Raw genomic sequence first — 140,121 nt, forward strand, 5'->3', positions numbered from 1 at the left:
TGAACAAAAACAGGACACCCTGTGCAAGCAATCCGCGTATAAGCACTCACGGCCGCACGATGAATCATCACGTGGATCATAGTCGAGGCACGCGGCAGATTACAGCGAAATGGCAACGCTCGTTCGAGCGCTTAGTCAACGTTATACGTTGGCTGTGTCAAGTAGTGACAGGCCAACATTCGAAGAGTTTCAGGGTTAAAATTGCGATCGAATTTCACGGAGACAGCGGAACCAACGCGGCGGAAACCGCGCCTTGCCGTGGATCGCACGGCTTAGAATGGAACTTCCGGACAAAGCGATGAATTACGACGAAGGCCCGCCCTCCACGACGGGATTCTCTTTCAGGACCACGGTAACCGATCATTTTCTTTGGCTCAGACTCCATTTGTCGAGCCTGAAGACGTTTTCCCTACTTTCAAGAGAGGGTCGCGAACGATTCGATCTGAATGAAATCTTGCAAACTTGAAGAACAGCCAAAAATATTAGATACGTATCTTTCTCTAACTGAGGTAACTCAAGTTTAAAAGACGAGAACCACGAAGTTCGACTCTTTAAAAGATAACTCGAGCAGGTTAAAGTTAAGGTTAAGGTTAAGATTAAGGTTACAGGATAAAATTATTTGAAGTCGACATTAAGAGTAACGTTAATGGTGCGATTGCACAGTCGACTTGCAGAGAGAATTTCTTATGATAACTGACGAGGTAGTTATATGTATGTAGCAGTAGGTAAAAGAAATGTTAGATACAAGCGGTAAGGACAGTTCGCAGTCCTCCCTCGTTTCGTTAGTCGTCACTTACTCTGCAACGAAGTGCAAGATCGGAGGGAAAGCTTTCCTCCAGTTTCGGTGAATCGATCTTTTTCTTTCTTCGGGGTGTTTCACGTGCTATCTTCACGCACCAGGGTTCAAACTTTCATATCGGATAGTTAAAGGAGGAATTTGGAAGAATTTCGCGATCTCTGATCTGAATAGTAGGTTTAGTAATAGTAAATTAATGTAACTTCAGTTATTAACACTGTATATGAGAAGTGCAACGTTATACAGAGTATTTGCTACATATAATGTACATAGTTGATCAAGTTAAAGAACGATTCTACGCGTAAATATTAAATGTCCAATGCTTAATTGATGAATTGATTTGAAGAATTGATTTTGAACATTTATTCGATACGCGAACACCAAATTGTGCGGTAGCTTCGAGTATCTCGATATTCTGTATTTTCAAAATCTTAGATGCGAATGAATTCTTTCCTTTAGATACTCTTTATCGTTGTATCATCGGATAGAGTTTTCATTCTAATTGCTATAAATATTTCTGAATGCAAACATGGATGGAAACAAGATATACGTGAAATCAGTGTAAGGCTGGGCACGCAGGAATAAAGTTTCGAAATCGATTCTCTTGGAGATTAAGCTTCGATTAGAAAAATGTTTGTCTACATTTTCAATTTATTTTTGCACATAGAATCATCCCTTAGCTTCATATTATATCGTAGAGAATACTCTGTATATAGAGTAAAAGTGTGTTAATCTTGATTTAGTGTTTGAAAGTTCGAAACAAAGTTGCAACTAACTTGAAGGGATTCAGTGGAATTTAATGGCGTGTAATTCGAGTGCAAGTAATAGATTTTAGTAGTGGCGTAGAAGAAGCATGAAACCTATCGTAGAAATATGCAATTTCAATTTGGTGGAATCGTTGGCGAAGTTTCGAAACACGGTTACAACGTAGTGCTTCTGATTATTATCTGTGATTTGAGTGTTGCTAATGGATCAGTATGGGATTAGTTTAGTACTGGTATAGTACTAGTACGGCACACGAGGTGTACAGTGTCGTGACAAAAGTATGTAACCGTGATTAAGTGTTTGAAGTTTCGACGCAAGGTTGCGACTGAATTTGCGGATGAAGTTCGTGAAGTGTAACGATCTATGATTTGAATATCATGGTGGCGGATTATACAAAGTAATATTATTCAAAATGCAATGTTATACGATACCGTAGTGGAAGCATGTAATTTCTATTAGATGCTGAACGATATGAAATGAAATTATAATTAAACTTGAAAAATATTTTTAAAGAAATTCGATGACCTATGATTCGAGCAATATCGATATTCGTTGTTCGAATGCTTGAAATAAAATTGTAATTACATTCAAGAATAGCCTTAAAAGAATCTGTTAACTCGCGATTTAAACACTGATAGCGTAATATATGAAAAATATTTCTACCGCGATAGAAGTATGCGTTAAGTACGTAAATGAATTTTTAATAACTATTTAAAGTATAAATATTGTCCTGTTTTGTGGCAGTTTGAAAGGAGTATTACCACTTTTCGTGACTTAATTAACTAACGGAGACCTACATATTTTTATACAACGTGAACCACACATAAAATTCAAATCTTGTTTGAAGATGCATAAAATGAAATTACAAACCTATAATTTCCTATGTTTGATATTAAAATAATCCTAAACGCCATTCCATTTAAATATGTGATTATGCTTAATAGCATATGACGTACGGTTTGTACGTCAGTCGCGAATGATTTTTATTTATGACGTTGTCTATGGAGTTATTTATTTTACAAAAGAAAAAGAAAAATTATTAATCGTATTAGTGCCAGGCAAGATTTCTCGTGGAAAGGAACGCGCGTTAGAATTTTTCCGCCAAAAGCTTTCTAACTTTCGAAAACTCGTACGATTCGTCTGCATTTAGGGTGACTAGAGTATTTGTTGAACTGATTTACGACGTTTACGTATTCGAGTGAAGCATTATCGCTGGCTGACAAGTTCTCGAAGTTCGCTTACGTCTGTTTGGAAGACTCTAACGGGATTATTTTATCTGTTAGCGAAGTTGTTACAAAAAGACGGAAGTGTCACTGCCATTTCGCACGGTTCCACTAATTGTGAAAGTTTCTATACGGACGTCACGACGCAAAAAAGGCGACGGTGGGTCTCATTATTAAAATTAACAGTGAAATTAGTTGCTGTAATCGCTATAATTAATCAAAGCTGTAAAACTGATAATTTGCTACGAGGAGAGTGAATCCGTGTGAAACAGACTTTATAATTATTACGAACTGCATTCATTTGTAATTTTAAATATGGGAAAGTTCTTATGATTGCAGCGAAAAAGAAATGACATAGGAAAGTGACATTTACAAAACGTAGAAAACGTGAGAAATACGTGAAAAGTCCATTTTTGTTGATTCTTTATTCCGATGTCACTTGATGGCTAATATAACTGAATAGCGAAAGAGACAACTTTAAAGTCCTTCAAGTTCGCGACAGACTGATGAACTTATTATAATTTTAAAACTGCTGTTTCATACTTTTCCAAGAATCAGACTTCTCTTTTAAAACTTAATGAGAAGATCACAGAAAATCGAAATGACGTTAATAATAAAATGAGAAAAAAATTTCAGCCCTACAAAAAAAAAAATCACAACAGAACAAAGTTAGAAATTGAAAAATGATTTATTCTCGGGATAACCCAAATCCACCACGATCTTTCTTCAAACCACTTTCAACCCTTATCAAATATTCGATCATTCAATCTTTATAAATAACACCTTTCTCTGACCTATCTGTTATACAATATTTCCCCTCGCAAAAAGAATTCTCAATTTCCCCCGAAGCTTCGATATCTCTGTAGCAGTGCTTAATCACGAGACCTCTAATATTTTACTAAAACCTTGTGGATTAATTTCGTTCATAGCGAAACTCGATATGTATGTTCAATTTCATATTGCGGCGAAGAGGATTTACGTGTTCGTAAGCGTACGTTTCCCCCTTTATGCGGCACATTCTATCGGAATTTCATCTTTCCGGAGGTTGCATCGTTCTGGAGGATACATTCACAGAAATATCGCCGAGCTTCATAGGGCAACGGATAAATTACTCTTATCGGACATACGAGTTTTTCGCGGTCATCTAATCGACGCAAACGAAAGAAAAACTCGATTACCCGAGCTTAACTTCAGCCGCGAAACGTTGGACGAGCAAAAAAGTACCGACCCAGCCTTCTTCCCTCTCTGCATTCGTTCCCGCGAGTAAGATCGCAGATAGAAATTACATCCACGACTTTGATAACGAAATCACGCGATAATAGCGACGTTTCACCGATATGAGATTTCATCTTGCGGAGTGTGCTGCTTGAAACGTTGAAAAAGGTTCGTAAGACGAGCGGAGAATGTGAATTTTCGGCTTTCCAGATTTATTAAAATTCTACTCGGCGTTAAGAGAGTTAGAAACTGTTTGAAAAAATTCGACAGATATGAAATTGTACGATATATGTGTTGTACAAATATGTAAGAATATGTGATTTAATGTAAAATTGAAATTTGAAAGATCACGTAATGATAAATTGAGGATAATTAGCGGCCACGTTCCTTTGGATCAGGTTGTTTGATTTTATAGTATTTAATTTTAATTTGCTGTACTTTGTGTTTTACGAGACAAATGCTATTAATATTCTTCGTCATATAAAATACGAAATACAAATTAAAGGAAATATTCTAAAATTAAGTAGCTCATGTCAATTCAATTTTTTGTCCCTCTCGATAACGACTCAACGATATCAATTTAATTTGCCTTTTGCTGCTACTAAAACAGTTAACTAAACCAGATTCTAAACGTAATATCATAGAGAACTTCTGTGTTCTCCGCTGTTCCTATAGCTGTACCTACTCTAAAGATACGAGAAGACGACTTAAAAGAGAAACAAGAGAGGCAGAGAGATGAAAAGAAGCAGCTCCCTCTTCCAGGAAATATTTTTTGCACTTCATTTATGGTCAGCGATCCGACGTTAAATCAGTCGACCGATAGCAAAATGCACAGGCTAACGTGCAGAAACTTTCCTACCCGAAGTTCACAGGAAAAAGACGCGATAAAGCGTCGACCAACAACTGAACTATGATAATAATAGTAATAATGAAACGATTTAACCAAACGCCAAAGAATTGAAATAAAGGGAAAGCTTTACGAAAACCAATAAAACTACCCTGAAAAATGAAGGTAGAAAGAAATATTTTACAGATAAATAAAATTTCCTAGAAATTTAACACGACAACAAACTTAACATTGTTTAATTGGTCATAGTGAAAGTATCGGAGCTTAACCAAAAGCTAAGTAATTTAAATAACACACTATACAATGAGACAACTTTAACTTAGAAAATCATCTTCTAAACATTTAAATGCAATAATGGTAGTAATTTAATGTTTAAATGGAATTTTCAACAAATTAAAAACAACGATAAATTTAACGTTATTTAATTGGTTATAGAGGAAGTATGTAGTTGAAAACGAGCTTGAAAACGGTACAACCCCATAAATCTGGTCGATCGAACGAGCAGTAGTGGCATGCGTGCACTAGGGTGGCGCAGGTGCATGAATATGTCACGATTAATTCGCCACCGCGTACATAATTCGAAGACACACGGTACTACCGCTGTGACACCGATCGAAGATTGAGTTTCAAACGCGGGCCAGCGATACATGCACTATGTGCGTAAATTTTGCCCGATTGGTCGCAAAGCACAAAGCACCTTCCAACAGCTTTCATTGCGAACGATATCCGAAAGCCTCGCGTTCCCTTCCACGGTTATTAAATTCTTGCTCTGATGAAAATTAACGGAGACAGAATTAAACGTGCAGCTTCTACTCTGCGGTGAAATTCAGTTCTTCTTTTATATCGAAAATCGTTTCTTCTAACAATTTTCGACGATTAATTTTTGACGATTAATTTCTGACGATGGGGAACCTCATCACGGCCTTTGAATTTGATGGAATATTTTTCTAAAATAATTGGATTCTCGGTTTTCAATTTTATAACACTGATACATTTTAACATTCAACCAAAATTGGTAATGGCACCTTCAATGGTCGCTCCTGGTTTCAATAGAATGTTTTTGTTAAACAATTGGGCTTCACGATCTCGATCCTGTACCATTGTCTTTGATTGTTTTAGACAATTTATAAAGTAACTAATCGATGGCGAGTGTATTTTAATGATCGTAATGATGACGCGAAACGCGGCGATCGCCTGTGGATTTGATGGGACATTTTTATGAAATTCCAGATCAAATTGTCGATTTTGTGGGATTATTTTCAGATATTTTAGAATGTTGGAGAAATTACTGAATAGTAGTGAGTGTATATATTACAGTTTTTAATTTTGTAGTAGTATCGTTTCCATAATATTTAAAAAATTGAGAAAGTATACGGATGATGATGAATGTAGTTTAGCGATTAAGATGATTATGGGAAATATGGCGATTATTTGTGAATAGTTGGGTTTTCGATAGTGCAACATTGTTTTGGTATTCTTGTAGAAAATTGGCAAAATGGAAAATTTATAAAATGGCTTAAGAAGTAAAATAATTTTTCAATCATTAACATAACCGACAATCATTCATAATAATTGATGTGATTTCGTTTAGCTTCTTGAATTGAAACAGCTTGTTGAATGTGACTGAAAGGGTAATAAACGTTTCCATAATTAAATATCAGTAAACTATCTTACGCAGAGAATTTACATGGATACAAACTTGGTCTCTGTTTTATTTACGAAATGTGTGACAATTCATTATTAAAGTTTATATTATAAGAAACAATTGTGTGAGATCGCGGAAATGCTCGAACGTTTACAATGAAGGATTACGATGAACAAAGTGTGCATAATTGGTACATAATACATACTGAAGATTTCAAAACGCTTAGAATCAAACAATTTCCCTAAATTTTGATTAATTTGATTAGAATAAATTTTTTTTACATTGAATTATCTTCAGCATTATTTCTCCGAATTACTCATGTCACGATCGTATCATACAAATATGTACATTGTTTTAAATTAATATTCCATTTCTCCCTTATCTTTATTCAATTAATATTATATATTTAATACAATTTTTCCTCCCGTATTTTCATACTTCGTACTTTACTCTCTCTAAACAATTGAATGGCAGACAAGGACAAGAAATTATCACCGATCTTGAACACTTGTACGAGTTTTCGTACTATGGCTAGAAGATCGATCGATTCCATCCAAATTAATAGTTCAATTTCTTAGTATTTCATTAGCATCTTAATCCGTCTTTAGTTTGCACTTTCTAATCAACCGACGAGATGATGTTCTAAAATTACAAACATGATTGCCATTGTACATGTATCCTCCTTCACAAAATTAATTCTCGCCAATACTTTAAATCGATTTTCAAAATGATTACTTCAATTCACTCTTAACCAACAAAATGTCATCATAAAATTACTATACTACATTGATATTATAACGTATTATATACAAATTTATTACCCTCCTTCCTATAATTAATTAGCAAGAATATTTTAAGAACATTGATATAAATTACATCCCTGAATGATTGAACGACACAGAGATAATCAGAAATTAACATCAACATTCGACACAGCCTCTCGTAATCATAAAATGACCAGTACATCGGTCGACCATCCCAAAGTTAGTATTTCGATTTAGCAAGTAAACAGCATCCCAAAATTTACCAGACATTAATATCGCCATGCACACGATTATTACCATCATTTCGAAACAGACGATCAAACACCAATAAAGTCCAATTGAGCGATCAATTGACTCGATTGCGGCTATTTATGCATCTATGAGCGATTGCAAGGTGGAAAAATTTACAAACTACACATAATATATCCAGCTGTATAATACATACATATATATAAAATATGCAGAAAAATATGATAAATTGCTGGCTATAATGTTCGATAGGCGAAACGAGATTCTATTTAATATTCAAAGTATTTTCATTTTCCATCGTTGTATTCATAAAAGTATCGAATTGCATAAACGTTCGCAATTTAAACTGCGGGTTCTTATGCAATTACCGGAGACTTGAAGGTGAATAATTCACAAAATCCGCACAATATGCAAAAATATATAAAATATTCAAAGCACGACGCTCTTTATAATATTTCGTAAATAAGACAATTTTCCCCAGTTCCACTTTTCCAACCGTATCGATCAAAATATGAATGCATCGATATCCGCAGTCTGCTTATCACATTTCGATACAACTCGAGCATCTTGTTGTTCATTATAATCCGAGGAACGTTCGAGCACTCACGGGATCCAGTATACACCGAGACAGAATAGAAAAGGTTCGCCCCCTAATGCAGCTTTAAACGATCGTTTACTCTCGTGTGGGCCATTTCGTACAATTTGCGAGGAGGCTAGCAAAAATAAAGTTCGAAGGCCCGGACCCTGGTGCCCGTAAAGCCTCATATCGCGTGTTTTATCCGCCGCCATTAAGTTTGTCCAACGAAGTCGGTAAATTTTCACGGGCGGCGATTAAGACGAAGAAGTAAATCGTACTCGAACTATTCTGTTCTTCTGCTCTTCTCCTCCGTTAGTTCTGTCTCGATGGACCTAACCTGACGTCAATATCGAAACCCATTATCCAGGCTCCAAATGAAATTATTGACCCATTTTGGGAATTCAGCTAACTACGAGCCTCGAAGCGACCATTGCGCTGTCTACGAGCGCGCGTCCTGTCCACACGTCACTAGGTCTACGCGAATTAGCCCGCCAATTCGCGAGAATCTTCTTCGATTTCAAGATTTGCGTATGATTATGGTCGAAAACCGTTGCGTTTATGTAACAAGAAGGTGTATGTCGGTGATTAGTAAGCTGATTGATGGTGATGATCGAACGTTAATGACGTTATGGGTATGATAAGATTTAGGTTGATCGATTCTACATCGGCTGAAGCTGAGAAATGGAGAATCGATGAAGAGTTCATACGTGGAACATATGAAAATGGAAGGTTCTCTTGTTTTTTAATAATGATGTTAATCTAGCTTCTTGTCTTATAGTTTAACGCAATCGCTGCTAGTAACATACATACATTGATTTTGATATTTAAATAAATTTATCGACATAACTGTTACATTAACGTTTCCGTGTGTTCCAATAAAATAATTAATAGGGGTAAATGAGTCCGTGAACAATTAGAACGATCATTGTTATTAAAATAAATAAATTTGTAATGAAGGAAAGAATGCTTGTCTTAAGGATTAATTAATAACAGCGAATGTGTTAATCGTGGCTGTGTCGTTTCTTTTGAAGCTGGGTATCGAAGAATACCTAATTTGTATTTGGTAACTCTTATTCTTCTATTCTATCAATTACAATGAAAATTAGAATTAAGCTTAGCTTTTATCTTGAGTATTTGTACTATTCGAATGATTACCTCCTCTAACAATGTAAATGAGTATCCTAAAATAAGAATTCGAAAGAATTTCATATGGTTACAATATCTCGATTGTTATGTCACAATATCTCGATGTATATGTGTCATGTTTTTTGGAATAAAAAATTATATCGCTTCGAAATAATCGGTTTATGGACTTGCAATATGTCCAATAAGAAATATTTTCGGACCATCCTATTTAATACCCCATATTTCGACATACAATCGTCGTTGAAATTCCTCCTCCTTTGAAGAGAGAAAAAGGATCGATCAAAACTTCACCATCTTCCTTCAACTTTCCCAAAATTTACGTGATCACAACCACATCTTACCATACCCATAAAAAAGCACATTAAACCACCCACACAAAGAAAACCCCTTACTACACCTCAAACTGCATAATCAGCTGTTCTTTCAAAAACCCCTATTCTAAGTTTCTACCACCTATATGCCTCAACCAACTATTGAACGAGCCCGCGAATTAGCCCGCTAATTCACGAGAATCCTTCGAACCGGAAGCTCGAATTCACGATGGAACTACGCCCGAATATTGTCGCGTCCCTATGACGACGATTAAGTGTTGATCGAGTTAACGAGCGAATTATAGCTCACAGACGAACAATGTGTGCGTGATCTAATTCGAGCATAATTCCACATGGTGTACTCTCCAATTTCGCTCAATTACTGTTTCCTTCCGGTTTATCCTTCAGCTTATGAAAACTTCGATAATTATTCAGAACAGGATGCACTTGATCGATCTCGATCATCTTCAAATATACCGTCGGAATGAACATTTACAGTAACCGTTTCCTATGCACATAACTGCCGATCCAACCAATAAACCAACTTACGTTTAATATACTATGTTTAATAGTATGCACGCTTGTAATATGTAAATACAGTTTAGCTTTGTTAACGAGATTGATTACAATTTCGAGCAACTAAAAATAAGAGTAAACCGTTAGAACCGGAAACAATTCCTGCGTTGGAATTATTTCGGAATCTCTCTATTAATCCAGCCCAATCTATAACTCAATGACATATCACTTCTCTTACGAATATCAAAAAATGATTATCGTCAGCACGTTAAGTTTAGATCGAGCTATATAAAGGTGCCCATCTATGTCACAACGTGGCGTAATCCTAACTTGCAATCAACTGAAATCCATTGCGAACGTCTCAGAAACTAAATTCAAGGGACGTTACATACGCAGAAAAAGATTACTCACGATACGGACCTTGACGATTTTCAATGTTATATTCCGAATAATTATCAAAATTCTCTTGTACGAAACGTCGACGTCCTCTAGAGAGCAATGACAAAACGAAAGAGAAATAAAAAGAAGAGTCGAGAAAAAAGACGTCGACGCAATCGGTAATCCGTTTTAGGTTCATAGCACAGCCCTAGCTGCATCCCACGGAGACATGTCGATATTTCGATGAACGTTTGGATTTACGGTCGAGTACCTTTATCGGTGGCGAAACCACGACATTATACGATATTACAGAACGGGGCGATATTCGATCGGCCGCACGCTGCTCGTAATGGCGGCGAACCATGGTTTAATGGTAAAAGGTGTTTTCTTTTGTGCATAAGGTGACGTTGTTCATACGGGTGGAAGCATTGTGTGGTTGTCGTTGATGTCCAGCAACGGTCGTCGGTTCTGCTGGACCAAGTCCTGGAGAATCCTGTAGGAGGGCCCGCGTACTAGTTGTTATCGCCTGGATGAACGGAAGTCTGCACTAGGCTATGCCAGGGTCACCACCCCTTCCGGTTCCGGGGACCAACAGTTATCCGACAGCCAACAGCCCACCACCACCGTCACGAAACCGATCAGCAGCGCTAAGAAGATGTACACTTCCGCCTTGCCTAAGGAATCTGCACCAGGACATCCAGTTTTCACGTTTCGTTTCGACTAGATCGATTTTTTATGAGAACACACACACACACATGCAGCATGTAGAAAATAAACAGGAACGAAAAACGTGCACAGCGTGCCAGGCTCTCTTTGTGAGAAGGTGAACGATCGACGTGCAAAATGTGGTCACGTGAAAAATGCCAAGATATGACAGAGATGAATTACGGTCGAGGTTTTGAATGGTCACTCGAAGCTTCCGAATGATTTATCGACGATACACGTTGAAAGCGAATCTTACGTGGATCGAAGCGAGCTGGATGGGAGGTTTGACATTTTGGTCGAGTGGAAGCTGTTTCTTTCCGCGTGGCAATTTTTAATTGCATTTTGTGGTTCGTTGATTATTCGGTCAAAATATTACATCTTTTTTCGTATGATAGATTTCTGCAGGCTTTTCCTTCCTTTCGAATTACTGATCATTCCGAAAGTTATCGCAGTTCTGATATATCTGAGCTGAGTGCTGTATGTCACTCGAAAAATATATTGATGGATTGTGATCTATTGATTGAACTAAAACATTAAGGAATATATTGTAGATGTATTATTATTTCCATTTCGAGAGCAAACATAAAAATGGAAAGCTGCATCAGATACAGAATATGCTATACAGAAAGTGCATCAATTGAATATTGAAGTTCTATTTCATCCGTTATATTTTTCTGATTTATTTCCAACAGATCTTCACTGTGAAATCCTGAATATTTCTTTACTCGGAGATGATTTAGGAAGCAGAAGGACATCGAAAATATCTTTAAACAGTTTATTTTCCATGAAGGTATTTTAAAGGTTGTGATACATCAGCAAAAGTGTATTAAACATTCTAGAAATTATTTTAAATGAAAATATTCAATTTCAATGATGATTTATAATCTTATAAAAAATAAACAGTCTAAAACTAACATAAACATCTATCATAATTCATTTTTATCGATCGCTATAAAGGCGCAACATATAAGTAGGCAAATAAACCTTCGTTCATGAAAACGATGAAAAATTGAGAAACTGCTCCGAATATAAACTGACTATAATATCTACGATATAATATCCAGAAAAGTGAAAAGTGGTTTCCTATGTCACAAAGGACGCGAGTTCCGAAATTGTGGACAGTCAATAAAACAACTTTTCGACGCTCTTTTTCATTTGAGAAAGCCTGTAAAACAAATTGATATACAGCAGGGACAAAATGTTATTTACACAGTATCCTTTCTGAAATTAAACAACAGGCCATTTTTATTGCCTAGAAATATTTTAACAGAACCGCGAGAAATTGGCAAAATAAATCCATTGATAGAACAAAGTTAAAATGGAGACTAAACCATTAAACGTTTATTTCGAAAAATGAATATCTATAAATCTCCTTTCAATCTATCGAATGTAAAATATCAATTCGTTCTATAAGCGATTTGTAGATGTAAAAATATACCGAATATGGTTTTCGGCGTTCTAGTAAAGAAATTTTTATCAAAAAATGTTCACCGTGTTCTAAAAATCTATCTAAATCACAGAAGTTTTATATGGAGATGAAAAAATTGCAATACGGAGAAGAATTACAGAAAAATTATAGAGGAAGATAACAAACCGACGATTGACCATATAATATTTTTCTAGAATTTCATGTCCAACTTTTGATTAAAAAAACAACAAAGCTTAGGAATCGACTTAACGAAGAAACAAATCAAAGATAACAGAGAGCATACATAAGAAACAGTTTGGGAAGTGTACTTTCCACGAGTTTAAAACTAGAAACTAAATTCACTGTGTATACTCAGGTTCTCCACGCTCTAGTCGCGGTTGTTTCATGCCTATCGCGAAGAAAAGTAAAATTTTAACTTGTGATGAAATATTCGCCTATATAACTCAAGATACATCGATCTACGAGGAAATCTGGAAGTTAAATCAGAACCTAAGATTCGCGAACGAAAACACACGTACTGTTCATTCGTTTCATGAATTTTTCACGTTCCCTGCTGTACCATCTTCGACGCACAATAAAATTGACAGAGATTCGGAAAAAACGAATTTCACTTGTTGTAATCCTTTTAACTTTCGTTTTAATTTTTATCGAATTAAATATTTGATAAATAAATACAGTCAAATCTAGTTTATACGAACGAGTGAATGCTCAGTTTCAAATATACAAACTCATATAGCGGATTCTTATCTGTCTATAGTATTATGGACAGCTAATTCGAGCTTATCGGGTTATAAAGTCGAGAAGTTCTCGCAGTAATACGGTGAGAATTTGTTCGCGCTAATGAGCTACAAAGCTAACATGAACAGCGTGAAAGTTATACGCAGACATTCAGTAACGCGATCAGTACAAGTTTATGGACGACAATTACTGTTTGATGAACATTTATAGACCGTGTACCGTATGTTTTATAAATGCGGGAAGATGCGCAATAAAACATAAATATGTGAAATGAAATAGGAAATCATTTTCTCGTGGAAATGTGGAATTTTAAATGGCACATGCTTCGCAATTAATATATTCGACATAACAATATATACATCTGTAAATAGAGATCACTCTGGTGGAATAAAACGCAATATACGAAATGAAATTCATTGAATTACTAAGTTATTTTATATTTGGAATAAATAAATATTTGATATTTTATATTAATGCTACAAGTTGTTTCAATAATCTACACATATGCAGGATCACCAGTACGGGAAAAATCGTGTAGGATCTAAAGCAATAATAAAGTAATTGCTCAGGATTTAGTATAAGTTACTAAAAATGTTCTTGACTAATCACAATAAAGACATGCCATATTAGCAGCAAAAAAATGGTTCATATGCAAAATGCTGTTTCTTGCATTCTAACAAGTACACATTATTTAAAGAACATTTTACTATCAGATGTCCCTAATGTAGCTAGAACTTATGCATGCATAGTGAAACATTCCGGATTCCTGCAACGTTAAGACCACATTTCAACGACAATGCAAGGTGAGCTAATAAAAAGTGCTCCCAAATTTTCACATTTCTTGCTGAATACATCACATACGACAGACAAGAGAAAGAACAAGAATGGAAAAAAGGCAAAAGTCTGTACAGAATGACAAACTATTCCATGTGAATATCGTTAAAAACCTACAAAAACTACTTCAAAGAATTCATTGGCCAAACTATTCGGTAAATAAGGCAAACTAGCGCAAAGAAACAGTGCATAGAAAATGCTAATCCTACAAAAACACATCAACTTGATCTACCTAAAATTCCTCTACAAACTTTTCCAAATAAAACGTAAAAATAAAACATCAACTATATACAAACACCAACATTCGGCAATATATATTAATTGGAAAAGAAATATAAATGAGATGATATAAATGAGATAAATGTACAGAAGTCATGCAGAACGGAAGGTTTACCTAGAGGTCCCTTCGACTTCCAGAGTCCCTTTATCAGCGTGGGGTCGCCGCGGCGCCAGTCGCGCCACCCTCGGCCCCGACGAGTCGGGCCACCGGGCCAACTTTGACCACCATCGGACCAACTTTGACCACCACCGGCGGCATCACCACTGGCGGCACCACCACTGGCGGCACCACCACCGGCCCCACCGCCGGTAGTTCCTCCGGTCACACCGAAACCAACAGCGCCGCTGCCAGGGCCAGAGGCACTGCCGCCAGCGGCGCCAAAAGTGTTGCTCGCGCCACTGCCAGCTGTGCCACCGCCGGGGCCCGGGGTGCTCGGCGAACCAGCCTGCGGCTGTCCATGGCCCCCCGCCGCGCCGCCACCGCCCTGTGGCAACGGCAATCCCGCCGCTTTTTTTATCCAAAGCAGCGTGAAAAATCAACATACGCCGATCAAATTATTATTGTACACTTTTTGGGTTATTATCTTTGGGATCGCCTTCGTATCGAGGGAGCAAGTTAAAAAGAGAGCTGTTACGACGGTGTATACATCTGACGATTTTTACGATAGTTGGTGTTGGTTGATATTTGATTTAGTAATTGGTTATGAGATTTAATATGTAGTTTTATATGTAGGTAGTTTTGTATGATTAGGCGAAGACTTTTTTGTTTGTTGAAAGAAACTGACAAGATAATATGATTTTTTAATTCAGCCTGCTACTGTTACTTTGAACGATTGTTATGAGTTTAGCCATTAATTATCTTGGATTTAATAATTCAGTTACTAAGATACACTATTTTTATTATATATCAAGTTTATACAGTGACTACAAAAGGTATTTATACGCCATTGTGCTGAATATAATTGGATCCAAGTATATCAAAAATTGGTATCATTTAGTGGCACTTTCATGTGATTAATGGAATTTGATACTGTGAAGATGGAATGTAGAATCTGATAAAAGACACCTTCATTCATCTCCCACGTCCTTTTTTTCTTCTCACTCATCTTTATTTCTTGTCTACTCTTTCTTATCTACGATATTGAAATCTATCAGAGTGTCAGAAATGTATTAGAGATTAAGGCAGTGAACAGCTAACGTTCATTTAAGTAGCTTAAGGAATGATAAGACAAGTGATGAAGTTGAGAAGTTACTCTAGCTGTTACTAGTGCATCTATTAACAATAGTATTTATATGTGTGTGCTTGAACTATTGATAAAGTCGATAATAATCGTTCTGGAGGTGAGATTTGTGATAAGTTTCTGAAACAATATGACACTTTGGAACTGTAAGCAACGTAAAGTGCAACTAACTAGTTAGTAAGAACCTGCTGAACTTTGAGAAGATCATTACGAGTACTACAGAGTAATGAGTACTCAAAGAGTATTTTGGATGTGGAATATTCAGTATTTGTATATCTTTCTGATTCGAACGAAAAGAAAAATGGAATTGGTTAACAGTAATGCAACCTTCATGTATAGTTAAGTCGAAGAGATAAAAATGAACAGAAATGTATCACCATAGATGTTAATAAAAAATAATGTTATAAATAGAACAAATAACTCGTAGAAGTGATTTTTATGTATACGTGGGAAATTTCATAGCTTTGAGCTTTTGTAAAATATCCAAAACATACAAATTCGATTAAAAAATCGTAAAAAGATATGCGACATATTTTTCCACCAAGTTGAAGACGCTTTACAAAGTCGTTAGGTGTACACACCGTAATGAGGTAAGTCGGGGGAGGAAAGTTGTTGGTAGATAGGATCGTGCTCCTTTAATCACTGCGAGGGCAGTTGATTTCGCTCCCAAGTAAATTTATTCGATAAAGAAAAGTTTCTCGCGAGCGTAACTTGGATTTTCATACAAAGAGATCGTTATGCCTCGTTTGCCATGCCGATAAGTATAATCGCCGAATAAATTTACCGGGTCTCTAGAATCTCTCAGTGCCAGTTTATTTGCATGCAGAACCGCTAAGAAGATAAGAAAAAAATCTATTTTGCAGTGTTATAGAAATGAAATTCATTTCACCCGGAACGTTCGCACGTTTGTCACTGAAATTTTCACGGCACCGTTAATGCATACCTGTTGATGGTCACACAAAAACATTAATTTCATCATACCAAAATGTCGCAAAATATTGGAAGAAAAATAGATTTGCGTAATTTGGTATTCCTCTGTCAAAAATATACGCAATCGTATTGTATACCATTCCAAGTACGGTATCATATACTTTTTTTCGAGTGAAAAATAAAATAACTCAACTGAAGCTTCACTGGTAAAAAAATTACTGCTATACAGTTTGCTTATATATGAATCACATTAAATAAACAAAATCCATTACTTAAAAATTAAAATTTATCGTTCTACATTCTAGTACACGTTTTTCTAACTTTTATATATAATTGTAAAAAATTCATCAAAGGTAAAAATTCAGGCTAATTTAAAAGCAAATATATTGCTATACGGTTCAGTGAAACTTAAAATATGGAAAATTTAGATTGGTTTCAGTTTTCCGCTTTATCCGTGTTTATAACAAAATTTCTACGCTCGATGCACTCTGTAACAGTAATTCCTTTCCTGAACTTCCTTATCGCATAGACGCAGCGTACACGTAATTAATCCCAGAGGAACGAACTTCAACTGCTTTGAATCCGCCTTGACTGCATTAAATTTTTCAAAATAATAACTTTTCGTTTTAAGAAATTTTAACATGGACCTCACGTAATAACCAGTTGTTAAATGGTTATCAAATGTAGTCATTTGCAAGAATGCTTACCAATGCAAGAACAAACACCAATTATAACCTTTCCATTAACATCGAATTCAAATTTGGCACCAAAAACAATCGTTTGTTTCTTCCAAAAATAATATTTGCATCGAAAATTGTGATATTTTTCCATTACACGTTAATACATATATCGCACAATATTCATATATTGTGCTGCCAAGACTTACCGCATAAGCAAAAGAGTAAAGTACTGGCAAGGAAGATCCACCCCATAACGTCATCAACAAGTCGTTTCTGCGAAGCTCATGTTACGCTGAATATCGTCTTTTCTGTCTGTTGGTTAAGCTTGACGATGCTGGGTTAATCATTTGTACGACAATCTCTGTAAAAGAAAAGTATTCGGTTTTGATTAATCATCCTGGCCGGGTTAAACGAGTGTTTAAAACGAAGACTGCAGGAGAAAAACAGGATAAGTTATATTTTTCTTATCTTATACAATGACAGCAATGTTTTAAAATTCTTATCTTATCAAAATTGTTCTTTTATCTAATTTTGAAGTTAAACATATATTTCCCTACACTTTTTGTAATTTAAAAAATATAGCTTTGATAATATTAAAATATTGTTTGTTTTAACGATTATATCTTCGGCTAGAATTAGCAGATTCTTTTCCATTTTTAGCTATTTTATATTAAAATATTCCTTTTTAATCATAAACTGAGACTAAAATCAAAAACAAGAATCTATTTATCATGTTTACCCCTGTGGTTTTGTAACGATTATATTTGTTTGTAACGTAACAATGGCGTCATTGAAAAAGCGAAATGTTAAATTAAACAAAGGTTATACTATCAGTAAATTATAAAGAAATACCTTTGGCGATGTGATTTGCCGAAACTGTATTCTCGGCCAATTTCACAACACAGTTTTTGCAAAGATGTTTAATCAGCAGGAATCAATTTAAATGGAAATATTATTCGAAAGGATTCGATTACGTTCCCCAGCAAACCCGTTCAATTATGCAGCTTCTTACTATATGGTTTCCCGCCTTTATCGAGTATCGAAATTTGATACAACAACGCACTCTGTCGTTGAAAAGTATATACAGAGGATATATCGATAAATCGCATTCTGAATGAAAGAATAATACAAACTTTATTTTTTATAAACTGAATGCGACTGTATGTACTTCATGATTTGTATGATTACTCATTAATTACACGATATGATTAAATATTTTAGACTATGACTACAATGAAGTTTTAACGAACTTAATATCCAAAGTAACTATATATGTAGATAAATTTTGACAAACGTATGCAAATCTTTCATTTATCAGAACACGAATACGAATTCAGTAGATTAATCATAAAGTATTCATAGTCTGAAAAATACGAATTAAATACATTGAATATATTAATTATATAATAAAAAATTTTAATTCTATATATCGATTAATTGATCACAGCGCCATCACAAGCACGTGGTTAAAGTCAAAGTAAATCTTGAAGACCTGTTGACAATTTGATAACACAAGTAGTCTGTATTGTAACAATGGCAAGATCGAATGAAAAAGTTTTACGAGATCCCGCGCTTTTGATGTATTTAAACAAAATGAATTTAATCCAATTGTGATAGACATTCGCGATGTGACATTCGTAACAAAGGAAAAGATGATGAAAGAAGTGTTCGTTACTGCTGAAAAACTAGCAGAGGAAATTAGAAATATACAAAAATGTTTACAATGCACAATTTGGTAAGTTTTTAATTGTCATATCAAAATCTATGAAGTAACTTAAAAGCGAATAATTCATACATTTGAAACGCATAATGTGTAATACATGTTAGATCAATGTTCATGTTAAGATTCAATTCATTTTGAGAAGTTCTGTTATAGGTTATATACCTATAACTCAGTATTTTCAATGTTCTATGCTTTAAGTAACCTCAAATAAATAGAAGGAGATAAGTATATTTGTTTAGTTTCTTGACTTAACAAACCATTTCTTTTAATTCCATTTGTACCATAAGTATTGTTTTGTTAAAGACATATTGACTTTAATTTATTACGTGAAACTGTTCAACTCATCATTTAAATGGACTCTAATAAATTCACTGCCATTATTAATCTTTTATCATGCTTATTTATTATATTAATATAATAGTTTTCATTTTGTATCTATGGTGGAAGACTAGTTAGTAATTAGACTGAATGAAAGCGACTTAATATACATTTAATAAGATAGTTATATTTTATTTTTATATTCCTTTACGCTATGTATGTAATTTTAATATAGTTAGTTTGCTCACTTATGAAACCTTATCTATTACTGATTAAATTTTGTATTTTCTGATTCTAATATAATATTTGCATACTATATACAAAAAGATAAAAGAATGCGATATAATACATACAAGAAGATTAAGACTACAATTAAGGTTTCAACAAATGATATTTTATATAAAGTTAAGAACTGAAGTTCTTTAAATATTTGATCATACATTCTTCATATATCTTTATATACCTATAAAAGGTTACTTAAAAAAACTATTATTTAATTCTTTTATTTAAAAAGGCAATGTTCTTTGATTCCATGTATTTTATGACGTTAAATCATTCTCCATAAAGAAATTATTGTATTGAAATATTATTGAAAAATTATATTATATTGCAATTAATATTTTGTATACAGTAAGAACAAGAATTATTTGTTCTTATTTTCTAATGATGGATCTTTTTATTAAGTTTTAAATTTTATTTTCATAGTATCAAATTTTTGTGATCATATGAAAGTACTAGTAAATGATACAAAGTTTAATATACTTGGACCTGATTAATTACTATATAAATGCATACAATAGTGTGCAAATACATTTTGTGACCTTCGTATATCAAACATTATATATACTCAATTTATTAGAATCTGTTATCAAGTTTTATTGATCTTATAGCATTACATTTTTACTTCAGTGATTATTAGATATTTCATTTTGATTATGAATTGTTCAAAAATAAATAATTTTGTGAATTTAAAATATCCTAACATATACTGTTGTCTTTACTAAATTTATTTAATTATTTATTCTATTTGAAATACTCAAAGCTTGCTTATATAATGGATTATGTGCCTCTCTGTTCCAGCTTGAATACCATATCTGAGCCAGTGAAAACCCTTTGTGGGCATCGATTCTGTCGCCAGTGCATTCAAACGCTATTGCAAAGTAAAAATGCTCTCTGTCCACTCTGCAACCGTGCTATACAGCGTCGCAGCATTTCTAAGGACGAACACATGATATTATACATCGATGGACTGCAGAAACTAATCGAAGCGGTGCAATCGGATTCAGGCATCTGTAGTAAGTACTTTCGCCTTATTTAGGAGATAATAACAATATTTCGTAGATAATATCTGATGTTCGAAAACTACATTCTTTTATAAATAAGATTGTTATTACATATCGTCGTTGAAATAAAAAATGTACGATCAAAACACTCGACATAAAAATACTGATTGAGTAAAGAGAATGTTTTAATGTTAATTATTACAAGCGTATAATAGTATAACAATATTCAAAATTTGATGAAAAAGTATTTGAGCACATTTGTTGTAAATAATTTCTGATTGATGATATTGGAGAAAATATTTAGATGAAGACAAACTTATTTATAGTAGATGACTCATTTTGTTTGGCATTCAAGTATACTCGTTGGAAGAAGATGATAAAATGTTGAAGCAATAGAAGTGACACGTTCGTATATTTTTTGAAAGCGGAGAGAAATTTTATTTTTCACACCTTTCTGCAAAAAAACGAAAATCTATCTTTTATGAGGAATACCTTTGTAATAATTAGTTATATAAATAATCGTAAGTAAGATAATTCTACATGTAATTAATTATATAAATAATAGGCTTATATAATAATCACCTTAATACACTATAAACAGTCCTAATTGATCCAATAATAACGCTGCAATAATATATTGCTATATTTGAGCGATAAATTCGAGAATTTCGTACATTACAATATATCTTACATTGATTTTTATGGTGTAATTTATTTCTCAACCGTCCATGCAATACACAATATAACACACAAGATCAAATTTCTATTCATGAAAAAAATAAATATATTATCACGTACACAGTATTACACATAATATAATATGCAAAACAAATACCTTCTGTATGCAAAGTTCTATTATCATAAATGCAAATGAAATTTCTGTATAGTTGTTCTCATAACACAACTCTTTAGAAGTATTTCCTCTTTTTTTAAAGATCTTGTATAATAATAATGATTTAAAACGGAGCTTATCTATGACTGACTTATAATTTTTATGCTCAAAAAAGAAAAAAATTTCGGTTATGAAATTTCAAATATAATATTTACATCAATCGTCCTGTTAAATAGAAAACGGTAGGAAAAATTCGCGAGGAAGAAATATCGGGAAGACGATAAATTTCTCAACGCAGATCAATACGTTTAAATGGAACTAACGTTCCTCCGCGATAAACTTTTTTCCCTGCAGTCTTAAGTAAAACATGAAGTTTAAAGTACACGTGCTGGTACATGTGCCACAACATCATGTTCACTCGAGTTGCCTATCTGTTTCACCTGTAGTGTAGCCGAATGTTTTCAAAAATTTAGGTCCTAGTGTTCTTTGGTATAGCAACGCATCTCGATGGTATCCAAAACTTCAACGTTTTACGAGCACTCTGCGTTTACGTTCTGGTATACGATCGAACGTAGAGAATTTGCTGAGTTTTGTTGCTTTCAAATGTTATTCATAATGTTCATCTTTTGTTACTTTCCTCTAGATTCTCATAATGCTTTATTACTCGCATGATTTATGTAGAACATGGGAGATGATAGGAAAATGTTTTATTCAAGAATTGGCAATCGATTTGCATTCTTGTTTCGAACGTGGACTTAATTAAAAAATACTAGTTTTTTGAACAGGAATGTTTTTGAAAATAATAGTTTTCTATTTGTTTTCTTATTATCTTCTCATTTTATTACCCGTTTCTATTGAAATTATAAATAATAACCAATTTCTATTAATAATAATAAAAAACCAAATTTGCCACACCGATCAAATTCGATTCTGTAAAGCTGAAGAATGACTCTGAACACGTTTTTAAAATTTTATCTCTGTAACAAAAGTGTGCTTTTATCGGAACAATTAAAGCGCTTGATTAAATTCTTGATTAAATTCTTAATTTTATAAAGATATACGTACTTGCTGTTATTCGAGTAACTTTAATTTGAAAGTTACTCATATTTAATAATAAAAAAAGCAGCTCAGCATGCCCTGCTTCGCGAGACACAGGTCATAGGTCAATTTTCTAATATTCTTTGCTGTGACATGCTCTCAACTCTGACTTTTCTCAAATGCATTAACGTGCTTGCATTCTCTGCTACATGTACATACACGTACATGAGTTTCTGTAAAGCCAAACAAATCTCCTTGAATTTCACTATGAGTGGACTTTACAGGCTGGAAAGAGATTCCGAGGTACATATATTTCGAATGCATGACCTAGTAAGTTATTAATATTTCTAGAATATATTTTAATTTTGCAAATAAATTGCAAGATTGTTTAGTTCCCTAAAAAATTCAGAATTTTAATTTTCAGCCTTAATTTAATTAGGAAATTTACTTAAAATTGGTAAAATACAGAATAGCGTTAATATATTAGTCGCGATAATGAGGAAGAAGATAAATAAAGAATGTTTGCACTGCAAGATAAATTTATTATACGCAGTAATTAAATTATATGTGGACAACAATCAACGGAATATGTGAAGCTATCGAACGCCTCGACGCGTGACTTTCCGCACTTGATATTCGCTATCATAACAATTTCCTCTCTCTAAACAGGTTGTCATTTTTACAAGCGTTTCAAGGATTCGAGTGTTCAAAAGTACAAATTGATTTATTGCAAATATTAAAATTCCAATTTCCTCCTTTAAATCTTTTTTCTCGAGTAATTGATCCAAAATGATTATAATTTGATTTAGGAAATTAAGAATGGCAAAAAAATGTATTATCTCTCTTTTTTTTATTTTAATTATTTTGAATATCCCTCAGCATTGGAAAGTTAATTTCATAATAAAATTCTACGATCATTTTTTCATTGGATTTAAAACTTATTAATAATTTGAAATAATTTATCCCCCTACCTGAGACTTCGGCAAAAGGAAAATTTAAACTTCTGTCTTTACCTCCAGTCAAAATTAATGTTACATTCAATTCGTGATGAAGATGAGGGACATTTCTCTATAAATTCTAATAAAAATTTTAAAGCATTCTGCTTCATACTTTCATCAAGAGTTAATCGTTCTACCTAGAACCTCAATGAAAATTTGAAACGTTCTTTAGGTTTTAGTGCAAATTTAAAACGTGTTGTCCTGGTTAATTCCTCATTCTGGTTAAAGCTGGACAATACTTTGCTAGAGATTTTAATACAAATTTCGAACATTCTATATTAACAATATCTCGGAAAAGCTTTAAAATAGCGTACTTCACTACTTACTACAGCCTGTGAACCAAGACTCTCTTACCGATAAATATGAAGAAACTCTGTATCTCAAAATATTAACCACGAAAGCCAACATTTACGGTCCTAAATAGCCCAGGTGTTTCTCTAACATAAACTTTATCAAGGCCGTGATAAATCCAAAATACCTTTTTCAGTACTGTCTCATTTATCGAGACCACGCTGCACGCAACAAAGCGAATCGTCAAGTAATACCGAATTCAGTAGATGTGACAGAAAGGAGTTGATCAAACCGAGCTGTTCTTACGTGGACACCAGTCTACAAAAGGAAGCCATTCCCAAAAAAAAAAGAGGTCGACCTCGAAAAAACCTGACATCACAGAAAAACGAAACGGAATCTACGCAGAAGAAAGGCGGCGCTATCACAAAATACTTATCAAAATGTGGTTTGTCTGGCATAGGACAGTTAAATGAGTCGAATGATTCTCTAGACGAGAATCAGTTACAGAGCAAAGTAACAACCTGGCTGGAGAATCTGTCCAAGCAGGAAACGTTAGACAGTCCTTATAAAACTGAAATCGTACAGTCTCCAACATGTGATTTTAACGACACGTTAATTATGTCAGTTTCTCAAAACGATTCACAGATCAAGATCGACAATTTTGACAAAGACGTTGATACGAGGATGAAGGATGACGTTAGTCAACCTGTCAGACAGGTTCGAAGGACATCTTTGAGGAGCGAGAATAACGAAAGCGATTCGAACAATACGAGCGATCGCAGGACGTCTACGGAGACGAAGACTGCGATTGCTTCGTCAAAGCTGGACTTTGATACGATGAATTCGAAGCCGAGCACGTCGAGGATGACGAGATCGTTTGACGATAGTAAGGAAAAGAGCGAAGAGAAATTCATAGACGTTAACAGGACGTCACCCTGTGACATGTTGTCCAGCATGCAGAAGAATTGGTCCTCTGTAGAGAAGTTTGGCAAAGAGATGCGCACGAGGAAGAAGAGATTGAAATCCTTGAACGTGAGCATCGAGAACAAGGGAAAATCTCGGTCAGTGAATGAAGATACGGCGAACCTGAACAAAGAGGAAAATGCGAAGCCGAAAGTTATCGACGACATAGGTAATGGACGAACGAGGAAAAGAAAGGGGTCGGTGATGGCTGAAGACGTCGCGAATGTCGCCGTGGACGAAAGATTCGACGACGGGATGAAAAGTTCGGCAAAAAGTGATTTTGTTGACGCGAGAGATGCGTTGTCCCCGAGGGATAGAAAGGATAGATCGATGTCAGAGAAAGTTCAGTCGACCACTGAATCGTCCTTTATCACGCTAGAAGAGGGTAGGCAGGTACACATTCGATATTTGAACACCTGTCAGATGAACACGATTATCGGCGTAACATACGAGGATTCACGAGCTGGCATTGAAGCGGACCAAACGAATAATGGCGAGGAAACGATGCTCCCTACAAAGGGACACGTCGATCCATTCGATACGCCTTTCTACGATCGAGATAAGATATTTTCTCAAGCGTCGCTGGTTAAATCAAACAGTGATCAAGGTGGACCGAATCTGCTTGATGAATCGCGTAATGAGGAAAATTGTTCTCCGACACCAACGAAAAAGATTACGATGATCGATGAAGCTGATTCTACCTCAAACTTACAAACTTCAACGCCTCATCGCAGAAGATTGTCTCTGAAGAGAAAAAGTACAGAGTTTAAATTGAATAATTCTCCCAGTCCGATTGTTGATTCTCGTGTTGGTCTGCAGGCTGTTAGACGAGACTTGAGATTTGAGATTGAGCGTGAAAGTGATCAGGCTGATGGAAACGTTGGCGCAGATAAGAGAAGTCCGGAGGAAGCAATTGGAACACAGAAACGTAGAGCTTCTACAGATGATAAACTGGATGGTAAACGTGTCAGAGGCTTGACTGCCACTTCAACCGAGTTTGCAAACAGGAGGCTGGAGAACAGCGGGTGCAATGTGTCCCTGGTCACGTTCAGGAAACTAGGGAAAACTTTCAAGCGTAGCAGAAAACGAATTCCCTTCTTGTATCTGGGAACAACCAAACGGAAAGCGATGGTGGGCCATTATCCAGGGTTCCATTTACAAAGACCGTGTAATCCGATTGATATATTGGACACGCTGGATTATACAATTCAAGATGGCTTTGGTAACAACGCACTAATCGCGTTGAACGATACACAGATAATAGATGAGGACGAAGGCAAAGAAGCAGAACCTGTCGCGACAGTAAGTACTGTAACTGAAGCGATCGTCTTCAATAATCAGATAGATTATCGTGAAGAAAATCCGCCTCAAGAAATTCAGGAGAAAATTGTTTCAGTTGTTGAGATCCCTGACAGTGTTGAAAATAAATCTCCAGATATAGACGTACTCTTGGTATCTCTGAGTGCAAATAAAGAACCATATCTCTTACCATGTGACGAACAGTGTACTAAATCAAATAATACGTCGACCAAGAATACCGTAAAGATGATACCATCAGCAAATGACTCCCAGTTACAGTTCCTCTCTTTAAAATCCCCCCCGATCGACATTTCACAGACCCAGAAGCTGATCCACGAAACTGAACCTGACACAGAGACCAACAAAGTCTCTGTCTCTGGAGGTTTCTTACACATGTCAGATCAATCCGATTCTCCCCGTACGCCAGTGAGAAAAAGGAAGAGATTTGATAGTCAAGACAAGTTCTCTAATAGAATGAAAAGACAGTCTATAGTCAGCGACGAGGAGGACGTTTGCTCCAATCACAGTTTCTCGTCAGAGATCACGTGCATTAGGAACGACAACAAAGAAGTCCCATTCTTCCAGACCAATTTAGGCGAAAATTGTCAGTCCTCTGATCCTAGCAGCAAAGACACGGAAATCGTGCCGGTAAGCTCTAGCTCAAATATTGCAGCCAGCGAAGAAGGAAACAAGAAGAAGGTGTTTAAGAGAATTTTGCCAATCGCCAGTTCAAGCACTGATTCCCCGGACATTGTCTCTCAAGCCGTCTCTCCAACGACCAAGCGAAAACGAGACGTTTCTCCTGAAGTTAGCGACGGAGAGTGGAACGCGATCGTGCACAGCTGGGTCGACGAGAGGTGCAAAAAGAAAGGTAAGTTGGAGCAAACTCGTGATTCCTCTAATTTGATGAATGCGTCTCGCGCGGTTAAAGACAACGCTTCGTTGAAGTCTGGCTCGTCAGATCGTGACAAATCTACCAACAAACTGTCTACGCTGCAGTGTAGACAGCAGTTAGACTTCGCTGGTAGATACAGCGACGAAGGAACCAATTTCAGTGGATCCAAGTGGAGGAAGAGTTTGGAGCTTAAGAATTCGTCGATTGCTGTCGAGGACTCGCCTGATTTTGAATTGACGATAGATCGAATTAAAAATATACGAAACAAAACAACGGAACTCATACAGCCGGATACTTACGACGATATCATAGCAAATGCAGACTATGAAGAAGTCATTATAGAGGACGATAATGGAAAGAACAGAAAATCTAGAAGAGAATCGGTCGAGTGTTTGGAGATAGATAGTTACGAGAGAAAATCTAAATTAGCAAGATCGTGTGTTGAAAGTTCTTATTCGTCGAGTAAAGATGTTCTGTGCGTACATTCTAATGGATCTGATAAGGAGAATAATAACCAGCAAATATCTGGTGCATTGTGCGATAGTGACAATGAGAATGAAGAGATACTGCTTCCGGTATATGTAAATGTGGTTAATGAGAGTTCGAGGAAGAATAGATTACAAGAAAATTCATTCAAGTCATCCGGCAACGAATCGATATGTATTTCAAATAAATCATTGAGACAGGGATCAATGACTTCTTCTTCTCAAAAGCATCCAACGAATGCGAGTGTGAGCAATTCTACAATTAAGGATATGTCCGAACATGATTCTTTGATGGACATCACGCAACATGATCTGATGATTAAACAATTTGAGATGGATCTGTTTGAGAAAAATTATAAAAATTCTAACGTGCCTTTGGAAATGGAAAAGAAGATTCTACAGACGCCGAAGCGTAACAAGAAGTGCTCAAACGCAGATGGAAAGGTTGGTCTCTTCATCTTTTATGAAAGATTCATATACGTATGGATTTATATTGATTTGTACGTGAACGGGAAGTATATGAGTTTCGAAAATTGATGATTAACATAGAGTCATTAAAATTTTAGGTGAAAGTATAGAAAACGGTGATGTTAAAAGAGTTTCACATATTTTTCATAAAATTTGAGAAGTTCTAGTATCGGTAAATTATAATTTATAATTAATAAATAATAAATAATTTATAATTTTTCTGAAATTATAAGAAGTGTCAAATGATATATTTACTTGTAGGACAAATGAAAAATTTATAGTAATATTTAGTGCAATATTTCTAATTATTTGTAGTGCAATAATATTATTTTAGAATATGATACTTCAGGTCTTTTATTAATCTAAATTATTTATTTTTCTTTAATTATAAAGAGAAATTTAATAAAGGGAGTAGAAGAAGACCGTATATAGTCAGACGCTATAGTCATTCCGAATCTAATATTACTTTTAAAATTTGTGTGCATTTCAAAATAATTTTATTCAATTCGCAAATTATAATTATATACAAATTTAAAAAAAATGATTTAAGGAATATCTCAATAATCTACTGATCGTGAAGATATATAAATAAAAATGAATGACGATGATTCTCTATGGAAGATTCCTATAAAGAAACTGAAAAGACTGCTGTAAACTAATAAATTCTTCACAGAAAAATCTAAAAGTTGTCTAGAAGATTATGAAGCTTCTCTTTGCCAAATTCGAATAACTCTTTTAACCCCTCTTCAACCACCCGCCGCTTAATTATTCTAATTTAAAAAATGATTCGATATTTCCATTTGAGCGTCACTCGTTCGTAATTTTGAAATTTCACGTAATTCAAAACAATCATTTAGAAAGCTTCGTGCTTTAGTATTATTCACGGTGCTTAATTGATAACTTTTATCGTCCATCCGCTACTTAAAGATAAATAAGATCCTGCAGTCTGAAATACTCACTCTCTGCTTTGAAATATCCAGGACGTCGAACACTCGGGTGAAGAAGACGACATTGTCGAGAACACTCCTAACACAAAGACGAAAAAGTAAGTAACACGAGTCTCTCGTAACGTCCATTCTTCTTTCAGTTTTGAAAGGTACATTATGCATTTCAATAACAGCATTACACATTAACGTAATTTTTCTTACACCGTTCAAGTTTTTCTAATAAGTGTTATATTTATATAACAATTACTAGTTGGAATGAAGATGAAGAACTTTCCATTGAAGCAATTCAATTTTACCTGTTTGTTTACTGAGATTAAAATGTGCATAGAGTTTTACGTGTTTACTCTCTATCAATGCGTCATTCGTATTTTGCTATGATTCACAAAATAATTATTTTTTGGAACGAGGATCAAGAGACGCTCATCGAAGCTGCCTAATTTACCTTCTTGAAAACTATCTGTTGGTTAAAATTCAAACATGCAATAAAGTCTTCTATCTTTAATAACGTTTTACGACTGATAATATAAATATATATTTATGATAACAATAATTTGTAATAATATTACAAATATAATAAACAGAATAACTTCACGTGAAATTACTTTTGCAATTAGAAACACAGCTTCCTCAGTTCTATGTGATTTAACATCGCGTACAAAGGTCCATTAACTAGAAATTTCTGTTCAAAAGCGAAGAAAAGAAAAAAACGTATCGTCCATTTTATTTTATTTCCATTTTATTCGATTTTCACGAAGATCGCTTTTTATTTGGCATATTGCGCGCTATGAAAAGCCACACAGCACATCAATTCCTTAAACCCTTCTAAATCCTCCAATATCCGCTATCAAAAAATATTCTGCATATCAAATCGAGCAATTTTACGCAACCGGTATCACTTTCTTCAGTTTGGGAGCGATCAATTCGACGCAGAGAAGTGTGATATCGTCGTCCTCGGTTTCGAAGACCTTCGAAAAAACATTGCCTGCCAAAATTCTACAGTCGGCGACCGGAAGATGCCTCACCAATATCAGCACTCCAAATTCCACGATCAGCATTCCTCCTCTCTACCAGAGCACCCCGAAAATGCATCAGTCTACCTGCAATAACGCCACGAAGCTTGTTCCTCGCGCGAATGAACCCTCTAACAAGCAGACGAAGGATTCCATTCAGCGAAATATGAATCGAAGCGTTCAGGGAAACACTGTTCAACGTACAAATAACATTGAGGAAAGTGTTCAAATTATAAATAACAGTGAGGATAATATCGTTAAAATTACAAATAATGTTCGAGGCGTTGAGAAAAATATCGCTCAACGCGCACACTATACCAACAGACAGAAGTTCTGTTTTGTATGCAGCGGGCTGACAATTCATGAAATCGATCTAGTGAAGAAGTTAACGCAAATGCTGGACGGTAGATACCTGGCTCAGTTCGATAAGGATGTAACACACGTGATCGTGAAAGCTGACAAAAATAACGGAGCTAGCAACACGTTGAAATACCTGCAGGGTATAGTCCATAGGAAATGGATCGTGAGTTATCAGTGGGTAGTGGATTCGGTAAAGGAGCGAAGATTAGTGAACGAGGAACCGTACGAAGTGGTAGATTCGAAGACTCTCGAAGAAGGCCCTCGAAAATCGCGATGCAGAGAGAAGGGTTTATTCGAGGGATTCTGCTTTCTATGTATTGAACCGTACATCAACGTTTCTATAGAACAGTATCAGGTGAGCATGTTTTTCAGAATATTTCTTCCATTTCGTCCTTTTATAGCGCGAGAACGAATAAAGAATGTTACATTTGTATTTCTCTACAGAATCGTCTGTTGCGAACGAAACGTTTCAAGCGAAATTTAATCAGCGAAGATATCTTCAAAATTTCGACACGGTCTTTGTCTCTATTTAGTGGAATATTTTCATAAAGAATAAGCATTCTATTAAATAACAATTTTATCTTTGTTTTAAATTTCTCCAATGTAATCGTGATAGTCGTGTCTCGTTATCTCGGTGTTAGTGAAATTAAACGACGTTTCGTATAAAACGTGCAATATATTCACAAATGGTGAACGTTTGAATTCTTGCGTGAGCAACTGTGCCACGAAAGCTCACAAATTTTTCATATTCAACTTGCGGAAAAAATAGTAGAAAATAGAAAAGAAAGGTATAACGAGGAAAATAAAGAAACTAAGGTAAAACTATATCAAATTTGAAGCAGAGAGTATCGTTATGCGAGAATATTCCGCGTTTAAATCACGCTTATAAATTTTAAAGGTTTCGCGTATTATTATGGTTGAATAGTTCGCATCGAAACCCCAATTCAAGAAAGGCGTTTATTTATGTTCCTCCGACCATCCAATCTTGCTATGCCGTTTCAAGTTGAATATACGCCAAGTTTTACTGATATTGTCTCTTTTAGGACTTGCTACGGGCTACGGGTGCCATCGTGGTCGACTCGTTATGCGCTCTAGCCGCTGAGAAGAATTTGATGAAGATCATTTTGATTCAGGCCGACCTTCATGAATTCCAAATTATTGGTAAGATTATCACATTTATCAAAATTAAGAGTGAAATGCCGGGTAAACGTATTCTCAATGGAATTAAATACTGTTAATTAAAAAGGTAAGAATATGCAAAAAGAATGATTTCAATGAATCTTGAAATTATGTTGGAGACAACATTGAATTGATAATTGTTTTTATTAATCATTATTGTAGATGTATATGAATAGTTGTGTAAAAAAATAATCTCACGTCTTAAGATAATCTGATTATCTTATATATAAATCTTGGATATAATCTGATATACAAAGTTGAGAATTATATCTGATTGATTATATTTAATGTTTTTGTTTTTTTTTTTTTTGTGTGTGAAATTTGTCAAAAGAAGAAAGATGTCCTTCCTGTATGATTAATCTACTTGAAATATTTAAATGTCAGATCAGTTTGTAAGTTCTTGATTCGTCGTTATTTTGCACAACTCTTTCTCCATCTTGCACAACTTTTTCTTCATTTCGTTGATAGTTTTTTCAACTTCATCGTCATAAAGGGATTTCTGGAAATCATTTTTTAACAAGCGCAGGAAAATAATTAACTAACCAAAATGCTTTTCTAATTTTACAGTAACTTCAATGTTCCACGAAATATCTGTATTTCATTTTTATCTACTAAAACAAGTTCGGATTGAAATAACCGTTCGCAACAGCAAAGTATCAACAACACACTAATAACATGCAAATTTCAACTATCGTCTCCCACAACGTACAACTTCCTGGGAAATGTATCAACTGAACTAAACTACCCTTCGCCACAAAACTGTCCCGACGTATTAATTATTTCTTTTTCATTTCTTTTCCTTCTCGTAGAATGGTACAAACAGACTCGTGCCATAGCAATCGTCGACGAATGGATAGTCGAGTGTATCAGTCAGTACAAACTGATATCGTTCTATCCATATCTGCAGGAGTTGTCGCGACAGGACGTTCTCGCGCTTGGTTATCCGGAATATCTTGTCGAAGAAGAGACTGGCTGGGATTCTGATAGCACGTGCGATTTGTAGACATGACATTCAGCGGGGCTCCATTGCTTTTAGCATAATTTCATGTCGAGCATTACTCACTTCCGCTCATTTCCATGAATTTAAACCCCTTATCAGTGCCACATCGTTTGAATAATTTGCGCATATTATACCTATGATTTAGTTTAGAAAATTTGTATATTTTTTAGTTATTATATATATTTAGGGAAAATAGTCTATAACAAAGGGAATATTTGTTTTTGCAACAGATTTTGTTCTCGTAACATTGTTTAAGGGTGAATTAAGTTACCATATATGTGGATTTTTGATGGAAGTGATTACGTTTAATGAGGAATTTTTTGTATGTATCGCTGATAGTAATATTTATGGCAGGATATAAGACATTTTGTTATCATTTTTACCACTGTGATTACATATATGAATATTTGATCTCCTAACAAGATCAAAATATATCATGGTAACAGTAAGTTTAACAAAGATATTCTGTTCTCGTTAAATTAATTTAGATTTCCACAACAAAACTTTCATTTAACTTTTTCATCGCATCCATCAATGTTCCACACACTTCGCTAACGAAAACAATCATAATGTAATTACTAACAAAATTATTTTCTTATATTACCAGTTGAAAAAATTATCGATACTTATTAAAAATTTGTTCAATTAGTATGTTAACTTTTGTATTGCATTGATTTTGAACAATTTATTTTACCATCAACATACAAATCAATATTCCAAATTCTGTTTCATACTGCAATAAATACGAAGATCAATTAAAACTAAATAATCAGATCTAGAAATAATCAGTAGTAAGTTCAAGCTTTATCCACAGCAACACAAAAGCATTTCAAATCATATAAGTAACTATAGACATGTTCTTCTATTTTATTATTATTATATATATATATATGTGTGTATATATTATATATATTATTTTATTTTTATATGCACCAAAAAGATATCAGCAAAATAACACCAGCTAAGAATAAAATCTAAATTCATAAGAAAGATAATAAATTCGTGTCTTATCCGCAATACACAATAACAGAAGAGTGCCTCGTAGATCATAATATTTATATTAATATTAATCGTAAATATATTTTTCTACATACATATATCAAAACAATCACCCAAATATGATCAATTTAAAATAAAATCTACATTTGTACAAAAATAATAATTAGGAATACTAATCTCGCGCTTCATCCACGAAACGTAGCAATAGAAAAGAGCAATTCTCCGCGAGACATGTTCTTATTTGGATTGTTTTATATTACAACGCGAACTCGAACATTCGCACTCCTCAAAGATAGGGCAGCGGCTCTTTTCTTAAATATTTACAATATTCGCAAACAATACTTATTATCATTTTTCGTTTTACCAATCACCGAACGATCGATATAACTGATTTTTGAAAGCATCTTCAACGCGACGCACGACTTTATATAGTCTCAGCAATATATTTTCTTCTTTCTAAATATCAAGCGACACGCAAAAATATCCAAGTAGAATCAAAAGAAAGCGCACCTATAAGAAAATAATTATTAGGAATGATAAATTCACGCTTCATCTGCCAAACACAACGACACGAAAGAACTCCATAAATCAGTCCACATCCCCTCACAATGCTCATAGTCAGCAAGCCCGAATGCTGTGCGTTGAAATTTTGTAATTACATGAAACACATAAGATGTATCTAGTTGCGAATACACAGCCCTGTTTAGGGCGAGGCATGTGATAGTGCTTGGAACGTGCAATATCATGATCATGGGTGGATTTAGGTACTGCGTGTTGCGAAGAGCATTCAGGCCACTCACGTATTCACAGATACAGGCAAAGAATATTGATTTGCCCAGGACCACCTGTAGGCAACTCTCGTCTAACATTTCTCACGTATACACATACATAGACACGCGCGTACACCATGTCAGTGGTTATGAATCTAGTCCAATTGCCAGCAACCAAGGAGAAATAATCACTGTGTCCGTTATGCTCTCTATTTCGATGCACTCTAACTGCACAGAAAGATAATCATTGCGATCGATAGTCGTTTGTATTTTCTATTTCTTCTCCTTTCCTGGCTCTTTTCTCTGTTTATTCCTCATACTTTTTGTACTTCTTTTCGTCGTTAATTATTCATTGCGTTTCACGTTTATAGATAGAATCACCCTGAATTTTTCAATTCTTATGATGGTTCATAAATATTGGCACATTTACTGATTTTATACAAAACGTAATAATAGGTGTAAGCTATCAAAGGAACTGTTAATTGACGAAAATTATGTAGTACAAATGTCCAGGATAGCTGGCAAAATTTGTTAAAAATCTCGTGCGCGACTTGCAGAAAAATAACGAGATCGCGTACCATAAATATGAATTTAGTTCACAGCAATTCTTGGGACGCATAAATTAATTTAAGAAGATTTATAATGGAAGAAATTTTCTTTTTTTATTTTTTACTTTTTCCCTGAGGGTTCTATTCTCTACGGTTGCCAGTAGCGGTATAGCTAAACCACCGTGTTGAGTGTTATAACGCGATGCAGCAAGCACCAGACCATCGCTATTTTTCAGAAATAGAATTTTAGCCTTATCCATGTGCCAGAACTCAGGTGGTACGAGAGTAATTTTACGGGTTTGGAATACTCTGTACTTTTAACTTGCACGCGCCACTTCTTCGCTCAATAGCCGAGACACTGTTATAAATCTTGGAGTTTCCAGACGGCCATACGACGGCCAAGCTAACAGTTCCCGCGACAATAACTCGTACCCTCTGGAATATTCCGCAGGGATTGTACATTTCACCACCTCGACGCATACCTCCACACAGCTATACAGCTCTGAGATCTCCCTTCCAAAGGCACGAAGTGCAATGGAGCGAAGGGTACGAGACATAAGAAACACACTTGAAAAGGTCAAGTTATATCATCACGTCGCTATCTTTACACTCATACACACACATACGTACACCTATTTTGAGAGAAAATACGTTCAAAAATCAGAATGAATCGATCGTAATCAATCTGTCTCCTGCAGTTGTGCGTCGCGAGAGTGAACACGATTGGTTATACCTTTCGCTCGATTTTACAAATTGGATGAAACATACGAATAATATGCGTATTGGGTTAGGAAGTTCGTTCCGATTTACATTTCGATTTATAATTATCTCGATCTTTCACTCAACTTGAATATTTCATCCTTTCAAAACCTTTGAGGTTTTTCAGCGAAGAACTTTTCAATATGATCTTTTATGTTGATCAAATTCCTTAAAAATCTGAACGAACTTTTCGGTAAGCCAATATAACGAGAAAAGCTCGTGCAACATTCCACAATGACGTATGTAAGGTTAAATATGTGATAATCGATTTCTTGATAAGTTCATGATCATCATTGATCTGTAACCATGACGACCTAGATTAGTTCATGATATAGGTGCTTGTTCTAATTCTAACAATACGACGTTAACTAAGTTAATATGTTACCGAGGTGCTTTTTGTAAGTTTAGTCTTTAAGCTTCTGTTTTTATGGTAAGAAGAACCTACGTGTATAATTTTGTTTAAAACGTATCGGTACGGTATCGAACAAACTGAAATTATTAATTTTATCTGTTCAAACGTGTTCTGCGAACTTCTAAGAGTAATAAAGATTTATGTATTGTTTAGATTTTTCAGCGTTGTATACAACATTTTGTTTCACGTTTTTTGAAAACATTCCAAAAGTTTCCAGTTAACTGTTCAGTTAATGGTTGTTCAGAAACTTCGTGAAGAATGCTTGCAACGTTTCTTGTTACGTTTTTGATGTCAGAATAATAAGTAATACAGTATGAACATTTCTTATGCAAAGTATTTTTTTATCTTGGTGCCATTTACATAAACTCTTTAGTTTTAAGAGACTCCCATTAGTTTTGTATTACTTGCGCTATATTCTATACTGTACACGCTACGTCTTTGCTTAAAGGACACAAAACTTCTTTAAAGAAAATAGAAGAAATAAAAAGTATTTTGTATATACGTTTGTTCTTTTATATTCTATGAAATAAGAATAAACAATTTTTTTAAATAACATGTTTGTTCCTTTATACTGTATGAAATAGAAAATATCCCAATAATTAAATCAAAGTATTCCTTGCACATGTTTACTACCACATACTGTCTGCTCTTCGAGTATCTATGGTTCATAAAATTGATTTCCTCGCAAGAAAGGTTATAACGTAAATGATAGAAAAATGGATCGTCTCTTACCACGTGTTGCTTTCTTATGTTAAAAACGAGTCTAAAGAAGAGTATGTTACCATTAAAATATATGTTCTTCTCATGGCAATAATAACTGAAATGTACTTCTCTGCACGATATTCGATCATATCTTTTGTTTATCTCGTTTTCTAAGAATAAAAAATTCTCTCAGTAGTTTAGGAACGTCTATTCTAGAAATTCTAGAATTTCAAACGTATATAAAGCGAATTTAAAATGCGTATAAAGTGAATATTCTTCGGTATTAATAAAACTGCATTTTATTTAATCACATTTAATACAGAGGCTGTGTAATAGAAATTCTGTTATTACGATTCATTTTTATCGAGCAAGCTATTGAAAATGAATCGATGAAAGAGTTTACGTGCATCTGTATATTTTAGATTATTTCGAAATAATTTTATATGTTCGATTTTTCGAATGTTAATAGCATTCACTAACGCAGTAAAGATCGAATCTCATTTCGTACATGTAGTTGTACTTTCAGATTGCAAGCTTCTGTGAACTTCTTTCGATTACTCGAACGTTTAAAATTCTCAGTATCGTCCGTTATGTTATCCTACTGGAATATTAATGATCGTTTCGTACGAAGCCTGCTCAATATCGCCATAATGTTGCTCGAAATGGTTGTCGAATTATTCACCGAATGGAAGGCAGCTATTCTACCATCGTAGTACGGAATACGATGAATGTTTGCGAATCACTCGCGATTGTGCATAGTATTGGATGTCCCTATTGTACGACGTACCGTGTACACGAGTACAGCGTACACGAATCAAGTCTATTTATATTCTAAAGAGTACAATCTTGATACTGCACAAAGTGTCAACAGTTACGTCTTTTAAAATGCCAAGTTACGGAGTTGCGAAGGAAACTCTATTGACATCATCTTCGTCCCTCATTTCATAACTCGTGACTATGTAAGTTTAATACTAAATTAACTTTACGTAAATACGTTAGCAAAATCAGTGATATAATTAATATTTGTACGAGGAGTTTCTATAAGAATATGCAAATTTTATGTCGTATTTTATATCAGTGAATTCAAAGACAACAGTTAATTTTTAGTCATAACTTGACCTCTAATCATCAATAACTTGGAAACTATAAGCAGTCAAACATACAAATCTTCGTATATCTTATGAGAACGCCATTTTTATTCAAATGAAACATATAACGTCGTGTAACATTCATTTCTTAACTGTAATAGGTCATTGTTACTAATAACTGAAAGATATGCATTGTAATTCCATTTCCGAGTTTAATTTCCTTCTATTATTATCAAATTTCTAAGTAAAAAGAGATTTAATCACCGAGAAGTGTTCTAAAGTTGGGATATAGAAGTTTCTGATATTGTAGCTGACATATTGTAAATAGCTTAACGGTCCATATTCGAAAGAATGAATTGCTAGAATCCGAAAAAATTGTATTTTCAAGTCCAGTATATAGTTGAAAAATAGACTTGTAGAAAATTGAGAGGAGATTCGTATCATGGAAGAATCAAGTCACGTAGAAGGTATCCCAGAATGAGATCATACATACACCACAAACTTTATCTACGATAGAAGGCTATAAATATACGTACAAGTTGACCATACATACCAACATACTATCGTAATATTCTTGAAGACTATATCCAATCTTATAACTTTTGTTCGTCGTTTCTTTTCACGTAATTCGTCCATCTCCTCTATATTTCATAACCAAGTATTATTTGTATCAGTAATTATTAGCGTATTAATAATAGTAAGTATTAGTAATAATAGACAATAAGCATTAAATTTATAATTTTAAGTTTCACACTACAATCTTATTTTGTATTACGAATTATCTTCTATTTATTGTAATAAATAATAGATCACTCCTGGATAACTAACTTTTTCTCCTATGATTAAAATATAAAAACATCCAACATCCACACATCTAACTTCTTTTTACACCCTACAAAAATTACACGATAATAACTACAGTATTTTCTCCAATAACAAAGATTATATGATAAAAGCTATAGACTTCTCTTAAATGCCTTAATGATTCTTTAAATTACGATTAAGATACCGAAACGTCCAAATTCTACGCGTGTTTCTTACAATTCTCTCTTACATAAACCACAGCTTCTTATATGACACAACGATAGCTGCAATTTTCTCCGATAATAAATATTCTCCCCGAAACATCGTAATAAGCCTTTCAACGATTAAAACATCAATCGACGATCGGAACCTCACACTTATAATTTCCTTTTCTATGCTACAACCGCGCTTTCACCTGTGGCCAGGTTCCTTCGACGACAACAGTCGAGTGATATGCATCAACGAGTGGACGGATCGGTCTGACGCGCGACGTGCCAATTCTACTTGATCGACGCGTGTCACAATGCGGTCATTTGGGGATGGAAAATGGTCGCGCACTTAATTTGATCGCAATCAGCAGAATGAAACGATAATCAGGAATTAATGGCAGACGAAATACCGCACGACCAGGCCAGTTAAACCGCGTTAAAACATAGCAACGACCGGGCTATCGAAGCGGAGAAAATACGCTTGCGTATGCGAATGGGAAACGGGAGCAATTAACTGCCGAGTGCGAAATCGTGTAAGCGATTCTTGAATAAATAACCAGCTGAGGCTTCGAGGCCAGCAGATCCTAAGGGGGTGCGTTCGGGGAAAATAAGGGATTCGTTGTGAATAGCGAATTGAATGAAATGAATCTTTTAATCTGATGGCTGACTAGCGAGACTGTGTCTTTGGAATTAACACGTGTAGTGTCGCTTAATGACTTTGGCGATCGTGTCTGTCTTTGCACAGAACGTACGGGCAAACGTTGAAGATTGACGAATACGTTTACCTTAAAGCTACGGTATAGTGAGTAATAATAAAAAGTTAAAAAAAAATTGCTATTTGTGTATGTATGTGAAATACTAATATTAGTAACTTTTGTATTGCACATTTTTTATCAACTCGATAATAATCGTGTATTCTGAATATTACGTCTATTCGTCGCTTTATTGAACTTAATTATCAAGTAATTATAGTAAATGGTAAAACTGATTAAGAATTTAACTGCATCATGTCTTTTTCAGAAAACCATTAAATACTATGTTTCTATTATTAATAACCAATAAGAAAGAAACGTCCTTCTCGCAGACTAATAGGTGTTTTAATATATCCCTTATTTTAGTATATTTTTTATAACCTTATTTCCACTTTTTTAATAATGTTGCATCGCACAACGTTTCGTTACTTTACTGTTAATGGCGTTAAGAGCAAGAGACATGCTAGCGATAAGACTTTCGAGCAGAAATGTGAAATTGAAATTATGGTAGAAAAGAATGAAAGTGTGTAAGTGTCCTGTAAATATCCAAAGTCTCTACAGTCACCCAAAAATCCTCAGAAGGGAAGAAGAAACTGGTGGAAATAAAATAAGTGGCTTACTGAGATTGTTAAATCAATTTTGTGCTGATTTATATTATAGTTTTACAATCGTTCACTCTTCGACATAGTTATACTGTTCGTCACCTACCAACACGTTCGTCTGACTTACGGCTGTCGGTCCTTGTGTCCGAGAAATCGGTTGTAAATTACTATTGAACGAGATTACGGTTAACAGAGACCCATTCTGCTCATCATGGCGTCGAGTCTCCTCGTTTCGTGGAACAGGTCGTGTTTCCTTTCAACGGATTACAATTACGTGTGCTGAATCGGAAAGACTGAAGCTGGTCGTTCGTGCACTTTCTTTCTCGTTGTGCTAACGACTGTGTAATAGTTTCGAAATAGATGGCTGGAATTCGAGAAACGACTACGAACAAAGAATGTAGTTTTTGAGGGAGAAGTAGTTAGATAGTGCGATAACGAGGATAGAGAGATGATTTGTGACGCGAAGATCATTTCGGATGAATCATTGAGTGATCAATGACGTCGATATTTAATAGAGTTATATTGATGATGATATAGGATGAGTTATTGTACTGTAGGAATTTTGTTTATAACTATTTGAATCTGTTTGGAGCTCGGAAACAAACTTCCACTTTTGTCGGTTTTCTAATTTCGCTATATTATAATTATACACGTAATTGATCATTTCTCAAGAAACAAATGGCTTAAATTAAAAAAACAATGTTTCTAACTTTATTCTGTACTTTTCATTTTATTGTGTGTTTTCCAACATTTTCAAAACGTTGGTCGTCGTAATAATTCCATCGGTTTTCACATAACTTTCAACGACTTGAAATAAATTGTTCAATTTATCAGTTATATTTTTGAAAGACCTACGTCTCTGAAACGAACAGGTTGTTTCCGTTTTCGTTTATGTCATAATAAAATCCACTTTGTTTAATCACGAATTGACATTAAAATCAGAAAATCAACAACAATGTGCTTGTCGTGTTTCTCTCCTGTGATCTCCATTTGTCAACAATGGCACGATAACTGAAAATTCGTTATTCGCAAATTATACGATCGTTTGTACTGCGACCGAAAGTTGGAAACCAGTTTAGGAGTCTTCATAATTCAATCCAGAGCGTTAATTATAAGCTTACCAGCTGGCTATGAGCGCCGTGTTACGGTTAATCCCATTAACCTTGATTACCATAAACGTTATTTTCAGTACGATTTTCAAGGTATTAGATATCGTTGATAAACGCAAATGATCAATTTCGTTTGGTACTTCTCCGACGATAAACAAGCATTAGAGCAATTAGTATGTTCGCGTTAGCACGTTGAACACAATTTTATCTCGAAGAGCGTTATCAAAGCGACGAAAGATAATTATTGCGTGACATTATCGTACGTATATGATAAAATATCAGAATATAATATCTTCGTTTTGAAATAAAATTTACATCCAGTGATACGAGAAAGTATTCGAATACTTACAAAAATCTCTTGCGAATATATCGTAATGCGCGTTACACGAAATTTCAAATTTTAAAATTTCATTAGCGCTAAGAAAAATTCCATACATGTACGCAAAATGAAAATTATGTTCACTACGTGTCGTCAAAATACAGATAGTGATCTGATAAATATTTCATCCTAATATTCAGCGTATTTGTACTTTATCATTGTACTTTTCATGAACAAAGTACTTAAAAATTCGAAAACAGGATATGTGGAAGCGTACAAACACGAGGAATGGGAATAGCAGTGTTAACAATACTCGAGCATCGACCATATTATCTACCATACATATGGAACAATATTTCAGAACACAGAAAATTGATAAAAGAAAAATTCAATCCAGCGTCGCAAACGAGCTTTACTTTGCCAAAAAACACTTGTGAAAGCCTGAAAGAGACCAAAACATTCGAAAACATTTGTCCAGAAAGAAAAAATATCACTATTTTTTCACTATATTTTTTTCTCTTCTTCTATTTTCCATCCATCATTCTATGTGTTCGCCACTCGAACAGTTGTCCAACGAGTGATCTTTGACATAACGTCGCTGGCGCGTGTCACGTTTAACGGGATCGATTTTAAGCACCGTGAACCGTGCTTGCTCTGATGCTTGTTCTATTAGCGCGATTCAATTAATTTAGAGCAATGCACCGCAGCACACGCTTCGTGGAAAAATCGTGCGACGAAATTGGAAAGCAGAAATTGGAACGGAAGCCACGTACGCGCCGAGTCTAACGTTTATACGCCTCTTCGTTCTACATGCACATGCTCTCGCGATATAATCTTCGTGAAGCTAGAATCGCGACATATGTGAGAAGCGTTATTACACATTTTGAAAATAAGCAGATCTTGTCTGTTGAGTCAAGTTTCCTTTCCTCAAGCTGTGTCTTCCGCGTCTTACCATAAGTACGTTGTTTCGTTTTTAGGCTTTAATTGGCGAATTAAGACCTTGTTACATGCTGTTGAGTGTTAAACATTCTAACAGTGTCTCGTCTTAGTCAATCGAGAATCTTGAAACATTGGAAAATTGTTTTTCTTCCACGTAACTTATATAGTTCGTATTGTTTATTCGTTCGTTTCATAACATTCTTAACTTCTTTTAAATATTTCACTGTTTCAAGAAATATACAGGGACATGGGTTTTGCATGATTTTACATGTAAATAGACACCAATATTTCGGACAATTTTCTTGAAATTAAATATCACATATTTTACGCGAGTCAAGAAAGCATATTATTTCTATTTGTACATCGATTCAGGAAGTTCTTATCTTCATGAAAAATGTCCAATTTTAGGTCAAATTATACGTATGAATAGGGATTAGCTGGTAGAAATATTTATAATGCAATAACGTAATATATAAATTGTTTGGAGCCATTTTAGTTTGGCTATGAAAGAGGTCCCATATGGAGGACTAGACGAGAGCCACGTATAAACCCCTACAACCCTTTCGTTACAGTAGAAACAGTCGATATTACACCACCACTAAACAGCAAGCCATAAGTGTGCATTAACTATGTGGACGGTAAATACGTAATACAATAACAGTACGCTAGAAGTATACATTAACCACGTGGACAGTGTATAGCTACTCCATAAGCGTAAAATAATTACCATACTTTCATTTCATATATGATAATATTATTCGCATAATAATATCAGTATTAATATATAATTTAATAATATCATTTCTTTTTGTATTTTATTTATCGTGATCAAACTGAAGATGTTTATGCAAATTCGTATTTTTGTAGGTATAATTAAAAAGATGGAACTTTATATGTAGTAAATTAGTTCTATCTACTAAACATTATAAAGAATACCGTACCGTGGATATTTTATGTATTTTTTGCGTATTATGCACTGTGTAAGTTTTTGCTTTAAATTTCCTATAAACTTCGCAGCCTGGTTGATATATATCGTGAATGACTAAAAAATTTGTAAAATATTATTTTCTCTCCGCTATGAAGTTTGTAAATATAAATTATAGATATTGTTATAAATATCGATATACTTTCACGGTAAGACTTTTTCTTTAATTAAACGAAACATACAGCTTTCGAATACAACGACATTTCTCGGACAGTTTTAATGATCGAAGGATATTCTTTCTATTGTTTTTAATAAAATTACACGCTACCTGCCGATACTTAAACAGCTATTGCCATCGAATTTACCGTAATAATTTCATTTAATTGAAATATTATAGTTAACTCGCTGTGTCAAGAAACTGGGTTATCCAAAAATAATAAATAACATATTATTGTTTTTAATAAAATTACACGCTACCTGCCGATATTTAAACAGCTATTGCCATCGAATTTACCGTAATAATTTCATTTAATTGAAATATTATAGTTAACTCACTGTGTCAAGAAACTGGGTTATCCAAAAATAATAAATAACATATTCTTGATTAAAAGCGTTATCGAACATTCATATCACGTTTATACAATTTCTACGCATTACTTCCACTTCCTGATTCTTAATGATGGAATCAAAAATAACGCGAAATATACGGTTGAATAATAAATCGAGCACGTACGTTTCGTAGTAGGAGGAACGTTTCGCTCGAAAAGGAACTTAAAAAGATATCGAATGGCTTCGTAAACAGTTTGCTATCTGTTATCGGAAAGAAGATGAAACCTGCGAATCGCGAGTGGAAAATAAATTCCAAAGGAACGACCCATCCGCTGCGAAATTATAAAAATAACTGAAGACCTTTAAAAACGACAGGAAGCGAATTAGGGGGAATGAAAGGTTAATGTGACGGTTATTCATCGCGAGTAATCTCGTTAGAGGCATTACAAAGTGAACTTTGGATTTCATTTTCGCGAATATTATTTCTGTCCAGGAATCAACCCACATTCTCGTGACGAACAGCCTACGGTGTGCATCTGGTAAAAAAGAAAATTAGTCTTTTATGAGACTTATAATCTCATTTCGTTGCAAATAATCGCGTTTTATAGAGTTTCGCTACAGATATTCCTGATCATTGTCTGGGTAGAGATAAATTTCGAGAAGAGAAAGGTGCTTGTAGAATTTAGTTTGATAGATTCAGATTCATTCACACTTTTATTACTGTGGAGCTGACGAGAAAATGCTTTTATTACACGGGGTATATAGTTCGAACTGTAAGCATTTTTCTGGATAATAACAAACAAATATCGGTAGATTTAAAATCATTAACGAGATAATAAAAATATAGAGATATTATCATAAAATACAAGAATAGAATAAGGTCGAAGTAAATGAATAAATTAAACGACTGGAAATAAAGGATACTGTAATAAATAAATTGATACAAGTATTAAATAAATGGAAGACAGCAAAGTACGAAGAATAAGAAGAAAAGGGATGAAGAACTTTAATCTTTGTTCCACGTGAGACTATTATAAAATTCTCAGTCCAGAGAAAATCAAATTCTACGTTGTCTACTAATTCACATATGTCGCTCATCTCATTTAATTAAGAATAACTTCATTAGATATAGGTTAGGTTTGGCAAAGCCATCCTAAAATTAACAAACATTTGCGGGCTTCGTGCGAAAGCGTTTACCCAAGCTTAGATTAAACTCAAACCACTTTACCTTCATTTAATGAAGAAGCAAGACCTCCTTGAAAAGAACCAATTTTTTCCTTCAAAATAAACATCGAAGAGTTTTCATCAGAATAAAACAAAAAGAAAAAAAAATTGAAAAAGAACTATTAAACATCTGCAACCACTCGTCCAACTAACTCTAAAACCAAAGCCTGGCTTCATCACAGAATGAAGGAACTATATCCATTGGGACAAGTTTATTCGTGGTAACATGGCGTACGTCGCGTTGTTTCGCTTAATTGGCGGAAGGACCGGAAAGAAAATGAAAAAGCACGCAACGCGGTGAAAAAAGCTCGTCGAGATGAACAATACGTAATAAACAGTAAAACGAGAGTTTCGTTATTACAGACGTGCCCCTCGGCCTTCGACAGTTTTTCTACTTTGAATCGATTTGAATTGGAAGGTTTTTACCAGCTGCCTGTTTCACGTTCTCGCGGTTCCTCTCACCGAGTTCTGATTTTAAAGATTCACGCGCCACCAGATGGAAAATACAGGATTTTTGTCTGTGTCGAAGGTGTTTCTGTTGATCGACATCGTCAACTTTCTTCATTCATTCGATGTCTTGTTTAGGATTTCTTCGTGACGCTACATGAAATGGAGTTTTGTTTCACGAAATAGAATTTTTATTTGAACTTGATTTATGTGGAATTTTTGGGCGGATCGAGATGATTTCAGTAAAGTAATTTTATAAAGTAGCAGAATTTTTATCGACTGTTCTGTCCTGCCAGAAAATTAATTGGTTAAAAACCTAGCGATTTCTCAATTTCATTAACCACAAGTATTGTTGCTTAGAAGACGACGCAGAAAAACTCTATACATAAACATCATTCTTTAAAATTCATATTGGGATTTAGGATTATTTAGACAATCTTATTTCAGCAAATAAATTCATGGAAGTGAGTTATAGATTTGTCGAGAAATCGAACGCTGATTACATATTTATGAACGCCGACCATATTTCTAGACACTGAAATTGAAGGATCCACAAAGATGAAGTGAATCAGTTTGACTTCTGAGTGGCTTAAATGTACGCAACATTTCGGACAATTTTCTTCTACAACGATCCACCACTACACTTCATTCTCGTAATAGTTGTCTTCAAAATTTCAAGGTAACGATCCCGACACATCTATCCAAGCATTTTTGTTTCACAAAATCTCCTATCTTCGTCAACCATCGGCAAAACCATCGAATAAGGAACAAAGAAGGAAAGAATTACTAAAAAGCGATGGAAGCTTCTCCAGAGCTTTGTGTTTTTTCCATCGAACGCTTCAGACCCTTGCTCTGCTCGTAGCTCGCATCGCTCGAGAAACATTTACCCCGGGTCTGTTTGGACGGTCGACGAGACACGAGGTCTCAAGCCTTGAAGAAGAACGCTTGACACGAATACGGGAAATGAGATGGAAATATGATTTGTAGCTGTCGCCTTGCGGGGTTTATTAGAAGCGAACAGAGAGAAACGTTCGACCGACATCCTCTTCAATTACGTCGTTTCAACTCGGCAAAGAGAAATCACATTAATGTTCGGCAAACAACTGGTCCGCGGACGCGAGTCTTCCAGTCGAATAGTTTGCCAGCCTTTGATATGCTAATTTCCTCGAGATTCTTCTATCCTGGCTGAAGAGCCAATGTCTTTTTCCTTCGTTGCTGTGTTTTCTTTCTGGTGCTAAGTCTGTCCTTATTTAAATCTGATTATAGATGGACTTATACTACTTGGACGATGATTGAATCAGTTCGAGTATTTGGTTGATCGAAGAGATGATTTCCGAAGAGGTTTCTAAGGTCAAATTTTGCTTGTGTTGTCTGTTCGATTGTAACTTTAAGAGCGCGTTACGTAGAAATCATGGAAGTTTCTATAATACTCGACTTATACTACTTGAATGATGATTGAGTTACTCGTACTACTTGCATGTAATGTAAACTACTTGGAAAAAATTGTAAGCTACCGAAATAATGTCTCTGTGACTTGTTCAAAATCTAATTTATTTACGTTCTCCGTACAATCGTGATTGGAAGTGTGTACTAATTAAAAATTGTAGAAATTATCATAATGTTTGACTTGTATCACTTGAATGATAATCGACTACTTGGTTGAATGGAGTATTATTTCTGCGACTTCATTGAAATCAAATTTATCTGCATTCTTCGTACAATTACGGTTTCAAGTGTACTATATCGATATTACAGATCTGATCATAATGCTTGACTTATACTACTTGGATGATAATTGAGTTATTTGTATTATTTCATTCAATATAGAGTGACAGTTTCTGCGACACTTTAACGTAGATTTATTTTGTCTGTTTCATCGATCATAGTTTGAGATGTGTATTATTTAGAAATCGTGAAAATGCCCACAGTAATATGACAATTAAAAATGTGTAACATAATTTGTATTTTAGTCACGTGAAAGTTTTTTTTTGGAAGGGAAGATATCAATTGTTTTAACTAAAATGTAATTAGTCTGCGATATAATACTCTTTGTTACTCGTGTTTATTTCTCACCAATCTGACGATTCGTTCATTACATCGCTGTTGATTTCTTCATTTTTGTCATTAAAATATTTTTCCAGTGTCTCTAAAATCCGATTTAGAATAACGAACGTTTTTCCTATCATAAAGTTTCATAACGAGTTACCAGTCTATCCAAGAAAAATCATGAAAAGTATCTCGACACGAAATATACAAGTACGAATTTCATAATTTATATAAGTACAAGTTTTCATTGTACTTATATGTGTGTAATAAAACTTTCCGCTGGTGCGCCAGTACGACAAAGTTATAGTAAGGTTACGAGTTTGATAAATCTTCCATTTCGACTACTTGTACGCCGTACGAAGTCGTGGTTATGCTACTTGCGTTATTAAATTTTCACTTAGGCTTCTTACATGGACGAAGTCGTGGTTGTTTTACTTGCATCATTAAACCGTCTCCTGTACTATTTGTCTGACAAAAGTCATAGATGCGTCACTAAAAGAAAATCATTGTGTCTCTTTTATTAATAAAAATTCCTGCAGAGAAAGAGAGAAAGAGATAGAAAATACGTTCTACTACTTGTGATACAAAAATCGTGATTGTACTACATAGACTGTTAAACTTTCAGTTAGACTTTTTGCACCGCTAAAGTTGTGGTACTGTCAGCTGTACTTGTCTGACAAGTGTTACAAATATACCACTGCGAAAAAGTCATTACCACGTTTCTCTTATTAATTAGAACATTTTTCTAAAACATTTACAATAAGCATTTCATTCGTCATATTTTGTATTAGAAATTTTCAGTTTTATTATTTTTGCGACGATCGTGATTGTATTACTGTTTCGTACGGCTATACTACTGATTTGAGGAATATACGAATATATATATGCAATATAAATTCTAAAATTTTGTGTATGTAATACATCCACGAATCAACAGTTTTAAAGCGTTATCGAAAAGCTTAGAAATGAAAAAGATACTCGTTAACCATCTGCACCTGCTTAATTGATACCAACAAAAAGCATTAAGGTGGTTACAAAAAAGCAACGCCAATTTCACCGTTTGCAGAGAATCTTCTATTTTTACCATTTATACCTTCCACTACCCCTCCAATCTTTTTCCTCCTCCGAGCTTTTCCTATTTCTTTCTACACATTAATCATCCTACTTTTACTATAGAGTGTTCACCTGCTTGTCAAGATTAACACAATTACTTGTCTGTCTTTTGCTACCCCTTTTCTAAATTTCTAAACAAATAATTAAATTTCATAATTTGTCCAGACCATATGAACGTAATAAATATCGTTTTCGATTGGTATATTGAAATAACCGATTGTTCAATCAAAATATATATATTTAATATATATATTATAATAGCCAGTCATTCAGTTCCTACGAACCTAACCAAAACCTAACCAACCTACAATAAAGGCAACGAGTTAATCAGTAAAGACAACTTATCAATTCAAGCCAAAAACAAATAAAATAAGATATCAGAATAAAAGACTAGATAAAATAATAAAAAACATACAATAATTTAATAAAATAATATATATTAATGAAAAGAATAAAAAGCTAAATAAAGGCTAAGAGGGCTATTTAATAGCATTGAGTAGCCCTCCATTGAGCTCGCTAATGAAATTGGCTGCCTCTGAAATACCGAACAGCGAACGCTGCTCGCACCATCACCCTCCATATTCAATACACATACCCATATACTCGATCCCATGGAACACCGTGATACGCTTTCCAAGTAGAGGATAAACTGGCACTCAAAACTTTTTCCCTCGATCCAGAGGTAATCATTGCTCGTGTTTCTCGACGACTCGTCAGACGGACGCGATAACAGCAACGAAACGGCGAGATCAGAGCGTGAGCATCGACTCTAGGGGTAGGTAGGCCTGTCTTTAGAGCATCGAGGCAGCGTGTGCCACGGTTGCAGTGGCAAGAGACGTTAGAGGGAGATAAGAGAAGAAAGAGAGAATACAGAGAGGCCGAGAAAGAGGGAGAGACAATGGAATAGAAGGGAGAATGCCAGGGAGGCTTTTTCCGCGAGCTTCAAGTGGGCTGCAGTTAAAAATCCGCAGCAAATTAACAGGGCGAGGAGGGAAAGCTGGCTATTGTTAATTTTGCCAGAGGCTGTAGGAAGTCGGTAACCGGTCGGACGATAAAGGGACAAAGGGCGTGGAAGGCTGCGGGGGGATGCGTTTCGCGGTGAATGGAGGGTTGAACGAAAATCGACCGGCGGAAGGAACCGTGTAAACCGAGGAAAAATTAGGGAGCGTCGGATGGTGGGAAAGCGAAGAACAAATAGATGCTCGAGAGATCGCTACGGGGATGAATGAATGGATGGAAACGACAAACGGGGTGAGATGAATAGGGATAATAGCGAAAATGGCGAAGTCTTTCTCTATCGTTGATGTTTCCTTAGTATCTTTTTGGAAAACTTTGTCCTCGTTATCGCTTAAAGAAATGCGGCTACTCAATGGGTTTACTTCTTATATTTTCGAGGTGTTTCAGGGTTGTTGGAAAGGATTGAAAAAGGATTTACATCGAGTTTTGGAGTTTTTAGTGGTTTTAGAAGTTGTTGAGTGGTGTTTAGTTAGTTTTATTTTTGTCCAGTATAATAAGGGGAATAAGATAGTTTTAATGTTAGTTAGTTTTGTTTTATTTAATAGTTGTAAGATGTTCAGAGTAATAGAGGAAATGGGGTGATTTTAATGAAGGAATTACATTGATTTTTTATCTTTCTGTATACAAATTTCTGTATACAAATATTTGGAAATAATGTAACATGATACGTAACGTTATTTCTGTGACGTTTTTATAATTAGAAAATAATATATTTCGTTAAAAATCCTACGCGGATTCACATTCTACTCAAACGATGAAGTACTACGTATCTGTTCCAACATCCGTTTATTGCTAACGAATCTTGCACGGTTTTTATTATCGAGATTAAACAACACCACGCTACGAGCTTCGTGGTTCGTTTGCCGTACAACCGCAAACTGCCGGCGCAAACACATTGACCGCTATAGTGTTTATCCGTGTGCTCGGAGTTTAGTTAAGTCCAGCTGACTTAAATGTTCGACAAATACGAATGACAAACGTATTCACAGCGAATATTCGACGAAAAATTTGAAAGAACGATTCTTCGAAATTTTTAATCATTTTTATCTCCTATAGTAATTACTGTGAAAAATGCCTGTTGTTTTATTTATTTTACTTATATAACAAATTATTGTAAAAGGAGGATTATTAATTATTTAATAGAGAATATATATCTCTTCTATATCCTAAACAATTTTTTGATCTATAGAAATTTGTTAAAAAATCCGGGGGAAATTTTTTGAAATTCTACCAAAAAGAATTCTTCGTGATGTACAACAATAAAAATTCGTTTCTTCAAATACCAGAGGAAATTCCACGAGAGTGGAAATGATTATAAATTTAAGAGGAATGATTCTTTCTTTAACTACAGTGAAGTTTCTTAATTCCAGAGAAAACTCTCGAAAGCGTAACAACAAAGAATTCTTTCAAGCTGCAGCAAGGAACATCCCTCTTTTTTTCACAATCCTGCTTTCTAAGTTTATTAGAGAGCTTCTTTACTTTCTTAAATCCGCATAAAAATCCATCACAGAGTTCAGACAAAATCATGCAAATGTTAAGAAAAGGAGAATTCTTAAACATCCAGAGAAATCCAAAGATTCTTTTTGCAAAGTCTAACACGATTCTCTAAGCTCGGAGGAAAGTTCGTTAAAGAGAGGAGAAGAAATTCTCGAAAGTCGAGCACAGAAGAATTCTTAAAGATTCATTCTCTAAGCTGAAGAGAGTTCTTTTTCTTTCTTAAATGTCTCATCACTCAAGATACAGAATGATCCAAAACTGAGGTCATGTTTTTAAATGTGCTTCTAAAGCGAACGAACAGACACGAAGCAAAATTCTACATTTTATTACACGTTTACATTTCTCTAGGTTTTCATATACCAAATTCTACAAAAGTTAAAAAGATTGAAAATAAAAGTTAGAGAAGTTAGAGGTGACAGGAATTGAAGTAAAAATATCTTTTTAATTAATTGTTTCCAGAGTTAAAAGTTAGAAGTTATATTCAGACATAGGTATCTTACTATATTTTTACAATATTCTTGTTACATCACATCTTAATTAGCGCAATTAATACAAAATCGATTAATCGCAATTTTAACTCCTCTTTCGCGTCAAATTATTCGAATTCAGTTACAAAGAAGATTCCACTTCCTCTTATTTTCCGGAACGAAAAATCATACGAAGATCATCGTCCATATGTGTCATTAAAAATATCGAAAAAGCCGTGATTGGCTAACTAATAATTTCCTAAGATGAAATAAAGTAGAAAAATGAAAATAAAATGTTATTACCTTGGGAAACGACCACGTACGTAATTCGAAACAAATTTGAATTATAATTTAAAATTGACATAGTAAAATAATCGTTCTAATTTGGCGCTGAAAATGTTTCGTAGCCCCATCCTTTCACTTTTTCAAAGATAACAGAATACAAATTTTCATCTAACATTCAAGAATTTGTTCATCTATTCGTAATAGCGTCAAAGGAGGTCGATTTACACAACGATAATAATACAAATAATCATAAACTTCTTAGTACGTGAGTTTTGGAAGAACGTGCAATGTCAAAGGCTCGAACGAAATCTCTTTATATGCTTCACGGTGTCTAGAATCGATGATGAGACCGGATGGTATTATCGAAGTCTTCGCTGCAACGTGACTCGCTATTCTACCATGTGTGCCTCCAGATTTACGTGAGTCGAGTTTCGGATAGGTTCGGTATCATTTCGTCAATTTCCACTGAACAGACACGAAAACTTTATTCTTGTGTCTACACACAGTTACAAGATTGTTTGGGGTATTGTTAAATCAGTAAAATGTTTTCCTTCAAGTCAAATGTTGTTGCTGATAACTGAGTGAATCCAGCGAGGTTGTGATTCGACGTGTTCGTTTATTATGATTGGTATGAATTTGAAATATTATTTGATATATCGAGAGGTATAAGTTGTGACGAAAGATAGAAGAAAAATAAATGGGGAGAATTTGTAAGAGGAAAAGGAATTACAATAAATTGTGGTAAAGAGGAACGAAGAACTTGGACGAAAGAAATCGATACAGGAACTACGAAATTACATAAATTGCTATGAATCAGTAGGTACTATAGTTAAAATTTTTTGTTCTCGTGTATATACTTGTAGTAAACTATGCAAGCAATTGATGCGATTATAAATGAAAAAAGAACGAATTTGCGATAGAATAAATGGAGGTACAAAAGATATTGGACAATTTGAACGGAAGAACGAATAAAATTGCTGCAACTATAAATGATGGAAGACAAAAATGGAATTCTGATAAAAGAAATGGGAAGCATAGGAAATGTGGAGCGATTTCAATAAAAGAAGGAGAACTCGTGGTAGATCGTGACAAAATAAGAACAGAAGCAAGGAATTGGAAAACTTTGGATGTACGAAGAATTTAGATAAAGGGAAGAAGGGTTGTGATAAACCGAGGTAAAATAAAAAGCAATGTAGAAAATGTACAATAATTCTGATTAGATTTTGCCTTTAGCTTTTAAGAATACGAATATCTTGGGGAATATTTGAAATAATTTAAACCAAATGTTGTGCATTGTCCACTTTAAATTCTCTCAAAAGCTTCCCTTTCTCTTCCCTCATTTCGTATACTCAACTCTTAAATGCAGCAATAATTCTTCATTAACTATTCCACGCATACATACTTCGTAAGAGTTCATCTTTGCTCACTCTTATTCCCTCTTTCTCTATTCTTCTATCTTTCTTTTCCTTTCTTTTTTTTTAGTTTAAATATTTCTTTCACTTGACATAATAATATTTACAAAAGATTCGAGGTAAACTCAGACGAAATTTTGTGTTCACATGATCTCTCTCAATTACACCAAACACTCTTCTTTCAGAGGTATAACTTCATAGACCACGAGCTCATCATTCCCATATCAATCATTCTGAGCCAAACATTTTTCACTCGCTCTACGGGATCCTACCGCTGCACAATCGTGATCGGAATTCGGGTTTGCGTGTTTGCAGAAATAAGCGATTAACATCGACTGTGAAGGATTTGAAATAATTGGAAAAAATAGCGATCAGCTATTCAACATTAATTATAGTAATTCTTCGCGATGGATTTCAGAAAATTTAAAATAATTCTGACTGCAATTTTTATCGTATTTGTGCTTTTAGAAGCGAGTATTAAAATTCTTTGTGAAAAGTTTAAGATGATCTGGTAGAATTGCGAATAGAATGAATGTAAAGGTTCTTTGTTAGTAGGGAAATTTGACAACATTTTTATTCCAATTTTTCATTTCTTCTTTCGCAATTTTAATATTTCTTTTTCCATTTTACACAATACAATAATCGAAGAACATCTTTTGATAGTTTAATTGCCTTTTTCTGTTACCCCTATCCAAAAGTAATTGCGTTCGTTTCATATTACTTTCGGATATATTTTATAATATTCCATTGGCATAGCGAATGTTAAGAAGCGTTCCTACAGATTAGATTTGAAAAGAGCGGTGCAGAAGTGAAGGAAATTATACTGAGAAACGGTTGCTCGTTTCGCATTCATACGTATTTTAAAATTCATGCATACCAAGCTAGGCGAAAAAAGAGAGCTTAATATTGATATAAATCCAAACGCAGTAACGAATATCAAATAGCTGTTACACCGTGTAAAATATAAATACCAACTACTGGTTATATTTAAGTGAAAGATGCTATACGATAATCACGTTCACTTAAAAAATGAAATTATTCATATAGTCTGATAAACCAATAATATTTTATATATATATACAGGGTGGTTGGTAACTGGTGGTACAAGCAGAAAAGGGGTGATTCTACGCGAAAAAAGAAGTCGAAAATATAGAACAAAAAATTTTTTTTTTAGTTCTTTTGTTTAAAATTTTTTTTAAATCTACAGTGAGATCCGTTATAACGAGACGTGATAAAGCGCACGCGTACCGAGCGAAAATTCAAAGTCGATTTTCTCGAAAACAAAGCCTCAAACGAACAATTTTTATTCTATATTTTCGACTTCTTTTTTCGCGTAGAATCACCCCCTTTCCGCTTGTACCACCAGTTACCAACCACCCTGTATATATAATTTTAATAATAATCATAATAATGTTATATATATAATTTTTCGTGCGACTAGTAACTAATAACACGACTGAAACCCGAAGAATCAGAAACATGTCATCCAACTGCTATGAAAGTTTAAAGTCTAGAATGCTATAACAATAACGTAGAAAGTAGAAGAATAGTATTATCCTGGTAAATGTAACGTAGAGGATAATAACCATAAAGAATATGTCAGAATTGTGTCAGAATTGATCCAGTCTTTGTCGTTGCAGAGATTATTATTTCCTTGAAAATCTATCTTTTCGACAAAAATTCAACCTTCTCCTCTCTTTCGTTTGTCTCGAATTTTGCGATATAATTTCAACTTCAAAACTCGAGCGAAAACATTCCACTGCTTTGATCGTAACGCCACGACTTGAAACACGAAAATAGTACCGTATTTTAATTAATTGAATTTAACATCAAGCTCGTTCAAAGTTAACGGTCTGCCTTCCAATTCTACATTCTTTTCACCGTTACACAACCGTACGAAGAAATCGAAGAAGTGTAACAAACTTTGAGTTGCGAGCCAACGAATGGCCAGAGGCCAGTGGTTTATGCACTTTGCCTTGCAACTGTCTAACTTATTCGTGGCTTGCGACCGCTCGTTTTCCACGTTAAACTTTATTATTTATTTTCCCTACGATCTTTTCAAACAGCTGGCGCCATTGTCGCTGCCAATATGTCGTTATTTTCTCAGCGCAATATCTTCGCAGTGATAAAGAATTAACTTTTTGAAAGTGTCGTTGTTACATTGAAAGTTCTTGTACCGGTTCTTCCTTTTGTTAAATGCGTCAAAACCTTCCTTTTGTCAAAAATGATTTTCATTTTATAAAACTTATGCTGTTGTTGATCACATTTCTGATAAGATGAAATCGTGTTCTAGCAATATGTTCGAATAGTTTCAATCATTCGAGTAAAGCAACAAAGATCAATTCAAAATCGATGAAAATAAAGTAACTTTTCTAAACGTCCTGTAAATTTACAATCGATTAATGTTCATTTAATATGTTTAACGTAATAATGAACTTTATGAAAATAAATCGTGATTTTATTATCTGTATGATTTACTTGACTTTTACTTGTACTACTGGCATGATAGAAATCACGATTGTACTAGGTAAACTTTTAATCGTACTACTTGTACGAGGATATTCAGTGTTGATGCACTTGCATGATCGAGCTTTGGCCGTGCACCTGTCTGATAAAGCGCGGGCTGTACCACTTGACAAGTTTTAACAGTGTTACTTCTCTGACGTATATTGCCGGATCATATTATCTACATGTACCACTTGCTGCTATCTATCTTCAACATACTAAGACCTAGATTATCCAAATTAATCATCAGACACGCTATTCGAATAACTTTATATTTCATATAAGAGAAAATCATTTATTTTAAATTTGTACAATGTTAACATAAAATAGGAACAAAAATTTGTTACTACAAATATAATAATTTACTTCGATGATCTTTTCTCGTTCACCAATTTTTTCTTATAGACGATCATCTCGAAATTTTTCATTAATCGTAGTTTCATTATATTTATTTGATCGTTTTTGCAATTGTACAAAGTTAGAAAATCAAAGTGACGTCACATTCAAAATTATCGGAACACGAATTTCCCTGCACTAGAAGAATATTTGAACGCGTGACTAAAAATTAGAAAAAAGGAACATTCAATTTACCGATTATTATTAAAACTTAAAAAATCATCCATACAACTTCCATCGTCAAATATTTATCATATCATCTACGAAAATACTTTCCAATTTCTAGCATACTATTTCTAACCTTCTACCCTGACAACTGAAATTTCAAATTCGAAAATTACAAATCGAACCAAGGCAATAAAACTTAGCCAACCAAAGAACAGTTCGAATTTCCTGGTCGATGGCTCTGTCACGCTCAGCTAAACGAGCATACGCACGCGTGACTTTATAAATCGCTGCAAAGCAGAAGGCTTTGAAAGAATGAAGAGAGACCGCGAGAGAAAGAGTTGGGGTCACATACGACCCTTCCATTGGGAATCGCGTGATCCCTTTGAGCGACGCTCGTGTAATTTCTGTTCCAGGGAAAAAGATTCGTCGAAACGAGTATTCGACAACTAGATTTTCGATCTGCTTGCGATGTTAATGAAGGCACCAGCCGCTTGGCGAGAGCTTCGAATAAGGAGGTTGAAGATAAAAGCTGTGGAGCGATGGAAGGGGAAAGAAAGCAGCTTTCGTTGCTTTCTAATGGATCTTTCGTCTTCTGACAGATTGTTTCTGCGATCGGAGATGTGGATGGAGGGTGTTTTGTCGAGGTTAAGATAATCACGCGAATGGTGGCGGTGCTTTGCATGGAAATATAAATGATGTTCATGATGTCGTTGATGTAATGATGGAGACAATGGCGAGGACATTCTTTGCCCATTGTTTATGTACATGTACACGTAGATTTTTTACGTATTTTTGGATCTACATGTTGATCTATTTTAAACAATTTTAACGCTCGATTTTATGCGATCTTAATGATCAATTTTAAATAAGTTTAATCTTGAGTTCTTCTTCATACACGTACATGATATAATTCATTTTGCAAGAGAAATGAGACATTAAAAATCAAGCAGCTTATAAGCAAAGAAATGATCGCGTCGAAGAGATTTTTAATTCGAATGTCTGCTAACATGTGTTGCCTGGTGAATAGTTTAACAATTCTATTTTTTCATTCCTAATTCTTATGCTGTAATATTTCCATTTTATTTCTGAAAGACAGACTACAAAATATTTTAGTGCGTGACAACATCATAGAATATTTTCGTGAATTACCTGCACAGGGAATAAAAATAAATTGGATGAGAATTAATTAAACAGATAAATCTAGAAGGGCGTAGGAGGGTACACGTCGTGCAATAGAGTTTGTATCTAACGAAGATCCTGACGAACGTCCAGTGAAATTCGACGAGTCGTATTCACTAAGTGTGTGGATTAGTGAAATCCCGGGTGATCGCTGGAAAAATCCAGCGCAACTGGCAGCAAAGTGCTTGGTTACGTTCGACAGATGGTGAATTTCCTTTGACCAAGTAATTCGTACAAGAAAATCCGTGGAATTTTATTGGAAAAGTTAAGACAAGGGTTAATAGGTTCTCTTGATTCATTATTTCTTATCTTCCTTTTATTAGGCTATTAGCTTTACTCAATTTTCAATTAAATCAAGTGTAAGATAATATCGAAAAAGATTAAAATCTCCAATTCAGTAACATTTTTCCCTTTCTTTTTCCACGTTAAAATAAAATCCTCGATCGTTTTGTGACGGAATGTAGAGGCGGAAGAAATTTTATCCTTTATATAAATTCTGTAAAAATCTACAATCCATAAATTTTATGTACTTTCTATCTACGAGTGACTTCATATTGTGGATACAAATTATACGCGTAAAAACAGGCATATTATATTCTATCAAAGAAAATTAAATTGATATTTCTTTAACAATTTAATTTAGCGAATAAAATATCTCTCTCTGTTTTAAACGTCTCTCATAATTAATCATTCTTCGTATTTTCAATAATCTACTACATGTTCCTAATTTTCTAGGGTTTTAAATTTCCAACTTACGCAATTTGCGACCGTGTCCAAAAATCGAGTTCCAAACATTTTGGTAAAGTTTAATTAAAACCTGTCAGTCAACCTGGTAATCCTTGTCCGATCACGCCAAACCTTTTAGACAACAGCATTTAATATCGATCGTCGGAAATGTTACCAAGTTTCCAAACAATTCTTTACGTTATACCGTACACCTTAATATTCATAATCGGGTAATTTTATTTAATTATTCATGATCGGCTTTTCTGTACTTGATACAAAACCAAGATGACGAATATTTTATGCATTAACAATTCAGCGCATTATTATAACATAGATTAAGAATTGTTATTCGAGAATTTTTATTTGATTATTCAGCAATTCTTTTCTATCCTCTGCAAAAGATCTAAATTGCTAATATTTTATGCTTCTATGCTTTCAGTAACACAATACGTCTGATTGCAAAATGAATTCCATCAATTTTCTTTCATTTTAGTATCAGAATCTACTCGTGTAATTCAACCGAATATCATTAGCGAAATTTTACGAAATACAAGTCAAACGACAGAAACACATCGCAATTTCAATAAATCCTTTTATCTAACAGCAACGATTCTTCAAACTGACAGAGAAGTCTTTATATCTGTTTCTATATATCTAGAAGTCTATTAATCCTATTTATCAATCTATCTGTAACCGATCTATTAATATCGAGATTAACGTGAAAGTCTGCGACTTACAATTTAGAACTTATCAGTTCATTAACGTTATCGTCAATAAATTATTACGCAAAAAGATTCAGATAACCTTGCGTATAATCCATGTAGAGATAAAACAATATAAATAGATAGGTGGCAACAAAATAAATAGAAACAATAGGCGAAGCAGCATATGAAATTGGATTACACTCGGATATTGGCGAGCTCGTCGAACAGTTGTTAGGTGGAAATGGCGAATGCTAAATCGCGACAAGAATAGCGGCAGGTATTAAGGTCGTCGTTCTTAGGAAAGCGTGTTTCACTTTTTGAGACGTCGTCCGTGAAAATGAGATTGCATTTCCGCGCAGTAAACGGCAATTGCCCACCAATGTTTCCACTTCTTTCCCTGTGAAGAAAGAGCCTACATAGAGAGAAAATTGTCCGGCTTTATGGTGACGTCGCGAGTCTTCTTCCCTCCTCCTACGTTCCTCTTACGCTTTCGTTTTTCACTTTTGTTTCCCGTCGTTTTGCCCTCCCTATGTTCTATGCTTCCTTGTTTCACAAATTGTTTTCAAGCATAGCACACTGAAAAACGTCACTGGAAGTATCGTTGAACGTGCTCGTTGATTTCTAATAAAATATTACACTCGTTAAATGCTGGTCGGAAAGTTCGTTCCGATTTTGAACTTCTTGGCCGACGTAAAAACTCATATTGAAAAGTTGCTCACCGGAAAAACCTGCGAGAGAGAGAGAGAGAGAAGTTTTGCAAGGATGGAATATTCAAGTTGTATGCAAAATGGAAAATGGTTGTGGAACAAAATAGCGCCTATATAATTCAATAAATGTATATCGAAACGAATTTTCCGAGCGACCATTTGAACCTTTTCAATCGCTTCAAAAATACGTGCGAATTCAGGCTACTGAGCACACGGTCTTCAAAGTATTAAAGAGTCGCCTAAAAAACGCGAAATTTAATTACAGACATTTTACTTGTAGCGGCACATGAGTCAACGAAAGATTTGAATCGCGAGAGACTCATATTATTGTAGTATCGTGGACGAAAGGCCTAAGAGATATCGGGTGAACCATAAACAATGTCTGTTTGATTTCCCTGGTCGTTAACAATGAGATGTATGTGAACGTAAAATTGACTGGATTACGCTTTATATTATGTCAGTGAATTATGTTTATTTTCTTTTCTTTTTTATATCAAGTATTATGTATTATTAGGTCGTCCGAAAAGTTTCTTTCATTTCAGAAGGAAATAATGGATGCACATTTTCCGTTTTATATTATTTTATCGAATTACGTACGATCCATTTTGTTCTATCGAAATAAGGATCACAACGTTTGATAGATTAGGTTCCATGTTTGTATAAAGATACATCGTTGTAAAAGACGTATCTGTAAAAGAAAGACACTTTCCGGACGACCTAATATAAAAAGAAATATTTCCAAGCATAGGAAGAATCATTTCTTAACTCTCCATCTACAGGATCGTTTTCAACCAGCACCTTTAGATAATTTTTCACGTTTGCCATATTTTTCGTTCAGATTTAACTTCGCTTAAAGAGGCTAAGGTAACAGGCTAAATAAAAATTGTTGGGTGATATTGAAAGATATTTTAAAACAGAAAATACTAAAAGAATCTGCGTGCACTTAAAAGACCCAGTATGCAAATGACGTCAGTAAAAATAAGGTTGCGGGTGAAAGGTTAAAAATTAAAAAAATTGCTGATATTTTGTCCCTTGATTTGCAACTTGGTACAAAACATAAATTAAAAGTAATAGTCTGTAGTAACACCTAATTACAGAATTTCTAGTAATACTCAGGAATTAGTAATATGAGGAGTAAATAGATAAATAAAAAGTAAATTTTCTGCTGTTTACTCGAAATATAAAGAAATCCTGAAACGTTGGAAAATGTTTCACGATAGATAAATAAAACATGCTGGAAGTCTGGACTGTCCACTCGACCGTAAATCTAATCTACCTCCACACCAACGCCAGCTGGAAGAATATCAAGATTACAAACATTTACGCTGTTAACCCAGCTTTAACAACTTTAATAACTTGCCGACAGAACGTTTTACATTAGACATGTTAATCCGCGGGGAAAATAAATCGGAAAATTTGGCGAATCGTACAAAGGCAACGTCGTTGGATGTTTTTATTTTTTCTAATTTAATATCTCTCGTAATAAATCGTTGACCCAACGTTCGAAGCAACGTGGACGGAAATGCACCGCGAATGACGAATTAAATGCCTGGCCCGCTATTTTGGCAGGGCATTAAATCAGCTTTAGGGCGAAAAACAAATCGAACGTGGATGCGGTTGAACTTTATCGTCGCTGTCCACGACAGGAATTTTCGATAAAAATCTCTAGCTGTCCGCCGTGAATCTCATTTTTCTCTCGCTTCACCAAAAAACTGGTTCCTTATTCGATTTCTTTATTAAGAGGAAATATATATATGGTTGTGTAAGAAAGAGATCTTGGACGTGATTTTCAATTGATGTTAAAAGCAATTCTCTGCCGGATATTATGCGGCGAGATCGTGATTTGTAACAAACGTTGGAAATAAACGAAAGCGTAATAAATTATATAGCTATTAATTTATTACAATTATTAAGAATGGAAGATAATGTTATGACTATTGATTTATCATTGTTGTTATTATTATTATTAACGACGAAGAGAATGTATACGTATAATATTACGAATATTAATCTATTATCAATTGTTGTTAAGGACAAGCATTAAATTAATGCGATATTTACAATTATTATTTGCAATGCGATTATTTACAATTTTTTTAGTTAATTAAATGGTTGGGGTTAGGCTCCCACCTCATCCTCTTTTTTTTTTTTAACATTGTATACGCTTAATATTTGTCCATCAGCACTCACCTTTCACAATTTTTTGAAGTTTGAAGAAATTGTAGGATTTAGAGCAATATATTAAGCTATCCTTTTTAAATCATAAAAATCCTGTTTGTCGGATGCTTTAAAGTGTCTGTTATTCTAATTGTTCTTTCTCATTTCTTTTTTGTATTTTAATAAGCGAAAAAGTTACACTTTGAAATTTTGTGAATTTGAAAACGGCTGCTCTGCTCTTAAAATTAATATCTATAATAAACGTGTTGACTCCCGGTGCCTTATATTTTAATAAAAGTTACTATTAGTATGCACTGAGATATATACGAGAGTATGGGTACTCAAGCGATTTGCTTATAACTTGTAAGCTCAGTGCATTTACTCTGTAACCAGCAACTACGAGGTAACAAGTTGGATCAAATATACCGTCGACTTCTAACCGGCTCATTCGGCTAAAGTACGCAACATAGTCTTAACGCGTTTCGCTACGATAAGCTTCATTCTTGTACTTTTTCTTGCCAACCTGGGTTAATGCCATCCGTTCAAAGGAATGATGTTGCAGTAACAGCATTGTATTGCTGACAACGCTACGGTTAACAGTTTTCTTAAATATACAGCGACGACATACTTTTCGAAGCCGATATACACGATTAGTCATTGGCATTTTATCCTATAGATTTGTCGTTAATCTGTGTGTAGTCTATTCAGTTTCTAAATATCTTCAATTAAAATAAGTTAATTAATCGATGCTCTGTTTCAAATATTCTACGTCTAAATAATTTAACTGATTAAACTTTGCTAAATAACGACAAAACACAAAGCATTCTTTTATCTCGGAAACTATTGGAAAATTCAATTAACACAACTTACATTTATTTGCGTAATTGCCAACAAAATGCAAACCAACATGGAATCGACAAAAATACACGATCCTAAGGATAGAGAAGAATTATCGAACTAACAACTCACGAGAGAACTAAATCCGATTGACGCATCAATCATCGATATTAAGTAAATCTCTCAAATTCACCGATCAACTGTACTGTAATAAAATCTATTGATAATACTAGTACTATGCTTCAAATACATTAGCAATATCGATATCAATGTTTACATATTACTAACACTGAATAATTCTGTTTAAATGGTACCTGATACTAAATGGTTCCATTAATCTCCATTCAATCACCAGCTATTTCGTCACAGCAACTAACGGAAAATCCAACTAAAACGAAATAATTTCAGTTTAGTAATTGGTGAAAAAAAAAACGAAAAAAATTCAAAGCGACTGAAAATGGAGGAAAAACACGCGTTTCAAAATTACAGACCAGAGTGCTATCGATCTATTTCACTAGAAAGGTAAATCTGGTTGGTATATCAATCACAAATCACCGGTTGAAGAATTCCGGGCGCATTTCGAGAATCGATCGAATCGTTCACACGAAGAACGTGGGAACGGTTCGATTAATCGTTTGCGAGTTTTCAACAGAATCGACCAGCAAATGTAAACTCGTTACACGGAATTCTACTTGCGCATCGCAATATTACCTAACATGGGAACTTCATTTCGTTCACGATTTTAATTATAATCTCTATTGCCGCGTGATTCGCGCGAATTAAAACTAATGTCGTTCAGCTGCAGCAAATTAAATTCATTTCTGTAGACGCTTTGTATTTTAATGAACTTGCCGAGTCTTCATAGAGAACGTACGTTGTTTGGCAAAATGATTGTTCCACCACTCGTTTCCACGAATCTGAATATTCCGATGTACTTTTCCCTCGCACGTTCCCTGTAGTATCTTGTTCTCTGAAGGATCGTTCCCGGTGGATGGAAATTTCTTCTTCGTGCCGTTCTTTTAATTTTCTTTAATGTCAAAAGCTATATGTATTCGTGCAGCTGTATCCCTTTAAATATCGTCTTTTATGTTTGTTACTGTATTTTCTTATGCCTCTTTTTCTTCTTGTAAATTTACATAGAATGAAAGCTTTCATAAGAATCGTCGGTTCTTTGTCTCTTGTTCCCGATTCAAATTTAGTTTGTATAAACATTTCACTTCCATCGGCAAATTATATTTCATAAATCACACGGAAGCAGAATAAAAATATATAACGCTAACAAATACGTCATTTCACAAGTTTCATCGACTTGATTTATTGGTCCAAAGAATTGGTCTTTCAGTTACTGTAAAACAATTTTCTATCGAGGTTCTGCTTTTCTCGTTATATTCTTTAAACTATGGGTTTGTATAAAAATTCACAGTTTATTCGTAACGAAACAGAAGATGGCGGAAAAATAGGACTTTTTAAAGAAAATCATTATGATATTTCATACGTCGAGAAGCTAATAATAAAAGCTTCAGAGAATTCATTTGCGAAATCTGTTTTCAATGCAATATTTTAGACATCGTAAAGTCAATTTATCACGGCAAATAGATCGTTGTTCCTCGGATGAGACTGAGCGAAATTTTCAAACGAAATGAAGACTAACGCAAACAACTTAAGAAACTTCGTGGCAAAAATCTCGTTCTTACTTACATCGTACAATATTCAGGAAACATCGGGAATTCAATTCGTTAGAACGGAGAAATTCGAAATTTTCCGCAAGAGAAATCATGAAATCTCTCGCAATTTACCCAAACATTTTTTCACCCTTTTCGTACACACTATAACAGACGTTCCGCGACCACACAGCAATTTCGACTTAGTCGTTTGAACAGCGGACGTTTATTAAAAATTTTACGTGGAACATTTTTGATTTCGTACCACCGTTCCCACGTCTCTTCCACGTGAATAGCCCTTTGTGCTCAGATTTATGGTTTATTAAACGATTCGTCGGTCGACAAACGAACAATCTGAGCACAATGGCTCGAGAAAGTAGTCGAACACTCGTAACAACATTTTCTGAATGGAAGCATTATGCGTGTTATAGGAAACTTTTTAACATTTCATTAACACCGTAACGAGACACCACTATCATAATTGTATTTTTCAAATTTTATTTTTCAAAATTTATTCGAAGGTGATTATCTTCTGCAATCTTCTTGTCAGTCTACGAAAAGAAATGTTAGGGTAACATTGTCGAAAATTGATTAACTCGAAAGAGATTTTATTTTGAATTTCCTACAATATCTTACGTAAGATGAAGAAAATATAAATACAAGAGTAGTGTTTTACGTCTTTCCTTGCTCTTCCTACGTCATATTCTACGATATGAAATTAAAGTTAAAATATCTTTTAAACTAATCGGTTTTCGACCACGTTACCTTAATGCATTGTTTTCGTAGAATGGCGAGTAGATTGTGGACGATTTATACGAAAATAAGGAAGGTTTTAAAAAATAGCGCAATTGCAGTATGCATTTTTACACTTACGAAATATGGAAAGTTGTAGTTCATTTAGAACATTCATTTTTTCCTCATACTTAACGAGAAAGACACTGGCAACTAACAAAACGCCCTGTATAGAAGCTACGAAACATTCAGAGCAAGTTATACAGGGTGGTTGGTAACTGGTGGTACAAACGGAAAGGGGGTGGTTCTACGCGAAAAAAGAAGTCGAAAATATAGAATAAAAATTTTTCGTTTGAGGCTTTGTTTAAAATCGACTTTGAATTTTCGCTCAGTACGCGTGCACTTTATCGCGTCTCGTTATAACGGATCTCACTGTAGATTTTTAAAAAAATTTTAAAAAAAATTTTTATTCTATATTTTCGACTTCTTTTTTCACGTAGAATCACCCCCTTTCCGCTTGTACCATCAGTTACCAACCACCCTGTATATTTCACAGAGATGAAAATGTATTTAAGCAGTGGATTAACCACTATGCTAATAAGCCTCGATATTCGGTGAAACCACCTTTAACGCGTATTATATGCTTAAGGTAATTATTTACGCTGTATACTAATTTTCAATGAAATATATGTTCGCGGCTAATATCTCGCAACTTGTATACGCATTCGCAAATCGATGTGAAATTTGGCCAGCAAAGATGACATTCGCGTCTAGTTAGAGTATCAATGAAATTTCCAAATATTTTCTACAACGCACACGATATTCACGTAGAAGTTTTCTATGCTAACTGTTCCGATACTTCACCGAGCTACTGCGTATATTTAATCGAGTTACGACACGAGAACGAATGCCAGACATAGTCGTTGTCGAGTGTTTCGTTGTGTAATTTCTAAATGGAAATATTAAATGGATCGCGTCGGTCGAGCGAATGGCGAATCGAGTGGCAACGTTCACGTCTCGTCGTCACGAAGGAACATCCATCGCGCCATTCTGGATTTCGCTGTTATTGTTCCCTCGATACATTTAATGAAACGCCAGCTACAATTCTGTTTGCGCACGTGTGTTTGTTCCTTCGGGTGAGTTGTGAAGATCAATTTAAGGAAACACGAGCCTGGGGATTTCCTTTGAAATTTTTGGTATTATTTGTACGGAGTTAGGTGATTTGTAGAGGTCGATTTAAAGAAACACGATCCTGGGAATTCTCTTTCAAATTCTCGGTATCATTTGTACAAAGTTAGATGATTTGTAGAGATCGATTTAAACAGACACGAGTCTAGGGATTTTGTCTGATATTTTTCGATATCAATTGTGCGAAGTTACATATTACATGCTCGAAATAATATTTGCGATATTCTATCTTTTGATTATAATTTTCCCTTTGTTTCGTTTCACAGAGAATAAAAAGCAATGGAATTCAATACGCGATAGAAATTTATTCGAAAATATTTATCGACCAGTAGAAGTAATTTGTATAATACGTATGCAATGTATGCTTTAAATGGAACTTGGATCGTTTAGGATAAATTAAAAAAAGGGGCGAGTTCAGTGAAAAATAATCTTACCAATTCTATTCGAAACTTTTAGCGTTACTGAGGAGAATGTTAAATGGATCGTAAGTATTTTCATTTCCTTTATGTAAATGTCCCTTTGTTTTCGTTGGGCACGGTGAAATGGGATGAGTGTAAAGGAAAATGATCGTGATTCTTCTTTGTAATTTTCCGGTACTATCCGCGTAAAATGAGATGGAATTGGTTAGAAGATTAATTTACTCTACTTAATGGAACGTGAGAATTTTTACTTCACTGTGCGTGTTAAGTGTATCTGTGTGAAGCTTGTCTCCTTCAAATAAGGTTAAAGGAAGATTATGCTGCGAATATTTCTTGAAATATTTTAGCGCAATTTGGACAAATTATAAAAACATTTAGTTTAATGAATATTTTCAGTAACAATTTCCCGACCACGTTAATTATCGAATTCTCAAAATATCCAAAAACCAAAAAGAAATTCTTTCTATATTCTATATTTCGTCTGCCTATCTTTTTTTTTTATTATTATTTAATTTGTACTTTACATTTAATTTATCCAGCTGGACATTTGATACATTTTTCCAACTTAATTGCTAAATAACATGTAGATGGCTACCCCCAGCGGAATATCATCTTCGAGTTTGACTATTTTATTTCTTTAGTGAGGTCAGTGGGGTGTTTTCTTTTTGGTCTTCTTTCTACGAGAAGTTTCGTTCGATTGAAGTTATTTTCGCGAAAGATTACACACCGAAGGCAACAACTTTTCAATTTTTCGTTTTATGATTTTTATATAGCTGGAAGGATTGAAGCGGCAAATGAAATTTTTATAAGCTTTAAATTGGACATTAACGACGCGTTTACCGATAACTCGAGCAAATCAAGTTACTCGACCGCATTTCCGATTTGAGTTTAATGGCCCTACAAATCTGACGATGTATTATCCATCTGCATGAAACGATCTCCATTCGAGACCAGAGACAATAGATCGTTGAAAATTCATAATACCGAAACGATAATGGCGATTTTTTTCCTTTTTAATATGCACTTCTACCATTTTATTCTGCAACGAAATTATGATATTGTGTTATATATCAGGTAATCTGCTACACGTTGCAGATTTTCATACAGATTCACGTTGAACTATTTGTACGAATTTTGATATATTTAAATACATTATAAATTGCGGATGTTTGTGTATTTAATGTGCGAATTAAGCTTTCGAAAATATGTAGCAAAACATTCAAAAATATATAAAATATTTAGAATGAAGCGATGTGTATAATACCGAGGTCTTTATTTCAAATTCTTTCTTTAAAATGAAAATATGAATTTGCATAAAACCCTACGGCTTTCGTATTTATGAATATTTCCATCGATATGTAACATTATTTTATTTTACCTTTTCATTAGAATCAGCCAGGAAAAAGGTGAAAATTCCTCGTTCTACCAGGAGGAATCTTGGAAAACGACAAAACGAAGTTCAATGGATCATTCGACGCAATGTTAACGTGACGTTGTTAACATAAACGAGATACAGTAACTCGCGGAAATGTCGAACAACATTCACAGAAAGATTTTATATACTGGTTAGTTAGTATCTATGTTAAAGCAGACATTTTCAGATTTCATTGGCACCATAATCATCACGGTATGATCGTGATAGTCGTATCTCGTTATGGTGTCAATGAAATTTCAAAATGTTTCATACGACGCACATGACGTATTCGGAAAAATATGCTACAAAGGTGCTTGAATAATTTCGCGAGCGGCTGTATCACGCACTGACAGAAAAGAACGCGGGGAAAATCGCTCGCCGAGCAGTTTTCAATGCGTTGAAAAATAATCGAGACGCTGAAGTAGGGTGGAGAAGTTGTACGCGATGCTTAAAAGGCGTCAATTAACGCCCAGTAAAATGGAACTCGCTCCCTGTCGCTTCTTTTCCTTTTTTTTCTTTCTCTCTCTCTCTCTCTCTCTCTCTCTCTGTCTCTCTTTTTCTCTTTTTTCTTTTTAGGTGAATGAAAGAACGCGGTGTGTTGAATTCGAAAATATTACGTCCATAAAACTCGAAACACACCGTTTGGTGTACTAAATCGTTGGTAATTTCCCGTTTTAATGGGACCATGAAAATCTCGTGCATCTCCCGGAAATATCGACATATTCGTGAATCAATTAAAAACGATTTGGTAGAAACATGAATTGTTAATTGATAGAGTGGACTTTTTTCTTAGAAAAAAAGAATAAAAAACATATAATGTTTGGTCGTTTAATTTATACGCCAAAATCTCGAAATAAAGCAACAGTGAAAGCAATTAATTCTCCGAAATGTAAATTGCTGTGATCCAAACCTAAACTAAATGTGAGATTTTAAAGTACATCTGAACAAGTATTCTAAAATTCTATAAAAAATACTCGCCCCTGCCCAAAATCAAGAAAAGCTTATTTCAGCTAACCCAAAGAACGTTAAACAATAATTTCAATAGCCATACAAAATTTGAAATACTAAATCCAATAAACGTTAAGCGTCCCGAATATACCAAAAGCTGATAATCGATTTCGATTGAATCAAAACTATCCTAAACTTTTATGCTAAATTTCCACGCCAAGCAATATGTCCCTAAAAATCACGAAAAAAGCTTCGCTCGCTCAAAGAATATCAAAGAGCGATAGCAGTAGCCATAGAAAACTAGAAACAAATTTTTCACTCGATCCTTTCTGTTCCATTAATTACAGACTTTAATCAAATTGAAAAGCAGCGGATAGGAGCAACGTGTATCCAGCGTGGATTTCGTTCGAATAATTTTTCAATAGCGAGCACGGAGTTTGTTCAAACGGACCATAGGGCGGAGAGGAGGATGGGGGCGGAGAGCTCCAGAAGAGAATGCAAATGACACTGACGTACGCGATATTGTGCAAATCGCAGAGAAGACGGAATCGCCGACAACGTGGAACGTATATCCTCGTTGTTGTTTGAGCGACGAGCGTGAAATTTCGCTTTTGAATGTATGTTGTTATAGAACTTGACGGCTGTGTATCCGTTCCACTCCTCCTCGACCGTTTAGAACATAAATATCGCTTCCGGGCAACGATATTTTGTGATTTATAAGAATCCTGTCGAACGCAGTAAAAGAAAGGAACAGAGGAAGAAAATTATTTTCCTTCAGATTTCTTCTCTCGCGGTTCCTTTTTCTGCCAATCGAAGATTGGATTCTAAGTTGAAATTTGACAATTGAGAAAATAGCAGTTTCTGAAGTCCAAATTCTGTGTGAAAGCTGGGTTGGTGTAAAATAATTTTTTTTTTTTTTTTTTTTTTTTGGACGAGTCGGAGATTAAATTTTGGGCTGAATTTTAAAACTATGATTAACTGATTTAAAAAACTAGCGATTTACGAAATTTAAATTGCGCGAGGAAGCTGAGTTGATAGGAATTGTCTGTTTCTGTGAGAACGAGGGATTGGATTTCAGGTTGGGTTTTTACGATTTGAAAAATATCGGATTAAAGTTTAAATCGTGTAAGGAAACCGAGTTCGATGAAAAATTATTATTTCGGAAGATTGAAGATTGAATTTCAGGTTGGATTTTTACGATTTAAAAAATATCGCTGTGAAGTTTAAATCGTGTAAGGAAGCTGAGTTGGTGGAAAATTATTTTTCTGCGAGATGGAAGATTATATTTCAGGTTGAATTTTTACGATCTAAAAAATTCGACAAATTTTAGGAATTGGAATCTAGAGTAATATGACGAAATATTATTTAAGCTAAATTATACATATTTCGCAATACCTTCCCTTTTTATATTCTTCTTAGTCTCCATTTTTCATAGAATAAAATCAATCAATACACTTCTTGTTTCTATCTTTCTTTTTTACATTTCTGATGTAACAATATAAATGCATAAATATTCACATAAATCAGAATGCATCAGAAATAAATGCATATAACTTAAAAAGTTAAATCCAAGTATAATTCTCGTTCGCAAGTATAAGTTGCGAATATCGAACGATAAGAAGACGAAGAAGTAGAAGCAGAAATGAAAAGTGGCTACTCTATTGCAACAGTATTTGTGATGATAGAAGTTGAACGGTCGAAGGTAAATGAAACTTCAAAAAATCACTTCACCTAGAGATTGGGAATAGAATATCGTTCATAGAATGTTATGGCTGATTGCTATAAATGGTTCACGAAACAAAAAAGTATTTAGGACGTCTTTAAACCTTTCCACGCGATCTCATCTTGTTAAATTCGATTCATTGCGTTTCCCATTCTATTTTTTCGATTCTGTTCCATTCTATTTATCTTTCTTTTGAGATAAACCAACGAGGGTAAAAGTTTGCCAATATCAAAGCTCTTCATAAAGCACTTCTACATTGAAATTACTTTCCGCAATGAAAACAGCGATGACAAGAAACTTTTTTATCTTATTAAAAAGTCAGAGGAATATTTCAATTTCTTGAAGAGTAACGTGCTTGATAATGGAATACTCTTCGTTATTTTGATCAAATCTAGTCGAAAACGAAATTCTTTTCTATATATATCCGTTTGAGTCCCAGAGGTCTTTGAAAAAACAGGGTCAAAAAATCCCAAACAGTCTTAATCGATTGCGAAGAGAAACAAGCGGTGCAATGGCGCTCGTTATATTTGTTATTTTTATAAAATACATCTATATTATTATATTTTTTTGTATTAGTCCATACCTTTCGGCTTTGGACGACTTTCGGTTTACTATACTACTACGGTTTACTTTACTATTACTATAATTCCATTACATCACTTATGTATTTCTTACACTAGCTTTTCTATAACTATATACAACTGCTTATACTTAACTATTGCACCTTACTTGATCTATCTCTATGTACTAACTTATAACTAACACTTATAACTAAGTGCTCTTTCCGTCTTTGGCTTTTATTTCCTTGCTGTGCTCCCTTCCTGTCGTTCCTCCCCTTCCTCTGCTACTCTTCTCTTCTCTATTATCGCTTTCAATTCTGCCAGTCCTTCTCCAGTCTCATTTAGTGTTTCTACCATGTTCCTTGCTCCTCCTGTTATCTCACATTCCTCTAACATGTGTTTCAAGTCCTCCTCTCCTTTTTTGCATAATCTGCATCCTCTTTCTCCCTCCTCTTTCCAGTGTTCCCTTGCTCTGGTTTCGTTACCACATCTAAATCTTGCTAACATACTTCTGTCCTTCCATTTCATATTTCCTTCTAGATACTTTGGTAGCTCTTCTTTTGCTATGTTTCTGTAATATCTATTGTACTTAGATTCCCTTATCCTTTTCTCCCTCCCCTCTGTTTCTCTCTTCCCTCTTTCTTCTATGATTTGGTTTGCTGTCATCCTTTCTTGTCCATCTCCTGTCTCCACTTGTGTCCTTCCCTCTCTCGCCTCCTCTAACCTCTTCTTTCTTTTTCTTGCTCTTCTATATTATTATATATGCGTACTATTAGTTTATAAATATTTCAAGTTTTGTTCAATAAAAAATATTGAGAAGATAACAATGAAATACAAAATACCGTCGGTCGTCCGTAACGTTCAAATGTACCGGGACTTTTCGACACAAAATCTAAACAGCGCGATCGCGTTGCTTGCGACTCGGTTTGGCAACTAAGTGATTGCGGATTTTGACATTAGGTGATATTGACATATCCGCAATCACTTAGTTGCCAACCCGATACATTTATGAAATAGTTGACCGAATATCCTGATGCCTCGTAACGTCAAATAATGAAGCTCGAACAACGGAGCGATTAATTATTACGAAAGACCCTTAATCCACTCTCCAATTATAATTACATACACACAATAATAATCATTATAGTAACTTGCCTCACACATTCTCTATACTTTTACATTTTACGCGTATTCTCATAATCATATATTCCTATGACAAATGGACTCGTAGTTTACTAATCCTAACAATAATACATATAGAATAACTACAATCCATATTCACTGGCAAAAGAAAGGATATTTTTCAATTTTCCACGCGAACAATTTCCATCTCGTGACTCAGAAATCCGTTAACATGAATGTTCCTTCTATCTAGCTTATCAAATCGATCTCAATGATCCGATCAAATCGTCCTCTTACCCTCGACGCATGCCACACAGTTCAACGAAAAAATGTCTCCATTGATCTTCCATCCACAACGTTTCAAGAATCCATCGTTTCTTCGACGAAGAAGCTGGAATCTATATATCGCGGAGGATTAGTCGTCGCGAAGTTTCGTAATCCTCCAAGTTTTAGTTCACAGGATTTCTTCGATTCAACGAATCTTTGCAAAATCCTGATCGCTTCCAAACTCGTAACGCAACTTTCGTTCGTTAACTTTTGATGAATCGATCACTTGTTATTTTCTTATTCGTTTCTTATTTAAGCTGGCTCGAAGAGTATTTCTTATGCTCATTAGCAACGGCAATTAACGGGATCGTTAGCCATCGCGATTAACAAAAGAATTAATTATTGTTTTTATCGAGGTAGAGAGAAAAGTTTGGCAGATATTCCAAGTACGTTAGATACAAAACAATGGCAAGCTTTGCGTGCACTCGACTGTTGCTATAAACTTTGTTCTCTCCACAAGGTAACGAGTACTCTAAACGCGCACGGACGTACATAGTGTACGGTGCTTGCGGGTGTTACACGATTTTCATCCTAAGTGCATACATTTGTTGACACGTTACGTTTCTGACACGTACTTATGAATACAGGAGCGTTTAGGAGACATAATTTCGATTCTTGGAAAATGTTTTATCCTCTTTCGCAATTATCTCGTGTGAAATTTTCGTTAAAAAATTATTATTTTGTATTTTTTTTCCTTTTTTTTTTTTGATAGAACGGCGTGCAAAAGTTTCCAACCAGATCGATTTTTCGCTTTATATTTTTTAAGGAATTTTAAGTAATACGTTACTGTACAACAGTGCTCGTGTATTATTCTCGTACTATTTTCTTTCGTCCATCGTACTGTTATGCTCGATGTTATTTAAAATTCTTGTAGATATTTCTGTTCAAGTGTACAGTTAAAAATTCATTCTGTCCGGAAACTTTCTCACGCCACTGTATGTTTTTCTTCTTCTTTTTTTTTTTTTTTTTTTTTTTTGAGGAAACTGCTTATGAAATCTTTATCTGGTTTTATAAAACTTCTGTGTCAATATTAATTATGACGTAGAATGTAAAATTTGAATGTTGATCCTCGAGACATTCTCAGGTTCGAAACTGAATAAAATATACGAAACCATTTGTAGGAAATTGGTTTGTTAAAATACTATTTATCGCAGAAGTAAGAAATCTGTCGTTTGATTTACAACAGCGTATAGGTATATACAGTTTCTTGATGGGCTAAAAGAGAAATTTTATTTCTTCGCACGAGCAACTGCTATCTAACTTGTATTTGAATTATTAGCTACGTCGAGGAAAGTTTGCGCATGTTCTCCGGTTGTTCTGTGTGATAAACGTAACGTGGAACAAGATCTATTCAAAGGATGTTCGACGATTGTTACTTAGGAAACAGCGATGTTGGCTGATAAAAATGTTCAATGATATATACACGAAGAGCAGGCAAATTATTTTAAAGATACGAAATGGAACATTTTAATTAAAATCCAACTGTACTCTAATTAAAATTTAATTAATGTTTACTCTTGGAAAACAATATAAATAAAAAGCAGAAGATAAGCACTTTAATAATAACACGAACAAAGTAGGGTCAATATATATCCCACGCAGGAAACTAGAACGACTTCTAAAAAACGTATTTTCTGTACATATGAAATCAAAATGTTTTAATTAAAATTTAATTAGATTTTAATCTCAATTTAATTGATATTTATCGTTTAAAAAACAACGGCAATACAGAAAGGAGAGTGAGATTTTATTAAATAAAAATAACATGGATAAAACTTATCCAGTCGCAAGGCACAGTCGGAGGAGAGGCGGATAAATAAAACAAAAGCCTGGGTCTTCTTCATTTCGTCTCTTTCGCTGGTAATCACGAAATGGCGTTTTTGCCAGAAGACGCACAAATGACGCTGGTTTTGATACGACCCACAAGAAGAACAAATCTACACGCGACACCTGAATCCTTGTGCACAGCTGTTCGAATAACAACCATAATTCCAATCTTTCTATCACGTCGAATTGTGGAAATTTTTCCAGAGATTTTTGTGTCACTCTCCTTTGTCTTCCCGAGAATAATACCATTCGAAATTACAATTCGTGTAACACAAAATATTCCTGACTTCCCCTTTCTCATCATTCTTTTCTTAATTTATATGATTTATTTCATAACGCGATTTATTAAAAATATATATTCGATTAATTAGTTTGTTATACGCGAATAGAAATCGTGTGGTTGTTTGAAACATTCGATAAATGGCACATTACTAAAAACATAGACACGTTATCGATATCATTTATTTAATTCACGACAACCAGGCGAATCATTCCAATTGAGTGTCATTGAGAATGTCTGGAGGCTAGTCAAATCACTTGTGTACTCATTATAGTCAACTATACACGCATGTATGGCTTACTCTGATTGATATTTACACCTAACAAGGTCGGGCGAAAATGTGGATCTAAAAGCCACGAGCATGTAATATTTGTTGACTTAATCGATTTAACTTCGAACGAGATGATCATTCTTCAAAAATTGAATATTTCCCTAATGATCATCCAAAATTACCCAACTTTGTGCAAGTGCCCTAACACATATGGACGTGATGTATATCAAACGAAACTTTGTCTCAATCATAATACTCCATTAACGTAATTAATAAACTTTGCTTTTGAATCCTCCTTCGACTTTACTAAATTAAAAATATTGAAACTGTTCGGTGATTCCGACTGAACGATCAACGGCACTTATTCCCGAAAACAAAATCTTTTAGAAGTGTCCCACTAAAGAATCTCACAACGATGAAACACACTCGAATACACGAAGGCACAGCAGTTGCATATTCAACGAAAATGGATGAATTTCTTTTCAAGCTGGCTATATAAATACAACGTTCTAGCTGTAACGAGTTTCATCGTAACGATGAAAAGAAAGTCAACAATATCCATAAAAGCTTCTAATTGGAATCTTTTCGTAATTGGTGTGCAAACGTCTCTCGAGAGACGCGCTTGATCCGTCACCGGAAGCTGAGGAACAACCGGTGACAATCTATTCTTGTTGCTCGTTTCCGGCCAGACATTTGTCAGAGAAGTTTCTGAAACGCCTGAGAGCGTCGGAATTCGCAGCGTAAATATAGTTTCGGAGAGTGGCAGGACGCGAACGAGACAGAAATTCGATTTTGCCCGCGGAATGTGCGGTCTGCGGGGTGTTCCGCCGGAATGTAGCGACAGAACCCGGAAACCGCGCGCAACTACCCAGCAATCTGGCGCTCTAACTAAGAGATCGATGTTAAGGGATCAGGAGGTGCTTACAGCTTGCAAACGATAATTTGACACGTACGTATGTGTGTGACGTAGATGTTTGACAAGAAAAATACGATTTCGGCTAATTTATTCGCCGGATGTGTTAAAGAACCGACGCGGGCAAATTGCATGAACGTTGCAAACGTTGCTGAAGTATAACGAATGAAACTTGCATTTTCAGTAATTTTGGGAGTCTGAAAGTTTGGCAGATTTAAAGAGTTGGAAACTTGAAATTTTGTAATTTGAGGAATTTGAAAATTCGAAGTGTTAAAAACTTGGGATTCCGTAGTTTGGAAGATTCGAGAGTTTCAAGATTTGGAAGTTTGCAGACTCGGAAGTTTGAGGGTTCGAGAGTTTTAAAATTCGATGATACGAAGATTCGAGAACTTGGAATTTGGAACCTTGAAAGTTCGAGAATTTGGAAATTTAAAATTAATACGAATGAATTATTGGCAAGTGTATATAAGATAATTTATTATGTCGTTTTAACAAGTTACAAAGAATATAATAAAGTAATGGATACTTTACAGGAATCTGTTACACAAATCGGAATTTTGGAAGTACTTTCACAATTTAAACAGAGATGGTTCGTTTTATAATAGTGCGTGCCATAAATGCTTCAAGTCCTTTAAACCTCACAGAATGCTCAAAATCTAAATGAAGGAAGAAATACTATAATTAAATTATTCAATTCTCCACTTTATGTTACGTTGATTGTCTTGCAGTGAAGTATGGACTCAATATATAAACTCTTGTATTAACTCCATAATTCCCAAGAAAATTCATGAAACCACAGCAGTCACGTGGATCGAGAACGACCCAAGCAGTTAAATCCGCTAAGTCCCCTTCAGTCAACTAAATTACTTTATACAGCTAGTGTTAACTAGCTTCAAAGCTAATCCATTGACGTAGAAACACTTTCACAGATACATATTGATCCTCCAGGAAGTTTTCTGTATTCAAATTACACACATGAAATACAGAGAGAACGTGTAAACGTATTAAAAAAGTAGAACAACTAAACGTGTCTTTATAGTTTCAAGAAGAAAGTCCAGAGGTTAAAATTCTCGAAACGGTAAAAAATTCAACATGTCCTCGTAGCTTGGAAAAAACAGAAACAAGATGACACGTACACGTAATATGAGATACGGCGAACTGAACAAACCCGAACGACAAAAATTCACGAAACAATAAAAGAAGCGATACGTATTCTTGTATCTGCTAGAAGAAAAAATAGAAATGAAAATGAGCGACTAAAAAAGATCCCTAAAACGAATTGTCATTTTTCCAGCGAAACGTAATGTACCGAAGGCAACCGAGTTTCCCGCATTAACAGCGCGTTCCAATTCCAACTGAAGATACATTCATCCTGATATCTCGATCGTCGCGTTATCGCATAACCCGTTTAAAAACTCTTTGCCCTCACCTCGAGATATCCGTTTATTTGCCTTTTCATTCATCGTTGGCGTATTGTTCCACCGTCATCGACAGATACCCGGTCGCGTAATCAACGCGTCGAAGCTGGTACAACGAGACAATGGCCGCCCGCATCCGCGATTCCTCTGTTCTTCTACTTTCGCTCCTCTCGCTCTTTCTCTCTTTTTATCTTTATTTTTATCACGACAAAAAGGAGCGACGTCCCAGGAGGATCGCGATCCCTGTTCGCACGCCATATTTCCATTTAATCATCGAAATTGAAGTTTCCTTCACAAGGAGCTTGTGTTCGAAATTTTTTCCCCGCCACGATCGAACACACGTGGAAACATCTCCACGTTTGACAATTTTTACTTCTGGCCCCGGAGCAGTCCGGATTTTTCCGGCTTCGGAGATTTCTTCTTCAGGACAGGATTGCCGCGTCGAGGAAACGGAGGACTTTTATCGAGTTTCAAGGGCCGCCGTTCGAACGAACGAGCCACGATGTCCTATTTTTATTTCCGCAATTTCGTCGACATCGTTGCTGGGAACGCGCTGTTCCAGTAAAGCCTGTCATGTTGGTCAAGTGTGACTTGCTTCTTCTTTTGCTTTCGAATTATTTTTTTTTCTTTTCTTTTACTTTTGTGTATGTGTATGTGTGTGTGTGGCTGTCGAGGGAAATGGAGCAAATACTCGTGTTTGAGATTTATCGGATTTTGAAGAAAATTGCTGCTGAAATAGAGAAAAATAGTAGATTGTTTAAATGCATAGAGTTACAAAAGCGTTTAGCTGAAACGCGATACGTCTGACTGAGATACACAGATCACTCACTGTAGATCGTTGTCTCGATGGAAAAATTAAAAAAAAAATTTTTTTTAAAATTTTTTATTCTATATTTTCGACTTCTTTTTTCGCGTAGAATCACCCCCTTTCCGCTTGTACCACCAGTTACCAACCACCCTGTATAACTTGCATTAAATGCCTTGTAATCTCTATATGCACATTCTATATATATTTTTAATTTCGTTCCAAATTTTACCAATGTCACCGTCATAATCGAGTCTCATTATAAAACTAATGAAATTTCATAATGTTTCGTATAATACACGTAATATAATTCTAAACATTTGCGCCAACTGTTCAAATACTGAGTTACTATACATGGTATACGTATATGTATATATTTAAAATTTAATACAGCAGTAAATTCAGTTGAAGCCACGTATGTGTGCCATAATCACATCTTCGGCTAATTCACCGAACCTAACCTGGCTTGTCACCGTCATTACCATCCTGCTTCTCCTTCCACTAAAAACCCCAATCACTTCCACCGACGAATCCCATCAAACGTGCCTTCCAACCCTAAATGGCCATTAACATATTTAACGTAATCAACACATTGACTTCGGCAAACGTTAATTAGCGTTTTACAAACTTCATGTGGTATTCTATAAAAAGTGTTAACTATTGTTAATGAAAACATTAAGAGAAGCAATGGATATTATGAACAAAATGCTACGAATGTGTTGTCACGTTACATGCTTCACTAATAAGAAACAGTTATTAATATTTAAAAAATTTTATAATTATTTAATAAAAACCTCTTATTTAGCAATGACGAGGCAGTCAAATGTACGAAGTGATTCTGAAAGTGAAAATAATATTAGAGGCAGTGACAGTGAAGTTGATTCTTCTATTATAGAGATAGAAGTAGCTGCGCTTTGAAAAAAGATTATGGAGACCTTTCTGTATCTTATTATTTATAATATATATAGATATAATATATAATGTAGATTTATATTATTATTATTATTATTATTAAATATTATATTAATATTATCATTTATTAAATAATTAGAAAAATACATAGGAATTCAAGCTATATGCTTATCAAAGCACACGGTCCTTAATGCGTTAAAATTAGCCGCGATAATTACTCCATGTACGAAAATATTCAATTCAAAATTCTCGATTTCAATAGCTTCCTTTTAGAGGTACGCAAACTCGTGCAATATTCGAATGGAAAGCTGATATTTAATCGAGCAACGTCGAGTCATTCAAACATGGAAATGCTTTTCTCAGATACATAGCAGAGAAACGAGATTATAAATCGTTCTGTTGGCGACGTATATTCATGGAAACTCGATGTCATTCGAACAGTCCTGGACATTTCCATTTCTCTAAGCATAAAATGGTACACCAGCTTCCCTCTACTTCTGGCCTTTTTACACGGTAATTTATCAATTATTAATATCGGTGAATCGATGGATCCTAAATGCTAGACTGTACACTCAATTCTTACGATTTAATATACCGCACTGGAACATAGTATTAGGTTGTCCGAGAAGTGTCTTTCTTTCGCAAACGTGTTTTTTACAACAGTGCACCTTCATACGAACGTGAAACCCAATCTGTGAAATGTGCCGGTGTTTACCTCAACAGAATCAAATTGAACGTATGTAATTCGACAAAATAATACACAACAAAAAACATTGTGCGTTTATTATTTCCTCATAAAACGAAAGAAACTTTTCGGACAACCTAATATCTTTTCTCAAAACGTGACGAGTCTTCAGACGATCGATATTAGCGTCAATATTTCTGATTCTCAACATCATCGTGCGTAAGAGACTCTTTAGATTTTAGACGATCGACGCATGTACATTGTCGATAATTCAGCAAAAAGAAGGGCCATAATCGAATAGAACAAAATACGAGATACAATTGATTTTCACCCACTATACGTAACCTTTTTCCTACGATACGAACAACGAAGTTACGAGAATTAAAAATCTCTTTTAACAATTCCTGAAAACGACGAAATATTATCAGGAATCAAGAATATTGCAAAGGCAATTACCTTGGCGGTATTTTACTTCCGTACGATTTATGGCTAAGGTTCTAGTACAAGTATGGTCGAAGAGAGTACTTGTAACTTTGTGAGAACGAGCAATCCAGACGTTCAAGGATGGCTAGTGATTCTCGCAGAGAACTTTTGGAAGATGCGTGAAAGACTTGGAAGGCGGTAAGCAACCTGATGTTATGTTCTTTGAAAGAGTAGGGCCATTATTCCTGAAAAATCTGGCTATAGAATAGAAATGACGAGAGTGCCCTTTGGTAAAAAGTTTCTGAAACACAGCCTGCCACTTTTGCCACTTACCCTTCGAATATATGCATGAGTGATTCGATCATAAAAGAATTTGTTTATAAAATATTTTTTTGCAGTTTTTAATATGCAAATTCTTCGTAGTGAACAAGCTATTATAATTATGATAAATGAAACATTTATTAAAAAGAAGATTAAGTAACAAAAATAAATTGAGAAAAGGGGATCTTTATTTCTCTGTAATATAATATCCTAATTCAGCTGTCTAACTTGCAATTAATTCCAGAGTTGTACCAATATTGTTAAGAACGAGAAATTTTCAGAAATACAAAAATGTTAAAAAAATAATATTAACCTTCCAAATAGTGGAAAGAAAACAATGGAATTTCTACTTTTTACAAAGTATCAGAGACAGAGACTCGAAACATTCAAGGCAAAATGAAGAAACGTTAAGTAAAATAATTGGATAATTGGATTGTCATTTACCTTTCACGTAACATAATTATACCATTGCAATAATTTTTCTCGCTCGATAAATACCCGCCAAGAGATACGATAGATGATGTTTCCTCGAGTCATCGTAAGGCGGTATCGCATTTCACTTTAAAATAGTCATTAGACTCGAGTCAAGTTAAATACACCAAACTAATAATTTACACGTCTAAATTTCTAGAACTTCGCTCGCCGCGAACGGTCTAATTCCGAAATTCCATGGGAATCTTCTTCCGCGCTCCATCCCGCTCTTCGCAGCCACATCTCTGAAACGAACACGTTCCGCCTCTTAACTAAACCGGAGAAGGCAAAAGAACAATCAACTGGAGCAAAATCAAGGAACGTCGCTCAACTACATAATGCAAATCAGCCACGTTTAAACGGGTCTCGCGAGCCTAATTAACGCAAGCTGTCATTGTGAAAGCGACTCGAGAGCTCGACGATATCCTTCCGCGTGCGAATGCACGTTTACAATTGCTCATGACGCTAAATCCCCACTGCCTTTGCTAGACACGGTTGTAATTAAGGCCTAGCGGCCGTTCAACGGGATTAAATCGCCGAAAAGTAGTTGATCGCGGCTGCCAGCGGTTTCAGACTGGCGTCTTTAGAAATCCCCTCTCGCGGAACCATCCCTCGTCTCCTCGACGACGTTCTCGCTCGTTACGGGCCGCTATTAACCGTTCTGGCTACGCCTTTCAAAAGAAATCCCCTGCTTCACCTCCACGACTCTCCCTCTCTCTCTCTCTCTCTTTCTCTCTGGATAATCCTTTCACGAGGATTGCCGAAAACTTGACACGCTAAAGCCTCTAACTCATTAGGTCTCAGCGCGCGCGTTGCAACCCCTGCAACACACGCTTCGTGGTCTCTCCTCTCCTACTCTTCTCCTTTCGTTTCTGATTTTCGCTTTAAAGATGGTCGTGAATGAATGCAACCGCTGCAATAGAGGAACGTTGAATAATTCTATGGAGGATTGTACAGGGGAGCAAGTGGGGACTGGTAAGAAAATATGACGGAGATTTTGGTCTAGACGTTTGTCAAGCGTGTTTTCTGTGGCAGGTTTAATGGCTAACAGTTGCGTTTAACTGGAGGCTTTCTTCAGGCTTGTGTGTGCTTACTGGATGCTTGCGGGGATAGGAATTTCATCGGGAGACAAAGGAATCTTCTTTATAAGCTTGTACGTTTCGTTCTCGTCGAATTTCTGTAGTCGTACCAGGAGTCTACTACTGACAATGAGCTGGCAAGAAATGTAATATACTTGTTTAATAAACTTATGAATGCTGTAAATCCAAATTGTATAATATTCGTATAAATTCCTGTATCCATCTCGTAGTAGAAAAACAACACTTACACCGTTGTTCCTCGGCAACCCTTAAATAACACCTTTACCAAACTCCCTCGTAATTTATTCTCTTACATCTGCCAACATCGTCAAAAAATAAGGACCTTCAGATTGTCTCGAACGTCACCAACGAAAAAGATCTCGACGACGTAGCATTCCTCGTCAGCGCCCTGCCTAATGGCCGGTGCGGCATCCGGAAACGCGAAGAGACGAGAAAGAAGGGGAGGGAAGAGACGAGGAACGTTCATCGGCACCCTTTTCCGTCGTTTTTTGTTTCGCAGCTCCTCGAGGTGGGAAGAAAAAAGCGCGCAAAGTATTCTCCGCTTAACGCAGAGCCAACTGTGCGTCGTCGCGCGGCTTCCTAACGAGAAAACGCCCGAAGAGAAAGAGAAAGAGAGGCAAAACGAGACAGTCGGCCTATTCATCGAGCGGCTGCACCTTAGGCGACTGCATTTAGCGATATTAAAGGGCGTCGTTGACTTCGAGGGTCAAGCATTTATTGGCAGCCGTCGCGTCGCGTCGCGACGTCGACGCTGGCGACGAGCGGCGTCTACGCCGCGCGGATACACGCCTCGTAAAGCCGATATTCAGACTTAGAGAAACAGCGAGCCTCGCTCTCAACAATTAATAAACATTTTTATTCGTAGGTTTCCTTCCTGACTCTCATAGGTTCCATATGGTAGCTGTTATTGAATAAAAACAGGGAATTTCTAAGGGAGCGTTCACACGATCAATATCGTGGTGATTATTTCAGTCCTCAACATTAATATATTGATCGTCTAGAGGGTCTCTTACGTACGATAATGTTGAAAACCTGAAGTACCGACTGCAATATTGGCGATAATATCGATCTGGTCGGTCTGGCCTGAACGCTCCCCAAGGAACGTGAAATGATGTAATAAAAAATGAAAAGCGCGATTGCGAGACAGCGTTCAGAGAGATGTTGCTGTATCGCGGTGAGAAAAACAAATGTGCAAAGTTTTCTGGTTAAGAATTTTAGATAAAGAAAACTTAAGAATTTTGCGATTTTACAAGATTTGCATGCCAGGAAGTAGCCTTTGTATAGATGTAAAATTGCAAGTTTCGTGTGGACAGGGAAAAAGAGATGCAAAATGTCCAACGTTCGTTTCCCAGGCTTACGTAGCGCATCCGCACGCTTCGCCCACGGCAGCTAATAAAAATTTTTATTCGTCGACTTTCTTATTTCTTCGTGGCTATCGTAGATTCGTATATATCATAGGTAGCTGTTATTGGATGGAAAGAGAACATTTCTTAGGAACATAGAGCGTAATAAGAAACGAAAGATACGATCGTATGAAGTGTGCAAAGACATGTCGAAGGATTGCGGGTTAGGAAAGGTAATGTAAACCGTATTATTGGAAATTTCTGTTGAGAATTTTAGGTAAATCAAGGTAAAGAAGATTTGGGAATTTTGCGATCGTGTGATCTTGGTGTGTTAGAAAGTAGCCACTGAATGGATTTAAATTTATTGGAAATGTGAATAGGGGAAAGGAAGAAGTGGCTGCGAAAGAAGATGTAAAAGATTTGGAGATTTCTTTTCTTATCTAGCGGGACTACGAGCCTCGACTCGGAGGCTAATAAAATTTTTATTCGCTTTTCTTCTTTCTTCGTGGCTGTCATGAGTTTGTATGACAGCCATTAGGGCGTGGAAATAACGAATTTTCAGGAAACGTGAAATACATTCGTAAATAGATGTGATTGGGAGAAAATGTTCGAGGTATTGAAGTTTAGAGAATGGAAATGGAAATGGTTAGCGAAGAAGATATTCTAAAATAAGATTATTGTAAATTAAGGAACTTAGAGAAACTCGCGATCCTAACGTATTGCAAGGTTTTGAACTCGTTTAAACTTATTTGTAGTTTTACGTGAATAGAGAAAAGGGATAATTTGTTAGGGTTGTTCTCCAACGACAGCATTTGAAGGTTTCATGGTTTTTGATAATTAAAAATTTGGTATGTTAGAAGGTGATCATCGTTCGATCGTTGCAAAGTTAATATCGTTTTAGCTTGACTTGGGTTTCTAGCTCGACGAAGATCTCGAACAATGGAGTTTCTAAGTGTTTTGTAATTTTGATCATCGAAAGTTTAATGTCTTGAGAGGTTGTTGATAGCGATAGCTTTTGTAAATTAGTTGAAATTTATTGAGCGTTTCGAGCAGATTGTCGAAGTATCGTTTACATCGTGTGAACCAGATAACATTCACGTTGTTTCAGAATTGCAGAGTTACGAAATGTTGTTCGAAATTAAATAGTTTCGAAATTTATCTGGAAACCATCATGGCTTTGGAGACACAGAACAGATATAATTATTTTGATGATTGAAACATGATCGATGGTGATCTATTTTTCGAATTATCGGCTCAGACCTATTGAAGATTGAAGAATGAATCGCGGTATGCTAACAATATGCAGATAATATAAAAGCAATATTGAAAGGCCTTTCTCGATGTGATATCGTCTGAGCGTTGTAAAGCGGCACAATTACGTTGGATTGGCATAAAAAGCGAGTAGTTATCGTTAAATGCATACATAAAAACAGCATTAAGGTCAATCCCCGGTTCATCTTTCATGACGTTGTTAATATAATAATAAAAAAAAATACAATGCAACTTGACGCTTATATGCATATAATCGCTCTCACAATATTTATGGAAAATTGTTAATTTTGTTTTAATTCTCTATTTAATTTCATAATGTAGTCTTTAACCTACCTTTCGAGAAAATAGTTATTATCATTTAATAACTTATTTTCTATAATATATTCATAAAAGCTATCAACAAATTTTCGAATATTTTCATGAGACCGTGTATGTAACTTGCAATTCACATGACATTATGCAGGATTGAAGACACTCTATATATTGTAATTATTATAAATAATCGGGGCTTTCATAAAATTCGTGTATTATAAAATCGAACGAATTTCTATTTAAAATCGTGCCAATACGTATTACGCGAGAATATAATTTCGTTGGTAGCAGTCTGGCGTCGCGTCTGACTACAAACGGTTCATTTCCCTTTACGCGGTAACAATCTTGCCCTTCCATTCGTTATCCTGTCTTTCATCGAGCGTGTACACGTTATTTGGTGTAGCGTATTGAATCAGAATTTTACAGAAACATTGCTCTGGAATTCCATTTAGAGTTTCCAACGTTTTATGAACGTTTACTGTCATAAAAGCAGTTTACGATTTTCTTTTTATGCGCCGTACAACTCCCTACGAGAAAATTTCAAGACCGGAAGAACAATCGATCCACGACCACGAACAGAGAACGAAATATTGTTCATAGAATCGCGGAATTATACGAAAATATATCTCTAAAATAATCGAAGATATTGAATTGTTCGAAGACTTCCAACGAAATTCGGAAGAAATTTGGCGATGCCGTATTTTTATAGAATCGGTGTTTCGTTAAACTTGCAGAAAGATTTATTATTAGACGATCGGGGAAAATATTTTCCAAATAGAAGAGTAAAACGAATTGCTAATATTCTAACTTGGTTAACATTTCGATCGACGTTTTTTTTTCATCGAGAGATAAATGAAGAAGTAATAACTTGCTTCTGTAAACTTTCCGAAAAGCTTATGACTCTCAGCAAAATACTCTTTCAAATAGTTGTGCCGCGCTATTTAGCTTCTTCTCGTCACGAAAGAAATACTTCCTAACGATCAAAGAACGATTAATTCTCGATAAATATTTTCATCGTAATAGTAGATGTTCTTGCTTCGTTAAAAACCAGATCCTTTTCATTGGCCGGTATTAAACTTTTCTCTTTCATTGGTACATTTCTCGATATAGAATCACGTTTCGAACAAGTCGAAATAAAGCAAACCGAAGACCAACAGTGGAAGCTCGCGAGTATCGTGGAAAATGGAATGAAAAATTTCACTCAATATTTGTTCGACGCGAACCGAGTCAATGGAACGAATAATAGCAAGGAAAAAAAGGTATAATTGATTGGCACCAGGTGGAAGATGAAGATCCTTGTGACTATAGAGACTAAGCTAATTAGATGGGCGAGCGAGAGTTAATCCTTAAGTGGGCAAAAAATCTGCCCGGATACGCGGCGAAGGCCTGATTTGAATTTGAATCCTTTAACGCGTCCTCTGATCTTCAATATCCTCTTTGAATACCTTTGAAGTCCTTAAATTAAAACCCGCGCGAGCGAAACTTGCCAAACCTAGGTATTAAATAAGACCGAAGGAAATCTACTGAAAATCTATCGTCAGCTAAAAGTTAGTTGAACTGGTTTTCGGTAAAATCTACTTCGATATTCGAGCTCTACCTATATCCAAAACAATGAGCGTACAAATAGGTACAAATATTTTCGACAATCCAACTGAAATTATTTGTTCTTTGTATGTCTCAAATATATTCTTCGAATTTACTATGATAAATAAACGTTATAATGAAACATTGCAAATTTTAAACATTAATGTGAAGCTTCGGAGTGTACATTTCATTATAATTGTAATATTATCCTGTAAGAGAAATGGTATCTCTTCTCATCCTGATATATACCGGGTGTACGAAAAGGTCGGGGCGAAACTTATACTACGTGTTAGTGAGGTCAAGTAGGTAAAAGGAATTTGAAAATAGTTTATCGAAGGATTAGAAACTATCACGGATTTCCGGGAAAGTCGTTCTTGGTTTATAAAAGCGTAATAGAAAGAGAAGACCAGCTTCGAGAATGCAGAATGCATTTACTGCTATTTTTACGACAGTAGAAATATTCCAAGGAGTTCGATAATCGTTTCTTCGACAAATGGAGCGCTGCATTCGTACAGAAGGAAGAAATTTCCAACTATTTATATTTTTATTACAACTACCAATGCAATTAAGAGGATATGCAACCCTGGAAGCCTAAAAAAAAATAGAGTAAATATAACGTATCCTTTCGCCTATAACTATTTGGTAAAAGTTCAATATTTTTACTTTAAGCAACATTATCCTTATCCCTGCGTTGGTATATTTTTTATTACGTAAAATTACAAAATGGCGATGTGGCACAACATTATCTGACTTCGTATTCAGCAGAACCTTGTTTGCTTGCACCCAGCGGCAAATGCGACCGGGGCTGTAAGGAGCAAAAAAATGTTCTACGAACTTATAGGAAAATAAATAATCTCCGACGTAGCGTACGACTTTTTCATAACTTTACCTTGTTGAGGACAAGATTTTATTTTTGAAGCTGAAGAAGATCAACTTTTAATATTTATCAAAATTACGATATCAAGAAAATGGTAACATTGTAGATAATGTTACGCGGAACAACCTATAAAAATTTCAACTTAATCGGATGAAGAATTTCGGAGATCAACTGGACGCAAGATAGCAAAACATAGTTTCGAGAGAAAAATACGTTTAAAGTTTTAAGTTAATCTTTCTCTAAAATGAAAGAGTGCACTCGTATTCGTGTTACGATTTCGCCAATTTTTTAACATTGTAAAATACCGTTTTGCTATACTATTCTATATATATCCAGCCTTGAAAAAAAGCAAAGAAAAAGTTTTCTGAAGTCGACATGTTTGCACACGCCCTTAGTAAAACTTTTTAAACGTTTAATTCAATAAAGAATTTTCGGACATAGATTTATATGAACCTTTTTTATCTACTTGACCTCATTAGTGCGTAGTATACGTTTTGTCCGGAATGTTTCGGACACCCTGTATCTGCACGAAACATATTTTCTCTGTAGATACTAGGGAAGTAGAATTTCAAAGCATTTTATACGGAAAACTCGATTTTCCTCTAGAGTCAAGTTTTTTTTTCATTTAAATTACAGGCAGACTTACCAAACAATTCAGAGCACAATTTTTCACGCTTGCCGCTAAATACAACTAATAACTATGGAGAAATGAACGAACTAAATAATTGGAAATAATCCTCAGAAATAAATGCTTCAACCACACCAGAAGTATATCTTCATCTGCCCTCGTTTAGGGTAGATTTCACTTAAATTACATATGGCTAAAATCACAAGCTACGCTAATAAACAAACGACATTAACCTACATAACAGAAAATAGTAGAATACATTACACTGTCAACGTTAACTACCAAATATAACTTCAAGTAAACCTGAGAATTAAACAACCCAACCACCCGAGAAGTACATTCTCGTTTTTCCTCTGTTTGAGGCTTCACATAAGTTAGATTCAGCGAACATTACATGTTGCATTATCAAAGAAAACCACATCAAACTCAACGATTTCTATCAAACACGCGTAATTTCGAACAAACGTCAGAATTTACGTGTTCTGTGTTAAAAGAATTCTGGATGAGATAGTAAATTTCTGATAAACGGATTTAATATCCTATATCACTGAAACTAAGTTAAAATTGTCTTAAATAAGTAATTATTACGTGCAAATTACTTTAAACAGATAGTTTCTTCGAGCTTTTTTTTAAAACTTAAAATTACAGTTTTTCTTAAAATATATATAGAAGAAGCTCGTGGATATTCGTAGTGTTAGAAATATGGATATTTATTAATTTTACAATTTTCACATATATAATTATAGAATATTAATGGGATAATTGCAGGGGAATATTTCGAATTGTATAACTTTAATATTTAGAAGAGGATATGAAAATAATTATTAGCGAGAGAAGCATAAACCCTAAATATGATGTAAAGCAAAAATTGTAGATGTTTAAACTTTAATACGAAATTTTACCAAGTTTTTTACACGAAATATAGTAGGGGAAATATCCGGTCTAAACGGAAAGTTTCGCGTGATAAGTATGCAGCCTACGTCGCAAACTACAGTTAAAACGTTTGAAACACCCCTGGAAGCATAGTCGTTAGTGAAGAAATAGTGAAGTCATAAATTATCGTATCATACGCCTCAACGACGTCGATTGATGTCATTCTTTAATCATTCTGAACATCTCTTAAATTGTGGTTACCATCAACATTCGAGACATTCGTAGTTTTCTCCTCCACTGATTTTAAGACCCTGCGGTAATACACCCTCGTTTATTTCTCGTTTAAAGTAAATTTCATTTAAAATTCGCTTAGATAGCGATTCAAAGTGACACGCAGTCTTATCAAGCAATTTACACCGCAGTCTTTACAATTTCTATCAAACATAATCTCGACTAAACTTCAAAATTAAACGTTTCGACTACTATCACGAATAAATGTTCGTTTGTCCATCATTGTGGGTAGATATCGTCTAAATTAAATTGATTCAAATAATTGTAACGTCATAATTGTAACATCTAACAAACACACCTTCGATAGATTTCATGTATCTCTCATCCTTCAAATAAGAAGACTCTTATTTCACTGTCTTCTTACTCACTGTCCCTCGTTTAGAGCGTAGTAGAATTTTATTTAACTGTATTCGTGGAAAAAACGAACAATTAATATGACTGGAACGCAGATAGTGGTACACTGATTGTCGTCGTTTCCTGTGACCTTTTCTATTCAGATAAATAAAGTTCCGGTAATAAAATTTCACTCGAGTAAATGCAGTTTAAATAAATGGAATTCCAGCGTACATCTTAGTTAAATTAAATTCACTGAAAGTCGTACGTCGACACGCCAATCGATCCACGCGAAATAATCGCAAGATCAAGCAAACACACCGTCAAAGTTAAATATTCCGAACGAACAGTTAATACAACTGCAATTCAGGCAATACTAATTCATTCGTTCTCTTCGCTTTAATCTTCTTTTTGTTCCGATAAATAAAGACCAGATAATAAAATTGCATTTCAATAAACACACTAGATTTCGTTCAAATTACATTCGCTCACAGCCCTACGTCAACTTGTCAAACAATTCACATGAAATAATCTCAACGCTGTCAATCGTATACACCGTCAAAATTAAATATTCCAGGCCTCTTTATTCACCAGCGTATGTCCTCGCTCTTTCCCTCATGTTCAAAATGTTTCGTCCACTCGGCATGATATTCACACACACACACATGCGCAATATTCAGGCGAGAAGAGACGATACGTACGGTTCATTGCACACGTACGCATGCTTATAATACAAATAACTTGGTGTCGAGGCTACGCGATATTACACAGCCTACATATGCATGATATCCCGCCTCGAACCAGCGACACCATTGTTTCGGCCAGATAATACGGCCATTGAACGTGTACACAGGATAAAGAAATAAATCCTTAGCGAACGCATATTTCGTGCTGACTCGTTGAATTCATTAAGTCGCCGCTATCGTCCCTGACTGTGAAAATAGAGCGTGAAAAGGCATGCAACCACGATAAGTCGCGTGTACTCGACGTTTACGATCGCGAACAATGCTTCTTCCCGTGTTCATTGGCGAATTCGCTTCTCTTCGATAAATAGTAGTAGAAATTACGAATATTGGAGATATTTTCCTAACTATTGCATATACGTAATAATGTTAACCCCTTAACCTACAACTACGGGCATAACCCGTAGTACGATGATCTTTTTTTTAAGATTTAAGATTTTTAAAAAAATTAAAAAAAAAATTTTTATCAGTAAAATCACCCCCTTTCCGCTTGTACCATCAATTACCAACCACCCTGTATCATATGTAATATAATATATAATAACTTGTTTACGTTTTCGGCCCAAAATTCTCGAACGTAAATCGTAGCTTAAGGAGTTAAATTTGTATGTGAAACACGCATTTCTGTTTGACTTCCCTGGTCTTTAACAATGAGACGTATGTGAACGTAAAATTGACTGGATTACGCTTTATATTATGTCAGTGAATTATGTTTATTTTCTTTTCTTTTTTATATCAAGTATTATGTATTATTAGGTCGTCCGAAAAGTTTCTTTCGTTTTATAAGGAAATAATGAACGCAAAACATTTTCCGTTTTATATTATTTTATCGAATTACGTACGATCTATTTTGTTCTATCAAAATAAAGATAACAACGTTCGACAGATTAGGTTTCATGTTTGTATAAAGATGCATCGTTGTAAAAGACGTGTCTGTAAAAAAAAGGACACTTTTCGGACAATCTAATATTATATATTGTTACTATATTTTTGTTATTATATCAGTACAGTATAAATTAAAAAGTCTGACTCTAGCGTAGTGTCCGGACTACAAAATATTCGGCTAGAATAACATTTTTCGGGGATTTTTTGAGATCGCTGGAACCAAAAATGAAGGTTGTTTTTCACGGAAACGAAGGATGTAAAATTTCCGACAACCTGCTGACGTTTGTAGTACTCGTGAATTTTGACGATACTTTTTTAAAAATTTCATATTCGTTGTCTACTCTGCGACTTATTCTGTATATTTTTGAAACGTGAACATTGTGTTAGTTTTCGGATGTGTTTTCTAACTGTGATCATACAGAAAACGATAAACGACAAAATTGACAACATTGGTTGTACCATTGCTTATCTTGCCGCTTATCATTTACCACTCTCGTATGATCATGGGTTTCTACAGTTTTTACGCGGGTTTCTACTTTATGGTTAAGGCTCTCGTCGGCCAAATGTTCACGAGGCCGAATTTTCAACACTTTTGAGAAGCATCATTCTCATTTTTGACTGTGGCAACTCAAAAAAATATATATATGTTTACTTTATTCAAAACTTTATTCAATCTTGGTATTCTCTGTACCACCTTTCTTTACGCTTGTTGATTGTATTGAACCAAAGTGTCGGACGGAAGGAAATTTAAAAAATATCATTTTCTATAACTTCATTATAGTTTTAAAAACCGGAATTCTATTTCACAGCAGCAACCAATAGACGCAACTACATATCCTAAAATAAAAGATTATTACCAACATGGTGAAAGGTATCTAATATAAAGTTACTTGAAACTTTCTTTCGACTTCTCTTACCTATAACACAATATAATAATTCGTTTTTAATTAGTGTATTTTTAATCGATAAATTAGCTAGATTTGATAAGGAAATCATTACGAATATCTCGTGCAACTTTTTACCTTCTCCTCTATACCAAATTCGAATATTCATCGAATTTTAATGACCTATTCTTTCAGTCGTGTTGAAGAAAATATGAACTTGCATATAGATACGCGATTTAGCTATAAACTTGTCAGATTAAATGACGAACAACATCCCAATATCCTATAGTGTATAGTAAATTCTACACATGTTACTTTATGCTCGTTATGAAGGCACTTGTTAGTAAGTAAAATTTCCATTGCACAATTTCCTCCATAAATTACAAAACTACAGACATAGAGCCTGAAATACTCGGCTGTGCGCCGGTTTTACAACAGTTTTTTTATAGTCTTTGGAATGCGAGGACATTAACGATATGAGAAAACCATGAGACGATATTTGTTTGATAAAAGTTTCTTTCTGAGTGCATAATTCCCATTTGGATAGGTAATGGCGGTATTATTGCTGGTGATCCTTCTATTCCTAGGCGAAGAGATAGCGGCTACTTGCTCCCTCGGCGAAGTTCGAGGGAATATTGCCGAGATGAAGCACGTTTAAGAAGATAATACGTTCATAGACTGGATTCTTTTCTTCCTCGTGGAGATGTACGGGATGACTCCCAAAAGGAGGTCGATATGATTCTTTATTACGTAATAATAGTTCTGCAGAGAATGCTTAGTTTGAGAAATATACTTTATAGTTCTATTCCTTTTCCCGCCTGTCTCCTTCCACTTGTGTGTAATCGCCTTTCAATAAAGATATTTGTCATTCGTCAGAGAAGATATTTTTGATCGTGTAAATCGGAATTTGTAATTCGTGTCAGAGTAACACTGAGCATAGCGATGTTTAAATCTTTTATATTCAAACAGGTGAGAAGATCAAAAATAAAGAAGCACCCGATTATGTGTATGAAGCTTTTATAAATTACTTGTGTAAAGTAATTCAGAATCGAAGATTTATATTGGAATAATATTAAACAATGTCTATGTTCGTTATATTTATGAGAAAAGAAAATGAAGAGTAGTATAATTATATTTCGAACGTTTACACAATTTATATATTACGAGAACTTTACTACGTTTGAAGGTAAATTAGTTTCGATGATACAAAATCGAAGATTCATATTGAAATCTCGTTAAACGTAAAAATGATTGAATTTTTGTCTGTAAAAACGAAGAGAGCAATTTATCTACATTTATATCTATTTTATTCATCGAAGAATTATCCTCGAAGAAAGTCCTCGATAATAGGAAACATAAAATGGAAATGAAAGGAACTGTAAGATTATAATTTTCTTAACAATTTTCAACATAAATCTTATCTATTGAAACTATAATCGATGATGAGTAGTTTTATTGACAATGCAGAATCCAAGGGATATCTATTTCGAGGAATAATGATAATGAGGCGTCTATTCAATCTGACCCTATTATCTACTCGTATCGTTGAACAGTTTTGCTCCATAGGTAGCTTTCAAGCGAGTATTCCTATTATCTCCTGCAGCGAAGCCTTTGAAAATTAACAGCTTAAAAAAGAGACATAGAAGAGACAAAGAAGCGAAGTTAATTTCAGCATCGAAGTACTCAGAAACGATTAATTTTTACCGATATTTCCTATGGAATTGATAAATTGATTAATAATCGAAATATGTAAATTTATACATTACAGTAAAAAGTTTATTCGAAGCAGCTGAAGCTTAAATTAAGTATACTTTTTAAGTAAATTTTTTAAGCTGTGAAGATAATTAATAGACAACAAAGAGCTTCTCCCTAATTGATGGAGAATTGCTATCAATCTTCATTTTGAACAATGCAAATTCTTTTATGTTCAAAGTTTCGTAAAGCCAGTCTCATAAATCACTTTTTCAAGATATCATTGCGTGATATATTAATTATCACGGCCTGAAGAAGGATGTCCACGTCAATAAACTTCAATAAAATGATCATCGAACCAATTGTCCCAATTTCCCCGTCGTTCAAAAGTTTTCATAATGAAAAATGATCCCTCGTACAAATTTTCACAGACTGAAAAATTACGCCCGATAAAAATATTAACACGGCGAAATATCATCTCGTTTCGTATAATTTTATTTACACGTGTCTCATATTTAATCGTGTCTTCTTTGTTTCAAATTTTATGGGATAGGAATTATCCTTTGAAAATTCCTCTCCAAAATTTTACATAATGAAAATCACCTCGTAGAACTTAACGCAGCAAGAAACGACTCTACTTTTAACATTTCTTCAGTGAATATGACTTCTCTTGGAAAATGTACACAGTACAGAATATTCTACAAGATGTGAAACTACATCCGAATTACCACATAATGAAAATTATGCTTCCTTTAAAATTCGATGTAGTACGAAGTCAATTTACATCGAACGTTTCGTTTAATAAAAAATCTCCCCTCTCCCAAAATTCATAAGGCCACTCTACTTCTAAAATTCATTGTATTAAAAATCACAGTTTCTTTTAACATTACACGTTTATTAGCAACGTATTTATGTTTATATACTAAATTTATTTCTAAAAACTACCAACATTTCACGTATTACAAACTTACATTCGAATTCAGAACACCACTCTGCTTCTAAAATTCATTATATGAAAAATCACGGTTTCTTTTAACATTACACGTTAATTGGCAACGTATTTATAGTTATACACTAAATTTATTTCTAAAAATTACCGATATTTTTATTACAAATTTACCCTCCCTTCGTAATTTAATCTAATAAAATTCACCTTTCATTCATCAATAAATCCAATGGACCAACAAATCGCTCTTCGTTCTCAATTTTTCGTAGTACTATACATACTGAAGATTTATATTCCTTTGCATTTTAAATGCAAGTTTCAAAGCACAAAAGCGCCAAATTTAAAGAACTTGCGTTGAAACTTTACGGATTGTAAATTTACCCTTCGTGTTAATAAGGTTGATCGTCCGAAGGTTTTAATCACGAGGCATGCAAACGTGCACGTATCTACCTGTTCATCGGTGGTGCTCTTCAAACGTAGTCTCGTTGCGTGAACACGTGCACCGATCAGGATTGCTCTGACGTTATACGACGTATCAGCACACGTACCAGCTGCGCCAACTCCCTGTTTCTGGGTCGAAGATCCCGATTTACCGAGGTTCGTGCGTCGTTTCTTCTGCAAGCGTGCAAATCGTCGCGATTAGAGGTGTTCTTCTTTAAGCATAACGCACGATCTTCTTCCGTACGTGTCTTTCTCCTTCAATAAAATATTCCAAGCTAGGATCGCGAATTCAAAATGAACGAAATGGGAACGACACTAGCGCGAAAATAAGAAAAACCGACTTCCTTAAGAAACGAATGAAGAGTCGAATGTAAATTAGAAGAACACGATATGGAACAGGATGATTCAGGTTTCACTATTGATCATGTTTCAATGTGATTTTACCATAGTCTGAATTGTCCTGAAATTTTAATTATTTCGCGTGTAAATTACTTGAAGTGAAATTATTGTTTGAGCAATTAGACGGGTTATTCTTCTCCACGTTCTACTAATGACTTCCTTTCTATTCTACTTTATTGTTCTGTGAATAATTTCGAACGTGGATATTGGAATTTCTCCCAATTATCATTAATTTGCGTGTTAATTATTAAACCGAAAGTTACATTTTCATTCGCTAGGTTTACCATTATTCTCCCGATTTCTTCAACGATCTTTTTTTAATTCTAGCGTATACACTCGCAACTGATTCTAATTGAAAATTATAATTCCATATAATTCTACTCTGTTCTTCTCTCCTCTACAATATGGTATTCTTTTATTCATGAGGACAAAGCTGGCTGTTAATACAGCTTTTCAGGATGATATGAGGAGGAATAATGGTAACTGCGACAAATGGTCTGTTTGGTGACAATGTAATAACGCGATAATGGAATACAGTAACAGAGTAATAAACAAAGGATGATAAACGCAAGAAAAAAGAATACATCACAATGCAGCTTCCAAATGACACAAATTATCGTAATTGACACTCAATTTAAGTTGTAATTTCGATAATTGAAGTTTTCTATTGTAACAGTTTTTTCGTAACCGCATTTTCGTGTATTCATATGTAATTCATATGGAAATCATATAAACTGACATTTTTATTTGATTAACTAAATTTCATCCCTTTAGATTTCTATAATTTTCGAACGTTATCTTTTCACGGTGTCTTTTAACTATCACACGAATGATTGAAATTATCTTTGTTATTATATTTATTCGAGTAATTATTTAAATAATCACTACAATTCACATTTTTACTTCGCCAAGCATTATTCAACCTCAAGAATTCACTTAAACAGTGAAAAAGTAAAAATTGCTCCGGGCGTTCTTATAAATTACCCTCTACATGCAAATTAAATAAATCGCTCGAATTAAAACCATTGTTTCTTCAAACAGTTCAAAAGAATTATCTTCTGGACCGCTAACCACCTTATTGGTGTTCAACTTAACCATACATCCCACGGTGAAATTAATTAAAACTATCATCTTTAAGTACATTCGTTTAAGATACCGACGAATCTGACGCACGATCCTCCACAAGCTCAGCCCGATCCACACTCGAGTTTTAATCGACCTGCTACAATATTAACCCTACCGATTCCTTCTTCATCCAAACTCTATCAATCAGCCTTTGACACGAAGCGGAACAAATAAAAAGCACACAACCCGCCATTTACCAAAAAACTTCACTCGGTTGTTCTTCCACTCCTCTCATCCGGAAGTAAACCCTGCGTTACGCTTCCACAGTTACGATATCCAACTTCCTGTAGCTTTCCACCGAACGAAGAAAGAAAAGAAGAAAGAAGGAGAAGCATGCAATAAACACTTCTTCGATTCTTACCCCCAAAGAATGTTCCCTGCCAGTTGCAACGCTTTCAACCTCCGCCTGCAGAACAATGGACACGCTGCAAGTGACTTGGCCCGCAAACCTTCTGATCCACCTTAACGAACCAGCTCATCCACCTTCTAAAACCTGCGCGATGCACCGCGAATCCTCTCTCTAAACTCAAACTTCACCCATCAAACGTCACTCGCCGATGCATCCTGACGAACGTCCACGAACCACATCGCGAAAGGACAAATCCCCGATAGTCTTGAGCCTGTCGTCGAGACTGTTTCGCTGTTTCGTGACCAGGTTAGACACACGTTTCCAGGAGGAGCAACGAAGATGATGGAACCGGCCGGCCGGTGTTCCTCGTGGATTCTAACTTGTGGCTCCGCGGGCGAGACAGGGAGAGCGCGAGAGAGAGAGCGCGAGAGAGAGAGCGCGAGAGAGGGAGCGCGACAGAGGGTGGACTCTCGCCGGGTGGCAGTCAGGTCAGCGACCGTGATCCTCCTCCGAATGCTTTCTATCGGCGGCGCGCTCGCGACTGGGATCCAGGATTTTGGATGAGAGCCGAGCTCTCAAGAATCAACACGCAGGCGCCAGGTTCTCCATCCTCTTCTGCGAGCTACCCTTTCCTCTCACGCTGAGTTTCCCTCTCTCTGACGCACCAACGCCGGTCGAGTTCGGTGTCTTTGGTTCGGTGTCTCTGTTAGACACGTTGTGGGTGCACGGTAGGGTGGTAGCTACCTGCCACCTTCCTCTTTCTCTCTCTCTCTCTCTCTTTCTCTCTCGCTCTCTCTCTCTCGCTCTGCTCGGCTTCTCAGCGACTGTTCAGCTCGCGCCTGCCCTGCCCTGTTCCTCCTACTGACGCCAGCCTATTTTACCCCTGTGCGTTCGCCCCTGCATGTGTAAGCAGCTGTTTTCCCGTGCTTTATCTACGCTGCTGCTCGTGTCGGATGTTTTCTTTTTTTTTTTTTTATATAATTCTCCCTTTGTCTTGTTAGTGTTGTTGTTGTTGCGGTTTTTTCAGTTTCGAATAGGTGAGAGAAGTTTCGGGTTGTTCAAGTCGGATCGAGCACGTTCAGAGGATTCAGGGTGAGAAAGGTTCTTCGTGTGGGAAAGGGAAAGTTGTGCGTGTCGGGAGGATAGGTGGTTAGACAGGTGTTTGGAGCAGGATGATAATTAATGAGGGAGAGGTTGGAAGAACGCTGGTTTAGCGGGTTGCTGTGGTTGGAATTGATTTTACGGCGCTTTGTAAATGTTTGTGTTTCTTGGTTTTCTGAGTTTAGTTTCCTTGGGTTAGTTTTAGCTCTTCCTAGTAGACTTTTTTTTTTAATATTCCCCTATTTTTTGTGTTTTTTATGTCGTGATATTGTTTCGTTATATTTTAGATTACATATTATACGTAAGTTATATCTGTTGTGGATATTGTAACACGAATGTTTTTGGTTTAAATATTTAAATTGAAATATTAAATTGAGTTCGCGGTTTGGACATTCGGTTTCTTTGATAAATTTTTTATTGTATGTTCCTGTAATTTTGTTACGAGTTACATAAATGTGAAAAAATCTGGAATTGCGATCTGGATGAATTTTCCAAATAAAAACATGAATTTCCAAGTTTCTCATTTTATCGGTTCCGTAAAATGAATTTTTTCAAATTTTCCATTCACCAATTTCACTTTGGATTATTGAAAAAAAGAAAATATATGATAATACAACTAAAATTAGCATCGTTGCTCGTATATGATTATTTTCTCCAGAGCATGAGCGTTTGTTTCGATGTTTATCTTTTGAAGTTCAATACGTTCAATAATAGATCGTGAAAATATGGAAACCCAGTGGGAATTCTTTTGCAGAGAAATTTCAGAGCCGCATTTGATGGAAATCGCGCCTCTATTCGGTGCTGGTCTTCCTCTTTTCGTGTTTTGTCTCCTGTCTATTGCACATACTTTCCTCAGACTGATCAAACATCGACTCGTTCTACTTACGCGTGGTATATTTCCCTTCACTTGCTTTTCTATATCCTCTTTTTCTACATTTTTTTCTCTTTCTTTCTAATGAAGGCTTATTTTTCGCTCGTTTTACCTTTAATATTATTAAAATATCCTTCTAATTCGTTTTATCTTGGAAAATACCAAAGATAACAAAGAACGACGTTTAAAATAATTTAAATCGATACGAAATAGTAACCTTTTCGCCTTACTGTTTATTTCGTATTACTTTATGAAGATTTAAAAATTGTTCGTAACATGGAAAATCTTCGCAACGAAATGTTTTTGCAAAAAATGTTCATATCAATTTATCCATATACATATTTTAATAAATACGCTCCGGATTTATATCCAAACATGCAAGAGAATGAATGTAAATACAAAAATATGTAAAATTCCAAGATACATGAGATAAATATTTAAATAAATACAGGAGACAACATTTAAATAAGTACTCGCAGAAAAACACACGAAGGAAACGATAAAAGATATTAAAATACAATATAATAGATAGAATATTTTATATTTTAATAATTCAAGTTGAAATTCTTTTATTATTAATCAGTTTATCGATTTTTGCCTGCAAGTAAGAACATGAATTTCCTTAAGCACTCGTATTTTAATAATAAACGTTACATCAATAACTACAAAACAGTTTGAAACTTGAAAGATTTATTTCATTCTTTTCCGTATAACTACATCCCCGCCCCCCTTGCTACAATTAATTTACTTATAAAGGGAATCTCTTTGTTACTCAACGATCGAAATAATTTATCCTACGACTTGATTAACTACACTCTGATCGAGCCTCTTCTACTAAAACGATTCTTTTGTTCTCTTCTCTTTTAATCGTTTTAGGTTTCTCACAGATTTACATTCCTTTCGTATCTGCGGGGTACAGATCCTCCTTGAGGGTGGCATTAAAAGATTCAATAAGTTACCCCCTTGACTCATTTATTTTACTGTCCTTTTCTTCCAAGTTTTCCAATATTCACTATTCCGTATTTTATCATTGTACTATTTCCAAATCAAATATCTGATAATAAGTCGCTGTCACATTGTTATATATACCTATTATAATAATTTGGAATTTTTATAACTTCATTTTCACTTTTTATTTTACATAGCAACGTGATTTTATTACCATATATTTATACTCGCTGCACTATCATTATTTGCTATTTCTCAAACATTCAAACTGGACTAAATTTCAAAATAGCAGTCATTTTTAATTTAATTAAATACAGACGATATTTCAATAAATAAATCTGCCCAGGATGAAGAAACTGTGACAGTTTAAGGAACTTTTACAACTTTAGAACTGATAAATTTATTACAAATTCTTCCAAATATAATCAACCAACTGTTCAAGAGACTTCGTAAAAGTAAAACTAATGGATAATTTAATTTAATAAACTAAAACAAATCCTCGTAAAATCATACAATTATTACAAGTGATATGATGTCCCATTTTTATCGCGCTTATACGCAGCATATGCGCACTTTAAAACCATAAAGAAACACGACTTCATTGTAAAAACGAAAATTTTGTATTAGAACTTTTAAACGAATTTTTACACGACTTGAAAAACCTCCGAAAACTTTCAACTTTCAATGGGATTTCTTCGTGAAAAATGCATTTCCGCTGACAAACTAAACAATTTTCATTTGCAGTGTTGTACCAGCCTCGCGTACCACTACGACCATCATTTACACCACACGTTCCACCCTCTTCATCTATCGTAACTTTTTTTCTACAGCTCCATTGCCCGCTCCATCCTTCCCTTCATCCTCCCTTTCCCTTTGCCTCGTGCCATCACGCACCCACACAAAACTTGTTAATCCACTTTCGTCGCCAGGTTACCAGGCTGAAACTTCCGGCAGTTTATGGACATTCGTTCCGCAGGCGGGAAACGAGAGTCTCGAATTATCCTGACGTTAAGCGCTCACCTTTGCCATCTCCGCTCACCTGGCCGCCATTTGTGGCGTCAATCGGACGAAGCGTCAAAGCAGACATGACGTCTTTCGTTATCGTCGAACGATGCTCTCACGTTTGCGCCGCGTGCAATCCACGTGGAAAACTCTGTGGAATGTGGGCGCGGCATCGATGACTCTTTCCATATTTACTGTCACTTTGGCGTAAAACCAAAGACAAGATAATGGGATACCTGCTTTGAGTAAAAGCCAGTGTGTCGTTCGGTTATTTCACAGATCACGTATCGGGTGTACGTATAAATAATCCAAATTTTTTCAACGAAACTCCGAGAACAGCGTCTATCGAACGAAAGCAAAGAAAAAGGTACAGCAAGTTGTTCGATCGAAGTATTTAACGTTGCTTTTCATAACTTTGGGGCATCTGTCAGCCAACTGACGAATTCTATCGCAGGACAATTTTCAATCGTCACGGAACAACATTCAATCGCCAAGTCATTTTTGTATCTCGTCCGCTAATTGCAAGTGGATATCGGGTAAAATGTGTTGCATCGATCGGATCACGAATCATTTCATATATAGATGGCGATAATAGGAAGGATGTCTAGTGAACAAGATGGTTGTTGCAGGACATCTAAAACAAGAGTCATTATGACGTCTTTTATGATTGAAGTAGTTTGTGGCCTAGTATCGTCGTTCGGCAATTTCACAAAACGTTTGTCAGTGGCCTGACCATTTGATCTGGTCTAACGGCACAGCATTTTTCGTGACGAAATTCATCAACCACGTGATAGACGACTTATAGTTAGGGAAAAGCGGCAACGAATAGTTTGATTGAACAACTCGCGATATACAGGGTGGTTGGTAACTGGTGGTACAAGCGGAAAGGGGGTGATTCTACGCGAAAAAAGAAGTCGAAAATATAGAATAAATTTTTTTTTTTTAATTTTTCCATCGAGACAACGATCTACAGTGAGATCCGTTATAACGAGACATTATAAAGTGCACGCGTACCGAACGAAAATTCAAAGTCGATTTTCTCGAAAACAAAGCCTCAAACGAAAAATTTTTATTCTATATTTTCGACTTCTTTTTTCGCGTAGAATCGCCCCCTTTCCAGTTACCAACCACCCTGTACTTCTTTAAATAGACTTTGAGATTCACTGAACAAAATTGGATTGTTCGTTTATACACCTGATATTATACTTCGTTTTAAATCTCAATTATGCTTGGCTGAATGTGATTAACGCGTTGATGAGCTTGTTTCTTACTTTTTATCGATCCTTACTTTCACTTTCGCAACCATTTTACCCCCTCGTTTACGTAGAAAGATGACGTACATGCTGTATGACGTTACAAGTAACATATACCGACATATACACACCACAGGCGTGTGTAAAAAAGTTTAAGATCAATGTGATCTAATATAAAACCATCCTTGACCTCGCTTAAGGCTAATATAAATTTAATACAATACAATACGAAGTTCGTTCAACTTATCTAGAACGCTCATTCATGATTTAAAAGTACAAGTAGATTTGAAAGTGCAAATATATCAAATGAGACAAGTCTCATTTTAACTCGAAATTTTCTTCTTATGTTCGTCCCTATCGTTAGCTTCGAAACGATATTTATTACGCCATAGTCTATTAATTAGGGAAAATTAATTTAACTTTTTTATAATACTAAAGGTAGACTATTACTTCAATATTTACAGAATATTTACACTATTAACAAAGAAGCTATACCTGAATAAAAATATATCGCAACATTTGTTATTATGTCTTATATTTCACACATTTCTCATCTCTGCAAACGATTCCCGTTGTTAAAACTTTCTATAATATTATTTCTTTAACATTTTATAATATTTTATGATATTACAACTTTCTCTAAATTTGCACTAAACGTAAATGTATGCCCGTATGTTGAATCGTAAGCGATAACAACAATAATTGTGAAGCTATATGAAATTGAATCAGAATACTGAATGTATCTTTTCCTATTCACTGTTCTCATTATTTTTTATTAAAAGAGTTATGACAAGGACCGGTATCCTTTCTACTCGGTTTCCTGGAATAGAGCCGTAAAATAAGCTGACAGGAGATTGAACTATTGGAATCCAGAATGTATTATGACGTCAACTCGATTGTACGTCGGGTCACCTTTCTAGGCGCTTTCTTAGCCATGACACTTCTGGCATTTCACCGGGCGCCTCAACGTACATAGAGATGGCCATTTACCACCATAAACTACATATTTTCCAAAGTACGTAACACGTTCAAAAGATTCGAAATTACTTGATTTTTTGACACTGTTTCGATCCAGTAAGAAGTAGAATTCTATCTGGATTTTCTAGTATTAGGTGGCCCGAAAAGTTTCTTTCGTTTTATAAGGAAATACTGGATGCACAACATTTTCCCTTTTATATTATTTTATCGAATTACGTACGATCTATTTTGTTATATCAAAATAAAGATAACAACGTTCGATAGATTAGGTTTCATGGTTGTATAAAGATGCATCGTTGTAAAAGACGTGTCTGTAAAAGAAAGACACTTTCCGGATAACCTAACAATAATTCAATTTAGTCAACTGTTAAGATAATCGTTATAGCTACAGGTTCAAAATACAGAGACAAGTGTAATATCGATTCGTTGTAAAATATGGAGAGCAAAATAAAAATTATGAAATTAAAAGGAATCTTCTGTAACATTTCATAAATGAAATAATAACGTAAAATAAAAAATGACATTTTAAAAGAAAAAAATGATTTATGGAAATTCACAAATGGAAGACATACATAAAGTAAAAGTAACAAAATTTAGAAAAGAGTGTTTAGAATAATTCATAAGTAAATAAATATAAAGGAATATATAATATATAACAAAAAATAAGAAATAAATTTCATAGGTTTTTTACATGTTTTACAAATTACAATGAATATTTGACAAAGAGTGAACGTATTGAAATGAATATCTCCTTTAAATTTTATATGAATTAATTGCACGGTTTCGAATGAGCGTAATGAACGGATGATCCTTTTTAAGTAATTTTGATCCGATTGGTATCAGTACAAAGATATTCTTCGTTTTTTATTGCAACGCAGTTCTCTTGGTCACTAAAAATCGTAGAAGATATTGCAACGAGCGTACATTAAGAAAAATGTAGAATTGGCAAATTAATTATTCCCTAGTAATTGGATCCTGGGGAGAAAAGAAAAGATAGGGAATTAAGACCCATTCTTTATCTTCGATTGAACTAAGCGTACAAGGTAACATTAAATGTGTAGAGCAGCGCTAGAGAAAGCAAATTAAAACAGTAGAGTAGAAGAAAAGTTTCTACATTTTCTACTGAGAGATAAAACGTATTCAAAACTTTATATTACATTATTGTTTCGTTATCACGCTGTTATGCAATATTTAACACCTTTAAAAGTTTTGGATCAAGGAAAGTAACTAGAACTCGTTTAATCTTCCCTCGGGGAACATGGAGAACAAATTGAAAGAAAAGAAATTGATAAAACGGTAGATCAAAAATTAATAAAAATTGCTACAGTTCAATTATCAAAATTAATATAAGAAATATACAAATATTTTATTTATTTTCCATAAAAAGGTATTTAAAACTCGGTCGATAGCCTTCCAACACCAGGCTATTACATAACGTCCAAAAGGAAAAAGTATGACAATACTAACTCATCCATCAAAGTAGTAGGAACAAAGGTGCAGGCAAAAAGAAATTAATAAAACAATCGAAAGATCACGTTGCCGAGTTCCCAAAGAAAGTTGTTCCAAAAAGAAAAATCCCTAGAAACATGTCCAAAGTAATAATCCTCTATGAACTGTTCAAATCGCCGTGAAACTTTGCTCAAACTCGCGGTTCCACTCTGATACCGAAACAAACTGTTCGTCCAACACTCGAGTTACGTTATCGCTTTATAAAAACGATCTGCGAGAATCTAGTCATGCGTGTTCGCGATAACGTTCGCGAAATACGAAAGGAAAAGAAACGAAAGGAGACGATTCGACGCAGTAACGTCTCAATCCCGTCTATTTTTAGTTGCACACGGGGGAAAGGAACGTTTTCGTCGGATATCCTTATCCTATATTCGTATCGATTGCGTTCACGATTGCGTATGACAGGTAAAAGATAGAAAAAGAAAACGTTGCACGGATTAGCGATGTGGAGAAGCGGAATATTTTATTCAGGAAACGAGAAACGTTTACGGCAGATTCAACAGAATTTGGAATTCGATGAGCATCGAATTAGGTGAGCATCTTTAACGCGGTTAAAACGAAACGAAACTTTACGTATTTGTGCGTTTGGTGTATTTCACGAGACAAGATATATGTTTTACACAAATTATACAGGGTATCGCAAAATACACGGTCCATACTTATAGGATCGATCATATAGAAACGTGAAAATGACGAAAATTCACGTATAGAAATGTCGTTTATTTTTCGAGCCATAACCAATGCTGATAATGCACATAATACGCGAAAATATATAAAATATTCAAATTATAGTACTCGTTATAACACTTGCTAGATTATATTGGGTTGGCAACTAACTACTGATTGCGGATTTTGTCATTACCACCTAATGACCACCTAATTACCACCAATCCAATATTACACTCTTTTAATTGCCTTCGTAAAAGTACGAATTTGCACGGATATCTAAAATCTACACTTACGACGTACCTATGCATAACAGATTTCTACAGGTGTTGAAATATTTTCATGGATCGTCACATGTAAATAAGAGAAAGAACACGATTTGCGCGAGTTTAAAAACCGAGTGAGTTTACGCCGGATAGGAACTAAGCTGAATAACTCAGGTTTAAGAAAGTTTATTCGAATGAAGGAACTGGAACATTTGGCTTTTGTACTAACCTGCGAAGGAAAAGCGTGGATTCTTGGATGCTGGCACCTTGGACGATCAATCTGGGATTGGTTCGGATGCCAAAAGTGATTATCATCTCCGCAGGGATTGGGTTGTGGTAAATTCCGCGTGATAGAGGGTCGAGATTAGGAAAGCTACAAATAAACCAAGATTAGAGGTGCAGCGAGGAAGAGAGCGACTGATGAAGTTAAAAAGAAAAATGGCTAGGTGGACGTGGGAATTTTTCAAAGTCAAGGCCAGAATTCCTACGAACCTTCCAAAGTAACAGCGTTTCCGAGACTTAAATTATTATTAATTAGGACGATACTTTACAATTTGCTCGGTATTTCCGAATTTTGTCAAACTACAAAATGTCATCTAAAAAGGTAAAATATTAAAAAATATTTTTATGTGTCGCGAACATTTTATGTTCTAGGTAGCTTTTATCGTATATTAAAACTGAACTTAATTGAAACTAAAATAAAAAAAGGTTCGATTTTAATACAACATTTTAATGTAACTTTTTAAATGATATTTTATCTTTTTAAACAGCCCTTTCCGATACACCGAAAATTGAAAAAAATATCGGAAAAACCGAATCGTAAAGTACTAGTTTTATTATACATCGAGATAATTTAAAAAGCGAATTTCACGAATTTTTGTCTATAAAATTTAATAGAGAGGAAAGGAGAATAGGAATATCTTACGGCTAAGATTAAACAGATTTGACCGGTGAAAATCTAAAGAAGTTTATGAGAACTTAACCAACTGGCGGCTAAAGTAATAGCAATCACAAGATACGAAGGTAGTTCAGATTTTGTTTTACGTTCGATAATAGATAGAATAGACGTTTTTATAGCTGAACTTTTCGACAATGTACTACGAAAATGACTCGATCTAACTGGAATTCCATTTTCTTCCTGTAAATAAAGAGGGGAAAAAAGAACGAGATCCTGCACTTTGGTACAAGAAGGGTAAATACTCGTTGAATATTTGTCTTTTAACTTTCTTTCCTAACTTTGCTCGCAGGTACGTTCACCAATGCGTATTCATGAATCGTGCGGACGAAAGTTATTGTGTCTTTTAGGTTGAAACGAGTTTGATGTCTAGATCTGATAAAATCTGAAGGATGCGATAAAGAGGTGATGAAGTACGTGTTTCAGTGTATACGTGTCGAGGTGAGCATCCTTGAAGACGGTCAATTCGTGAACAAGGAACTTTCAGGAGGAATATTGGAAGGTTTGAAGAAGTGTTTCTGGGCGAAAAAAGCGACGAAGATAAAGAGCAACACTTGAATTCATTTATCACTTTGTATTGTTGGGAAAATAGTTTGGTCAAGAAATTTCTACTTGGACAAGTTACAATATTTTTTAATGGAAATAAATAATTGCGATTATTGATATATTTGGAATTTTCTGTATTATATCTGTGAATGAATTTAGTTACTTATCGAACAAAAGTCAAATCTTATATCAATTTCAAAAATATTATCGTAATATATTTGTAATAATTTTTATAGTATTATATTTATAATATGTTATTAATATAATGTAAATTAAATAATGTAACAATCGTTGAAAAATAATATTTCTTAAATAGAGGCGCATAAAGTTATGCAAATACAGAGAGCGTTTTCTTAAAATTGTTACAAAATAGAAAAAAATATTTACGTTTAAAATAATTACATGAAACGAATAAATCTGAAAACTTCGATTAAATAAATATAAATAATCCTAGATAGTTTATACATTTTTAAGTCTGTATAAACGTATATATAATATAACAAAATATATATACAAGATAATTGAAGAAACTGGAATTACTTGCGGATATTGTGTATCTCTTTTCTGGTTACGATAGATAAATAAATATTGCAGAGAAAAAGTAAATACAATACTTCCAAGAGGATTATCTTCGCAGGACCATATTTTTTACACAAATATTTTTCACAAACAGCACCGTATATTTTCTTTTGTGTCATATCGAATCCATATGTTATTCTATGTAGAAAAACTGTTACAGTAAATATAAAGACGTCTAGTTCACGAGATATATATTTTTAATATTTTTATTCGACAAGATATTCACCTGTTTGTTGCATTTTTTAATAATTAACTAAAATTAATCCTGAATGGAAGATTGGAGGAAACTACAAGCGGCGCAAGAGATTAAGTGGAATGGGTCGTTTATAGTCAGACACACGCTATCGGTCATAAACACTGGACAGTTGCCGACATTTAATACGAACTGTATGCGTTTCACTGTTTTTATTTTCTAGTTAATTTATCACAAATTTCGTATTTTATTCAAATATGTGTCTTCCACACATATGATCTTATTTATTCTTTTACAAAAATACTTTTTCTTTAATCATGCTAAACGTAACTTCCAAACGAAGGTAGGAAATTATCTGTTATTAATGAAATATTCTATGGCTTTGCGCTTGATTTCACATTATTATGATATGTCACTTGACAATATTTAATTAAACTCGTAAAAATAAAAAATGCTTCGCTCGTTATCGAACATTTTCGAAAATTAATCTTAATGAAACAAAACAGGAGAAATTAATACCCCTTGGTACATTCGTTAACGTAAACAAATTTACAAATACTCTTCATCGAATTTCTCAGGAAACTAATCGTTTTTTTTTTTATAACACTCTTAATTTAAGATTGCAATTTTTATTGTTTATCAACGTCGTTAATAAAATGTAATTCGTACAGTTGATCGTTAAAGAAAGTATTGGATTCGCTAAAATGTTGTTGAAATTATAAAAATTACTGAATATTAATATTATTTAATAATTTCACTATATAATGCCAATGTTATGCTTCGCAGAAACAAAAGTTCGTATCCTCATTCATTACGCAAACCTTCTGCATGAAAATTAAACCGACGCAATTAAAACTTTCAGCACAAGTATGTGCACGTAGGCAAAATAGAAATTTTGCATGAATAGCTGCATCTTACGATGCTTAGCAGACCTAACCAGTTATTAGAAGGCGATTTTACACGCGGCGTGACACCTATTCACGGATACGAGACAGAATAAAAGCGATAAATCCCCGGACGTCTGCCATGGACCGATATATCCTCCGACTATGAAACGAGAAGCGTCTTAATAACGGTAATTAAATTTCCCGCCACCGGATAGGGGATTACATTCACTGACAATCGTAAATTTCGAGCTGTCGTGACAAGCGTGTACATGCGTCAGATATCTCGGTTGGTTGGTTCGTCCTCGACGAGAACATCCTGTTGACAAGCTTGTAATTACTGCTGACGTTACGATGATTTCATTCGATCAGTAAAGTTACTTTCAACACGGTCATTTGGACGATTGAAGACTAAACGTCCGAAATTTCTACAATCTTTCTTTCTCGTTGCTTCGATTGAACTGAATCTTTTACGGAAAATTTGCACACAAAATATATGGCGATATTTATATCGATTGTAGACATCAAAATAACGAAGCAAGTTTATTACAGAAACTGTTACGCCACGAGACTTACCATAGGTCGTGTCCCTAACCGTCTCTAGTGGTACTATAGTGTCGCAGACGGATCGTCTTATAGGACCGGCGAAATATATAGAATGTAGCGACAAACGCATAGTCGTCATCAAGCAGCGAGTTCTAGAAACATCGATTCTGCTTCGGTCCGTTATTTCATCTACACAAAGAAGGTGGCAAACGTGATCATAGACGCGAACGGTGGCATGACCATAGTGGGGGTCGTCTCCGAGAGAAGACAAAGAAAAAGATCGAAGGGCAATCAGTATCGTTTGAGGATCCAAACGGAATGCATCGAGAAGTTCTGAGCAATAAAATTAAAGTCGCTTAGTCTAACGAATATATCAAGAAATATAAAAAATTCCTGTATCAAACTAATTGTATTTATCCTTAAATAATTTGTGACGTGCTCATTATAATATTAAATATTGTTAAATATACAAGTTTACATTAACCCTGTTAATTCAGTGTTAAACTCATTTGAACCACCTCTGTTATCTTAATCGAAACAGGGGAACGACTAATTCGCGGCATCGATTATCAGAATCGTAGCGAGAATTTACGCCTCTCGCTGACGCGTTTTCCTCGCGACCGCGTCTCTTCGCGAGTGGTCGAAACAGAAACGTCGTCTGCGATTTATTTTCCAAACCATGAACAATAGTATCTTACGCTAGAAATACACTGGTATCAATGAATCAGTAAAATCTTCCTCTCTATCCGACTCACATTCCATGTTCCTTGCTCCAATGTAATAGTCGGAATCCTATTCGTGTCGTACGTCGTTTGTTTCAATTCCTGATATTATAAGCGAATGCTGAGAACTGAGAAGTCTCGAATAAGTTGGCTGTATGTGTGTTCGATGCTTTAGGTCAATGTTAGGTAAAACAGCGCCACAAGGCGCTTTAATATCTTTGTTTTTGTCCAATTTGTTTTTGAGAAACTAATACATCTTTTAGATACTCTTTTAATATTGACATTATATTTTTCTTAATATTCAATTTTCATAATTTATTTTGATAAATTTTCTTCTAATTATTTTTATTTATCACAGTGTTTCTGCATATTGTGGCAATTTTTCCGGTGAAAATTGTAATAAAAATATTTAAAATATAAAAAATAACCGCACCAAATCTGTCGAAAACAAAGGAACCGTGCACTGAAACTCTTTCGAGGCTGTTTTACCATCAACCTAAAACGTCGGACGCACATACAACAGCCAACTCGTTCGAAATTTCGCGTTTCTTGTCCCATCTCCTTATTAGCATACAATTAGCATACATTACGTATTACCACAAGTATACTAGTCATAAATAATTTCAAACTAGTGTAGTATCATGGATGAGGAGCCTGGGGGGTGTTGTGCGGATTATAAACAAGCGGTTGCTGAGCATGTACGTAGTGAGGCTAAGACAAAAGACAAAGGGTTGCTAGGGGACAATAAACGAATTAACAGCAGTTGAGATGTCAAAGAGTGCGGATTGCGTTGATAAGGGTCGTTGATTAATTACTTAGTTGTGTTAATTATTATAGTTTGCTGCGATTAGTTCATGTTTAACGAACATTATTTTCTGTTCAATTAACACCTGTTCAATCCACTTATCATTAATAAACTAACTATAGTAGTTACGATACTACACTAGTCTCCTCTAAATACAACCCAGAGCTAAACCAAATAAATTAGAAAATTAATTTCTTCAAATAATTCGTACTCCCTGACACGAGCTTAAAATTCCAATCGAAAGTGCCGGTAAGTCCAAAAGCGGAAATATATTCACCGAGGTGGATCACAGAAATAGCGATCGCTGTGTAACATTTAGAACGGCGAGGAAAAATGAGGAAGGAGAACCGGGCTAAAAGTTAAGCAGAGGAAATATTCATCGACTGAACGACCCAGAAATATTTATTCGCCTCTCGTTTCGGCTACATTCGGAATTAACGTAAACACTGGTATCTCGAACAGGCCGCGATTACTCGATCCTCGAGGATCGTTGTATGTAGCCCCGTGAGATTCACGGGAATACCAGCCAACGCGGAAACGTAAAATATCCTGCGAATTTCTGGCGCGTTGCATGCTTCATTCTTTCTCTTTTTTTTCTCTCTCTCTCTTTTTTTCCTTTTTCATTCTATCTCTCACTTTTTGGTTTCGTCTTTTTCTAGATTTTTCGTCGTCCGATACGTCGAGTAGATAGAGAACGGAATATTCCACGACTTTTTGTATCGTTGCGTTGTAATCTCGCATGCAACGAAGCTTCCATTAAGGATTACGCGGCACGACCACGTTATTGAAACAGGAAGCGGCGCGCCGCCGAGTGAACGAGGTGCCGGTAATCGAACCGGAGGTGCACCAGGCATTCATAAATATTTGAACATTTGCTTCGGTTTCTGCTAAGTTTTCGGCGAACTTCTTCTTGCATAGAAAGAAGAAATCTTGAACGTACGAGCCGATCTCTTCGGGACAGAATTATCAAAATTATCAATGAAAGGTGGAATTTCTGACGAACGAATTGAAATGAAAAATATTCGTTACAGTGGGAAATACTGGTCTTTATTTTGAATGTGGTGTATGTCCATTTTCCTTTTGTTAAAAATTGTGCATCTTAATCGCGGAAATAAATTTATAGGAACGCTTAGATTACACTTAGAAATGATATCAAAATTATTGAGATATGTATAATTTTATGTGCTTGACCAGATCAGCTGCGTAGTAGTGATACTTGTATGTGAATACAAGATTAAACTACAGATTAAAACAAACGACTATTTTAAGATTTAAATAATAAGTTGGCCAGAAATAAATTTTCCGCTTTTTCAAATGTTTCGAAAAAATCGACTTACACCGGTTTTGAAATGAACTGTCCGTATAGTGGCTTGATCAAAAATTATTCAAACACTCAGAGAAGTTCACCGTTTCAAATCTGTAAAATCTTGGTTTGTATCGAATTTTCTGGTAGATTTCTTTTTATGCAGGAAAGAGGTCTTCAACGCGTATAGATTTCATGCGAACAGGGTCATCGATGATTCGGATATATAAAACTCGTATCGAAGAAATCGATATAATGCAAGAGAGCAGACGAACAGACTCTTCTTCGTAGATTTTAACAAAAACCATTAAGATCCTCGGAAACTCAGTGCAGTAAATCTGGTAAATTTATGTGGGAGGTGACGAACTACTCATCTTGAACACTCTAGTGGTCCTATGTAGTGTTGAGCCTTTCTGCTTCACTGGCGCAGCACAATGTGAAAGAAAATTCATGGAAGAACACGACATACACGAAAACTTTCATTTTACAGATCACTGATCCTATTGTTACGAAGAATGGAATAAATATTATGGATCTAACATGACTGCTTCGCTATATATATTAAGTCGTCCGAAAAGTTTCTTTCGTTTTGTAAGGAATTAATGGAAACACAACATTTTCCGTTTCATATTATTTTACCGAATTACGTATGATCTATTTTGTTCTATCAAAGTAAAGATCACAACGTTCGACAGATTAGGTTTTATGTTTGTATAAAGATGCATCGTTGTAAAAGACGTGGGCTGTAAAAGAAAGACACTTTTCGGACAACCTAATATAACACGCAGCTTCTTTATACTTCAAATTTTACAGCAATATATTTGCTAATTTAAGTGGTACGTACGATTAGGACAAAATCATTGTTCAACTAAGAGCATGCTGTAGATAAAATGTTAGTAAATGCATTTAAATTATTGGAAATAAGACTTATATATATTTCTTTTTTAATTTTTCAAGGTAGAAAGACCAATAATATATAAATGTTCTATGATGGAAGGATGTTGGTAAATATGTACATGAACAAGCTCTTCTTCATCGTTCTACTACAGGAAGCTCTTCATCTGGTCCCTATTTTTCCTTGTCAGGGCTAAATAAGAAATAAAATAGTAAAACGCGATGATAAAATTTTCTGAATACAACCTTGAGAGGTTTAAAAGCACATAAGTATCATCCATGATGTCTCCACGTCGAAAAATGCTGAAAAATTTGCAGCTCTGCTCGTACCGAAGAAGCTTCTAAAATTGATATTAAAATTCTATTCATATCTTTAAAGTGTACACGTATAAATGTTGCTGTAAATTCACACTCAATTAATATTCCTAGCAATAAACTTTGACGCTTTCCAATACGAAATCTACGAGTATCTCTTTTTTCTTCTCCGAAGAAATAGAATTTAAATATTGTAATAAAAATTGAAACTCATGAGGCTTTGCCTGGATTGTCTGTCACTGTTCACAGTGCTATACTTAACACTGATACATTAACGCTGCTTCATTTAACATTGAGACTCTCGGAAAAGAGCTGTGTCCAGAAGAAAAAGAATTCCGACGTTTTTGCCAGCAATTGCAATTGGCTCCATCAGAGTATCGCACTGATTCTGGTGTCCATTTGGGAAAACAATTTAGAAATGCTGTTCGACCGATCCGGAACTCTCAATCGGAAGTCCTCGCCATCCTGATCACCGTTCCGGAACAGCCAGACCTACATAGGAGACTGTTTTTCCAGGCGCACGCCAGAATCAGCATGGCTAACAGCACTACGTGCAGTGGACAACAATCTAAACTATCATTGTGTCAGTCTGTAAATAAGTGATATGTACGTGAATAATAATTTCCGCGAAAATCGATAGAAGATTAATAAAAATCATCTGCACGTTAAAATGTAATCACTTGAAAATTAGGTCACTCGTTCGTTGTACATTCCTCTCTGTCAATTTTTGTCAAACAATGTTTTTTACAGTCTGAGATATGGAGAATTTGCGCAAAGGTACGTGTAATTTTTATTTCCAATTTACAAGTTTCTTTCTTCCTCTAAGGAGAAATTTAAAAATCAACGGCTCGGACTATCTCGTAATTTTTTTCTGCTACAAACTGGGTTTTCTAATTTTTTTTTTTTTTTTTTTGCTGATATCCATCCGTAATAGCTTTTTAATTGAAAAGCGAATTTCCGACCACAGCATTCATTCCGAGAGAATTTTAAAAGTTACGCAAAAGCTCCGTTCTTTACTAAACGTCGGCATAGATTGATCTGCGTATGAACTTACGAAAAAGTAGGGAGATAATTCCTACTTTTGTTTATTTTACATTATTATTATTATTATTTCTATAATTTTGTTTATTGGCGTTGTTTACTCAAACGTCGGTGTGTTTAAACAATGAAAAAAATATTGAAGATATTTCAACCGAGGCAAGGAATAGGAAAAATACCAACAAAGCTTCGATAAACATACTTTTGTTTATTTTGAATCCTCCGATGTCGAGTTTCGGGAAAACTACAAATTATACGCATTTTTTTTATCTTTTTCCCGAACCCTCGTTCAAATTGCCGCACTGTGAAATGTAAGAACGCGGCCTACGAACATGCGAACTGGTTCTGCGAACATGCGTATCCGATCTGCGAACATGGACGCGAATGTGGCCTGTAAAAGTGCGGATGTGACATGCGAACGTGACCAGAACTTCGATTTTTGTCCCGAAACCTCATTCAAATGCCGCACTGTACGACATTCTGACGAAGCTAGCTGAAATATTGGCGAAACGTCGGAATTCTTTTTCTTCTGGACACAGCTCTTTTCCGGAAGTTTCAAGCAACATTAGACGAAGCAACACTAACTGTATCATTGCAAAATGTCAGTTTACTGAGTTTCTTTTTAGTCAGAATGGTGTACCCTATATATCATACGAATCTCGAACAGTTTCATTTTGAACACCCTGTACAATACATAGACTGCGGATTCTTCTAAAATATATATAAAATAATAAAATAAAAAATATATATAATAAATAAAATATGTAAAAAGAAAAAATATATAAAATATATAAAATGTAGTTCTTTGTGTAATATTAGATTGATAGAACAATTTTCTATCGAGATCCTATTTTTGTTAATTATATCCTCGAAAATATGAATTTTCATAAAAATCCATAATCTACGATAATAAATGTCAAGAATGTAAAAATCTGTCCACCCAGTAATTTTACCAAAAAAATCTTCAAATGCCCGAAAGACATAAGAATCCACTGCATTGATCCATTCGTCTGTGATTGAAAAGTAAATTGTTAATAACGTCGCTCAGAGGAAAATGAAAGATGCATGGCATTATGGAATAACTAAAATAGGAGGATTACGAGTGCAACATAGCCGTCCACTTTCTGACATTTACAGTGATAACACGGGCCGTAATAGCACGGCTGAAGTAATAGCTTCTCTCGGCTTCCATTTAAACACCACGGATAAAGCACGTGGACAGCGCGTGTCTGTGTGCGGCTCATAGTTTATCTAATTATAAGGTCGCTCGACTTTAACCCTTTTGTCGCTCCCTTTCAACCAGCCACGTTTCTTTTATTAATTTTTCTTTCATATATTCCTCTTCACTTTCTTTTAAACTTCTTTAAACAAATAAATTTGATAAACGTTACCGAGAATTACCTACGTTACTTGTCGGAACTAAAGTGAACTTTTATGGAATATGAGAAGTATAACGTGATTTATTATAAAATTGATCGTAGATGTCTGTCTTATGTTTGTTTATTCCAAGATTTGTGGTTTAACTCTTCAAGAAGCAGACCAGTAATTTATCACAATGTTACGAAAATACTTCAATTTTGTTCGACTTCATAAAATCGTAGAATCGTATATGGAAGAAACAGTGACGGGAATAATAAATTTAACGAATTCTTGGAATTCCCTTTCATAGTCACAGTGTCGAAAAATAGAATTGGAGAATATAAATTGATTGGAAAAATTGAGAACGAAGCGTTGCGTTAATCCAACGTTGATCCTTAATGGCTAATGTGGTTTAGTTAGAATTTTACTTTTTGCATACATAATTCTGACCAATTGTAATTAATTTAGTATTAAGTAATTAAATTTTTATAGCTTGCGGTATAGTTATTCATAAATTACTTGCAATACTATTTACAAACTTAATTAGAAATCGATTAAGACTGACTGAAAATTGTGTAGTATCGTGGACGAAACGCCTAAGAGATATCGAGCGAACCATAAACAATGTCGCGAGAAAGCCTAAATGCCAACAGGCCCATCAATGTGCCGTCAGTCTTTCAATCGAATGGTTTCGCGAAAAAATTTAGTTCACGTTAAACAACCATCGTTTCCTGTTTAACCAACACCTGTTTAATCTATTTTAAATAAACTAATTGTAGTAAGATCCTACAATTGTTATTACGGAAAAAAGGAAGCCTATATCGAAATTCACGCGTTACGAATTAAAAAACGAATTTGAAGGAGAATACGTGGTAAGTTATAAACTAGATGGCCTCGTTGATAGCTTTTTTCATTAAATCAATATTAACGAAGAACTGTATTATCGACGAAACCGCCACTTGTCACGGATCGCGACATGAATTGCGTGTATCTGACAATTTATTTATGTATATTCTTATGTAGATTTCTCTATTATTTCATAAATTAACTAGTGAAATATTATTTCTATATATATGCTATAATATATAATATGATAATACTCAATCTTCCTCTCGCGGAGAAATTTTATAAAAATCCAAAACTTATCCAAAAAATGACAATGAGAGCTGCGCTCGTCGTAAATAAACAAAAATTCAATAATAAACAAGATTATACACCAATAATAAATATCGTATGGCTAATAGATTTGTTCAACAGATTATTGTTAATTTCATTATTCTCTTACGTTCGAAGCTTACATTTTTTATTTTTAATTTCATCAGTTCCTTAAAAAAATGTTACTGAAATTTATATCGTGTTCTTTTTAAATTTCTCTAGATCGCTTAAGATAAATATTATATAAATTTATATCGCGTTTGCAGATGTTAATACGAACCTTAACACGAGGTTAAAAGCTATCGGTGACGTTTGCCGTTGTTAAGAGCATTCGTCAAACTTTTGTTGCGTCGAACGGCCGTACGTCCGGTAAGGAAATCAGACCGGGAAACGGCGTTCTAGTGAAAGAAAGGAGAATAAAAAGGGAAGAAAAATGACGTTCGCGCAGGAGCAACCAGAGATTTTTATCGAAAGTTCCTACTGTGCATGGCAAGCATGAAATTCGTTCGTAACTGGTCACCATTTCATTTTGTTTTTACAATGCGACATCTGTACAGGAAATAAAGTCCATTTTGCATCACATCCTTGAATTTCGCTCCTTAAACTAATCTGTTTCTGAATTATTCTAAATAGTTGGGTACTTTCCAAACAGACTTCGTAGGCCAATTTAACCGCTCGTTTTATAATTTCTTCAGCTTTGCTGTACAAACAACACAATGTCGATGCTGAAATATTATATATACATCATTTGTATCTGACAATCATCAAGTAAATGACACTTTAACGTATACAAAGCCTTAGGAAAGTATTGAAAATTCTTACAAACTTCTTACGTACATCGTACAAAATTTTTCGATCAGCACTATAACGAAATATCACTATCGTCATTATATTGGTAAAATTTAGAACGAATCTGCAAATGTAAAGCTAGAAGATATTTATTCGTAGCATACACTTCGTAGAGATTGCCAAATATTTGAACGGTCAATTATTCGCCGTATCAGTAAGTCGCGATATGCAGTAAAGTCATCTTCGGTGCTGATTATACGTTTAAAGCTATTATTCATGCTGTATATCAATTTTTCGCTAATAAGCGAAAATTCCCAACCGCCAAATTTAAAAAATTATGGAACTTTGTTATGTTATTTCTTTTTTACTTTTTACTATTTTACTAAATTCACCCTGAGAGGGCGACATCGACCCCTGAAAATTCGGGTATTTTCCGATTTTGCGTTATAACTGATAAACCATACCAGACAGAGAAAAAATGTTCAGATAAAAGTTACATTAGATCTGTCATTCGATTAAAAATCAAAGATCAATTTCAACCCCGTAGACGGGGTGAATTTTAGCAGCAAAACAAACTTGCGTAATATATAACACTATATTTTCTCTACATAACATTGCATTTACTAATTGACGATCTTCTCTTGCAAACGTATGTTGGCAATAAATATCTTGTAACTTGTGCATGCACTTCTGATCTCAAATTTTACTATTACGATCGCTCTGATAGCGCCACACTACAGTGGCAATAAAGTTTCAAGAAGTTTCGTACAATCCACGTACTATATTCATAAAGCAAAATTCTCTGATAAATATAGTATCGTGGAAAAAAGGCCTGTGGCGGTACTCGATAGCAAATACCACTACTCGACACTAACTAGTGTCGGACGACGGCAGCGCAGTGATTAGCGCTTTAGGTTGTGAACATTCGGAACCCGGGTTCGTATCCCGGCGACCGGATTTCCGATTTTTCTTCCACAAAAAATAAGAAAAGCGGCCGTACCCAGCAGCGACATCTACAGCCTAAGTATTCCGATACTACATGTTTTAATGTTCCAATACTTTCGAATACTTTCGCGTAAATCGTAACTAGAAACTACTATACCGTGCTACAACCCCGTGTACTTCAGTGCAAATATTCTTGAACTATTCTTAGTATAATAGTCTCTTGAAAATAACGTTAATTCCATTCGAACAAACGGTATCTGTAAAATCGATAAAACGAGAGCAAATATGCAGAACGAATGAATCAGCTTACACGGATACTCTTCTAATAAATTCCCTACCCATCATACCGATACTTTACGATAAATTCCAACGATGCTTTCAATTATTCCGATAGAAACGCGATCGAACGTGGCTGTTTAAAAATACCGTTCCACGTTAACGACATTGGCAGCCGAATTTTCGTCCGACGCGTGGAAGGATCGACGAACGTGCACGCGATCGAACCTTTTCGAATAATAATTACGGTGTTGGCGGGTCAACAGCGCCACTCCGATAATAATGCGACCCCTCTCAGCCTCGTTTCCCAGCTTCGAGAGGCGATCCTGATAGACGCGTTTCGATACTCGATATTCCGTTCCTCTTGTCCTTCTACCTACCTGGAAATTCTATTTGGCTGTTTGCTTATGCCAAAATACAGATGCGTTTAGTATGTAGCTGTAACCTACCCTGGCTGCACGCAGCCGGACGTAAATCGAAACTGCTACACGAACGTATGGAAAAATAGTGAAAAAGAGTTTCCCATGAATACAATGCAGAGAACATCGCAGCGTTCTTTATATATTTGAAATTCTTTCTCGTTTTATTCGATTCGTAGAATTTTATTCTCTACTCTGTTCGTGGAATTTTTTAATGGATGAGTTCGGTTGCGGATATTTTCCGAACCTGTACCCTGTCGTGGAAATCTTTGCTACCAGATATCGTTAATATTGTTTATTTTATTTGAATTCGCAACGACTACCATCCTCGCTATCGGTTAGAAATTCTTGTTAATATCGATCGAATCACGATTATCTTCTATCGTAATTTTCAAGCGGATCTTTAATAATCCGACTTGTTTTACGAGTATTTTAATGGAACGAGAAACTGTACATAATAAAAGAAAGTACTTAAAAGTATAGAAAAGAAATCAGTTGCTTCTATGTTACTTTTTCCATTCTCATTGTTGCGACAAGAAAATAATAGAATTGAAAGATCTTAACACGAACGTGTAAATTTCACATTCGTCGAGCCGGTGCAAATAGATTTTTAAATTTCAGCATAAAATATCAAATCTACATAGACTAGAGAAACTCTACCGAGCTAAAGAGATGACAAAGAATTGCAGTACACGTAGCACGCGATGATAATCGCGTTTCTAAAAGCACCGTCAAAGGCAAACGATTCCAATGAATATATCAAATTTCACTGGCCACTTCCCAGACAGACAATTGAAAATCGTCCCTTTCGTACGCGACGAAACGAAAACAAGAACTTCAAAGAAACTTTGCCCGCGTGTATCGCCGTGTTACTCTAAATTCGCATGAAGCACGCGTGACACCAAATCATGCTCTACAGCTTTTGTTCGTTCGAACGACCACGTCGGACAAAAGTATCGCTGGATAGGTTTTGTCGCTTTTTGTTTGGCAGAAACGCGTGCCCCGCTTTGACACGAGGCCGCCGGTGTTTGCATTTTTCATTACTCGACCCAGCAAATTCAAAGAGGGCGACGTAGCAGAACCCTTTTTCCTTCGCGTTTCTTGTTTTCTATGATAATTCGGCCGCGAAAATCGCCACGCTCAGCAGTGTCTTTCACCGAAATTACGTATTCCAAGTGGGGCCAGTGTCTTGAGCAGCGGCCCTCCATCGACTCTTCTGTGTCCTTTCACTGCCTTTTCACGCCTCTTTCTCCCTTTTTTCCTTCGTCCTATTTCGAGTATGCTCTTGATCAATCGTTTATCTTTTTTGATAGAAAGGTTTATTATGACGTAGGTAAAAGATGATAAAATCAGAAGGATATTAATTGATTTTTCATTATACTACTGTGTAATGAGTAATATCGTAAGCAGCGAGTACATGCAGTATATTCTTTATACACACTGTACGTATAAAAAATAATGTTAATGTATCATTTGTAATAGAGAACGTTATTAAACAATTTGTTAATAATTTATCTCGTCCATTGTAGAAAATCATGAAACAAAGTAAATATTAGGTTGTCCGAAAAGTTTCTTTCGTTTCATAAGGTGATAATAGATGAACGACAATTTCTGTTCTATATTATTTTATTGAAATTTATTTATATTATTTTATTTATTTAGGTGTGATTCATTTCGTTCGATTTCTATTGTTATGTTCGTGCATAATTCAATAAACTAATATAAAACAAAAAACATTGCGCGTCTGTTATTTCCTTATACAACGAAAGAAACTTTTCAGACAACCTAACAGAAGGATGATACAGTACATCGTTGACATACCGTTTAACGATAGTATCAGGTTGTCCCAAAAGTTTCTTTCGTTTTGTAAGGAAATAATAGTTGAGCAACATTTGTTGTTTTATACTATTTTATTATACTTCGTGTGATCCATTTTGTAGTAGGAGAACAAAAACAGAACAGTACATATGTAAATAAAATAATATAAAAGAAAATACTTTGCCTATCTATTGTTTTCTTACAGAACGAAAGAAACTTTTAGGACAATCTAATATTTTACACTAACATGATATTGTTTACAAGTTAGAAGAAATCTCTATTTGCGCTCCAGTTTTTAAGTTGTACTGGGAACAGTATATAGTATATTTTCTATTTCGCCATTTTTCAATACTTATGAACAAAACTATGTATGAAACAATGGTTACGATAACTACATACTTGGTGAAAACGAGGAATTACACGATGCGTAGGTGGAAGCTGCGGGAATTCAGATATTTCGCGATCCATCCAAATTTCACTTGGCCGATTCCAGTGAACGTTGAAGTTTGGCACGTAATTTGAAAACGATCGATAACAGACTCGGGGGTTATTTGTTAATTTAGTAGAGAGGCCGCAACTAAGACCAACTGTTTGACTAGCAACATTGAAGTGAATTGCAAACACCCGAATGCCGAAATCGGCTGGCTATTCGTTTGCAACTCTGGTCGCATAATATTTGCACGTGCTAATGCGTTTGAAGATGTTACCGGTGTTAAAGTGATCCGCGACGCGGTAATGCGAGCCAAATAACGCGTAAAATGGAAAATTTACTTAACAAAAACCGTGGGTGCTGATGTGCCCGACCAGCCGGTGCAAATTACCAAATGAATTACAACATTGTTGCATATTTTAACGTGCATTAATGTTGCACTTTTAGCGTGTGCATCGTATCTGTTTTAATTCGTTGAAAATCGCAATACGCCAATTAATCAACGCGTCGATATTCTGTTTTATTTGCGCACACGTAAAATGAATAAATAATTTATTCGAAAGCCTATCGTATATATGTGTGGGTCGTCATTTTCTATATCGAATCGTAGGAATATAAATGGAAAAAAGAATTGTCATCGACTGGGGCACGAACAACACCTATCGCAATTTTAAAATCGCTCGAATATAATTTTCTACTAAACGATTCTTCTATTCAGAAATTTTACGATATTGCATGGTTTCTTTTGAACGAATAAATCAATATCGGGCGAATTTTTATTAAATAATTAAATCAATATCGGGCCTCTTTGTCCAATGAAGGAGCTGATATTCGAGGTAAAGAACGTTCGAGACCTTGTGGCAAGATTCCACAAATTCCTAACTTTCTACTTTCAGTGGAAATTTCAAATAATTTACATGTAAGCAATAACGCTTCAGATATTAAATATTACGATATAAAAATCAGAGATTATATACACATATATATACATATATATCGTATATATACAGAAATTATGTACACACAAATAAATATTTTCTCCGATAAAGAATTGTCCAAAATTTCATGACAATGTTCGGCAACTCGCTGTATTTTTATTTCTCTTCGAAAAGAAACAAAACGTGAAGCAAATGCATTTAAAAAATTTCCTGGATTTATCAAAGAGCGTTCAGACGATCAATATTATTGTCGATGTTATTTCCAATATTCAATTAAAACAATATTTAATTAAAAGGAGCTTAAGCTTCTCAAAATTATCGTACGTGAGACTCTCTAGACGATCAATTGCATATTGTCAATATGTAATTACCTTAAATTTTTTTTATCATTTAATTTGTACTTTACAATTTGTCCAGCTGGACAATAATATCCATACACATAATAAAACAGTAGGAGAGTTGCGTCTGTACGTTGAATAAGAAAAAGAAATGAAACAATCGTTCAGGAACAATCCATAAGCTATAGAGTCCGAGAAACTAATTTTTATGGAACTTGTGTCTGTCCGTTTGTTTGCCTGTTTGTACTCGCATCACGAAAAGATTACTGAAGTTTCCTTTGCTGTATGATGATGTCTATAGCGTATAGTATGTTAGTATCCGGAAAAGAAAATAAGATATGTCTCATCTCGATCCGTATCGTATAAGTTAAGAAATAGCCTGGCATCTGAGTTGTATGCTTTTTCGTGTTTGATAGAAGTGAAACAACAATGCTTATTGTTTACATCGTGTTTGTTCCGAAATCGAACCGTCTCCTAATTTAATATATTTTATTACGGAGAATAATCCGACTGTTGACATAAAAGTTATGCAGAAATTCATAAAAATTCATCTGCTTAAAAATCGTTGCGTATATCAATGGGCCAGGTCGCAACTAAAAGGTAGAATAGTTGACAATATTATCGATCGTCCGAACATTGCTTTAACGTTTCCGAGGAACAAAGAACGTTTCGTATCTTCGTTGGAAAAATAAACGAATTCGATACACCCGAGAGCAGCGTAGTTTGAAACGCAGAGCAAATGTAAAAAGTTAATTTCAATATCATTCCGCGTTCTGCCGGTTCTCTCTTTTTCCCGCGCTCAGTTTCAATTTATCAAAAGACACGATACATTTCATGTCTAGTGAAAAGGAGGAAAGCGAATGCGGAAAATTAATCTCAGCCCGTCCACTGTTTTCACGATTCTTACCTTCATTTTTAATTTCAATTTAGCGGGCAGTAAAAAAGCGACGAAAAAAAGAAGTAAAGAGAGAGAGAGAGAGGGAGAGGAGAAAATAAAGATGACTGGTATTCGTGACGTGACCAAAAAGTCAATAAATTTGATTCAAGAAAGATAGATAAAAATGGCGTAAATGAAAAATTAATTTCAACATGCCACGTATGTGTACGGAATACTTTTCTCGTGTTCTTCGTTTCAATTCATCAAGGATCCGATATATTTTATTCGACATCGAATAAAGGTATTTACGATTAAAACGATGTAAAAATATCGTTTAATAAAATTTGCCATCTATATTCATGAAAAGGACATTTTACTAAAAATAAATATTTGTTTTTGAACGAAATACACGATACAAGCTGCAGCAAAAATGTGTCTCTTTTTTAATATATCGGTTAAATTGCAACGGCTAACATTTTAGAGAAATTAGAAGACTAGGAATAATAGAAGGAAAAAATGAAAAAGAGACCAAAACAGAAAACTGTAACTAACCGGTTGTTTGAGAACTTAAAAAAAACAAGTTAGTTTGGAAGATCTAAAATATCTCTGAAAATCGATAAACTTTTCCTTGAATTTAGAACTGATTGGAAGAAAATTCTCTGCCATGAACTTCTGTCAGTTAGTAACAATAATAATTAAATTCGAGCAATTACTATTTCCAGTAAAATACTACAGAGTATTGAAGGTAAAGACTCAAGTTTGATTAACAATATCATTTCCTAACAGCGAAATAACTACAAAGAGTACAAAAATTCGAACTATTAAAAAATATATACACATAAATATCAAATACCTAACAATATAATCAAACAATATTTTATATAATTCTAGAAAAACCACATTGTCTGCAAATCTTTCTTAAACTACTTTTGATCTTTTAAATCTTTTAACAAAATAATACAATTTCCAGGCTTAGAGAAAGAAACTATTTCTACAAAATAATTTTTAAACAAAAACGACCATCTCCTCCAATCAAGATGACACCGATCGATGTCTATGAATATTAAAAAGAACAGATCAATCGGCAACCTATCGTGATAAAAGATTGAAGAAGAATCTCGCGTCGAACATGAAAATCGATATTCCGCCAGTAATTTCCAGTTCCATCGTCCGAGCGAAAATCCCTTAAACACGGTTAATCCGTTGATTGGTCGGCGTACAAATCGCATTAGCACCGGCAGGAAGAGTTGTGTATCGATTTCTTCGTGCTCGGGATCCGTCACACGACCTTATGCAACCAATTTCAAACGATTATTCGCTTTCCAACCTTTTTCTAATCTTCGTATTTTTTCTCAGTTTGACAGTTTCATTCCCCTCGGCCTTGCCACGTTCTGCTTCGTTTCGAATCTGCTTTGACATCGAGCTGGCTTGTTATTAGCAGATAATTGCGTTTATCTCGCAGTTGCTTCAAACCATTACACAATGGGTGGAACGGGTTGTGCTTGCTTTGTGTCTGTTATGTTCGATGCGATGAAGATGAAAGACCGAGATTTTGGATGAGGCTACTCACATCGGTGGAGCCAGACAGTTTTAATGGGGCAAATTTAATTACTCGAATACGGGCAATCTAAATTGTCAGTTAGATTTTTGTCAAGTGAACAGCTTGTGGCGATGGAAGGGAGAGAATAACGCAGCGAATAGGATGTCCTTTTGCAGGTCTTGGTTCGTCTTTATGGTTATAAAAATTTAGTTTAATCGCGTTGATATTGCTGTTAAAATTTGCTTGTTTTTTAGTAATAGGACTGTCAAAATTCATGGAAGTGACCGATTTTGGATTTTTCTGCTTGCATCGTTGCTGTAGACTTCCAAGTAATTTTTGCCAAAATCGATATTGATTTTTATTTAGATAGACACAATTATGTAGATCTATTTAGTTTGATTAATATCATTTGAATTATACCGATCTGTGCATAGTGCATTTAGATACATCTTACAAACCGGTAATTTTAAGATATACAGTGGTTGAAAGTATTGATACTTGCGTTAGTCACAACATATTCTCAACTTCATTTTCCAATTCAATTTTCTTATCAGATTCTATGTTACATTTCATTCTCGTAGCATTAAATGTTCGTAATCGTATGAAGGTACTACTGAATCATAGGAAAAGATTTTCTACAATTCTAATCTTACGCAACGATTATATCATTAAAAGCACGTGAATAATTATATCAATCTACAAAGTTTCGCTTCCGTATCTTTTAAATGCAAATACCTCGAGTTTTGAGACAGCCTTGGCTCTCATAACTGGCAGGGTTCTCCGACCTCTAATATAATCAGAAGATAGATTGCTCAATCCCTAGAGTAACAATTAGAGCTCGCGAGAATCCTCCACGAATAATTACGTTCCTGGAATTTCCACCGATCGTTCACAACGCGTAAAATCACTTATCCAGTCATTAAAAAAAAATCTCGTCCTATCAAAGGACTCTGTATAAAAAGAAATATTAATTATGTTAGAAATATATTAAATGCATTGATATTAAAAATTATAGGAGTCGAACGAAAAACCTTAAATCCACCCCTATATGTATACGCTACTGTACATAATGATACACACACACACACACACACCAGATTTTATTCGCAATCTTTATCTTCACTTCGCCATCGATTATTCAATCGATATAGCACGAATTCATTGTACAACAAATTTTTAAGAATCCAGCTATCGTATTACGTTCGAGCATCACGTGTACATTTTACGAACGTAGACCTCGCAAGACGGACAGGACGTGGATCGACTTTACGATGCACGCTGCTTTTGACGTCATGAATATTCATGCACTTTTACTACGCCGCTGTTCACCTCTGTCGTTCTACAGCTACCTGAAATCCCAGATTCTAACAGTAACCTAGAGAATTTCGGTATTTTTCATAGTAAAATACAGCCGGTATTTCGTATATTCACGCTATACACGTGAATGGAAAAGACAGAAAACGATCGTAAATTCAGCAAGCAGCGAACGAGATAGTTATAGCTCGTTTCGGTGCTTAAAACTGCGTCTAGACTAATTGTGACTAGTAAAATTAACGCGCTGACTGCCACGGGTTGCCATCGGTGACACGCGTTTGCTTTACCATGATTGGTGCGAATTCACGACTAAAGAGCAACCGGTCAGGTCAAACCGATCGGTCGATATCGCGTACGTCGAATGGCTTAACGCCCAAGGTGAAGGAGGAAGAATAGATCGAGCGTCAGAGTAATCTAGCACTGTATTTACACTTGTTGTATAAAAGTAAAATGTGATGTTAGTGTTGCGGCACTTGTCACGTAAAATAAAAAAAAGGAAATCGAAGATGAAAAATAATAATAATAAAAAAGAGAGAATTTATTTCTTAACACTTTGTTTACACTAATTAAAATTTACTTCCGAACTCCAGCCGTGACTTACCAAGACTGACGCTCTTACAACTTGACTTTCAATCGGATCCAATTCTTTTCCTTTGTCACCCTTCAATATCCCCACTATCCGTTCTTTCGCATTTTGACGATCGTTCACCGAATTGGGAATCGAACATCCGGACGTTCATTTATATACAAGGTGGTTGGTAACCCGTGGTACAAGCGGAAAGGGGGTGATTCTACGTGATAAAAGAAGTCGAAAATATAGAATAAAAATTTCTTTTTTATTTTTCCATCGAGACAACGATCTACAGTGAGATCCGTTATAACGTACCGCGCGCGTACCGAGCCAAAATTCAAAGTCGATTTTCTCGAAAACAAAGCCTCAAACGAAAATCTTTTATTCTATATTTTCATCTTCTTTTTTCGCGTAGAATCACCCCCTTTCCGCTTGTACCACCAGTTACTAACCACCCTGTATATGTCGGAGATGAAAGGACATGGGGGCCTCTCTTTTGGAATGTTTGGGAAGGTCCCCAATACTTTAGTCCAGTCTTTTTATTACAGTTGTACTTAGATAATAAAACTAAGAAATAGTTGAAATAGTAGAACATCGTTGTCACGAAATCGAGTGAAAACTGAGTTGAAAATAAGCATTGGGGAACGTCTGCTCGGGTTCGTCATGAAGAAACCCTTTGACCAAATTACGAACAAATTGTTCGATGACCGTTTATACTAAACGAGCTTATACCGTACGACTGAATGCTTTTAGCCTTGTTCTTGGCGTAATCGCGCCTCAACAAGGTTGTAATTGTCTGTCCAATGGAGATCGTAAATCGAACTTAATCGCGTAGTCGATCTAAAGGTTAAATGTTTCGGACACTGATCGTTCACCGCAAGACCAGTATGGCTTCTGAAATGTCCCAACAACGCAAACTATCACACACATGTCGACAACATGATCGTTTGTAGAATTATTTCGATATTTGTCTTATTCAATGAATTACGTTTGGCGAACATATAAACAAAAACTTTATTTCGGTGCGTTTGACCTTTATACTCGTCGTCGTTTGTACTTACGCACTCCACGACCTAATCCCATGAGAGATTTTTAAAACTAAATTTCGCAGTTAACTGGTATATTCCTATAGATTCATTTTTGTATGGAAAAGATGGTGGAAAACATGGTTTTGCATTGTGCGAGAGTTATCATGATTCTATAAATCTAGAGAAACCTGTAAAGTAAACGCGAGGCAATGGGAACGAATTTTTATTTGTATTTTCCATAGTGTAAATATCATAAAATCTGTAATTTCACGGCCGATAAATGTTAAACGCAAAATATCAATAAAAAAGAAAGCCCAGAGGTACATGTTAAAAGTACACATATAACTATCCTTATCAAGCTCGCATTGCCATTTCAAAAATACACGAAAAATATCATATTCAGAGTAACGAAATAACTTAAACGCGATGTAATTGAATTCTCCGATTTTTACTTTTATTTCTCATATACTAAATAATAATAAATTAGTAATGAATTAATGACAAAATATATATCTATGTATATTTAGTACGAGTCACTAATCATTTCAGCTAAAGATCGATAGAAGATTTGAATATTATCTAAACTTAAATAATAAACGATAAAATATTCTTATCGGACTCGCATTTCCATATGAAAGAGAAACAGCAAAACCACATCGAGAGACGATCATATTTAGAATATAAAACAAACTAAATGGGATGCGCACATACGAGCCAGATAAAAATAGCTCCATTTTACATTTGGAAATCCCCACGTCGACGTTTCTTCTCCGCGCGTGCAAAACGTCCCCAACGACAAAAGGCCCCAGAGACGCCGCCGATACAAATCTTCGGCTATCATATACGCTGGCTGTCGCAGTGCGCTGCAAACAACATGCTGTTGCAAAACGAAATACAAAAAAGCAAAGGGAGTGGAAGTGAAAGAAAGAAAAAGAGAAGGAGGAGAAAAATGATTGTTAGACGACATGGAATTTTGCCACGAAGATCGAATGGTCGCGATAAATTCAACTGGAAAGTTTGTGGCTGAAGCTGCCAGTGAAGGACGAGCAGCGCCTCTTCAACTTTTCGACATCGGCTAATACGCGACTCGGCTGGCAAAAAATGAAATTACGTGGCGGGGTTATGCACTTGGCCCCATTCCGTGGCCACCGGCGATAATTGAGCAAGTTGCACCCGACAGAAACGTTTTTCACCGGAGTGTCAGCGACGTTTCGAGATGGCTTGATAAATTCACCGCCGATCCCGTAATCGTCCTCGTGTAATTAATTTCCCTGGCGTGAAGTAGGTGTTACATTTGAAATTCATTCGCCTGGTTTTATGTCTGGAGATTGAATGGATGATCTTCGAGGCTTCTTTCCTTTTTCTAACTGATGCGCTGGAATTCTTTTAAATCTTTTGTACAGTATTCGGGAACAAGATATTACGTCTGATAAGATACCACGGTAAAATACTATTTATTCGTCAACTACTGTGGTGTAAGTTGAATAGAAAATTTTCTTATTAATTGTATGGAATTCTTTCAAGACTTTCATATCTGTGGATTTCAACGCTGTGTTAACAATTTTGTATACTCATAATCACTGGTGATATGATATGGATGTTACTTTGCAATTAAAAATAAAAAATAAAATTTATATATTTTCAAAATTAAAGGTTTTGTCGCTTACACTATTTTTCTATACATATATCTACTCGTTGATCTTTTTCATACGTCACATGTTGTAATTATCAATATATCATATACGTCCATTCACTAGGATGAAAATACGTCATTATATTTCTACTATTACAAACTCGTTATAGTATATCTCAATTCAGGAAATTTAAAATAGACTAAACCTTGTTTCATAAATGTTTCGTTCGATGCCCGGAAATGCTTCCGATTAAGAACTGACCCGGTTAACAGGTTACAGTAGCCAACTGCTATCAAAATGGAATATATCCGATAAGATACTTAAAGACGCGACTAAAAATAAAAGCACAGATAAGTAAATGAAGGCGAAAGCGTCTCAAAGAAAACGTTATAACGTTCGAGCTTTATAAAAGGGGACGAGAATTACGTTAGCTACCCTTGAAAGAAAGACTTAACGACGTCAATCGAATAATCAACGCCATACGTTGTACAAAGTAGAGGAAATAATAATAGATTTAACGCGATTATGATACATCAACTATCCTCTGCCTTACTACGCATTTAGCTACGTTAATTAACCAACGAAATGAGATTACACGGTCCCTGTGTTCGCACGCGCGCAAATACACTACGAACAGCATCGCACAATGCACAAATATGAAAAGATTAAAGAAATTAAATAGCTTTTACTAAGAGTAATCTAGCTTTCTGAAGGAGAATATTTAATTAATACGCTTTTGCGACGACATTGCGTGAAAAATATGGATGAAATAGAGTTTTTCAAAAAGATAACGAGTTCAATGTTAAGTTGTTGAATAGATTGTTAGAGAATGGACGGATTTTTTTTTGCACGTAATTTGTAAAATTTGACCTGAACTGAAAAATTCTCAGCTAATTGAAAAACTCACATTAGAATATTAGTTTAGAAGTATTAACATAATAGCATATAGAGACAAATGTTTAACTGGCTATTTAAAAATGACTGGTACTTGCCAAAGTGTAAAAGGATCCTGCAATCTGTTTATCGAACCCCAATTAACCAGTTTTCTCCTTTTGTACAACTTCCCACACGTTTTTAAAATTTTTACTGCGTATCATTCAATACGATGATATCACTAAAATTCCGGATCGATCGCTAGATCGTTAGATACTAACACTGGAAATACCACAGCAGTCAAAATGACTGGTTCTACAATTTTCTAAATATGTCAACCCTCGTTTAGGGATGATGGTCCCAGATGGCTTAATAATACCAAAAATCTACTACATAACATGGAATTCCTTCTGTAAAAAAGTAATAAATCAATAAATATAAAAATATTCTATTATTTCGTATTTTTTAAAGACCAGTCATTTTGACTGGTTTTAGTAGAAATAGCTTCGTGTTAACTATCGATAGTTTTAGTGTTAAGAAGACAATCAATAAAATTGATTACAGGAAAGAAAATTATTAACATGTTGCTTCTGCGTTGAAGCTCCATACGATATCTCTAAATTTATCGATAAATATATCGACACGAATATTAATTTTTCACAAGATTTCATAGAAAGTTGAAAGAACTGAAAGTATAACGTAGCTCTAACTTGAAGATTAACAGAATAGCAGAATAAAAAAAGAAAATGATAAAACTCTGTATGTATGTACATAATTCCATAAATCAAAGCGTATTTGCTCTCGAGTAATTTTATGTTAAATTCTGAATATTTTGTATCCGAATCTTCATTCATTGTGTTTTATTCATAACGTTAATGATATACGAAACTTCCCTTTTGTCTTACGTTCGAATCGAAACGTAAAGAAAATTACGAAATAATTTCGCTAGGAAAGCGCTCAATAAAATAAAATTGACAAGTAGGAAAGGCGAATTACACGCAATCCAACGATAAGAGAATGACTCTCAACCAAAAGACGACGAAACTTACCAAGGAGGAACAAAAAAATTTCGCGGAAGCTTATTTATCGAGCAGTTACCATTCGATGGTATTAGATCACCGCCAGTTTCCACGGAGATTATCGAGGTAGAATAACGTTAAGAGCAATGATTCCCACCGCGTTTAACCCGTAATTGATCCATGCGGAATTAAATTAGACGAATATCATGAGACCAAAGGTAAAGGGTTATATCCACGACCTGGTTCTCGTCCCCGGAGGAGGTTAGGCGATAATCGTGAAACTTCGCGTCGATATTCCTCCGCCGGAAAGCTGTGCTTGTCAGTTCGCTACAGCTATATTTACTTACCACTACTACTTAGCTATTAGTTTCAGGACACACTTATAAATCGATATATGCGATCTGAATAATGCATTCGATACGCTATTACAGTCTTTCTATCTTTGTCTTACTCTGCCACCTAACCTCAAACATCATTTTCTACCTCTGCTCATTTAATTTATACAATTGGCGAATGTCGAACGTTACAATCGTCGTGCTTTTCGATTTCGTCTTTTATCCTATGTTAATCAACGAGAAATGTTTGCGAGCATTCGCGATGTTTAAATTGATGCAGGAAATATGAAGTTCTAACTGTACACGAGGGTGCTCGTTGTAAATGGGAAACTTCATTTATTCGAAATGTTCAGCGATGTGGTGATTATTTACTAATTTTCTTTACCAATGAGGCGGATATTTTTTTTAATTGTTGAAAAGGGGATAAATGAAGGAATTGCGAACATCGGTAGAAACGGGTGTCGATGGCTGTTGCTGCAGTTTATTTATAAATCGTGTATCGAAGAAATCGTTCGATCGATTGACGCACGTTATTTTTTGTATCTGATCTTTATGAATTTAAGATTTCTTACTATTTATAAGCAGCAATTTAATATCAAAATTACTATAAAAGACAATGAAGAAAGTCGTAGCTCGATGCAATAATCGGATATAAAAACACAATGCAGAGATTCATATATAAGAACTATCACGTTGTTACTTAAAATGCTTTAAATTATGTAGCAATCTACAATCTTAATTTTTCATTTTCCCCTTTTTCTTTTTCTTTCTTTTTTTTCTTTTTTTTTTTTTGTAAACGACTAATGCGACTACAAATAATAGGAGAAAACGAAATTCTTACTACCTGCTCGTTAAACCTATAATTCTTCATAACGCTATAGTTCTACTTGGAAAAAAACCTTCAAATTATTTCAAATTTCGTATAAAGGAAAATCAGTTTCCAAATATATTCGTTACCGTAGATCGACACGAATTACGCAAATAATTGACGCAAATAAATTACCGAAATTATAATTAAATATAATTACCTTGCCACCACGCGATCGCAAATAGAATTAAAAAAATAGAATCATATTATTCCGCCATTAGCATTGATCATTTAATCCATTGTATTCCATTCCTTTGAACATCGTCGCTATTAATAAACCATAGCACCTCTCGTTATTCCAACTCCCATAGAACACAATGCCAAACCGATGTATCCATCTCGTTCATGTTAACCCTTTCTCTGTCCGCTTTATTGCTAATGCTTCCGGCGTTTATCTTACGGGATATTCCCCGGACATAGTGGCACATCTACATTCCACCGAAAATCATGACAGTTGGCGTGCTATAATTTACGAGCTTACGCTAACTACCTTCCGGCAGATCGGACTCTACGATAAAGTGGTCTTACAGATTAATTATTTCGATAAGGAAGATCGTGAGAGCCGCTAACCAGCGAAGTATCCTCCTTCGTCGATGGAAAACCGATAAAAGTTGTAAGCTTAAAGTGATTTTAATGAATTTGACGACATTAGCGGATCGATGGATACGTTTCGAAGAAGTTTTGGGGAATTTCAGGTCACATTACGTGCAATTAGAAAGCGGTTGCTGTGGCGGTTCTCGCCAGTGAGCCTATAAAGAGGCAAAACGGTGTGCCATAGGTTGCAGAAGATGGCGTTGCTCTTGGAAATTGATCAGACTATTACTTTGAATATAGTTCGAGCGATTTGTAGAGTAAAGAGTGGATATTTTTCTGAATGATCGATGATTCGAGGAATATTGTTCGATTATGTACATTTAGCTGAGTAATTTATAGTTGAACAACGAATATATTCGTAGAACTAAAGTAATTGGATAATTGAGATTTTTATTTAGTATTTGTAAAATATAATGATTATTTCGTAAATATAACCAGCAAGTTGTTATTGAACATTTCAAAAGTAAAGTACACGATCGGCGTCTATTTTTACGGCGTAGTTTTCTTCGTTCACATTTTTAGTTGGAAATAAGTTCTTCAGTAGATAATTTTTATTATTACGAAGCAAAAACAAAAGTTTTACGTTACTTACGAATATTATTCTCCCTGTTGATAAATTCTTTGAAGTAATAAATTGAAGATAACTAACACGACACTCCATCTTATTTTACGAATATTATTCTTTCTGCTAATAAATTTGATTAAATACTAATCTCGCATTTCTGCAACGAAGACGTAAAGATAGATACGCAAAAGTAAATTATATATTTCAATTCGTACTATTCATATTCCATATTCCAATATCATTCACCAGACTCGCGAACGAATTCATCAATAATGGGAATACGAGAAAACTTCAGGAATGAATACATCAAGGTTTAATAAATTCGAGAACAAGAATGGCTTCCACGTGTATGCAGAATATAGACGAGAAATAAAAATGTTATTACAATTGGCCAGTTGATAACGTGCCAAGAAGAAGTGGATCTCGTGATGGAACGGCTCGATAAGATCAAGCTTTACGGGTTATCGCTATAAAACTGTTAAAACAACTCGACGATAAAGCCGGAACAGAGACTACTGATGGAATCAACGTAATGTACGACGCAGAGTAAATGAATATTAATTTAATCAACGTTGAATACCATGGAGGAGGATGATTATTCTCGATCTCGAGAATTCTCTCAGCAACTCGGTTCCTGCAGTTAAGTAATTATATTAAATTTATCAGATGTAAGTGGATCACGAATTCTCTCCTTCCAGCTAATAATTATTAATGTAATATAATAACATTAATGTGTTTGCAAGATTATATTAACCCGATCGCAGCGTATGAATTTTAATATCATAATCTTATTGCTTTAACAAGCAGAATGACTTCTAACGTTCTAAGAACAACTTTGGCATGAATTCAAAACAAGATACGTGCCGTGTAGATCGCTATTGATCTCTTCGTGTTATTCTCTTCAAATTTAAGAAACTTTTCTACAATTGAAGATGAGGATTCGGTCGAGAATGACCCAGAGAACGTAGGCCAGATTCTTAATCGAGTAATCCAACGTATTCGGCTTGATAGTGGTACGTATAACATTATATTAATCACGATAATAACGAACTATCAAGCAAAATAATAGTATTAGATTGTCCGAAAGGTGTCTTTCATTTACAGACACTTCTTCTACATTTTTACGTTCTTTATACAAACATGAAACCTAATCTGTCGTACGTTGTGATCTTTTCGGACGACCTAATATCAAATGTTTGCCTGTTAAAACACGAATACACGATATTCGATCGAAAGAACGTTAAACACAACTTTGCCGAGCTTTGTATCGTAATTTTACCTTCAACTTTAATTTCACGTTACGCGATCCTCCAATAGGAAATCTTCAAACTGATTTAAACTTTGATTTAAACTTTTATTTTCCTGTACATAGCTGAAACGTTCAAAGGATACCACAAATTCGCGGTCCATTGGAAACGCGCCCTATATTGGAAAACGTTTAAAACTCTTAGTTTAGGTTATATACTTGACTATACTATAGTTACGAATTTAACACGTTTCTAGTAAAATACATAAAAGTTCACAGATAAAATTATAAGCGATACGCTAATCGATTTATTTTTCGGTTTAATGAAAAGGTCCTATAGAAACTGTCGGCCATGTTGGAGAACCAGAATGATGGTTGGATGACGCTTGGAAAATTATATTTGCGAGATGGATTATTAACGCGCAAGATAATACTCGTATCTGATTCAACGAAGCCAATCCGTGCGCGTCCATAAATGAGACATTTTGAACAATTCATCAGTTAACGAAGTTAGTTGTTCCGCTTTATTACAATGTTACCTCGATGAACCTAACCTCGCACGTTCTAACAATAAACTATAATCAACCACGTAATTTCAGGACATATTCAAGCGTTTGATTAATATCCTAATTTTTCAAATGTCCTACAATTTTTGTCTTTTAAGCAACGATTTGTTAGTACGAAAATTGTCGATGGTTTTTACGTGAAAGACTCTCGTTACTTGAAAAATACAAGTAGCAATTCGAGTTATCTGATATATTAATTAAATCCTGTTAAAAGTACGAACGAGCGTTAAGCGCCATCTGCAATTTTCACTTTTTACCAAACATTGAATAGATGCGAAACGAGCTGAAACTTAAAAAAACAACTAAATTGACACTGCGTTAATTGCAAGCGTGAAAGAAAGAACTTTAATCGCTGTTTACAATTTTCTTCGGCCTTTGCAAGCTTTTAAAATATTCCAAATAAACCGAAACTTAATAACTTCGAGCCACATTGCGTTAATTGTCAAAATGTCAAAGAAGAAACTTTCATCTCTGTTTATGATTTTCATTATTTATCGAACTTTCTGATACGCTCGAGATAAGCTGACATTTAAAAAAACGTAACATCGAGCAACACCGTGTTGATAAAAAAATGTGGAAATTACGAAAGACTTAGTCGCTGCTCAGAATTTTCGTTCTAATTATTAATTTTCATTAAAAATCTGAACGCTAAAAATCCTCTACTTTCGAGTATTCTAAAAACCATGTCAATATCCATCAAATCCCTCAGAATCCTTTTTGCCATCGAAACAATCTTTCGCCGCTATTCTTTCTGTGTGGTCGCGTTTTAACGCGAATTGGAAACGTCGTGTCGCCGGAAACGGGGCGCTTTGTCTAAAAAAATCGCGGAAAATCGCCAGAACATCGAATCATCCGTTCGACGAAGAAATTCGTGTCACTGGCGAATTTCAGCCGATGGATACGTTTCCAACGCTTGGATAGAGACGCTAGGAAAAAGATGTAACGCGCAATCTTCGCCTCAAAGCGACGGAATTTATATCGCGCACGGCTTGCTTTCACATCCGAAACGATTCTAATAAGAATTCCCGATCGAATTCCATAAAGCTCGACGAAAAGGAGTGCATGTTCGAAACCGATCACTCGTCGACCTGTCTGAGAAGTTTCAGAAACATCCTGGAAATCCTTTGACAGATAGAGAGACGAAATTTTCATCCCTAAATGCAGCTCTGCGTTTCACTTTGCTATACAGATACTACGAATTTCTTGTTTTCCGTGTCATAGGATTTTAATCGCAATATTCAAAGTAAATATCTTCCTTAATGATCTGTAGGAAATTAATTGATCACATCAACCACGTTGATTATTTGTTTTCTTAACGACGAGATATGAAAGAGACATTTTATTATCGTTTCTAATAATTCTAGAAGTCTGTTACCAATGTAAATCAACATTATTTGTTCGTGTAGAACTGCACATGCAGTTGGTAGAATTCAATGCGCCATGATTTACAATTCGCCACAACAACCAGAGCACGTACTTTAACGCGACCTATACAAACGATGTATTCCAGGATCGGGAGGCGCGCATCGATCCTGCTACCGTCGTTTCGCGATGCAATCAAGGACAAATACACACCACAAATAATGCAAAACGAAGAGCGGAGGGGAGAAACAAAAGGAATTTCACCGGACGAGAGTCGAAGTTTTCTAATAACACTCGATAATGAGTATTCGCGAACGGAAAAATTCCCGGTGTTCTCGTTTCCTTCTATAAAATACGAACAGAGTTTCGTGCCGGAAGATCAACCTTTCTCGTAAAATTGAACAAAAAAGTGCAAGAATACTGAAACAGCGAACGAGAACTAAAAAAAAAAAAAGGGATTCGTCGAATCGTAAAACTTCATACAAGATATAACGATGAAAAGCGAGAGAAAGAGAGAGAGAGAGAGAGAAGAAAACGTGGGAAATTGTGGAAATAAAAATTTTGTAAAAATTTCACAATCTGTAAAGGACTGAACATACACGGTACATAGCATATATGTATATGCTTTCGTTTTTTTTTTTTTTCTCCTTTCTATTATAACTCCGATGGCTTGACGTCACGCGTAACAGACCGCTAGTTGGCAGAGTCGAGAAGGTTCGTTTAAAAGTACCTGCTGGCTCCGGTGTCTAACGTTAGGAAAATCCATACCATCGTGAAGACAATCTAGAAGGTTACATTTCTCTCCTCTATGATCCTCGTCCTTCCCTTCGATATCATTCTCATTCGTTTTTTTGTACTTCCGTTCACTCAGCATAGCTGTTCTTTCGCTCAACGGCTACTCTGAATGAAGACAAAACCCATTTCTTCGTTACTTCCCTCGACTCACGCTTCAATTTATGCTACACTTTCCTGCCCTTATCTCTTCATGGCCATATCGTGACTTGCTTCTTTCTGTTCTACTTTTCCTTGTAATTTAGTTGTCGCTTCGTCCTTTAACCCCTTCTTTCATTTCCTTTCCTTTATGATAAGGTATGATTAATTTTGTCTAACTTCTAGAGATTTATCAGGTTGTATATGATACATCTGATCGTTCATATCTTGACGAATATTAAAATGGCTACGCTTATATCTGTTAATGACACGATATATTATACAGGGTGGTTGGTAACTGGTGGTACAAGCGGAAAGGGGGTGATTCTACGCGAAAAAAGAGGTCGAAAATATAGAATAAAATTTTTTTTCTTAATTTTTTTTCTTTTTTAATTTTTCCATCGAGACAACGATCTACAGTGAGATCCGTTATAACGAGATGTTATAAAGTGCACACGTACCGAGCGAAAATTCAAAGTCGATTTTCTCGAAAACAAAGCCTCAAACGAAAAATTTTTATTCTATATTTTCGACTTCTTTTTTTACGTAGAATCACCCCCTTTCCGCTTGTACCACCAGTTACAAACCACCCTGTATATTACAACGTTAAGGAATTATATGAAAGGGAATAAGTTTCTTGGAAATAATCTTTTCTCGTTATTTTATTTTTCTTCTTTATTTTTAGAAAGGAATAATTAGTTTCGTCCGCTTTATAGAAATGCATTAGGTTGCAATCTCTTAGTCTGATATCTGTCCTTTGTTCAGCCATCTATTTTTATATCGGGTCTGTACCTATCGGTTGGTATTTCTATTTTTTATCTAGTTTCCTTTACCTTCGTTAGCAACAGAATTATCTTCTTTACTGGTTTACTTACTTTGACTGGTTAACTAATTCGTAATAAATTTTTCTTTTGCATTTTCCTTGTAGATTCAAAGGCAGAAACCTTTGATGTTTTAATCCCATTTCTCTTCTTCTCCATCTGGTAGCAATTGTATTTATCTTTCTGATTAACGATCGTTTTATCTAGACCTTTTGTAATTTCTATCCTTTTTACTATCGATGTAGTACATGTAGATACTAATACGATGAAACATATGTCGGAAGCTTTACATAACACTCACACAGGAAACGCACATAAGAAAATTGCTATTACACCGAAAAATATCGTAGATTGTACGAATATAGGAATGATAAATTTCATTTTCAATGAAACCAGAAAATTGCACGATAGGTTTAACATATTTCCGATTTTCCTAGAAAAAGATCCATCGATCTGGCAGAATAAATCATCATACGTAGCAGAATTAGAAATGATAGTGAAAGTAATACTCTGCAGACCGAGATACATATTTGTTAAGAAATATCTTTCGTAAAACTATATTTGCTTCCACCTGGATTACATTCTCAGTAGTTTTCTATTATTTCTAAAATACGTTATGTATTTTTTTCCATCTTTTGTTAAGGAATTATTATACTCCGACATTAACTTCACGTCACGATCTGCACCAGATGTCACAAGTTAGCTGAATAAGACCAGGAAAAAAAAACAACAAGAAGGAATCAACCTACTATACATTTAAAATTCTAAGCTTTATATAAAAAATTCCTCTTTTATATTTTTTTCTGAACATTTCATTAGGAATCCAATTATTTCTCTTTATAAGTTATATCCATGTATTTTGTAATACCTGTTCTTTACTTTTTTTATGAATTCAGAATTTAATATTCTT

At 35.0% G+C, this 140,121-nt stretch overlaps 2 protein-coding genes across 3 annotated transcripts; one reads left to right on the forward strand and one right to left on the reverse strand.

Moving 5' to 3' along the window:
* Positions 1–6,275: 6,275 nt before the first annotated feature.
* LOC126865882 (uncharacterized) lies at positions 6,276–97,660 on the reverse strand. Its single transcript, XM_050618809.1, has 5 exons — positions 97,240–97,660; positions 95,364–95,528; positions 17,475–17,629; positions 14,533–14,925; positions 6,276–11,115 (listed from the first exon to the last, which is right to left on the reverse strand). The coding sequence occupies exons 3-5, from the start codon at positions 17,518–17,520 to the stop codon at positions 10,985–10,987; spliced, it is 570 nt and encodes a 189-aa protein (XP_050474766.1). The 5' UTR covers positions 17,521–17,629; positions 95,364–95,528; positions 97,240–97,660; the 3' UTR covers positions 6,276–10,984.
* On the forward strand, positions 18,747–35,235 carry LOC126865876 (breast cancer type 1 susceptibility protein-like). Of its 2 annotated transcripts, none has more exons than XM_050618798.1 (7): positions 18,747–19,003; positions 20,390–20,604; positions 23,948–27,837; positions 28,842–28,906; positions 29,714–30,533; positions 31,222–31,339; positions 31,925–32,309. In XM_050618798.1, the coding sequence occupies exons 1-7, from the start codon at positions 18,921–18,923 to the stop codon at positions 32,026–32,028; spliced, it is 5,295 nt and encodes a 1,764-aa protein (XP_050474755.1). In that variant the 5' UTR covers positions 18,747–18,920; the 3' UTR covers positions 32,029–32,309. The 2 variants fall into 2 exon arrangements, with proteins under 2 accessions (XP_050474755.1, XP_050474754.1); XM_050618797.1 differs by having other exon boundaries at positions 18,748–19,003; positions 32,167–35,235.
* Positions 97,661–140,121: the final 42,461 nt, after the last annotated feature.

Source organism: Bombus huntii, chromosome 5, assembly GCF_024542735.1.
Source record: "Bombus huntii isolate Logan2020A chromosome 5, iyBomHunt1.1, whole genome shotgun sequence".
Taxonomy (NCBI): Eukaryota; Metazoa; Arthropoda; class Insecta; order Hymenoptera; family Apidae; genus Bombus; species Bombus huntii.

Coding starts and splice junctions, on each gene's coding strand:
- LOC126865882 (XM_050618809.1), bottom strand. CDS start 17,520: ATGGGGTGGATCTTCCTTGCCAGTACTTTACTCTTTTGCTTATGCG. Junction 14,926..17,474: donor TTTACTCTTTTGCTTATGCG/GTAAGTCTTGGC, acceptor GGATAAAAAAAG/CGGCGGGATTGCCGTTGCCA. Junction 11,116..14,532: donor GAAGTCGAAGGGACCTCTAG/GTAAACCTTCCG, acceptor GTCCTGGTGCAG/ATTCCTTAGGCAAGGCGGAA.
- LOC126865876 (XM_050618797.1), top strand. CDS start 18,921: ATGATGAAAGAAGTGTTCGTTACTGCTGAAAAACTAGCAGAGGAAATT. Junction 19,004..20,389: donor TGTTTACAATGCACAATTTG/GTAAGTTTTTAA, acceptor TCTCTGTTCCAG/CTTGAATACCATATCTGAGC. Junction 20,605..23,947: donor ATCGGATTCAGGCATCTGTA/GTAAGTACTTTC, acceptor TACCTTTTTCAG/TACTGTCTCATTTATCGAGA.